This window comes from Rhinolophus hipposideros (assembly GCF_964194185.1).
Source record: "Rhinolophus hipposideros genome assembly, chromosome: 7".
In the NCBI taxonomy this organism is placed as follows: domain Eukaryota; kingdom Metazoa; phylum Chordata; class Mammalia; order Chiroptera; family Rhinolophidae; genus Rhinolophus; species Rhinolophus hipposideros.
The window spans coordinates 21,617,576-21,761,754 of NC_138053.1; the positions used below are offsets into that span (position 1 = coordinate 21,617,576).

At 39.4% G+C, this 144,179-nt stretch overlaps 3 protein-coding genes and 1 long non-coding RNA gene across 7 annotated transcripts in view; 1 reads left to right on the forward strand and 3 right to left on the reverse strand.

Moving 5' to 3' along the window:
- Positions 1 to 5,522: 5,522 nt before the first annotated feature.
- LVRN (laeverin) lies at positions 5,523 to 61,659 on the reverse strand. Of its 2 annotated transcripts, none has more exons than XM_081054211.1 (20): positions 60,198 to 61,659; positions 46,645 to 46,787; positions 44,964 to 45,103; positions 41,632 to 41,758; positions 38,396 to 38,550; positions 36,811 to 36,924; positions 33,216 to 33,359; positions 32,618 to 32,683; positions 32,455 to 32,520; positions 31,894 to 32,066; positions 30,209 to 30,285; positions 29,692 to 29,831; positions 27,007 to 27,062; positions 23,876 to 24,029; positions 22,021 to 22,115; positions 19,543 to 19,650; positions 18,670 to 18,837; positions 18,318 to 18,455; positions 11,642 to 11,717; positions 5,523 to 7,888 (listed from the first exon to the last, which is right to left on the reverse strand). In XM_081054211.1, exons 1-20 carry the CDS (start codon positions 60,884 to 60,886, stop codon positions 7,748 to 7,750), a joined length of 2,970 nt encoding a protein of 989 aa, XP_080910337.1. In that variant the 5' UTR covers positions 60,887 to 61,659; the 3' UTR covers positions 5,523 to 7,747. The 2 variants fall into 2 exon arrangements, with proteins under 2 accessions (XP_080910337.1, XP_080910336.1); XM_081054210.1 differs by having other exon boundaries at positions 6,631 to 7,888; positions 18,329 to 18,455; positions 60,198 to 61,653.
- A 14,177-nt stretch (positions 61,660 to 75,836) lies between these two features.
- LOC308499935 (serine/threonine-protein kinase MARK1-like) lies at positions 75,837 to 77,954 on the forward strand. Its single transcript, XM_081053854.1, has one exon. The coding sequence runs from the start codon at positions 76,664 to 76,666 to the stop codon at positions 77,378 to 77,380; it is 717 nt and encodes a 238-aa protein (XP_080909980.1). The 5' UTR covers positions 75,837 to 76,663; the 3' UTR covers positions 77,381 to 77,954.
- A 12,933-nt stretch (positions 77,955 to 90,887) lies between these two features.
- On the reverse strand, positions 90,888 to 97,585 carry LOC308499936. Its single transcript, XR_013993657.1, has 3 exons — positions 97,058 to 97,585; positions 91,407 to 91,498; positions 90,888 to 91,063 (listed from the first exon to the last, which is right to left on the reverse strand). It is a non-coding gene; the product is annotated as an uncharacterized lncRNA (long non-coding RNA).
- A 25,011-nt stretch (positions 97,586 to 122,596) lies between these two features.
- The window catches only part of AP3S1 (adaptor related protein complex 3 subunit sigma 1), a 64,610-nt gene continuing 43,027 nt past the window's right edge, over positions 122,597 to 144,179 (reverse strand). Inside the window, exons 5-8 of one of the 3 annotated variants that reach the window (XM_081053141.1) lie at positions 133,568 to 133,675; positions 130,227 to 130,267; positions 126,661 to 126,689; positions 124,452 to 124,527 (exon numbers count right to left, since the gene is read on the reverse strand). In XM_081053141.1, coding sequence (XP_080909267.1) covers positions 130,232 to 130,267; positions 133,568 to 133,675 — 144 coding nt within the window. In that variant the 3' untranslated portion in view covers positions 124,452 to 124,527; positions 126,661 to 126,689; positions 130,227 to 130,231. Of the gene's footprint in view, positions 124,528 to 126,660; positions 126,690 to 130,226; positions 130,268 to 133,567; positions 133,676 to 144,179 lie in introns of all 3 variants that reach the window. The other 2 variants (XM_081053140.1, XM_081053139.1) reach the window with 2 other exon arrangements.

Below are 144,179 nucleotides of genomic sequence, written 5' to 3' on the forward strand. Positions count from 1 at the left end.
ATGAATCTCAGATCTAAGAGTATACAACGTGTCCTCTCCTTTTGCTACTGCGACAACCTAAATCTCCATAGCACTGATCTCAAATCTGTGTTTAAAAAAAAAGTACAAACCAAAACCTAAAGATAATATATTCTTCTGTACATGGAAAGCAATAACATTAGATCTTAATAGTAGGTATCTCTGGATTATTGTCTTATCCTTTATTATTTCCTACATTTACACATTTCTTATAGTAAACATCTACTGTACAATTTTTAAAAAGTATTAGTAAATATTTTATTAGTATAGAATTTAAAAGATACTTGAGAATAAATGTTTAGTTCTCTCATAGTATGTACAAAATAAATATGTCCAGCAGATGGTGCAAAAACCCTAATCCAGAATTAAAACACATTTAAAAATAACACTTACTACTTCAAGAATGACACGTGGAGGGCACGTCTCTTAGTGACCAAGGATCAGTCAAAATGGTCACTGGCTCCAGAATTTTCATGTCTATTAAATATAATTTATTTGACCTCTTCTGCAGTCAAGGGTGAGTCATTTCAGAGGGAAGGGGCCTCTAAAGATGGGATGTGAAGGACCTACAGAGGCTGCAGAGCAAGATGATTTGTGTAGAAGATTCTGAAGGAATGGATACACTAGATGTCAAAGTGATATTGCAGCAGGAAAGGGCTTTGGAGATCATATTGTCCATCAGTTTTCAAATATTGTGTTTAGATTTTTCTCTAAATAAATCCCAATATATGAAAGCAACAAAACAGCAGCTATTCTAATTGAAGTGGAGGCTGGGGACAAGAGCCATGCTGGGCCTTCTTTTTGTCCAAATCTCCCACCCCTACTTCCTTGGTGGCTGACATAATCAAGAATTTGCTATACTTACCATCTATGGAATTCATAAAATACTTCCAAGAAGCCCTAGACAAAACCACTAATGCAGTATAATACTTTCACTTTACTACTGAGAAAAGGGATACTCAGAGAAGGAGAGTTTCCCATTTGAAATGGAAAACTATATAAAAAGCAAAAACAAAAATCATTAATTGCTTTTAAAGGACAATTCAATAAGGACATTCAAAAAAGCATCAATATATTTGATTCTAACATTTTTCACAAAATTGACATAGAGCATTTAGAATTTATATTGAATTAAATTTTTATATTTTAAACTTTGGATTCCCCTCAATCCTTTTTAATGGGGGTTAATGAAAACTGTAGGAACTCAGCATTTTAGTTAAGCTGGCTTTCATGAGTAATATAAACATATTCTTGGGGTTTATTTATATCAACAAAGTTTATTGATATCAATAAAATGTCCTCAGGCTGTACTTACTGTATAGCCTATAATTTTTAAGTGCAATTATAAAGCACACAAATGGTGATTTAACATGAAGCTATTTAAGAATTTTGCAATCTTGTAAAAAAATCGGCCTAAATACTGTTTGCAAAGTAGATGCAACAATCTATTTAAATACATTTACCTAAAGTTTCTTTTCAACACAAGTCCAACTTTAACTCTTTTAAAAATTATTCTTAGAAAAATTTTGTTTTGAATGGCCACATCTACCTACGTGAAACACTGCCTCTTATTTTCAATGGCTGCCTACTTGACACCGGATATTTCCGGTCCACAGTAGACCTGTGTGGATTAAAAAACTTGCAGATGAGGCTTCTCAGTATATAAAAGTATCTTAGTCACGTCCTAAGTTCACAGGTAAAAGAAAAACCCGAAGTAAATGGGGTTTAGCAGTAAACAGAGTGGGTCTGAAATTCTGGCTTCCGCCTAGGCCAGCACTGTGGCCCTACGCCTCTGTTTCGCCTTGTGTAAAAATCCGAACAATTATACTGACCTGGGCTGGTTATTGAGCCACGCTCTGGGTTCCAAGTCCACCTTTGTATTCTCCGGTGTGACGCTAAGCTGTGACGCTTAGCTGTGTGACGCCGTGTGACGCTAAGGCCGGGCCGCTAAGGCCGGGACTCTGCAAACGGCATTTCCGCTTTGCCCACTCAGCCAACGGGGGGCGCTGAGGGACGCGGGAAGGCCGGAGGGGGGACACGCTTGCTCCTTCCTGTTTGCTTCCGGTTTCCAGCAGCATCCTTCTTCCTCCTGACTGTGGTGTGGCTGTGGGATTCCAGTTCCCAGGATTCATCCCCGCCAGTCTCCCAGACGTTGCTTAGGACGTTCCCTCACAGACACCAGCACCTTGAGTCACCTCCTCAGAGATCCGGGCCCAGCTGTAAGGGGGCCGGAATCTGGGTTCCTGGGCATCCGCACCAGCCAAGCCTGTCCCCTCCTCAAGGTCTGGGTTCCAGCTCTGCCAGACTCTTTTTCTGGGCTCCTGAGCCACCACCATCAGCTTCTAGGTTCTAAATGACTGACCCCACCCCTTTCCTTTGTTGCCCCTGCCCTAGGAGTGCTAGCTATTTCTTGCAGTTCCTATCTTGGTGTTATCTCAATGTTACTCTTTTGACTTTTAACTTCCTTATATACCAATTCCTTATAATGAGTTCTTAGTCAAAAAACAAATGATCTGGTTTCTGTTTTCCTGGCTGGACCCTGACTGGTACCAGTGAACTCCCAGGAAATAGATTCTCAAGGTGGAATTCTGATCATGGCCTGTCCTTGAACACAGCGCGGACCCCTAGTGCCACCACGATGAGTCACGTGATCACCTGTGATTGATTCCCATGAAGTACCTCCTGAAGCAAGTGGCTTTGGGGACCCAGTGGCTACTGTGTTTAACCACTGAGACTGCAAAGATGTGGAGTAGGATGGCTATTTCTGAATGCGCTGGATGATTACAGGAAGAAAATGATCAGCTCAAGTCACAGAGAACCAGAGAACTTCAAAGGCAGTCAATTCTTGTAGTTGTTGTTCTGCAGGATGCCTCATTACAATACAAGTTGAATTCATGGCCTTGCCAAGTCTCTACTGTGAGATTTTTATTCTCCTGCCCTAAGAGAGAGAACTACTTCCTGTACTATATAACTTAGGGGTCTTCTTTTGCTTTTTCACTTCTCTAGTAGCTGTTAAACAATCCGTAACGTTAAAATCTCTTTGGTAGAACAAACAAACAAAAATGGTTTGGTTTCTGTTTTTCTGACTGGATCGTAATGAATACACAGCTTCGTAGTGTTATTTTGAGGATGAGATAAAGTGTATGTAACACACAGCTCAGTATATCATATGTGGAGAGCACTCAGTAGACAGTAATGTTTTCCTATTGACCACATCTCTCTAATCCATTACCAAGGTTGAAAGAAAAAATGGTTTGAAAGAAAAATGCATTGCTGTTCTCATAAAAAATAACTACTTTACTTATTTTTAAATTTATTTGATCACAAATTTATAGAATACTTGGAATTACAATAAAAATATTTTTTTTCTGAATCATTAACAGCAAGCTGTCACCTGATGCCCCATTCTCCCCTTGATGTATATTTCCTATAAGCAGGGATTTTTTTCTACATAAATACTACAACACAACCATCCAAGTTAGAAAATTAACCCTGATATATTTCTAGTATCTAATCCTCAGGCTCCATTCAAATGATTCCAATTGTCACAATAGTGTCCTTTACAGCAAAAGGATTCTGTTCAGACCACATATTATACTTTGTCATGTATCTTTAATCTCCTTCAGTGTAAAACAATCCTCCATCTTTCCTTGACTTTCATGACATTGACACTTTTGAAGAGTATTTTGTGGCATGAACCTCAGTTTGAGTTTGTCTGATGTTTCCTCATTAGATTCATCTGATGCAAATTTTTCAGGAACATAACAAAAGTGATTTTGTATTTTTGTCATTTCATCTTATTAAATGGAACAAAATTTTTTATTTATCCCGCTGTGATGAAGTTTACATTAATCTATTGGTTAAGGTGATGTCTGCCAGGCTTTTCCACTGTAAATGACTCACTTTCCTTTTGGGAATTATCAGTATTTTGAGGGAAGTTACTTTGCAGGTATGTGGATCTCCTTTTCTTCATCAGAATTTCAATTTCTTCATTATTTAGACATACAAGCAGATTCATGAATCCCTGTTTTATTCCATTACTGTCTTTATATGTTATGATGCTCAAATTTCCCCAGATTTGATTAATGGAGATCCCTTCAAACTAGCTTTTGTACTCTCTGATATGTCCCCCATCATTCTTTGAACAATTGCTTGTCTTTTGCTACAAAAAGATGTTCCACTTCAAACCGTCCCCTTCCTGGCCCAGGCCTGAAGTCAGCCATTTCTCTAAGGAGCCCTGGTTCTTTTAGCAGAGCATGGCATTGAGAAAGCAAGATCTGGACACCAGCGTGCTCATTATTAGAACATCGCTGCTCCCAGTCCCTCTCAGCTGAAACCTAGGGTCTCCATCTGCATGCATATCCATGTCTGTAATATATGTAGATATAGATGATATAGATACAGATACAGATAGATATAGAGAGAGCAAGAGAGACAAAGAGCAAGATATGTCTACAAACACATTTACATCTATATGTATAAACCTATCCGTGCATTGAGAACTGTGAGAACCGTTCGTATCAATACCTCCAATTTCCATTTTTACAACAAAAGGTTCATTCTAGTTTTTCCCTTTTGAATATCTGCAACTCCCTTCTCCAACAGTGAGAAATCTGGATTCTACTATTATCTGTATATTTTCGTATTGCTCCATACCCCTGTGGTAACCAAGCTCCTATTTCTGCCTCTCCCCCACCCCATGTGGATGCCCTCCTCAGAGTCTGATACTTCATGCTGGTCACCCCACCCCTGGTCTGGACCTCCTCTTCACCCAGTAGGACTTGGACTCCCCATTCTTATCCTGTTTAGGCTTTGACTACCCATGCTCGTGGACCCCTTGCATAGATGTCCTCCTTACCCTGTTTGGCTCCGACTCGCCGTGTCATAAGGCCCTTCCCTGTAAGTTTGGTCATTTGATTCACTCTTCTTGGGCTCTGACATCTTGTGCCAAGCTGCTCCCATTGTGTGGACTCCCTCTTCACCCGACTCGAGGTCTTACACTCCATTCCAAGATATGGGCGACCACAGTTCCCCTTTGGCTCCCATTGGTGTAGAAACCTGCCTTGCTTTGCCTTCCAATTGGGACTGACTTGTTTATGAAATGAAGGGAAGAGGAAGAGTCCAAATAACTCCTAAATATGTATATTGTAAAGAACATCTTTGCTGAATGTTGCTGAATTACAGAGAAGATCGAGCTGGAGGCAATGATGTGTGTTTTCAAACGCTATTGATTATGCTACTTAATTCTTTGTGTGTGGAGGAGGCAGTTATATTTATTGTAAGCTCTGCCTAAGACTTTGCTTTGGACATATTAAGCCTGCTTAGTTTGCATGGAAAAAAAAAGTCTGCGTTTATTGGAACAAACCGGAAAAGTAAATTAGTAGAGCTCCCTTTTAAATCTCATCTTATTTTGCTTCTTCATTTGTTTCTCAGAATAAACTCCTGTAGAGACAGATTGGCACCAGGGCTCTAAATTACAAAGGATTTTGAATGTTCAAAATCTTCAAGAATCTTCAAGGCATTTATTCTTTCAGTTAAAATCAGCAGTGGAACGTCACGGATGGGTTTAACCGGGAAAGAAGCATAACAATGCGAGGAAAATACTAATTTCTAATTACCAAATTGAAAGAAATCATGAATACACTGTACATCTTGTTAACTCTTCTTAGGACGAACAGTATAAAGTAAACTGGATGGGTCAGAGAAATTGTTTTATACTGGAGTGCTAATAGATAATAAGCTGGTTTATTAGTGAATAAAGTGTTTATACCATTTAGACAAATCTGCCTTTGTATCATTCCGACTTATTGCTATCACAATACTCAGTCAATATTCTTTTTATACTAAGTATAAGGTACAATATAATAAGATGTATGCTTATCTGGAGTAACTGGTTTCATCCAAGTCAGAAAAAATTTACATTATTCAACATTCTCCTTCATATTTAAAGGAAGGACTATTAACCAAGTATTTGAGCATTTTGGATACACTTTCAGTACTGTTTACTTACTACCGAAGCTAAGATATAAGGGGACTTTAATTTTCAATAGATGGTCTGGAGAACTCTGCCTGTGTGCTTCTTGGTAGGATCAGGCAGTGCTTGGCATCACGCGGGAATAGGCTCCGGAGCCCACTCGGGCCCCATCTCTCAGCCTCTCACTGCCCTTGGAGGAACAAGAACATTGTAGGGTAGGAAGACCAAGGACAGAGTATGTGGACCACTGGGCAGAGATCACTGGAAATGGGAACAAAAGACAGGGGAGCCCGAGGGAGAAAGGGAGGAGGTGGAAGTGAGAGGATAGAAGATGCAGAGAAAAGCCCTGAGAGTCCATGTGACGTGGTTATGCAAAGATGAGATTGATAATCAGAGGAAATATGGGAAATATAGAAAGAATGTTTAAGAAAACACAGGAAGAGATCTCATATGTAACAATTTGAAGACATGGAGATATTCATTGCTTACATTTAAAATGTCTCAATTTAAAGAAACACCTCTCTGACCTATGACCCATGGTCAAGTCTGAGTAGACTGTGCCTTGTTTTGTCCTCAGGCCCAAGTTTCAGCCTCCCACGCCCACGCACGGAGCATCTCTTATGAAGCAAACATGAAAGTGAACTTTTGTTTTGCATTTTAATTTGTGGCTATGTTAACTTTTGCAAGAAATAGAGAAAAAAACCTTAGATCACATTGCTTTGAGCTTATATAACATGTTTAAAGACTTTTAATTGACATATTCCGTAATCTTTACAATATCACTCTGAGGTAGATAGGAGATCTATAGTTTTACCCCCAGTCTACAAAATCAAAATCAAAATTAACAATGAAATCATATATATACAAACTCTAGAGTAGGATGATTCGTCTTAGCTGTCCTGATTTAATCAGGGGTAAGAAAACTAAGCCTATTCGATATTTCGTGACCGATGAAAGTGTTTCAAGTTGTCCAAACTCCAAGTAGGTTCAATTTGGCCAAATGAAAACATATTTCAAACTTAACCCCGAGTGCAAAGCTGTTAAGATTGTGCTCGGGTTAGCCTTGTAGTTCCATTTCTCTTTATTTGACGATCTCCCTTTGTGCTGAAGATTAGCTCATAATTGCTGTTGTCCGTTGACATCATTATTTCTGCTCATAAACTTTGGCTGAAAGAGTGTCCGTCCCACAGGTAAATTCACACAGTCTGGTTCAGGGCAGAGCCTCCCTCTCCAATCTGTCCTCCACAACGGCAAGCCTAAAGGCAGCTTAGGGACTCCTACGAATATTATTTTTCTGGTCTCTGTTTCTTTACACTGTTGTTTTATTTGCTCATTATGCTTTTAAATATTGAACTAATAAACCCTAGAGTATTGCAAATCTGTATTTCCCTCAGAAAAGAATGTGCTCATTTAGCCAATGATTTAACATCCAACTGGCCTTCACAACAGAATAAACAAGACTTTCTAAGGTAAATTTGTTTCTACAAGGCATTTAAAGTAAATTCTATGGTTTTATAGCCCAACTTGAAGTGAAATCTTCTGCAGAAATACAGTAGTGCTGGCAAAATCCTCAGCAATCACTGAACGTCAGTGCCAATGCGACAACATGGGAAGAGCAGGACTCTGAATAGTAAATGTGACTGAAATACAAATAACAAAACGTGTGGTTTTCTAGACTCACAACGTATTGGAAGACAAAACTGTGAGCAAACTACATTCTAATATGCAAGGGGAGTGCCGAAAGTGGATACAAAATTATATGTTTTTCCATAGCCATGCAGCTATCCTGGCATTTCGGTTTCTGTTTTTCAGATTTTCGTTCTTCATTGTCTGTAATTTGGCATGAATTGTAAGCCTCTGGTGTTCCTCCAACATGGCACTGAAAAACTGCTGCAGCTGAAAGGACAAAGAGATGATCAGGGCAATCTATCTTCTCATTTAGAGAAAATAAGACCAAGATCATGCTAAGTTGCAAATGATTTTACAAATGGCCAATGACAGCTGGAATGGGTAGAAATGTGTTCCCCTAGATTGTGTATCCCTGGGGAGAATATGACGGAGAAAAATATGAAGACCACCTACATCTGAAGAATCAGATGCAGACTAGAAGATCCATGATGTGGAAACTTCATCTGCTTTATTCACTGCTCTATTCCCCAAGCACATAGTAGGTGCTCAGTAAAGATTTACTGAATGCATACTGGATATTACACAAAATTTGTGGACAGAGATACAATGAGATCTTTTATCTCAAAACAAACTTTGCAACTTCCAAACTCAAAACTCACACATAACATCTATGTCTTTACAAATATTATCCTTTATTGAAGAATATTTAAGTAGTGGATTTGTCCACTGGCTAAATTCCTTCATTGAGTGAAGTCAAGTATTCAGTAGGGAGAACATATGCTGCAATATTACGTACAAACCAGACCCCCACCAACTATTTAGTTATATTCCAAAAGTCTGTTTCTCCATCAATGAATTAGAGCTCAACATGTGAGATGACAATATTTGTATACCAACTCACAAAATGTCACCTTAAACCCTAATGCATTTGAAATTGAGTAGTAATAGGGTTATCAAGGCTAATTACAATGTAAAAGAAAAGGCAGGTTCTAGGAAAAAGTAGGTTAAGGAAACAGAAACAAACCTTCCACCCGCTCCCACACCTGCTCCCACCTGCCAGGCGGTGGGAGCCAAATGCCCACAGCTCCATATGATTGTGCACCTGCATTGGGTGGGAGGGGAATCAGGGTCTACCGGATTGTAGGTGGGGCTTCGTGTGTGCCTGAGAGGGAGGTCAGGCTCCATCAGGGGGAGTATAAAGACAAGAGCAAGAGAAGCAAAGAGGGGGCTTCTTTGCAAAGAGAGAAGCAATGAGGGGGCTAAGGATCATATAAACCTATATGACCTATGCATTTATTTGTTTACTTGCTGGGGCAGAGAAATTGATTTTCCTTTCTATTTACACAAGCCCTTTTTCTTTGTGTATAGAAACTGTGCTTTCTTTTCATTTGCTTTTTAGTAATTGTGTTCTGTATTATCATGTGAACTAAATTATAGTAGGACGTTGGACATTAGTAGGTTTTTGACAAAGATATTCATAACAGCTAATTTAGTTTTTTTCAAAATTGCAAAAATGTAATCATTGCTAAATCCACTTTTGCATTTTTTTTTTAAATAAAGTATCAGTGACTACAGAGTTTTGGAACTTTGAGGACTGCTACATTTATACAACCTTCATTCGTTCATTAAACAACAACAACAACAAAATTTTACTGGGTTCTGTAGATCAAAGATGAACGGATGCGCTTTACAAGATACAACACAAACTCAGTCTTGATTCTAGGAGCTTTCGTTCCAGCATTGCTGGCTGTGCCCTTTACTTTCTTGTCCAGGGAATCCCTAATCAATCAGGTCCAGACAGCTCAGCCTCAGGCAGGCCAAACCCAAACAAAGATAACCCTTCAGGAATTATCAGTTCTTCCCCTGGCTCATAATAACAACTACAAACTGCTTATCTTCTTTTAGTGTAGGATAAAATTTCAGGCCTGTATGACCTACGCATTTATTTGTTTACTTGCTGGGACAGAGGAATTGATTTTCCTTTCTATTTACACAAGCCTTTTCTCTTTGTATTAATATGGTTCCAGGCTGTGGTTAATTTGTACTTGTGTATCTTTTTAAAAATTGACATCAATTTTATTGAGATGAAATTTATGTACAATAGACTATATCCACATAAAGTGTACAAGTTGAGTTTCGATCATTGTATACACCTGTAAAACCATAGCCACAATCAAGACACAGTTCATTTCCGTCACCCACACGAGTTTCCATGCCCATGCCCTTTTGTGGGCCTCCCTCCCTCTGTCCAAGGCAACTACTGATTTGCCTTTGTCACTAAAGATTAGTTTGCGTTTCCTAGAAAGTTTCTGGTTTCTTTTACTCAGCATAATCATCTTGAGAGTCATCTATGTTGCTACACAACATTGTGTGGATATCTTATACTTTCCTTGTCCATTCACTTATTGATGGACATTTAGATGGTTTCCAGTTTGGGGCTTATATGAATAAAGCTGCTATGAACATTCATGTACAAGTCTTTTTGTAGACATAGGTTTTCATTTCTCTTGACTAAAAACCTAAGAGTGGAAATGGTTGGGCATATGCGTCTAAGTAATATTTTAAAATTCTGCCTGTTTTCCAAAGTAGTTGTACCGTGTGACATTCCCATCGGTAGGATAAGAGGAGTTCCAGTTGCTTTACATTGTTGCCAATGTTTGGTATTGTAAATCTTTCTGATTTTACCCATGCTACTGGGTGTGTAGAGATTATATTTATATTATACTCTTGTGTGTTTGTGTGTGTGTGTGTGTGTGTGACTTTTTTGTAGATATTTGCTTTTGCTCCTCAACTTACCTCATGGTTATGATATCCACTTTTCTTTCCAGAACTACCCCAGTGCATGTGGTTTGGGTGGAGTTGGCTCCAAATGTGGGTACATGACTCAGGTTAGACCAATCAGAGTATTTTATTCCCCCTGGACACAGTGATTCATACATGTGACCCAAGTAGAACCAAAAAGAGTCCTTCCTCCAGGGCTGGAACTTGAAACTGGATGAGAAAGGATTCCTTCTTCTACAAATGAGGGGGCTAAGGATCACATAAGCCTGGAGCTATGATTGCCTCTGTGTAAGAAAAACCTGACTAAGAAGAAAGTCAGCCCAGAGGAAAGCAGAAACTAGTAATAACAAGCCCCCTGTTAGGTTCTAGAATACAGACATGATTAAAATATGGTCTCATTCCTTAGGGAGCTCATTTTAGCTTCATGGGGTAGACATATTTACACATTGATTATAGTATATTGTGGTAAGAGCTATGATAAAGATATTCATAGGATGATTTAGGAATATGGAGGAGAAGAGGGTATAAATCAATTCATAAAAACTCCTAGAATAGGTGGTTAGATCAGGGACTTACAGGATGATTAGGAATTATCTAGCCAAGGACGGGTAGAGAGGGAACCCTAGATACAAGGTAGAGTTTTTCTGAAATCTAGAAAATGTAAAACAGCATGATAACTTCAGAAAATCTGTTAGTGGGTAGAGTACAACTAGAGGAAAAATGTTTGGGGGTGTCTGTCTCTCTTGCTCTCTGATACTCGGTGATGAGGTAGGCAAAAATAAAGCTAGAAAGTAAGGCAGGGGCCAGATTATGCAGGGCTCCATGGGCTAATGAAAAGACTTTTAAATTTCCTAAAAACTATGATAAGTTACTGGGGCTTTGGGAGTAGGGCAGTGGCTGGCAGCAATGTGAAGAAAGGATGGAGGCAAATCCAGCCTGGGGCAAAGAGCCGGGGCCAGAGTCTACTGCAGTAATTCATACAAGAAAGGATGAAGCCCAACATTCCATAAACAAGGCCAGTCTCTATTTCAGAAGCAAGATAGAATTAAAAAACACTTCATGGTGCTCGCTTCGGCTGCACATATACTAAAACACTTCATGCAGTTATAGTAGCACCAGTGGAAGCACAGAATGTAGTAATTCAGATAAGCAGATTATTTTTTAATTTTAGCAACTCCAAATTACATAAAAAGTGGCTTCCAAATTATTATTATAATTCACAATGTCTAAAGTACTTACCTCCATGATCTGTAAATCTGTACTTATGGTTCTCCCTATTATATACATCAAAATCAGCAGTGATTGTGGGCCATACCTACAAAGCAACAAGATGCTAATCAGGGTTGGACAATGTTTTGTAAGAGAAAGTACCGTGTTTTGCCCTGTACTGGTATAATACGCATTGTTTTGCCCAAACTGGTGAGGGAAAAATAAGGATGCACATTGTACGTTGGTAGTATTAATGCTGTATCTATATAAATGTTTTTAATTCTTTTTTTGGTGCTTATGTGTTAAAAGTGTAACTCTAGAAATCAATAATAATATCCATATGCAAAATAATACCCTGGAATACTATAATCAGTTTTGTTGAACTGAGGACGAATTCTCAAAGACCTTCTATGATGTGCAAATATCGTAAATTTGTTACCAGTACATAAAATTTCTTGTACCTTGAATCTGTTCTTGTGGTTTGTAATTATTTGTTACATAAAATTTCTTGTACCATAATATGCTAAAAAATAAATGCTAAAATTCCTTTATAAATTCAAAATATAATTCTTTTATAAATACAAAAAACAAGTACCTAAATAAACATTTGAATTAAAAAATTAAAATGAAAGTTTTTTCCCCCCTGAAACTTTGGGCCAAAGTTTACACATACACATACAATACACAGCAAAATACGTTATATATTATATGCCAGATAAATGCTAAGTATACAGCCCCTTTAATTCCTATCTCCCAAATCTAAGAAAAACATGTATGAATTAGTTTACCTTCATTTTTTAATGGAAAATCTATTATATAGAAAATTCTATTAGCACTAAAAAATATTTAGAGTTAAATACTAATTTGTGTAACACATAGTTTTTAAAGTTTACTTAAGTGTAAAAAGCTCTTCTTAAAAACAAAGCAATGAAAACTCTTTTTATCTTTTTAAATGAGGTGGTTAGAACAGATGTCACATACCTCAAATTAAGAAAATTTATGAGTGTAAGTAAATATGCACACCTTAAAAAAATAGTAGTTAATATGGAATTAATTTCAGACACTCTGACTAAAATGTCCTAAAAGCTTATTTTAAATGCTGTATTTGTGTATACTTTTTGGAGGGAGGATCCATATCTTCTGAGATTCTCCAAATGTTGGTGATCACACAAGGTGAAGTACCTGGCTCTACTTACGCTCCCTCCAAAAAGTATGGTCGTTGAAACTTCCTCTTTAGTTTAATGTCCTTGAACATCCAATGAGAATCATCTTTAAAAAAGCCATGAAGTATTGCTATAGAAAAAGAGCAGATATATACCTACCCAAAGTGGTGTTGTGGTTAAAAATGTAAATAAAGACTGATGCATTAAAAAAGAAAGAAAATTAAAATAGTGTTAATATAATGAACTGAACAAGAAATGGTTGAACAGCCTTGATAGTTAATACACACAATGGATTACTTTAAAAATGCATACGTGAAATTAAAAATTGCAAGAGTTAACATTGGCATGATACACAAAGTTAAGGAAACAACAGCGCTTTTGTTCTTAAGTTCCCAGCTATAACACAAATTGTGTCCACGCGAGCAAAATGGAGGACAAGAGACAGTCTCCATATAACTCAGGCAAGCAAACGTGTTTCTATGGGGAAAGTGGAAATATTTCATAGTGCTCCAGTTCTGCTGACCAGGTATAGAAAGCCTGTGAAATGATTCAAGAAACTTGGCAAAATTTGCCAAGAAACTGAGTTCCAACCTTCATTTAAAAGAGTGGAAAAACTACCTCAGGTGCTAAATGGGTGATTTTCTAACAGATCAAGGAAAAAAGTTTACCCCAACAGGCAGGGCTCAGTTTGACATTACCTTGGGCAACTTATAATTTGTAAAAGTAGGGAATAACATATAGTTAGAAGCATTGTTCTGAGATTGAATGAGATGATGTATGTTGAGGCACCTATCAGAATACCTGGCATACTTCATTCCTTCCTGTTCTCATAAACTACAAGATGAGAGATTTTTTTTCAGTCACTCTTGTTGAGAAAACAATTTCTTCGAAATATTACTGAACAAAAATATTTACAATACAGATAGTTTATCTCATCAGTAATCAAATACATTCTAATTAACATAAAGACAAGAGCCAATAACAAGTCACAAAAATCCTATTGCTCCATCTCTATTCACACATTCTTCCATAGAATCTATCTATAGCCGATACCATGTTTCCCCAAAAATAAGCCTAGCTAGACAATCAGCTCTAATGCGTCTTTTGGAGCAAAAATTAATAAAAGACCCGGTCTTATTTTATTATAATATAACACCAGGTATAATATAATATAACATAACATAACATAATATAATACCGGATCTTATATAATACGATATAATATAAGACCGGGTCTTATATAAATTTTTGCTCCAAAAGATTCATTCAGAGCTGATTGTCCGGCTAGGTCTTACTGTCGGGGAAACACAGTATACACGTATATACGAGTATATTGATTTTCCTGTAACCTGAAACATGTCCTTATGGTCAGTGGAAGTTCCTTCATTTGGATCAGTACTCAAAAGATCATCTTTGGTCCTGCAGTTAACTAATTGCCCCACAGCAGCCACTGCAGGGCCTGCACATGGGAGTGAGGGGGCAGGACCAACCCGAAGGTGTTTTATTCAATCAAATATTCTAAAATACATTTTCAGATTAGGCTTCCTGAGAAGAATTCTGGGCCTGGTTGAGGGGAGCAGATGCTCCAGAAACGCTATTGGCAGTGTACTCAGCTCTAACACGTGACCAGCCCTATTTCCACCCTCCCAGTGCCCTAAGCTCCAGACAGCGATGGCGACTAGTACCAACTCGGTCTTCCAGTCCTTCCACATGGAAGGTGACTTTTTCCAACCCTTCCTGTTCAAATCTCACTCAATCCCTTTCTTCCCTTTGATTCCCCAAAGCCCTCTCCATCTTTCCTCTATAGCACCTACCAGGCACTACCCCCCAGTCACTCTATATCCCTAACAGCAGCTTGAACTAACCACGCCTTGGCATAGAAAAACCAAAACAGGTTATTATTAGAAAGAACCTTAGAATTGATCAAATACATGCCTTTCATTTTATAGATGAAAAAACCACGGCCTAAATATTGCTAGGCAAACAATAAATAGATGTTGTTCTAGCTACAATTCCAGAAGAGTGGATTGGAGAACTTACTTTCTTATCTGTCTTTCTCCTGGTACAACTGATCTACTGGCAAAATAACGCTTTGTTTATATTAGTATATACAGTACATAGCAGGATTACTTCTGTAAGACGCTAGGCAAAGTATGTGGAAATCTCTAGATTTCCTTCTACAGGCCTTCTTGGAGCCTTTATGATGCTATCATATGCTGTGAATTTGCAAAAGAGGAGATTAAAGCTGACAGTTTCCAAACTGACTGGGCTACCGCCTTCCTTGTTGACAGACAGTTTATCAACATTTTCCATGCATGTTGCTCACTGGAACATATTGGAGAAACACTAATTTCAGTACCAACTTGCAAGTGAAGAGTTACATGTCAGTAAATTCAGTAAATCCTTCCCATGTTATTAATATAAAATTTAATGTCATAAGTATTTGTTTACTTATACTTTTATACTCTATCATTATATGAAGATTGATAACATACATATATTCATGTCAAATATAACTGTTTAAATAAGTGATAATGAAACATTCTGATGTTTAAATATTCCTGTGCCATTTTTAGTGCATATCACCTTTTCATTATTAATTTTTTTAAGTATTTATTTCCTTCTAACAATCCATAAATATTATTACTATCTGTTTAAACAAAATCATTTGCAAAATTCAGCAAAAGTGGTAAATATAAACTGAACCCTAAAAATAAATGTCTTAGATGTAGAAAGCACAGTTATTTGAATCTGAAAGACTTTTTGTATCAGACATTAATGTGTAAGAGTGAAGTGAGATGAATTCCCCATAAATAGAACAGGTATCTATTTTATAAGCATAGCATTCTGTCTATCAAAGAAAAATATTCAAGCTATGGTTAAAAGTTCATGTATTTAGAATTCTGGGATCTTCTTAGGGATGATGATAAGACCCATTTAGAGTTTTGTTGTTTAAAAAACAATTCCATCTCTAATTTAATACAGCTATGTAGATCATTTAAATAAATTGCTAGACAATGGACTTTTCAGATAGTTTTGCCAACATGTTCCTGTTCTCTTCTGAGGAATAAAAATTAAGACACATTTAAAGTCTCTTAAATTGAGAGCACTCTTTCCCATGGGTTGCTCAAAGCTACTTGGGGGGCTTAACTGGCACACGTGCTGTGTATGGTATATGAAGAGAAGAAAAACTGAACCGAGAGCTGATTTATCGCAGACAGCCACACGGTCCAGCTGAACTTTCTGCAACGGTGGAGATGTTCAATATCTGAGCTGTCAAATATGGTAGCTACTGGCCCCAGTGACCACTTAAAACAGGGTTAGTGCAACAGAAGAACTGAATTTTAAATTTTATTTAACTTTGATTCATTTACATTTAATTAGCAACATGTTAGCTAGTGGCTATCATGTTGAGCAATGCAGCCTTAGATCATTTTTCAATCTGGTATCAATTTGTTCCACGTTAAACTATACAGGAGTCTCCTAGGGAGCTAGTGGAAGGTACATATTTCCTGCCCTATCCTAGCAGATTCTTAATTTAAAGGGATAGGTAAGCTTGGGAGTCTTTAGGTTTCTTAGCCACGCCAGGTGATTCTCAAACTCTGCCCCATGAGAAGAGTCTGGTTTGTGCTTAGGGTGCATATGGCCTGTGGCTGACATACACCATGTCACCTGGAGCTACAATAACAATACATATACAACCCTTAACACAAGTGCACAGCTAATGCCAGGCACAACTAAATCCTAAGCGTCAGGGCTCAGCAGTGCATCAGGAGTAATGGGGGACATGACAGGCTATGGTGATTACAACAAGTTTGGCCCTCAGGAAAATCAGGACTGTATTTCTTCAAGGAGCTGTTCTCTCAACATGTTCATTCCAAAATGACTACTAGGTGGTTCAGCAGGAAGTTCGGAAAAAAACAGTCAAGGACTGTAACAGAGGTGAATGACCTTGGGAAACATGACTGCCACAGCAAGAGGTCAGATGGTTTCACAGACCTGGCAAAGCCAGGCATGTCAGAACTAGAGTGAGCATGGCAACAGAGCTTTTCTTACAAACTCCAGAGAGAGAGAACAGAAATTAACAGATGACCCTGTAAGGCTGGAATCTCTGAAACATCATGGAACAAGGGGACCTATGTAAATAGTTCTGATTTCTGTCCCAACTCCCAAATTCCCAGTGAGACGTACGGCCTAGGAAGGAAGGGATTATCTTTAATGATTTAAGCAAAAATGGAAACGTTTACCCCCCAGGTGTTAGGGATCCCAGAAAATTTAAGGAATTCATAAGGCCCTATGAAGCAATGAACCTAGAATGATAAATAATTAAAAACAGGACATAAAGACAATTTTCTCAGTATGTGAATAGGTTATGTGATGAGCTAGAAAAAGGGTCTGTACAAATCATTTCTGATTTAAACCACATTTTTTGGTGTTGTAAAAGTGTTCAATAAACATTCACCCAACCACACACCCCCCAAAAAAATCCATTCATTGTTTTACTTTAAGAGAACCATATCACATTCTTAAACATTTTTATTCTAAATATACTTTCTGTTTCAAATAACCTTATTTACGAACAGTATCTTCCAACTTTACAGGTGTCTGGACCTGAACTACTGGCTATTTTGTGTCTGCTAACTCTACAGTATGTGACTATTAGGAATGTATGGTTAAGTAATGTTCTAGAAAGACCAGTCATCAAGAGCATGCTATCTGATATGTGCATGTCAATGTATATTTTACCCAATAGATGGGCTAGGAAGCAAGCAGATTTAATCCTAAAAGGTGAGAAATATGAAAAAGTTCAAGAATATGGAACCCAGATATAGAACGGGAATATTTTTTAAAATTTCCTAATTTTATAGTATGCCTCTTCCCCCTTCAACCAGACAGCAGGCTAGACAGGCAGCCTCGGAGGTGGAAGGAGAGCTGGCTTCAGAGACAACTGACTGGGCTGTACGTTGTCCACCCTCTGCCTCTGTGCCGGCTGTGTGGCCTCAGGCAAACCACTTCACCTCTCTGAGCCTCTCTTCCTCTGACCCGGTAGCTGTCAGCCCAGTGGGGAAAATGTTCTGGTGCAGCAGGTGCAGGAAGGCTATTTTGCTCATGTTCGCATCTCCCAGGAAAATAAGACAAGAGCAACATCCAGGCTGATGTAATAATGAGCATTGTTGTTTCCTAAAGATATGGCGATGTACTTCACAAAATAAATGACTGAATGATGTGCACTCATACCAAAAAGGTGACTTGCTCTAATCTGTGTATCTGAAGGCAAACTTCTTAAAGTTTGTGGTATAAAACTGTGGAAAATTGTGGTATAAAACTATCCCATGCAAATCCATGTTCATCCAGAAAGCCAAAACTGAGGATAAGTGACCATCTCTTCCAGAACACAGCCAGTTTGTGAGGCTAAATGTGGGACAAATCATCACCTTTCCAGTCAGTGCAAAGGACTTCTGTGACCTGGCCAGACTAAAGCGGAACTTCTAGCACCAAACCCATGACCCAAATGAAAAAGAAGTCTCATACTTCCTTCTTACTTTTCACTCACAGCTTGCCAGTTGTTGACTAAAAAGTCCTTAGCTATATACCGGCCAACTTCAGATTCTGCCACATCTTCAATTATGTTTCTTTCATTAAAAATGGATGGAGACATAGTGACAGCATACTCCATATACCTACAAAAATGCATTCACAGAAGATAAATATGTAAAAATTATCCAATATTAAAAGTTAATTTGAATAAATGGAATTAAAATCCCATATGATTCTAAGGTACTAATTCACAACTATTCATTAATTCTTATCTTAGCACATCTCTGTTTTTCTCCCTTTAGTTTATTAACTACATTCTTCCACCAGGAACTTTCAAGGTAAGTGGACCATAATCACCTGTGAAGTATCCATGGATCTTTACTGCAGCTCATTGCATAAGCAAGTTGAATCCTTTCTTCTTCATTTGTGTTATTCATGTAGATATTTAACAAAAGGTCCCATTCTTTATCACTTCCCAAGGCAATGCCATAACATAAAATCACAGTTCTAATTGGATAAGGTATTCTGTAAAGTACAACATTCAACGATATTTCTCATAGTAGTTAAGTTATATGCTTATGTAGGTTGTTGTATATTTAGAAGTATGTATCTAGAAACAAATGCTGAGGTTTCAGATATAAAGATCAAAAGTAGGGAGCTAGTAAGGCAACGCTGGGAACTGTCATTAGCAGTACTCCCATGAGACAAGATCATCCAATTAGTTTAGAAACTAAGGAGTTTTAACAGAGAAGTAAATTAGAATAACACAAACAGTAAGTATATGCTGATAATTAAGTTTGGTCTCATATCTTATTATCACATTTCCTAAGAGTTCATCTGAGGTGATATATTAAAGGTAATATAATAAAACCAAAGTGACAGAGTCTGAGTCTCAGCTCTCAGTGAAACTGCAAACTGAAAGAGAAAGAGAGATATATATATAAAGAACAACCTAAATAAGATGCAAAATAAACACAAATGCTTATAGGAAATGCATTGATAGGTCCTAGGTGACAATCACTGTATAAATTCTAATCTATTGTTATGCATAGACCTATATTAAATGACTCTTTTTAAAATTTAAAATAAAAGGATACTTGAGAAAAATAGTAGGAGAGATTAACCAAGTGAAAACAAAACTATCACTCCCAGAATGAGAGCATCAAAGGTAGAGAAATTGTTGGTGTTGAAACAGGACAGAAACAAAAGCAATTACAGTATTATTCTTACTCATTCTCGGGATGGTCGGTCCAGTTTTTGAAGAGTTCTCTTGACAGTTGAAGACAGTCTTCAAGGCCCAACAAACATGCAGCTTCGAAGAGTTTTTCCAGTGATATTCTTAAAGGAAAAGTCAAAGAAAAACGTTTTATTTTGCATTACTATATTATTGTTTCTGCCTCCAAGAGCATGTTTCACAAAAGGATGGATATTCTAAAATATCCTTCCAATAACATCAGGTTTGCTAAAAAAAAATAGCTTTTATGGATAGCAAATCTGTTTAAGATTCAGAGAAATACTCGCTGAGAGGCTGTCAGGCACCAAATAAGCTCCCCAAGACTGGTATTTTTTGAAAAGTTAGAAATAAATTACTGCCATTCTTCATTTCCCTCAATCACACACGGTGTACACACACACATCTGTTATCAATTTATTTTCCTCCCTTTTATAATAATTGCTTATGGATAAAAAAATGACTTTAGAGTATTTGATCTAATACACTTAAAAATAAAGTTCTTTATACATGAAAGGAAAGGGAACTGTTTACTTCTCTCCTTCGACATTTGCAACACTAATGTGCTTTTCCTTGCTTAAGCGCCTGTTCCTTCTTCAGCTCCTCCTGGCTATTCTATTTCCATCCAGAAAAAGAATAGAAGTTTTTGTTTGGTTTTGTTTTTATAGCCGAGAAGGGGTACACATTATGGTGCAACACAAACTATATTCAAAAGAACACAGTGAAGAATAGTAACAAATCCAGATAAGCGGTGCCTTGAGTTGTATGTCTCCCTACACTCTCTGAGTTTGACGTCAGAGGTAAAGGAATTCAAACTGGCATAAGCTTCCAGAAAATGCAAGAGCCAAATTTCTATTGCTGCACCGCCTAGTTTCGACCCTGCTTGACCTGGCCTTCTGATAAACAGAAGTGGAACATCCAAGGGTGGAGGGCCCTCTGAGAGACAGCTCTGAGCATTCATTTACACACACACTCCCTCTCCCCACCTATCCAAAGTTGGCTACAGCAAGATGGAGTTCTCTGCAAGTGCAGTCTCACTCCCCAAGGTTGCTCCAAAGAGAACTGAGCCAGGGAGGCGACAAAAAGTGGGTCACTTCAGTCCACTTTTGGGAGAACCAAGGCCATGCCTAGTTCACATGTGTGCTGCCTGCATTAGGCACATGTGTGCCTTCCTGTTTATTCCCTACTATCCCAGCTCATCCTCACCGTCTTCCATTTACTTGTCCATTCAACCCCATGTCCTTCCTTCCAGTCACACACCCTAGCACTAAAATTTCTCCCCTCTCAGAAGGGTACTCTTGAGAGAGAATAATCACATTTTGCATGTTTTTTAAAAATATTTTTTATTGGGGAAGGGGAACAGGACTTTATTGGGGAACAGTGTGTACTTCTAGGACTTTTTTTCCCAAGTCAAGTTGCTGTCCTTTCAATCTTAGTTGTGGAGGGCGCAGCTCAGCTCCAGGTCCAGTTGCCAGGGGCACAGCCCATCATCCCTTGCGGGAATCAAACCGGCAACCTTGTGGTTGAGAGGAAGCACTCCCACCAACTGAGCCATCTGGGAGCTCAGCGGCAGCTCAGCTTAAGGTGCCGTATTCAATCTTAGTTGCAGGGGGCGGAGCCCACCATTCTTTGCGGGACTCGAGGAATTGAACTGGCAACCTTGTGGTTAAGAGCCTACTGGCCCATGTGGGAACTGAACCGCCAGCTTTCGGAGTTAGGAGCACTGAGCTCCAACCACCTGAGCCACTGGGCCAGCCCCGCATTTTGTATGTTTTGTATTTCTTGTTTGGTCTAATTGATTTCAGCTGGATAGTGACTAGAGCTGTAGATAATAATGCCTGTACCAAGCTCCCTCCCTAAACCTAGAAGCCCAGCATACACACAACCCTTGAGTCACAGTTAGACCAACGGAACCACAGTCCTATTTTGCCTTTCACCCACTTCCCAGACCATCAAGGCAACAAGCCTACTCCCCTCACCAAACCAATTTTGTGGGAATCATTTGCAACACTATGCTCGCCATGACTGATATATTTCACTGTCAATCTCTCTCACTAAATTTGCACAATGGTAGAATTTCTGTCACCAATAATACACAGGAGGGACTCTTTATCCTTTGTGGCCTTCCCATGCCCTTCAATTCATTAGTAGAGTACTTTGCTTAGCACAACCCTTTACAGGTAGTATGACACACAATTTCAACCAGTAACGTCAGATTTAAGAACACAGAACTATAAATTCCTGTGTGTGCATCTATGTGCTTTAAAGGTAAATTAAGACCCAAAACTATTATTTGCTATTACGATACATGTAGCTCACCAATCTCAAAAGCCACTGTTCTCAAATAGCATACAAAATCTCTCACAATATAATGGCCTCAGTTCTCACAATACATAAATCCTTAGTACGTAAATCTGGAAGCCTGTCTATTAATATGAATCATTTTATTCAATGATCACTGTTGAAAAAATACTTACAGAACTAAATAGTCATCTTGTAATGCTGCCACATTTTCACGAATTATAGTTGAATAAATATTCCATATTGAGATAAGTCTCTTTAACAGATACTTCTATAAAGAGTAAAGAAAATATACTGTTAGTTCTGGCTCACATCACTGAATTTGTATTGTATTTCTCTACATCTGAAAAGACATTAGTAGAGAGTGACAGATATTTCTTCATAAATGATCTTTGTTAGTAATGTGTAATTGGTTTATTTTTTAACCTCCCTAGGTTCAGTTTTCTCATACAAAAATGGGGTTTATAATAGTGCTAATATTACAGTTTTGTGAGGACTAAACAATGTAATGTATGTAAGCACACTGCCTGGCATATAGTAAGAACTCAATGAATATTAGCTATTATTATCATTTAATATCACCCCAACATTTCAGATAAAATAAAACATGTCTTCAAAATAAAGAAAAAAATGTAAAAATTGAAAACTATTAAACTTTCTACCTTAAAACGTTCATGCTTAGTATATACGAGTATTTTCTTGTATACTTCCAAGAAAGTAAGAAGAATTGATTTATGCCTTGGACAAATTTAAGCTCTGAGTCTGAAATAAAGTTTCTTCAATTAAGGAATCAGCTGGTAAATAAGATTTTAAAAGTTATACATTTACAATACATTCCTGAGAAGAAACTAGATGTTATTCATTGACATTCTTTAAAACCAAATACCCTGTTTCCCCAAAAATAAGACCTAGCCAGACAATCAGCTCTAATGCATCTTTTGGAGCAAAAATCAATGGAAGACCCGGTATTATATTATAATCATATCATATCATATTATATTATATAAGACCGGGTCTTATAGTAAAATAAGACTGGGTCTTATATTAATTTTTGTTCCAAAAGACACATTAGAGCTGGCGAGGCCTTATTTTGGGGGAAATACGGTATTAGTTTTTACTTCTTTGCCCAGAACCAATAATCACACTTTTTCAATGAGCTGCCTCGATCCCACAAACATTGAAGCGTCTTTGTCTCTTGGTTGCCATTCCCACATTCAAGTAAGTTCCCATCAGAACTTTGCACCGTAGAGAAAAGAAAGTCTGGAACTCTGAGGTACTTGTGATCTTGCCCACAAACTGCCCCAGAAACTCACTTGGAAGCATCACCTAACATACTTTCTGGTTTGTTTGTGACCCTTAGCTCTCCGAAGGGTTGCTCCCTAACTCTAGTTTTGATTTTACCTGTGCTGTCTTTCTTATGATCAGCGTTTAAGTCCTAACAATGGAGCTTTTCTCTTTTAATATTGTTTCAGTTATGATGGCACATCATTTCTTCATTTATTAATTATAATTTCCCTCTCTCTCTTCAGAATATCAAAAGCAGCTTCAAAACCTTTACTTTTTCTGGAACATATCTCTCTGGTTTTAAGTGCTGGCCCTTTAAATCAGAGTATTTCAATTATGAATTATAGGGTTGTTAAAAGTCATTCTGTTTGACTAACAATCTTTTAGGAAAATAGTTGCTAATAGATACTATTCTTTTCTGTAAGAAAAAAAGGCATATCATTTCCATCCACTTCTGATTTCTTAGAACGCATTGTCACTTCAGTAAGAATTAAGTCCCTTTCCAAACATCTCTCATACTCATCTCCTAGACCAGTTCTATGACCAAGGTTATTTTCTTTTAAGAATAATCAGCCATTCCTAAGAAAATGAACACACATACACACACACACACACACACACACACAGAATTAATATAATACACTATTACTTTTGGAAAGACCTGCTTCACAGAAGCTGTCTAGAATATAGGATATAGAAAGAAGAAGAATGGATGTTTTTTAATCACATAACAAAGAATGGAATTACCTTTAATAATGGGTATATATCATAGTTGTTCACATCGTAAACAAGATCCCTGGTTACCAGGTTCACCAAGACTGCATGCCATACTATGATTTCATCTTCTTCAGCAAGGTACTTGGTTAAATCAAGTGCTGTTTCAATCTCAATATAATTGTTTCTGTTTGGTTTAAAAACACACACACTAAAAAAATACCTTCACTTGCTAAATGATTTGCACCCTTTCCCTGTTTGTTCTATGCTTCAATGCCTGACTTCAATAAGGTATGTGAAATCAAGAAGGTAGAGGGTAAAGGCCCATCTCATTGATGAGATGGGAATGAAGCAACATTGACAGACCCTCCATTTCAATTTGGTACGTTCAAGTACCCAAATTCCTGGAGGCTATAGAAAACCCAGGCCAAATATTGGCCTGATTATGGAGGCAAAAGAATATTTGTGTATTCAGGATGCATTCTTATAAGAGTATAAATTTCATTCTACAAGTATTAATTAAAATATCATTCTCTATCTCATGTTATACCAGCTATTTAGTGGGAACACAGACTAGAATATAGGACAATATTCTTGCCTACTATTGAGGAGTTTATTACTTCCATGAAGAGCTGAGATTTATGCATAAGAAGCTGTTAACAAGAGGGCTAGAACAGGCAATGGGTACAACCAAGTAGCAAAGAAGGAAAACATGCATATGATAGAAAAGTCAGGGAAGGCCTCCTGGAGGAGGAATTGGAGAAGAACAATGAAGGATAGGTAGGATTTAACTGGGTAGAGAGAGAGAGAGAGAGGAAGACAGCTTAGGACAAAAAAGGTAAAGAAGGAAGTAATGTGATGGGCAGACCAAGCTAACCCAAGGCAGATGACTTCTTACATATAGTTGAGAGGAAAGGGCTAATAGGCAAGATGGTTCAAAACTGTGGAGAGCCTTGAATGTAGGGATGAAGAGCTTACATGTGGTAGGAAGGTGTTTACACAACTGGGTACCATCTTGAAATTGATGCCTTAATTTTATTGCAATTGTGTTGAAGAAGATAGAATGGAATTCAAAGGAACTAAAGGCTAGAAGCTAATGCAATAGGGCCAAGCAAAAGAAGATAAAAACCTGACTTAGTATGGAAGCAGTAAAGGCAGTAAGTGAGGTGAGAATCCAAAAGACGTTCCCAAGAACAAATAGATAAGACATGGTAACTAGGTGGGAAATGTAGAGGAGTCCAGGATATCTCTAGTGTTTTAAGTTTGGGTGATGGGAAGCATAATGGTGCCTTTGACAGAGAGAGAAAAATGATAGCAAGAGCAATTTATAGACAAAAATAAAGTTTGGTGTCTGAATTTAAATGACCACAGAACAAACAGAAGATAGGAAGAGATAAATAGAGATGTAGATTTAGAAGTCTTCAACATGTCTTCCACAAACATTTACTGGGTACCTTACATCTGTTAGGCACTGCAAATGTACATGATAAAATAATCACTGAAGCCAAAAGAATGCATGAGTTATCCAAAGGAAAGATAGAAGAAAATAACATACCCGTGATTGGCCTAAAAGATGCTCACAGCAGCAGGAAGAAGAGAAATCAGATAAATGAGGAAAGCCAGGTTTACATATTGGAGTCTCAGGAAGACAAAAAAGAAGTTTCCAGGAGGATGTGGTCATCAGTTTCGAAGTCATGGTAGTCTTAGAGAGGAGTTTCAGCAAAGCAGTGAGCAGGGAAGTATGCTGCAGGTCACAGAGGGAAAAAGTAGTAAAGAAATGAAGGATAAAATAAGCAGACATTGATTCAAGAAATATGAGAGGCCAAAGAAAGAGAGAACACACTTGATAATTCATTATATATACTCCTTAATTTTATTGTCTGAAATTCAAATTCTGAACATACATGCATTTACCTGATTAAATACTTAACAGCACAGCGTATATTGAGCAAATTTAATATAAATAAAATCAATAATTTTGTAATATGTTAAAATACAGGCCATATCCCATTAAAATTATACCTATAGCCATCTCCCTTGGGTAACATATTATCACTTCAAAATCTCAATTCATAGTCTATTTATCTCCAGCAACTTTTTTTTTGGGGGGGGGGGGAATATGTCAGCTACTTTATTTCCTTAACTTCCAATATCGCAGAAAAATATGAACATATCTACAATCTTCTTAATTTATCCATTTTAATCTTTAACAGCCTTTACAAATGCAAGCCTGACTCACTTGTATTTTACCTAAGTTTTCACTCCTGATGATTTTAAAAATAATGATTCTTATACTTCTTGTAATAATCCTATAAATACTTAAACATTATTATATATTTTTTCTATTTATATCTTCTCTATTGCATTGTTTTAAAACTTTTCCTTTGAGGGGTTCCTTTTAAATGGAATCATCTTTTTTATTCTTCTAAGAGCCCTTAAAAAATTCTCCATAATCAGTTTAAATCTTATTGTAACAAAGTTAATCTAATTGAAAATCTATAGGATTTTGATACAATTGACTGCCAAGTTTTGACTTGAGAAAGAACATACTCCTTCCTCTCAAGTTGTGAAAACCATTGTTTTCTATGGCTTTCTAATTGTAGTAGACATTATTGCTTTTTCCTGATATGACTTTTTAAATTGGCTTTTTTTTTATTGCGGAAAATAGACAACATAAAACTTACCATTGTATCTACTTTTAAGTGTACAGTTCAGTGGTATTAAATACATTCAAAATGTTGTGACAATCACCACCATCCAGCTTCTTAACTCTTTTCATCTTGTAAAACTGAAACTCTGTACCCATGAAAGCATATCTCCCCATTCCTCCTTTCTTCCCCACTCCTAGCCCTTGGCAATCACCATTCTAGTTCCTGTCTTTATGATTTTGACTACTCTACCTCATATAAGTGGAATCGTACAGTATTTGTCTTTTTGTGACTGGCTCATTTCATTAACATTATGCCCTCAAGGTTCATCCATGTTGCGTATATTCCAGTAAACTTTATATTATGAAATCCTACTATAACCACAGAAATTTGATCCCAATCTTAATAAGTTAGGGCGTGGATATACTAAAGAACCAACTTCACAGTGACGAGGTTATTATTTTTATAAGTTCTCAAGGTACACTCTAAAACCATGAAAGAAGAAAATATACTCACTTTGACAAGGAAAAGGCATCATCAATCAACTGCAGTCTGTGAATAACAGGAATAGCCTGCAAAGCAGATCCCAATATGTACAGGAAAAGATGAAAACATTTTTTACTAAAAAATTAATTTTCAAAATAATAATATTTAAAGATCACTGCTGCTTACAAAGCACTTTCACATGAATTGTCTCATGCAGAGAAATGATAATTACTAAGGGTAGTCCCCATAATTTATTTATTATACATCTGTTTTTGATAAATGATCCTCTGGACATGAATCATAATCCTTAAATATGGCAGAGAATTTTGCCAAAACACTCCCTGAAAACAGCATGTTAAAAAATAAAACAGGAACCCAAGTTTAAAAGGCCTCCCTAAAACAGAAAGTACACAATTAAATTGTATTACAATGTCCAGATTTTTTTCAGGGGAGTTTTTTTGGTATAGGAGGCCTTTAATAAGTATTATTTAGCACAATTTTGGTGATATTGAGGTACTCTTTTAAAAGGTATCTCTCTTCTCAAGATTTCTACTTTGACACAGTACCACCAACAGAGCCCTCTGAATCACAGAAAGTCACAGGTCAGTCAGTGCCAACCTAACTCCTTAGGCTTCGGTTTGAGCTCCTTGGTATTGCCAGGCCACAGGACCCCGTCTCAGCGTTAGAGACCTGAAGATGCCCAAAGCTTTCTACAGCATGCTTTCAATACCTCCCCGCATTTTCATACATTGGTCCTAGAAAATTTATCTTTACAACATCCCTTTAAACATCTGAGCAAGCCAAGCTTAATTTTTTTTTGATAGTCGTCTCATTTCTTTTCTGGCAGTAATAACACACTTTCTAGATGAATATTAATAAAAATGTTGTTCTAGTTTTTCACCAATTATGTTGTAGAAATAACTAACCCAGTTTTTCAATAAGAAAATCTACAGTAGTTTCAAGAAATTGTCACTATAAGGACATGAATTAGCGCTTCCATAGCCAAGAGTGACCTTAGGAATTAACAAGAATGTAGCTACTCTGAAACAGATAAAATATTGTCGGGCTGGCCCGGTGGCTCAGGCAGTTAGAGCTCCTAACTCCGAAGGCTGCCGGTTCGATTCCCACATGGACCAGTGGGCTCTCAACCACAATTTTGCCAGTTCAATCCCTCCAGTCCCGCAAGGGATGGTGGGCCCCACCCCCTGCAACTAAGATTGAACATCGCACGTTGAGCTGAGCTGCCGCTGAGCTCCCGGAAGTCTCAGTTGGTTGGAGTGTGTCCTCTCAACCACAATGTTGCTGGTTCGACTCCTGCAAGGGATGGTGGGCTGTGCCCCCTGCAACTAGCAACTAGCAACTGGCAACTGGACCTGGAGCTGAGCTGCGCCCTCCACAACTAAGACTGAAAGGACAACAACTTGAAGCTGAATGGCACCCTCCACAACTAAGATTGAAAGGACAACTTGACTTGGAAAAAAGGCCTGAAAGCACACACTGTTCCCCAATAAAGTCCTGTTACCCTTCCCCAATAAATAATAATAATAATAATAATAATAATAATAATAATAAATCTAAAAAACAAAATATTATCATAAGTGTTTTTTGTAGCTTTATTCAAAAGCCCAGTAATAATTTTTAAAAATTAGTGAACATGTTCTGAATGCCAGAATTGTGTCAGGCCTCTGTTACATAACACACGCATCACTTTATTTAACCTTCACAACAACCCTTCTGGGTTGGTATGTTACACAGATAAGAAATTATTATACAGATAAAGAAAATGAGGCATGACTAGACAAAAGGCCAAAGGTCACACATCTGGTAAATGATGAACAAAATTACCAACCCAAACCTACCTGACCCAAAACCCAAGCTCTGGACAAATATACTCTACTGCCTCTTCTGGAAAAGTTACTGCATGCGTGTCTCAGTGGGCATTCAAAGAGACATCTAAAGTATCTTTTAGTTCAACACTCTAGTTTTGTGAATGGAGTCTCAATGAACTGCCTAAGCTTTCACAGTTGAGCCAACTCTAAAGACTTCTAAGCCAGTATCCACCTCCATCAATGGAGATTTGGTTTAATTCAACCAATTAAAATCTGACAGATTAGAACTAGCCAACATTTTAATACTTATATATTAGATAACGATGTACAGTTGTTTTATAATTTAAAATGATATTGGATTATTGTTGACATTTTGTGAATTAAATTCTCCCCTCTAAAGGAGAGTAAAAATGTAATTTTTAGAAAATTAACATTTTCTAGCATATACTGCACACCCATTATGAACTTAGAAATTTGGAGTACATGTTTATCTACATTGTCTCTAATCCTCATGATAAATAAGAAAGATATAATATTATTTCCATTTTAAAATGAAGAAATGGAAGCAGAATATTTAAGTATTATAACTTGACTGAGATCACAAAAATGATGGTTAATAAGAAAATGTATTCTGATTTTTACCTAGAAAGGTAAAATTGTTGTGGAAAAGTGAGATTAATGTTCAAAAACACAATACATTCAACAAAAATCTCCCCTTTCTAAGAATAAGAAGAAAAAAAAAAAGCACTCCAGTATGCCTTCTGGTGAAGGGTGGCAATGAGTGGGGGTTCTCTTCCCACCAGATAGGTTTATGAAAGCTCAAATCTAAGGGGCTGGAAAGTGCAATATTAATGGTATTTAATAAAAGGCATAAAAATAACCTTACCTTGGGATCTTTTTCAAGTTGTTGATTTAATTTCTTCCAACCTAATTTATCATAGTTAACTCTATAATATCCAGTCATATTCAAATTTAAAATCACCCAGTCATGATCAGAATCTGAAACTTGCATTTCAGGGAATACTTCTACAAAGAAATATGTGAAAACTTTAAAATAGTACATTTAAACAATATTCCAATACATGTTTATACTATATCTTCTTAATTCTAAACAGTAAACCCAAGAAAACAAAAAGCAATTAAAACATATATTATATATACACATATATAATATATGTGTACATGTATATATATCTTACCATATAATTATATTTTTTCATATTAATAGCTTTTGATTTGAAACTTTTCTTTAAATATTTATGTTCAATAAGAATGATATAATATTTTAGTTTTAAACAAGATAGTTTTTCAAAAGCCAGATACTTCAACATTTTATTCTCTGCTTTTATATATAATATATATTCATGTGTATATGTGAAGATATTTAAAAATTTGTTACTTACTGCTGCTTTTATCTAGCCAGACTAAAGATTGCGTAGTTCCATTTTTTATCCAAAGAATAGGTACAATCCATGTGTCACTTATTGGAAAAAAATTTAAATTCAGTTAATTTTTACACATAAGAATATAAACACTGAGCCAATAATAAATTTGATGATAAAATAACAGAATTCAAAATCTTTGGTCATTCCCTCTGGATATACATGACTTTGCTTTTAGGATAATTCACTGTTGTTTTTACATTCCAGTTTTGCTTTGGCTATTTGTTTATTCTCTCTTGTTTTGTCTTATAGATTTACTTCTTATAACTTACAGTAGCTACTAAGACTATCTTACATGTGAAACTCTCAAGGCCTGTTTATAGTAAATTATAGTCCCCTGGCCTTACTCAGAGGTTGTTCAAATGCTGCAGACAGACCCAGATCCATCCTTGCCAAGAGGGCTAAAGGGTAATTTAAGAAGAAAAGGCTTGACAAATATTTCAAAATGTTTTTCTGCCTCAGGCTTTCTCCCTGTCTGAAAAGTGTTCAGCATGACTCAGCCAGATCGTTCATATTTACTGAATGCTGACATTCTTCCCGCATTGGTGGACGTGACCTGGACGAAGTAGCTGACCACAGGCAGGACACATTGCTTGGGACACACTGCTTGGAGTTTGCGCAGTATGTCCAATCTTGCTCAAATGCTTACAAGTCTGCTTTCTCAAAGACTTGGAACCGAGGATCTGTGTTTTATCGAATAGCTACGGCATACCTCTTCTCAAAAGTCACAGACTATCACAGTGAGAAGGGACTTCAGGTCTCCTGTTTCTCTCTCCTGGGGGGTTAAAGGAAGAGTAGAACGACCTGAACATTTTGGTGGTAGTATTTGAAAATGAGTTACTCATCTGTGCTTACTACTTACTACCATGAGATGTGAGGATCAAAACTTTATCAAAAACAGCAGAAAACTAACAAGCTAAGAAAGAGAAGGGAAGGGAAGGAAACAGTTACTGAATGCTAGGCCTCTTTATACTCATTAATTCATTTCATTTTTACAACAATCTCCTGGTATACATGTTATTACATTTACTTTATAGATAAGGCAACTGAAACTCAGAGATTTTAAAATAAGACTTACCTAAAGTTTGAATTTTGGTGAAGTAAATATTTGAACCCAGGTCTAACAGTATCTGAAGGCCATAATTCTAATATCACAGGTATGGCTACAAATATAAACATGTGTGCATTGCAGACATGCAAAGAATTATTCCTCAAAGACATAGTTATCATTCAGGGAAGACAACCTTCCAACAGGATCCCTTTCCTCTTAACTGACATGAAGTCATCCATGGCTCTATCTGACTGCCTTTCATCCTGAATCCCGAGTAATTCACTACCTCTCTCCAAAGGACAAAAAGGAATATGTGACACCCAAAGATTTGGACAGTAATGTGGCCCTAAATCCCAGGGAGGGGCACTGCCTTGAATCTAAATGCAAGTCTCTGGCCTTGCTCTGGACATCAGGTGCTCTACCTCATCCTAGCACCCCAGTAACAACCTGTGTGAACCCCTAAGTCACCGTCCCAGAGTCACTACAGAAGGGTGTGTAGCCAGCAGACGTTATGCTTCCTCACCCACAGGCTGCTTTCCATTTGATCACAGCTCAACGCCAAGAAGGGTGAAAACAGAGGAGCAAATCTACCTACTTGTGAGCTAGAAGACTCTGATTTTTAACCTTTCCAAGATAAAATGGTTCCTGTTTCATGACGCCCGTGGATACATTTAAGGTGATAACTGGAAAACCACTCTGAAGTGTCCAACTGTCCATTATGCTTTTTATTGTTGCTGGCAAAACAATTTCACTCTGGTCATCTATGGCCTGTTTTAAAAAATCATCAGAAAAGCAGATATTTGTCATCAAAATCTTTTTAGGTAGCAATCTCCTAAAAGAAACTACATAGCTATTCGATACAGTTATTCCCAGTGGGAGAGATTCTGGGCCAAATTCAGAACTTTGTTCAACTCTGTATCTGAATGGTCCCTGAGTCCATTCATTTATTCATTCACTGAACACATATTTATGGATATAATATGTGCAGGCTCTCTACTGGACATGGGAGTACAGTGGTGAAGCCTAAAGAAACAGCCCCGACCTAAGGGAGTTTCACAAACAAGGCAAAATTACTTTCCAGTGGCATGGCCGCTGATCTTGTTGAACTCTGTCATACAAAACTCAGTAGAAACATGTCAGGAAGTGGGACAATTACCATTTGAAAATGCCTCCATAAATCATCTTGCTCAGCATTTGAGTAAGCAAATGTCTCCAAATATGACTGTAAAAATAGAAAAGTTAAGGTGAAAATAAATCACATGCCAAAGCAATTATTTATGTTGACTGCCTTCCAGGAAACAACAATTTTGTAAACTTACCTTAAGTGCGCTGATAAATAAATTCTCATTCAGGAAACTAGCAAGCATCCGGGCCATAGATGCTCCCTACGACACAAAAAGCTGTCCATGATTTGAACAAAATTCATATCTAAACACTGACACATTCCATTTTGATAAGCAATATTCTGGACTGTGCCCCTGCCTGCATCGTGAACTTTAGTAGAAAGTTTCTGTTATTCCAAAATATGCTAATAAAATAGTAGACTGACACTAATTAATAGGTAAAAGGGGAGCAAATGTCCTACCCATAAAGAGTTCAGGGTACATATATTTTTTTAAATTGAGATAGTTACATGGCAATAATAAATCTGCACAAACAGAAGGGTTCACCTTAAAAGTCTAACTCTATTTATAATGGTAGATGATACAGAGCACCTAATGTGCTCATGGGCTTGATTAATATTTACAAGAGAAGAATTGATTTAACCACATATTCTGAAATCTATCTCCTGAATATAATTAAGGTTATTTGTATCAAAAGTTGTACAGTGGCATATTAGTCTATTAACCATTGAATCCACTTTATGCAACTTTCTGCAAGAATGCAAAACAAAAGGAAATATATAACTGATTTTACCTTGTTGTAAGTAAATAAGTCGAAGAGCTCATTTATTTCATTTGTTTCTGTGAAATTTTCCAGCTTCGTGGATACAGCCCTAGACATCAGAGCATGATCTTTTTTGAGAACATCATGTAAAATGTTAGAAAAAAAGACCTCATTCTAAAAGAAAAAGATTGAGCCACATTAACTTCTGAGGTGTCACAGAAACACAAAATTCAATGTTCCCAACACTTTCAAAAACTGACATTGAAGAGGGAATAAAAGAATAATTGAGAAGTGCTCTGTGAGCTGCAATATGCTAAATAAGTCAGGACTCTTTGAATAATAAAGCTCTAGGATACTTTCCTTCCCATTTGGTAACCTTTATATTTCAATTTTTAAAAAATAAATTGTATATGAAAGTTGGTGTTATTTCCAAGATAGCTATCTATACTTCCCCTAAAGAGGTCCCCGGGTATCCAAACAGGGCCCTCCAGGGAATAGCGTCTCTAGATGGCTTTAATCCTCTAGAATTTCATTGATGATTTTATTAGTAACCCCTAAAATCAATCAGTCTCTCTTACATGGACATTTATAAACCAAATGCCATTGATTGGGCTATTATCAAACTCTGAGAAAGGCTGTCATTTAAAGCAATACATATAAAACTTTAATGTGACTAAAGATCAGGGATTTTATCAAACTCATATTCTAATTCAGTTGGCCTGGGTTGAGGCTTGTATTTCTAATAAACTATCAGATGATGCCAGTGGTGCTAGTTCAAGAATCACACTTTGAATAGCAAGAATTTAGAGGTGGTATCTGCAGAAGTCTGATCTTATTCATTAAGCATAGGTTTTATTAATTTAACACTCAAGAGTTCTGTTTTCCTGCATATGGCTCTGTGATTTTTCATACTCAATTTCAATCTAATGACTAGATTCAAAGGAAACCAAAGTTCATGATCTCTCAAAGATCATTGAAACAAGGCCTTAAGCTTTTAAAAAATAAAACTTGTGGCAATTTTATCAGGTGACAGGATCTTACGCTTTTCTGGCAGAGGTTATATTCACTCAGCTCTACAAGCAACTGAGAAATATAGACTCAGGAAAGAGTGATTAAGAAACCAATGATGAAAAGAAATAACTAAATGGTACAAAAAGAGGCTGATCTTACCACCTTAGCTTCAAAAACACCAGTAATATGTTTTCCTCAAATGTTCCCAGATATGACAGTATCTTACCCATTTTAGTTGCAGTAAGAAGTAACTAATTAATGTTAATAATGTATTCTATTCCATTAAAAACATACAGGATGAATCTAATTGTTTTATGGGAATGGAACCACTTCCCTTAGTGATTGAGCATGAGATAACTTGGGATACAACCTAACATTTTCAATAACAGTTACAAACATCACTAACTATGTGTAGATTCAATTTTATAAAAGAGAGATATAAATAATTTTGTAGGTATAGAATATATGGAAATGACTTTTGAAAACAACTAAGATTTACTATATGTATATAAAGTTTATATATACCATGTTTCCCTGAAAATAAGACCTAGCTGGACCATCAGCTCTAATGCATCTTTTGGAGCAAAAATTAATATAAGACCTGGTATTATACTATATTACATTATACCCGGTATTATATTGTATTGTATTATATTATATTACATCCGGTATTATATTATATTATATTATACCTGGTATTATATTATATTACATTATATTATATAAGACCCGGTCTTATATAATTGTTATATATATATATATGTTACATAAGACCGGGTCTTATATTATATTAAAATAAGACCAGGTCTTATGTTAATTTTTGCTCCAAAAGACACATTAGAGCTGATGGTCCAGCTAGTTCTTATTTTCGGAGAAACACGGTATGAAAAGAGTCATATCGCGCACACACCAGTAGCTCCTGGAGAACAAGAAGCTCCCAGGTGCTTTCTCTGCAGAGCACGTGGTTAAAGGCATGAGCTTTGCAATCAGAGAAACCTGGAACTGAATCTCGTCTCTGACATTTAATAACTGTGAGACCTTGAACAACTTACTTAATGCCTTAGTTTCCTCAACTGTAAAAGAGAAAAAATATCAAGTACAATCAGATGATTGTTTTGAGAACTGAGTAAGATGATGCATGTATAGAACTCAGACTACCTGACACTTAGTCCTAAATGCTCCATGAATGGTAAATACACTATTATCATCATTATCCCCATCATCAGACTAGATCCAGACAATGGGTTATAATCACAGATCTGTCCCAATCGGGCAAATGACCTTAGCAAGTCACTTAACCTTTCAATACTTCATTCTCTTGAACTATATAAGGATGTCTGCAAAGGGTAGGGTGGGCGACATGAAACTGGGGCAGTAAGAGGCTGCTGTATCAGTGCTTTCCACTAACTGAGATTTCACAAACAGATGAAAAAAACCTTTTTTTGAAGTTTCTGTGGGGCCAAGATAGGTTTGTCAACTTTTTATTCAACCGACTTTTTAATCAACACAAACCAAATATCATCTATCTACCATCACCATTCTTTCATAAAAGAAGGGAAATTTAATACCAATATTATAGAAAGAACATAATCTTCATAATCTTAGAATCTCCTTCAAAGTGAAAAAAATTTAGCCTATAAGGAAGATCTGGCCAAGGGAGATGAGCATTTCAAATAACAATGCACTCTTTGAATGAGTAAAGGTATGGAGAGGAGAAAAGAGGCCAAGAATTGAGGCTGGGAAACACTAGGGAGAAGAGATCAGGGAGAGGCAGCAAAGAGCAGCAGGAAGAGCAGCCTGGAGCATCAAAGAGATGACAGGAGGCAGAAACAGAGGCGAAGAAAGGACCTCTGACTTGCAAGAAAGATGTGAGGTCTGTATCAAAGGATGATATTAAATCTAAACATTTAAACACCTAAGTCAAATAAAATCAATTTGGCTTTATCATGCCATTCTAAAAGCACTACCTAATTACTCTAAATAAATGATCAGAAATATAATTTCACTTGAAATCATCAGAATTGCATACCTATAAATTTATTTTTCGTATTACTATTTACTCAAAACAGTAAAACAATATCAGCTATAATATATATATAATATCAGCTATTAATATTACATATACTATCAGCTATATTATGTGTTATATATAATATTTATAATATATAATATAGCATATTACTTATCATTAAAGTCATAGACTACTGATTACAACTGCTATAAAATTTAGTTCTGGTAGGCATAAGTGAAAATAACCTAAAATCTAACAATAGGAAAAGATTATATACATATACCTTGTAAGGTGATACAATAAAATATTTAAGCCACCCTTAAAAATCTTGTTTTCAAAAATAATTAATGATTTGTGGAAATGCTCTTGATATAATATGAAGTAGAAAAAGCATTACACATTTCTGTGTAATTTCCACTATTATGAATATTTACAATAAGCCTAGAAAAAGAAAACACATTAAAAAGATAACACTGATCATCTCTGGCATTACAGATAATTTAATATTCCTTGTATTTTCTGATTTTACACATTTTCAACAATGAATATACATTACTTTTATCAGTAAGAAAAATTATAAATAAATTTAATAGACATACTTACTTTTGGGAGTTTAGGATATAAGTAATTAATTACTCCGAACTCAAAATAAGATGCAAAACCTTCATTGAGCCAGATATTGTTCCACCAACTCATGGTAACCAAGTTTCCAAACCACTTTTGAAAATGGGAGAAAAAAAGAGCTTTTTTAAAATTTAACTAATATTTTTTGTAACTGCATGTTAAATAAATATAAGGTCAAAAACATAATTAAATTTTATTTGCTATCAATAAAACAGGACTCCCAAAAGCATGCTGTTGTTTTAACATGAACAGATATCAGTCATGCAATTATCTGAAATAATTATTTCACATTCAATGATAGAAAGCAATTTTTGTTTTAAAACTGTGCTATTCAAAAATAACGTAAGCTAGAGTAGCATTTCGTACATTGTCCTCTTTGCCCATAAGTTAAATAGAGAGAAGTTCTGAATGTTCACTTAATACCTACTAATTACAGCATCTTATACTCTAAATAGACTATGTCAGGATTTTGTGGTAAGCAGTTATTGTGTTTTAAGAACATGATTTGATCTGGGCCATGTACAAATCAGTCAAGTAATCATATGTTCTGTAAAATAATCCAGCTATAATTATTTTGTATTTGAGCTTAAAAGAAAGAAAGTGCCAAGCACATGATGAATTGAATGGGAAAAAAAGAACACATACAGAATAATTCCCAAAACCAACAAATCCACACCCTGGTATTTAACCAAATTCTCGTAACAGCTATGATGTACTAATGGTTAGCAGCCTGTATTCCAAAATAATGTGTCACTTAGGCTATAATAAAAAATAACACTTTGGGTGACTGATCAAAACGTGTGAAAGTGTGTGTTGACTGTGTAACAAACAGGGTATTATACAATCCCAGTAAACCACTCTTTTGCAAAATTTCTTATGGATCCATATAACAAAAAGATAACAATTTCATAGTTTAGGTGACTTCTTTCTTGACAAACTTGTATTAACGGAGTCAGGGTCGAAATGCAGATGTGAGAATGTTCATCAAATCAAATAACTAAACTTCTACAATCACAACATGAAAGCATATAGATCTAATGAAATGAATCTTAGTTTATACGACCTTTATGGATGCAGCTTGAGGATTAATTAAACTCATCTCACTAACACTAATATATTGCCTTACATCCCTTAAACCTCTCCAAAAAAAAAAAAAAAAGTTTATAACAATCTACTGACGAAATGTTGATATCTTTCAGTGACCGTTTCCAATGTACCTTATTTTGAGATTGTATGAAAACAAATAATCATACATCTGCTTGGTTTATTTTTCCTGAAGTGGGCTTTGTGGAGCAAAGCTCTTCTTTGGATGTGAATACCTGACCTTCAAACGGACTGTAAGGTCTCATCACTATGATTCAACCTCACCAATTATTCAAACCCACCCAAGATCTGATTACACAGATCCTTCTTTGTTTTTACTCACTATCCCATTGTTCGAATTTTTTTTTTTAATTTGGTATACAGCAGTGTTTTTGTTTTTGTTTTTGTTTTTTTGCTACTTTTGGTAGAACAGCTGGAGAACATCTCCATGTGAAATAAGAAAGAACGTTTTACCACATGCCTGATGCCCGATCTCATGGGAGACAAGGTAGGAGATCACCATCTTTTTTTCTGTTAGTTGATCATCAGGTTGCAGCAATAACAATGACTCATCGAATATCATTAGTCCCCAATTTTCCATTGCACGGTTGTCAAAAACAGGCAAGGCAATTATATCTAAGTGGATTTAAATGGAGGGAAAAATGGAATCATTGCTTCCAAAAAAATTGAGATTTCCAGATATAAATATCTCAAAGTTAAATCATACAATTACTGAAAGAAAATACAAGTGAATATTTATAACCTGAGAGAAAAGACAGCTTAAAGACAAATACCAAAGACAGAAGCCAGAAAAAAAAAATTGTTTTAACTATACAAAAATAAAATATTTTTGTTAAAGGACTTGTATCCAAAATATACACAGAACACTTAAAAATCAACAATAAACAAATAAACAACTTTATAAATTTGGCAACTATCAAAACAGACACTTTATTAAAAAGGACATACAAATGGCAAATAAGCATATAAAAAGATACTCTACATCATAAGTCACTAGGAAACAATAAGGAGATACCACTGACACACCTACTAGGAAGGCTAAAATCCAAAACACAACACCAAATGCTGGAGAAGAAATGGAACAAGAGGATTTCTCATTTGTTGCTGGTGGGAATGCAAAATGGTACAGCCACTTTGGGAGACATTTGGAGATTTCTGATAAAGCTAAACATAGGCTGACCATTCAATCTAGCAAGTGATTCTTAGGTATTTACCCAAATGAGTTGAAAACTTATGTCCATACAAAAACTTACACAAAAATGTTTATTGCATCTTTATTTGTAAGTGCCAAAAATGAGAAGCAACCAATATGTCCTTCAGTAGGTGAATGGATAAACGGTGGGACATCTATACAACAGAGTATTATTCAATGATAAAAAGAAATGATCTATCAATCTATGAAAGGTCATGGAGAAACCTTAGATGTATATTGCTAATCGAAAGAAGCCAGTCTTAAAAATCTACATGTGGTATAATTCCAAGATTACATCATTACAGAAAAGGCAAAACTATAGAGAAAGTAAAAAGATCAGTGGTTTTCAGGGACATTGGGGGAGGAGGCAGGATGAATAGGTGGAACCCAAGGGATTTGTATGGTAGTGACACAATATATTCTATATGATACTACAATGGTTTATACATGTATTACACATTTTTCAAAACTCATAGAATTGTACAACCCAGAGTGAACCCTAATGTAAACTATGCACATTAGTTAATAATAATGTTTCGCTATTGGTTCATCAACTACAATAAATGTACCACACTAATGCAAGATATTAATAGCAGAAACTTGGGATGGAGTTGGGGGGAGAAAGAACAGGTATATGAGAACTCTCCAAAAAAGTCTACTTAAAACTAAATATTTCAGTTCACCAAAAGACACCATAAACAAAATTGAAAGGCAAACCATAAACTGGGAAAAATATTTGCAGCATATATCACAACTAGACAATATTTTTTTAGTATTTAAAGAACTCTGACAAATTAAAATTCACTAAAGAAATAATTCCAACAGCCAAAAATCTTCAACTTCATTGGTTATCAAAAACAAACATTAAAACAATGATATAAGTTAATCTTTCAAATGTATGAGAAAATTAATAATTAGTAGTGGTTAGCATTAGTATTAATAATTGGTATTAATAATTAGGTGTAGGAAAACTGACACAGCCTTCTGGTGCTGGTATGAACTTGTCCAACCTTTCTGGAGCTATCCAGAAAAATGCTTCATAATCTTTAGACATGCTCCTACCCTTTGACTAAATCATTCAACTTTTGGAATTTATACTAAGGCAAATAGCACAGATATTTGTAAACATTTCTCTATAAGGGTTTTCTTTAGTGTTTTGAAAGTAGTGCCCCCAAAGGTGGTAGAATCAGTCCAAATGTTCAACTACCAAGGATTAAATCAATTATTTTATCAAATTGATATATAGGTATTCTGTCTTAAAAAAACCAAAACAATAAAAAAAGAATATTTAGTTATCTGGATCATGTTGCTAACGTACAAAAAAAAAAAAACCAGCCATTCAAAGAATAGTGTCACCTCTATGTTGTCATCATTGTTAAAAACAAAGAAATAAACATAGAAAAAAGACAACAATCCAGACTTAGACAGGCATTGGGATATACGCCAAACATCAGCCATGGTTATGGCTGCTGTGGTTATGTCTGCATGGTAGCATTCCAGAGGATTTTTCTTCTCTTTTTTGTGTTTGTCTTTGTTTTCCCAAAGTTTCTACTGTGTGATAATTTACTACTTTTATAAGTAGAACAATAAAAGTTTTTTTATTTTTTATTTTACCAATGGAAGAAATATCATTCTTATAATCCATGCTGTGTCACCTAATGATATTCTGTACTGTGTTGTGTTCAATAATTTAAGTTGAATTTATACATGGTTGAAGTTGACAGTGTGTAATAAAGTGTGTACTCAGGTCATTACATAGCGTCTACCAGTTAATGCTCTATTATCTTGGGACCAACTTAGTTGCCTTAGCATAGGTTTTCCCATTCTTCTAACCTTCCTTTTCCTCCACCCACTCCCATCCCACCCAGCAATCCACATCAAAGGAAAAAATACGTTTATATAATCCCTTCAATTTAGAGAGAAGAAACATTGAACAACTTTCTGAGCTGAGTGGCTCACACAATTTTAAGGACATACTGTATAGATCTATGAGAGATAAAATGTTTACATATTTTTTCAAGGGTCATATTATGTACACACATGATTCCAATTTCATACAACGAAAATTCACAGATGGGACCCTTAAGTCCTAATCCAATGACTCATAACTAAAAAATATTTTTTAAAAACCAACAAAACCTTAGTAAAGGGATAAGTACCTCATGCAAGCCCACTAAAAGGATCCAGAACATTGCATCACACACTTGCATTATGAGAAACAAGGACACAATGCAAGAGAGAAAGGGTGTAAGGGTGCAAGGCTGCCAGCAAGGACCCAGGAGGGATCTGAAGCCTGAGAGCTCAATGAACACCTGCTGGGCATTTGGCACCACACAAAGAAAGAGCAGACAGGCCTCTCTGTGTTAGAAAAGAGATAGTGCTAACTCCCAAATAGCAGCTAACTGGGGCCTCCCAAATAGCAGCTAGTCTGGATACCCTTTGACCTCAACCCAGAGTCCCCATATGATAGGAAATCGATTGCATTGGAACGGAAGATGCCTCACCTGTTTTTGGAAGAGGGTAACTAATATTAAGCAAATCCTCCAGAAAAGAGAAGATGGGACCTGTGATATTCAAAGCAAAGTCTGCATTTCCATTTGCAATGGCATCTTTCCGGGCCCAGATGCGTATCTAAATCAAAACAATTAAGCAGTGATCAGGAAAAGCAGTAGTGATTTTGGAAAGCAGCAGCCTGCTTGCTCCAATCCTCCAATACTCTAGAGCCAGTCACACTTTTTCAGAAGAAGCTATAAAACAATATGTTTAAATGCATACACGGGCTGAGAAAAATCCAGAAGGGTATTCCCTAAGTTGCGAACAGTGGCTCGCCCAGAAAAGTGTTATTTCAATCTTTTGGAATAATATGTATAACTATTATAATCCAAAAACACTCCATGACATGGTGTCTACCTCCACAGAAAATGTAGAGTCTGTGTCAGAATAAAAGGGCACCTTGGGCACTTGCTTCCCCATTCTGGACATATTTCCAATGTTCCAAAACAAAATTGTGCAGTTAGTTTAGTGAGGGTTATGCAGCATAGTACCTATTAAATCAATTTGAATCATGCCAATTTAAAATGGTTTCTTAATGAAAACATTAATAGTTCCCTCTTAGTTTCAAAATGTGAAATACAAATAATTTCTCCAATTTTAAAAAGTTCATCAAAAGTCATGATTTTACAGTTGCTGAGGTAAGTGAATTATATTTTCTCTTTATGATACTTCCAGGTAAGAAGAATGTAACCACGTTTAATGTAACCATGTTGTGATTCGGGCACTTGGGAACTTATTTGGGTGATTTTGGTGACTACTGGAATTTGCTGTTGTTTCAACATTCATTGTTATTTTAATGTGAAATCATTTCATACCCAATAACAATACCATCTAAGTACTTTTTAATGGGGTTGCTACTATTAATGCTACAGAACATGTATGCAACTCAATAACCCCGGAATGAAAGTTAGAGGGAGATGAGGGAATTAAAATAATTGTTCTGATGTGAGTACAGTTAATTTGAGAAAGAGCTCTCTGCAAAACATTAGAGAAAATGCTAAGAAAATGAAAAGCAGCCCATTAATATTTGCAGATTTTTGTACTCCAGGAACATGTTCACCTTACTTTGCTTTAATTTCTGCTGGAAAGTTTGTCTTGAATTATGTGAATTTGGACTTATGTGAGGTCTTCAGGAATGCTCCCCTTTCACAAAACGCAACCACCTGTTCTTGCAACCTCCTGCCTTGATCTCCTCATTCCTTTCATCCTCCTCCATGCTGCTGAGGTCTCATTATGCTGGGAAAGAGGGGCCCAGGACTCAGTCCTGCCCCTACAATAAACGTACCCTTCCCAACTCTAGTTCTAATTTCTGAGGCAACAGGAAGACTGCTAAACCGAAGCCCACACTACTTGAGTGGAAAGAATAGCTACTGCTCCACACATTTTAAGGCATTTTAATTGTAGCCGTTTTGGAACATCATGGCAATAACAATTAACTTCCGTATATTCATTTTCAGTTCATAAAGCTGCTCCCATAAACTGCCATTCTATAAGCCAAAAGTCAGGCCAATGGTGGAGATTTCAAGCTGGGTGGGAGGGGTGGGTGGGCCCTGGTAGGGCAGCAAGAAGCATTTTGGAGATGCAGCCATAAAGTTCCTTTAAAATCACACCCAGTCCACCAGTGTCTTCCTATGGCCCTCCTGAGAGATCGCAGACCTCAATATCTAAGACAGGAATATCTTTACACATGCCCATGTGTGCTAAATTCTACTCAAACTATGTTATTTCCAACCTTAGATTAGCATTTCCTATGTTTGTCCTCACGCCATGCGTTGCCCATATTGTCAATTTTACTAAATTTTTACCTCTTACTTAACGAGCAATTTTTAACAGTCTGGATGTTATTCCAAGAGTACATTCTGGTTCCCTTGTAGGATATATAGTGGATTCCTTTACTTAGCAGAGCTGAGCCTTAGCCAAATGCAACATTCCACTGATAAACTCATCCCAAATTTCAATTTTCTGGCTAACAACATGACTTTTTTAAGGAGGTTCTGTTTCCTCTTTGCTTGTATGGCAGCTGGCTTTCTTTTCAGGGTGACCTTTCATGAAGAAACAGATTTGATCCCTTTAAAAGAATTGTTCACTGTGCAGCGGCATTGACAGCAACAAGCCACTTGAGATGTGGAGGCTAACAGACTACGTTGGGTCCCTCCCGAGCTCTGGGGCTCACTCCTTCATGCCAGGTACAAAGCATGTGCTTCCAAACCATGCCTGAGTAGATTTATCCATGTATGTCATGAGTGTTTGCTTGACTGGTGTTATATCTGTGAATATCCAGGATCTATCAGTGATTATTAGTCAATAAGAGAAATCAGGCTGGGTCCAACAGCTGAGAAAGACAACGAGTTGTTGTGTACATCCAGCACAGTATTTTTTAATTCATCATTCGGTTAGGCGTGCATGAGGAATAACTGTGAGCGACTCTCCCCCTGGTAACAGACTTGGCTCATCCACTGCTTCCGTGTCTCCACAAGTCAACAGTAGGAGCCTGGCAGATCTTGGGCCCAGGAGACAGCCTCAGCCAGCTGGAGGGCCTGATTTTCCTCAGCCCGCGGAGTTGATCTGACCAGAAAGAACTGGGCCTACAGCACTGGCCTACTTACCTCCACACTCTAGTCTTGGGAGTGAACCATTAGCTAAAGTACGGCCACAATAACCTGGGGAGTTTCCTCAAGCACTATTATGGGATGAGGGTATAGTTGGGTGAAATCTAGGGTGAATTCCGGACAGAGTATCTACTTCATACAACTCTGAGGAAGTGTCGCATGTCCCCGCGCTGAGGAACCCAGCAGCCCTACTTCTCAATAGGGATGGTATTTTACCTGCAGGCATTATTTCAGCCACAGCAGTTGTTCCCAGCAGGTGCCGGTTTTGGTTGTTTGGTGCCCGTGCCATGCTGGTTGCTAGATATTCTGAGTATCACCCCAGCTTCAAGGCTGCATTAACATTGTAGGTTAAGTAAATAACAGCTTCAAAGCGCTAGTATGGCAGCTTTTCCTTTCCTTTCCTGTCCTCTGAAAGGCAGCAATGGCCTCTCGGGAGAGGGGGTGTACAACAACCTACCTAGAGGGGGCTTAATGTGTGGCCTTCCATGGAAACCCTCCACAGAACTACAAACAAGACTCACTGTGTCTAGTTCTGCAAAGCCACTCTAAGAGCTTGGAAAATGTTGGAGTGAGAACCAGGAGGTGTAAGCATAACTCTTGGATGCAAAAAGAGTGGGTGACCAATCTGCAGCTGGTACAAATGTACCCTTACCTAGAGAATCTTCCTTACTCACCTCTTTGCCCCTTTCAGTTGTGCTGACGTGGTCATAGTCACATATAGCAAATGAGGCTAAATAAGTTGACATGCGGGGTGTGGTATAAAAGGTGGTAACAGTCCATTTGCTTCCATTCACATCTTCTTTTTCAGACTGACCTAGAGAAATGTATTTTAGTCCAAATCACTGAAAACCTAAGCAATAATATCCACCTTTGAAATAATTTAAGTTGATTGTCACCTGGCTACTTCTTCCCAACTACTCCCCATGGTCTAGCAGTTCAAATGTCTCTACTCCTAAGCTATCAGAATCATAGTAGGAAGATCTAAGGAGAGCACCTTGGTTCTGAATTAGTATCTTGAATAATATAGTCTTGCCTGAGGGCCAAATCCATGGGCACTGTAAGTTAGGTCTATGATCTGCCTCCTCTCTTTTCCATCCACTTCTGCCATTTCCTAGTCCAGCCTATTTCTTACAAGACTTAATCTAGAGCTTCCCAGGTAGGTCAACAAGGTACAATTCTGCCAATCTCAGGTTTCAGCTAGGCCTTCAGTGGAGGCAGGCTGGGGCCTTTAAACCTGAAATCACAAAGTCAGATGCCTGCGAGGGCCCAGTACTTGACGTGAAATAGGCTGGTGAACACTAACGGTGACTGATGGGGCTCATAGCAGGCTGGGGGCCTGGTCTGCAGAGGCAGCATCTTCTCAGCTGTAACTATTGCTGTCATGTAGGAACTGCAGGCCCAAAGTTGTCAGTTAGATCTTTTAAGTTTTCAAGGAAGTAAGAATTTTGACTTTCATGAAAAATCTCTGAATTTTCAAAAGTTAGATGTTGCTTCAATCAAAAGAAAAGAGACCTGGGAGCCAAATAAAACACATCTGTGCACCAGATTCAGACTGAGTCCACCAGTGTGTTATCAGTTATGATCAATACTTGAAGCCCAAACTCATGGGCAGACAGGCTGCCAATGTATCAAACAGTATAATGTCCCCAGCCTCTAACACAAAATGAAACAGGATTCAAGAAACGGAAACAACCTAAGTGTCCTTCAATGGGCAAATGTATAAAAATGATGTGGTGGATATATGATAGAATACTGCTCAGCCATAAAAAATGAGGAAATATTTCCATTTGCGACAACATGGATGGCTCTTGAGAGTATCATGCTAAGTGAAATACTCTCATGCTAAGAGAGTATTATGAAAAGGACAAGAAATCACATGACTTCATATGTGGGCTAACAAACAGAAAGTAACAAACGAACAAACTCATAGACACAGACAACAGTATGGTGGTTACCAGAGGGAAGGAAGTGGGGCGAGGATGAAAAGAGAAAAGGGGGTCAAATATATGGTGATGGAAGGAGATTAGACTTTGGGTGGTGAGTGCACAATGTGATATACAGATGATGTATTATAAAACTGTATGCTTGAAACTTATATAATGTTACAAACCAATGTTACCCCAGCAAACTTAACTTAAAAAAAAGAAACAGAATTTGTTACCTCCAAGATGTGGGTACTGCCACACACCCCATGTGACTGTTCTTTCTCCCTAATTATAATACACTACAATTATAATACACTGCCAACACATGGCCTAGGAAAGCTATTGATTTAAAAGCTATTACAGAGTTAGATATATACATATAATATATAAAAATACCTATATTATAAAAATACCAGGAAACATTACTTACCTAGCTTTGGCATGTTGGAAAGAGCCACATAACTTGGATGATGAATAACTGTAATATTAAAAGTTGCCTTCAGAGCTGGTTCATCAAAACAAGGGAAAACATTCCTGGCAAATGTCGGTTCCATCTGAGATGCTAACAGCACCCTAAAATACATTTTTGGGAAAAATCTATTTATTTTTATCTCAAACCAGTGGAAGAAAAAAATACTGAGGGATTATGGTTTATAATTATAAGGAAGGAGCTAGAAAGTTTTCCCATCCTCCTTGCTGCCCTCCCCATAACACACACACTCCATTTCTTACAAGACCTAAAATACAAAAGAACTATTTAATTTTCAACCACAAAATAATATTTACTTCATTACATCATATGCCTTTAAAACCTTTTACAAACAAAATAGGAACAAATATAACCAATGTACAATGCCAGGCTTTTGAGAACCAAGTATTTTTTGAAATAGGATTACTACTTTGGGAATGGCCAGTGGCTTTCATCCTCCACCAAAGCGCAAATCAGCTGAAGAATGTCTACATTTTTATCTTTTGTTCATATGTTACCTTGTCTTCCTGGTTGAAAACTTACAAAAAGTTTTATTTTGCACATTCCTGGGGGTAAACAATGCAGGTACATGCCAACTGGACAAAACAACGTTTATTTTACATATGGGTAGATTTATCAAATTCCTACTGCTCCTTCCCCGAATCTCCATTGAAAAATACAAAAAGTGACCTTATCCCATTGTACACTGGTGATTTATAGGGAATAGCTTAGGGACAAGAGTACCCTGAGCAAACAGGGAGATTGTCAGGTTTACCCTCTGTAAAAACTGCCTGAGTCTGACACAAGATGGGTCCCAGCAAACGATTTTCTCTTCAAAATAAATCTGCAGTCTCATTATCCCATTTTCCAAGACTCCTTGAACTGGGAACCTGTTTTTAGATGACAATTGTGGAGGATAAATTCCTTTTTTCTCCTTGGGTTCAGCGACTTAATGTCTCTGATGTATTTACTCTTCCTTTAGACACAGTTCTTAGACAAATAAAAGGCGGATTCAACAAAGATATCTTCAAAGAGCATGGCCCATCCATGACCTAGCTCTGTGAATGCCTCCTCTGCCATGAGAAGGCCTCTGCTCACAGAAAAATAATCATACAGCTTTAGGAAAGATACACAGAACAGTGGGCATGTTCAACAGCCTCTCACAGTCAGCTAATTTGATGTGTTGATAACCTCCCGGTGACAAAACTGCAATTTTCAACAAGCTTATTTTGCCCTATTTGCTTTTTCCCACTTTATCTCCTGCTTGCATGGACTAGAAGGAGGTTTGAAGGCTCTGACATGAGCCACTTCGGCTGCCAGACTCCGAGACTCCACGTACTACCAAAGGAGCAGTCCTGAACAAGACACATATTCTTGCTGAGCCTCAGTTTCCCCTTCTAAAAAATGACATTACCTCCTATTGCTGTTTAAGCTTTCATATTATTAGCAGCTAAATTTACCAATAAATGGCATTTGAATTCTCCCGTCTTCCTTCCAATGTCACAAATTGTTCTTGAACTAGATGAACTAAAGAAGAATTCAAGGAGGAATAACTTTTAGGATGGGGCAGAGGGCTGGAAATCACTAATTACGAATACATTAAAAAGGTCCCAAGAGGTCACAGTAGATCATAAGCTGAATATGAACCACGTGGATCTCCCCGAAAAACTTTAAACTCCCAGAAATTAGGGGTTAAGTATTTTTTCTCCTGTATCATTTGTAATACTTGGCAAAAATATGGGTTCATAGCAATTGAATAAATATTTTCTCAGCTTTGTAGGTACTATAAAATAAAGGCAGTTTATATAAAGAACACAAAGTGTTTTTACAGAGTTTGTTGTACTAGCATTTGTTTTATAATGTTGGTTGCTACCTTTAAAAAGAATGGAATAAAGCAGAGAAGATTCAAGCAATTGACAATATAGTGGAAAGAATATTGAGCAGGGAATTCACCTACCTGGGTCTTGCTCAGGCTCTGCCGTGTAAACACAGTGGTGTAACCTTGGGAAAGTTGATTAAACTCTTTGTGCATCCACTTCTATAACATGCAGCGACAGGACTAGATGAGCTCTAAGTCTACTTAGAGCTCTAAACGTGATTCTACCAGGGTTAAAAACATCCAACAGGATGCAAAAAGAGCCCGTGTGGTGGCAAGGATTAAGTCATCTAGGATTGAGAGAAACAGTCCCTTGAGAGTTCATACGTGGCCCTCTGGAGACCTATAAGCCCTCTGAAATTGTAGGATTTTTTTGCACAAATGGAGATATGTTAGCATGAAAAAGTATAATGTAGAATAAAAAAAGCACACTCAATTATATAATACATGCTTAGATATTTAGAAAGCTGACAAATGCCTATTGTTACGTAACAGAAACTACCAAAAGTAAAGCTTGGGATAATCTCCGTTGCCATATACCACAAAGCATATAAATCCCAAGAAGGTCTCAAAGTGGGGAAAAGAAAACCAGACTCTTCAAGGAAGTGGGAAACTTTTATGCTCATCAAAATGGGCTACAGGTTCAAAAAGGCTGAGACACAGGCTGAGGCAGTCACCACTTTAACAAATCAAACACCAAGCAAGTACCTTTCAACTCCATCATTCAGGTCTCCAGGGAAGTGCAATTTTAAAACATCTCTTGGATTTTACTCAACTATTTTCCTCCCTGGTTTTACACAAACAACCATGGGAGAGAAAAAAATCCCTACAATACACAAGCTTTCTGGCCCTCAATCTTAACTTCAAAGGTCAGGGCCAACCAGCAACACAGAGAATCTGGTTCTGCCACATCTGGGGACCAAAGATTGGTATTTATTTCCCTTCTCTCTGCTTTGGACTCAAGCAACCCTGGTAAGGATATCCTGACCTCAGAAAATAGAACCATCCACCACCCTCTCCTCCCTTCAAACCTCACTGAAACATGCTATTATGGTACCCATGAAGTCTGGGTTTAGAGTACTCAGCTGGCGAGGGAGTTAATTCGAGAGAATTTGTCTCCTAGTGGCTCACTATTGCAAAGCCAGTTTCTTTCCTGCCCTCTTGTACAGCCAGAGAACCATGGACTCACAACTTTCTTATGCTGGAAGAGGTCTTAGCGGTCAAGGCCAGATGATGCCCTTGGGGATCAATCTGCTACCATATAAAAATATCCACTGAGTAAGGTATTTCATTCCAAATTATTTTATGAACTCTGTATGCCTATAGCTCTAGTTAACATGTGCTAACTAACATAGATGGTCAAAGATTAAATAAGACTCTTTGGAGATTTGTCCCCCATTTTTTTTTTTTTTTACACAGCACACTCAGAAATCAAAATGTTTAGTAAAGACAGATGTTATACCACTGAACTGTGGTTCAAGGATTGGCCCATAAATCATGTTTGTTTATTACTTGTGTAATCGGATCCTAAAACTGAAGTTTCCACCAGGCAACAAAAAATAACAGATGTAGAATTCCAAAGAAAGATGCCAAACCACGTTACGAAGATTTTCAAAGTACATGATCTCAAGAACCTGTGGGCTCCTCTTGGATTTTTCAGCTACATCAAGGACAGAGAAGAAGGGTCAGGAAATGAAGACAAAAGAGATCAGAGAAGAGATTTCTTAGAGTGGGAAAAGGGAGGGTCAAGCCCTGGAACCCTGAGCTAAGGGGAGAAAATCCCTGAGAGCAGAAGACATGTTTCCTGAGGCTGAGACGTAGAGGCTGGTGCCCAACTCACTCTTGAGAAAGTTGAAATTGACACTGGCTGGAGTCTAACTCCTACCAGGTGGAAATCCGCAAGGTAAGAGAAATGACTGCTTTAGAGGCAGAACCAAAAGAGTGCTGCTGCCTTGGGAACCATGTCAGTCCTGGGTGAGGGATGTATGAGTGTTCCTGGGAAGACCTGTGGTCCCTGAGACACAGAAGGAGCCATAATGGGGACAGTCCAATAGAGCTCCCTGAAGGAGTGTGGAGAGGCACTATGTGATGTCCAGAGGCCGAGGAAGGAGTCACAAGTGACCGTCAGAACAGAGAAATAAGAAAAGCATCCTGTAAGATCAAGGGAATTGTAGGAGAAAGAGAAACAGTGAGAAAACTCTGAACAGTCCAGGAAAATGACATCTCAAGGGGAAAAGGCATCTGCTCGACCCGAGTGAGATTAAATGACAAAAGTACTGGTTCAAGTTAGAACTGCCCTGTGTGTCACCTTTCCCCGTCTCCCCACGTCCCACTGGACCCTGTGGAGTTGAAACAACAGATCAAGATGGAAGGGGAGGACTAGAAATATGCAGTGGAGAAATGGAAGGACCACTACCCGCTTCCTTACTGTAGTTGTCCATCCAGAAGCCAGCCCACGCTTGGGGAAGTGAGGGTGGAAGGGAAGAGAGGGAGCTTTCACAGTAAATTGAGTTCAAAGTTTTGAGTATCACACAAGACTGGATCTTCTAATTTCTGCATCTGGATATTTGTGACTTAGTGACCATAGATCATTTGTCACCTAAGAATGAGCAGGAAATTATGGACTACTAGAGTATTCATGCAGGAGCAGGAAAGATTGCCCCAGAGACTAAATTGTAAAAGGACAGTGGGAGGAACACAGCCACATTTTTACTGCACCATAAGGTGTACTTTTTCAATTTGCTGGTTACAGTGGTTTTCAAAAGTACAGAATCTAAATCTTTGATGAGTAAAAGCACCTCCTAGAAAAACAACCTGAACTGTGTGGGTTCAACACCTCTATAGGATAATGAAATGACCTCTGTTCTCTGTGACACCAATGACATCATGTGCCTGGCACTTGAGTTCACTGGCCTTGTTTTGAGACTTCTCCATTCTTTCCTAATATTACTCAAATTTCTCTCTTGTGTGTCATATGCTAGGACTGTGCCAGATTTCCTAGCATAAACAGTCACTGGAAGGAAGTCTTTCAATTCTCTGTATGCTCTTTCCACACCTGCACAAATGATTGATTTTGATCATGCTGTTCTTGCCGTAATTTGTCCCAAATAAAGGTCTCATTTTTCTCCAGCCACTTCCCACTAGCAAGCCGCTCCCATTTTTTGATCCCTGTATTTTCATTTCTCTAAATACCTCCATATTCTTTCTTACCTTTTATGAAGGAAATGGAATGATCAGAAATGCGAGTGTTCCTAAAGAACCCTTTGAACTGGAATGGAACTATACATTCTCTCTTTCACTGAATTTCAAAAGTAGAAGAGATCTTAGAGAGCCCCACCCTCTTAATTTACAGATGTGAAAGCAGATACCCTGGGAGTATATGCAACCGATTAGATAACTAGCAAGTGGCTGCATCCTCCATCCAACACTGTGTTCTGCACTGTAGCAGGTAATGCCAGTGCTCTTTCTGTATCTTCTTCGATCTATTTATCACTTTTTCTCCCTCACCCAGCAGTCAGCACCTGTGTCTCCCTGTGGTATTGCACTGGCTGTACCCTTAAAGGGCAGACGACCTTGGCCCAATGGCCAGTCTACCATCACTGACTTACAGATGTGGGAGGCTGTACAAATGCTCCTGCTCCCTTGTTCCTAATGATGACAGTTTGGAAGTGTGGCTCATACTTTCTCCAGAATGCTCCTCTATAGGACTTTGATGGGTCTCCTAACCTGGTATGGCCTCCTTCTCTTCCCAGTCATACTTCCCCCATTCTCCAATCGTTTTTTCCTGGGGACACTTCCTAAGAAATGATTTTCACAGAAAAAATTGTCTCAGGGTCACACCCTGTCAAAAGAAGGAGGGTGCAAAGTAAGTGAGTTCTGCTCACTTGTACTTCTCTCTTTCGTCCCACCCTTCCTTCCCATATTGGAAAGGCTTTCTACTACTCCCCCTTTTAACTGCTGTTATCAAAAACTAAGGGGACACAAAGGCTTATTCAGTATTCAAAAATCAATCAATATAATACATCACATTAACAGACAAAAGAAGAAAAAAATCACATGATCATCTCAACTGATGCAGAAAAAGTGTTTGACAAATCCAACACCCATTCATCATGAACAACAACAAAAGAACTTCTCAGAAATAATATAAATAGAGGGGAACTTCCTCAACTTGATAAAGAACATACACAAAAAACCTACACCTAACATAATGCTTATTGGAGAAAGGTTAAAAACTTTCCCCCTAAGATCACGAAAAAAGCCAGAATTTTCACTTTTATTCAACATAATGCTGGGAGTTTTAGCCAGCACATGAAGGAAGAAAATAAAACAAATAGTATATGGATTGGAATGGAAGAAATAAAACTGTCTCTATTGCAGATCACATGATGATCTACACAGAAAATCCAAAGGAATCTACAAAAAAAAAAACACAAACAAACCCCAAACTACTAGATGTAGTAAGTGAGATCAGGAAGTCATAGGATACAAGATACACATATAAAACTCAGTATTTCTATATAGCAACAATGAACATGAAAACTAAAATTAAAAAATATAATATCATTTACAATTGCTTAAATAAATTAAATATTGAGATATAAATCTAACAAAACAGATATAGACTTTGTATGCTTAAAATGATAAAAATGTTGATGATTTTAATAAATGGACATGCCGTGTTCATGGATTGAAAAATTCAACATCATAAAGAAAGACAGAACAAGAGAGAAAGACAAAAATAGTGTAAGGGCAACAAAGAGAAAGCAGTAATGAATATGGTAGATATTAATTCAGCTATATCAATAAGAATATCAGCTACATCAATAAGAAATAAAAGTGGGGACATCAGTACAGATTTCACGGACGTTAAAAGGACAATAAGGAATACTATGAAATACTCTATGCCCACAAATTTGATGATATAGACAAAATGGACCAATTCCCTGAAAAAATGTAATCTTCCAAAACTCATACAAGAAGAAATATGCAATCTTCAAAGGCCTATATTTATTAAAGAAATTAAATTAATAATAATTATTAGTAAAGAATTATTAATAGTCTTCCAAAACAGAAAGTACTAGGCCCAGATGGGTTCACTGGTGAATTCTACCAAGCATCAAAGAAAAAAACAATACCAATTCTGCACAATCTCTTTCAGAGGACAGAAGCAGAGGGAATACTTTTTCTCTTATTCTGAGGCCAGCATTATCCTAATACCAAAAGCAGACAAAGACATTTCCAGAAAAGAAAACTATAGACCAATATCTCTTATGACTATAGTTATAAAAATCCTCAACAAAATATTAGCAAATTTAATTCAGTAATGTATGAAAAGAGTTATACGACACAGCCAAATGGGATTTATCCCAGGTATGCAAGAGTGGTTCAACATTTGAAAATCAATTAAGGTAATCCATCACATCCACAGACTAAGTAAGAAAAATCACATGATTATATTAATAGATGCAGAAAAGGCTTTTGCCAAAATCCAACACCGCTTCACAATAAAAACTCCCAGTAAAATAGGAATAAATAAAAGAATAGACAAATAGCTCAATGGAACAGAATAAACCACCCAGAAATAGATGCACATAAACACAATCAACAAATCTTTGACAAAGGAATAAATATAGTCTCTTCAATAAATGTTGCTGGAACTATGGGATATCCACATGCAAAAAAATGAATCTAGACAGAGACCTTACACATTTTACAAAAATTAACTGGTAATGGGTCATGAACATAAATGTAAAACTCAAAACTATTAAACTCCTACAAGATAACATAGAGAAGAAAACCTAAATGACTTTGGATATTGTGCTTCTTGTATAATACACCAAAGACATGACCTATGAAAGAAATGATAAACTGAACTTCATTAAAATTAAAAACTTCTGCCCTGCAAAGTTTTTATGGTGTCTTTACAATATAAAAAGAATGAGAAGACAAGCCACAAACTGGGAGAAAATATTTGCAAAATGTACATCTTATAAAGGATTGCTATGTAAGATACAAGTATACAAAGAACTCTTAAAACTCAACAATAAGAAAACAAATAACTCAATTACAAAATGGACCAAAGATCTCAACAGACATCTCACCAAAGAAACTATACAAATGGCAAATAAGCATATGAAAAGATGTTCCACATCACATGTCATCAAGGAAATGCAAATTACAACAATGGGATAACACTACACACCTATTAGAGTGGCCAAATCCCAGAACACAGACAACACCAAATGCTGATGAGGATGTGGAGCAACAGGAACTCTCACTCATTGCCGGTGGGAATGCAACATGGTCCAGCCACTTTGGAAGACAGTCTGATGATTTATTGCAAAGTAAACATACTCTTACCATACAGTCTAATAATTATGCTCCTTGGTACTTACCTAAACTGAAAATGTACGAGGACTCGCAAACTTGTTGCAACGACGTTGCTAACCTTTTTTGATATCAGAGGGATTATTCATTATGAATTTGTACCAACTGGAAAGACAGTTAAACAAGTTTACTATTGGAAGTGCTAACAAGGCTGCATGAAAAAGTTAGACGACCTGAAATTTTCACCAACAATTCATGGCTCTTGCATCACGACAATGCACCAGCTCACACAGAACTGTCTGTGAGGGAGTTTTTAGCCAGAAAACAAATAACTGTATTGGAACACCCTCCCTACTCACCTGATCTGGCCCCCAATGACTTCTTTCTTTACCCAAAGATAAAGGAAATATTGAAAGGAAGACACTTTGATGACACTCAGGACATCAAGGGTAATATGACGACAGCTCTGATGGCCATCCCAGAAAAAGAGTTCCACAATTGCTTTGAAGGGTGGACTAGGTGCTGGCGTCAGTACATAGCTTCCCAAGGGGAGCACCTCGAAGGTGACCATAGTGATATTCAGTAATGAGGTATATAGCACTTTTTCTAGAATGAGTTCGCAAACTTAATTGTCTGATCCCATATGTCCACACAAAAACCTGCACATGCATGTTTATAGCAATTTTATTCATAACTGCGAAACTTGGAAGCAACCAAATGTCCTTTGGTAGGTAAATGAATAAACTGTGATCAAACCAGACAATGGAATATTATTCAGTGCTAAAAAGAAATGAGCTATCAAGCCATGAAAAGGCATGGAAGAACCTCAATTGCATATTACTGAGTAAAAGAAGCCAATCTGAAAAGGGTACATACATATATAATGATTCCAACTATATGACATTCTGGAAAAGGCAAAACTACAGAGACAATAAAAAGATCAATGGCTGGAGTGATAAACAGACTGATAATAGAGGATGTAAGGGAAGCTAATATACTCTGTATGATTTTATAATGATGGATATATGTCATTATATGTTTGTCCAAACTTGTAGAATGTACAACACCAACAGTGAATCCTAAGTAAACTACGGACTTTGGATGATTATGATGTGTCAATACAGGTTCATCTTTGATGAAAAAAAAAATGCCATTGATAGTGGGGGAGGTCATGCATGTGTGTGTGTGTGGGGGGGTAAATGAGAAATCTCTGTAATTCTCTCTCAATTTGATTGTAAAACTGCTCTAAAAATATATAGTCTTTAAAAAAAGAATTCTTAGACATGACCTATAAAAATTGATAAAATGAATTTCACTAAAATTAAAAACTTTTTGCTCTCTGAAATAACTATTAAAAGGATGAAAGGACAAGTTACAGACTGGGAGAACATATTTGCAAACCATATATCTCAACAGACCTAGACACAGAATATATAAAGAATTACTAGAAATCAACAGTAAAAAAACAATTCAATTAGAAAATGGGCAAAAGACATTTCACTGAAGGTGATATACAAATGGCAAATAAGCACGAAAAAGATGTTCAACATTGTTAGCCATTAGAGAAATGCAAATTAAAATCACAACAAGATATCACTATACACGTTAAAATAAAAAACAGTGACAATATGCAATGGTGGCCAAGATGCAGAGAAACTGTCATTCATATATTACTGGTGGGAATGTGAAATGGTACAGACCCTTTGGGACACATTTGACAGTTTGGTAGTTTCTGAAAAACTAAACATGCAACTACCATACAACAATTGCACTCCTCGGCATTTATTCCAGAAAAATGAAAACTCACATTCATGCAAAAATTTATACACAATTGCTCATAGAAGTTTTATGTATAACAGCCTTAAACTGGAAACCTAAGTATTCTTCATTAAACAACTCTCCACGCCCCCAGCCCTTAGCAACTACCATTCTACTTTCTGCCTCTATGAATTTGACTACTCTAGGTACCTTATACCGGGGTGCCAAAAAAATGTATACACATGACTTATAGTCATCTTCTGTTTTTGGTATATATTGAGTATTACAGTTTTAATAAGTTTTCCTTTCTTAAAATGTGTAAATTTAAAAATTTTTTGGCACCCTCTGTATAATGAATGTGCTCAAGGTTTATCCATGTGGTAGCAGTATCAGAATTTCCCTTCTTTTTAAGGCTGAATAATACTCCATTGCATGTATATACCAATTCTGTTTATCCATCATCCATCAATAGACACTGGGTAGCTTCTACCTTGTGGCTGTTGTGAATTATGTTGCTGTGAACACGAGTGTACTGACATGGAATATTTGAGGCTGTGCCCCAGGAATCTGCATGTTTAATGAGTTCATCTGATGGTTCTGATGCACATTAGAAGTTTGTGAGTCACTACTCTCATGCAGGATTCCCCAAAGTATAAACGGAGAAAGATTTTGGTAGCCCTCAGATACTCTGCTCAATAGATCTGACTCACGCATGAGAAAGTCAGTCCTTTTCCAATTTTATGAATAATTCTGATTAGGTCAAGAGAAAGTCTTAGTTTGGTGTTATTTATCTTGAACACCTAATTCCTATTTTCCTTTTTAACAAAGCGAGAACAGCCCTCAGATTCAGAGCCTTCAGACCCTTCAGCAGGCAATAACAATAGGTAGAACTTATTAGCATTGTTTTGTTTACACTCTATTAGACTGTGCCATTATATTCTATAAATTGCAAATGGTTATCCATTTGTGACAACGGTATGGCGTTGCTTTTCAATAAATCTACTTAATATTTTTGTTTAAATCCAGTAACTTTTTTTTAGCAAATACGATGGCCAGATATGTGAATAATTTGACACAACTTGAAATAGTGACACGCCAGTGGATGCAATTTGGGAAATACTGCTTTGAGGAACGTTAACATTTGGATCTTGCTTTCAACTTTCTACACATGGAAGGAAGGAACCAGGCACTGACACACAGAAATACATGTCCAAGGTGTCCAGTAGATGGCTCCCATATGGTAGGAATGTGATGACACCTGCCACGTAGAGAAGGGCCAAGGACAAGCGGGAAGCATTCTCAGAAACCTCTGAAGTAGAAAATCATAACCTAAACCTTAAAAGTGGGAGAGAGTGATGCTTTTTGTATTTTCTGCAATGATTTCCTTTCTCTTTTCCCTTAGTGTTGAGCGAAATTCTTTAAAAACATTAGTCTGTCCAGAATATGATAAAGGGTCACCAAAGAAGAGAGGTAAACAAGTTCAAACTGCTGCAGCTGAAGTTAGAGACAGCCCGAGAAAAATGTGATATCAGTAGGCAGTTTCTTCCCAAATGGGAATCTTCTTCTTAAACTCATGTCTACCAGGAATGTGGCAAGTTCCATGTGTAGGTAACAAAAGGATGTTCCTAACAATTATACCCAGAACGAATAATAGCAGCCACTACTGCACAGGTTGTGAGCCAGTCACTGTCCCCCCTTTCTTACTTAATTCTTACAACACTCTAAAGGTTGACACTATGTCTATTCCACGAATGAGGCAACAAACTCAGAGGTAAAGAGACTGGCTCAGGTCACACTGCTCAGGTTCAAACCTAGGCCTCATGGGGCTTCCAAAATCTGCCTCACCACCAGTCATCATTTTGTCCAGTGTCTTTGTGATCTTGGCTTCAAGCTCAACTGCGGGTTTCTTTTCCTTGTGGCTTCAGAAGCACAGACCCTGAAGAACTTTGAGGCAACAGCTCCTCTAAGATGTCACAATTCTGGAGTTCTACCTTGGTCGATGAACATCTGTAAAACTTTATGAAGATTTCTGCTTGTTTGAATTTTAATTTTCTCAAAATATGGTTTCTAGTTACCACTAGAGTTGGCAGCACGATCGAAAAAGGGACTTTCCATTCCCATGTTTGCTAGAGCGGGTTGTCTGGGCCCCCTCAAGACTTCCCATTAAGGAAGAAGAAAGAGATGGGTGAACAGATGAAGATTTACTTCCTGACAGCAGGAAACATTACCAGATATGTGTGCAGAGAGTGGCCATTTTTTCTCTCTGAAAAATCTTGCACCCTGAACTACACACAGTAATTTCAAAAGGTTTCCAGTGCTTATCCAGTGCTAGGATAAGTCTACGTCATCCTACCATGAAAATTTTCAAAACGATTTTTCAAGCATTGATGCATTTTTGAGGCATACTGTCCTTAAAACAAAACTTACAGATTACACATCCACTAAGGCAGCTTATTACACTCATTTTTTTTTAAATCCCCGAAGTTTTGAAAATAGCTCAGGAGACGATTTATGGGGTAATTTAGTGGGTTTCTTTCCCTCGGAGAACATCTGAGAACATTTTCTCTAATAATAAAGGGTAAAGTACATGCAGTTGTGTAAACCGCAAATGCTCCGCCAGTGCGTGAGTGAAGGAGACCGCCAGTTTGAAAAATAGACCTTTTTGGTATCGTCCACCTAAACCGTTCCCTCCACTCCACACCCCCATCCTGGCTGGAGGTCGAGTAACATGGTCGCAGAGCTGGCAAGGGGCAATTCTGAACTGAAAACATTCCTAGTGAGAGATATTATCTCAGATGAGTGTTAGAAGATCATATATGTACACTGAGTGAGCTTGCAAACTCAGAGGGGAGCTCTGTCATCGCTTTTATTTTACTTTTTTCAGCTGAGGAATCCGGAAAGCGCCTCCAACACTCAGCAGAGATGTTCAAAGAGCTGCGGAAAAGAGGCAGAACAGGGAGCTGAGCGGGAGGGACGCCCGGGAGGGATCCTCAGGAGAGCAAGGATGCCATAGCCCCGCTTTTCTCCAATTTTAACGCCCGGAAATCACCCGAGTATCTTGTTAAAATGTAAATTCTAATCCCCTCCATCGAGGGTGGGGCCCACGTGTCTGCCTTTTGAACAAGCTCCCAGGTTACTACAGGTATAGCAGGTCCGCGACCAATTTGAGTAGCAAGGACTTTGTTCACTGCGATGAAAAAAATTGTGGGTGATAGGCATACTGGGACATTCTGAAGAGGACGATTAACTTCTGGGGTGGCGGCGACCTTACAGGGGGCAACGAGAGAAAAAAAAAAAAAAAACCTGGCCGGGCAGGGATGGGAATGAAAACTGGCCTGAGGAAGGACCACGGTCTCAAAGCCTTTATTCCCAGCAGGATCTCTGGAGGGAAGGGGAGACAGAGGGCACTCTGCCTCTGGCTCTGAAAGAAAATGTCGCGAGGGGTCGAATGGAGGGTTTGGGGGGAAGGGAAGGAGACCCGCACCTGAAGGCAGGTAGACAGCTGGGCTGATGGCGGGGGTCGAGGAGGCCCGGCCCGGCCCGCCCTTACCTGCGCTCACCCTGGTCGGTGTAGACGTTGAGGAACAGCCCCTCCCTGGTGTCCTGGTACAACGGGCCCGAGAAGTTGAGCTGCAGCTCATAGCGGCTCCCGGGCTGCAGGGCCTCGCGGAGCTCCAGCACCAGGTACTGCATGTCCAACGCGAACCACATGTCGTCCACCGGCACGCGGCCCACGGTGGCGTCTCCGCTGCCCGGGGACAGAGGACCTCGCACTTCCGCGCTGTCACAGTCCAGGAGGAAGCTGTGCAGCAGCAGCCGCGCGGTGGCCACAGCGCAGCGCACGGTGATGCTCACGCGGCCAGTGAAGCGCAACGCGGGAGCCGAGAGCTCCTCTGGCCGCAGCCGGGGCCACAGCTCCAGCTCGTAGTGCAGCGGCACGAGCCAAGGCGGCAGGCGCATCTGGTCCCAGGGCCCCGGGGGTCGCCAGCTGTCCGGGGTGGCCGCCACCGTCGGCGCGAGAGCCGGATCGGGCTCCCGGGTCGGCGGCGACGGGTCCTGCACCCCCGGCGGGGAAGGCGCGGCGTCCGGGGCGCCGCAGTCCCGCAGCTCCGACGGCGCGCAGTGGCCGTACAGGGCAGCGAGCACCGTCAGCGCCAGCAGGAGCGCGGCGGCCAGCCCGGCCAGCAGCAGGGCCACTGCGCGGCTCACGTAGAACCCAGAGCTGGAAGGCGGCCCCATGGCCGGGACCCGGGACAAGCACGAGGGGAGGGCCCGGACACGGCGGCAGTGGCTCCGATGCCCGGGCGGGGCGCTCCGAGACGGGACCCACCTCTCTTGTGCCTACCCTCTTCCTCCCGGAGGCGCTGGGAGACGGGAGAGGAGGTTTGGGACCACGGCTTCCCCCTCCCACCTAATCAGATCCAGGTCCCTGCCTACCCACCCCGCCCGCCCGAGCCGGGGGAGAGGCGGACTCCGCGCACCCACGCGCGCGCCCCTTCGGGTCGGAGGGGAAAGGCCTCACAGAAGCGGTTTCTAGAATCGGCTCCGGGGAGGGGACGGTCGGAACCAGCTCGAGTGTGGAAACCTCCGACAGGGATCTGTGGCTTCGTGGGATTTGTTGGGTGGGTCCCGGCGCAGTTCAGGTGTGGGGACAGACAGGTACGAGCGCCCTCAGCCCGTGCAGGGCAGCGGGGAGCTGGCGGCAGCGCACCTGCGGGACACCGCCGGGTATTCATGCGCTGGGGGCGCGGCGGGGGCTGAAGAACCTGGAGTTTCGGGGCGCGCTCTCACAGGACCCTGCGAGGGACAGCCGTGCGCCCCGAACTAACTTCCGGAGCCAAATCTTTGGCGTGACACTCATCTCCTGGATGAGCTGGGGACGCCACGCGGCACAGGTAGCGAGTGCGCTGATGAATCAAGGTCCCGCGGGCCGCAGCCTTTCCGGAGCTGGAGAGGGAGGGCGGGAGGAGAGGGCGACTAAAAGCCAGGGGGCGTGACGTCTGCGTCTCCGCAGTGAGGGAGTGGGGACGGCCGCTTTACCCAGGGACGGGGCGGGGCGGGATGGCGCTGCGCAACTGCCCAGGACTCGGGGTCCTGCCCCGGAGCCGGCTCTGGTTCTGCGCTCCCCTGGCCGGGGAAAGGGGCATCCCGCTCTCAAAACACGGCCTACAATTTATAAGCAGAGAAAAAGACAGTCGGCGGCCAGCCTTTCCACTAGGAAACCGCGGGGCTGGAACCCGTCTCCCAGGTGGGGCCTCGTCAGTGAGGCCCTTGGCGTGGGGGCAGCGGTTCGCTGTTGAGCGATGCTCCTGGGAGAGTTTGGCCTGTGAGCCGAGTGCCGAGTTTGCACGCGCTCCCGGGTGAATTGGGACAGGCTTGCAAGTACCCAGGAGGCGCTGCGGAAGGGGGAGGGGAGGGTGGTTACAGGTCCTGTTGCAGCCTCCAGATTTGTTTGAGCATATCCCGTCGTTAAGACCCCCAGTTTTTTCAGAACGAAGAGAATCTTTCCGTCACAGCCATAAAACGATCTTCACTCTCCCACTTTGAACTGTATCTCCCAATGAGGAAACCCTTTCACCTGAGTTCACAGACAAGGTAAACAAACCCTAGTGATTCTCCTGGCGAAGGTGATCTTCCCCGCGCCTCGAAATAAAACTAATCACATTAACAACAACAAATACCTCTGGCACGTGCCGGGGAAGAGAATGGAGACGTGACACCAAGCTCAAACAGATGGTTGTGCTGTGATCTGTGGACCACTCTCCTGATTCCAAGTTTGGTTTGCTTTCTTCAGAAACGAAACAATCGTATTTAAAAATAATTATGACCACATGGATAACTCCCAGAAGATCCTGGGTAGGGCCATGGGAGGAGACGCTCCCTCTATTCCTCTCTGCAAAACCTGCCCCAAGTCAGGCTGCCAGAATTGTGAGCTACTGAGCTAGCAGGATCCTCTGAGTTTAGGTCCTTGTCAGCTGGGGATTGTCACAGATGTAGTGTTACTTAATTATTGTCCTTACCGCCCTCTGGACAATTTCTTGAAGGATTCCAGACTCCCAAGGAAAGATAAAAAGAAAAAAAGAAGAGGAGCCAGTAACAGAATGATTTCAAATTCATGTTAGAGGTGTCCCTCCCCTCAATTTTCAAGAAGAAGCTCTACTGAAAAGTATGTGGACACGAATACTTAATTCCATTTTTCTAATATCATGAAAGAAATAGAGATTGGCTACCACATAAAAAAGTTTCAAAGTAATAAAATCTCACCAAATGATTCAGCAATTTATATACCTTATCAAAAGGGAAAATATTTTGGATACACCATTAATGTCACGCAAAAAAAGCTGCAAAATAATATACTGACTGAGTCATGCTTACGTAATTAAAATACTGAAAAATACTGTTACGTGAAATATTTGAAAATACTATTATATGAAATCCATCTGAATGAAAGAGTAGTTCTGGGACATAGATTAGTTGCTAGAAAAACACTAACTAAAAAGTTTTTTTAAATCTTTTTTTAATGAGCTGCTCTAAAACTCTATTTACTATGCAGTGATTTTCAACTGAGAGGAGCTTTTGGTGTCCCCCTCCCTGGGACATTTGGCAATGTTTGGAGACATTTTGGGTTGTTAGAACTTGGAGGGGGGGGTGGTGCTAATGGCATCCAGTGGGTAGAGGCCAGGGGATACCCCCAAACATCCTGCAGTGCACAGGACAGCTCCCTACCACAAGGAAATATCCCGCCCCAAATGTCAGCAGATTTCTGCTGTTCAGAAATCCTCACCTACAGCAATCCAAGCTTTTCATATGCTACCCAAATGAAACTTCACCTTGTATCTTGCATTGCAATTTATTTTTGTTGTTTATGCTTCAGCATATGTTTTATTTTTCCATCCTTATTTCTTGTGACTTATTATGAACCTCTGTAATACTTTAGCATTCCCCTTGCATCACATGACATTTTTTTTCTGTTTTTCTTCATTTACTTTAAAATTTTAAGTTTTTAATGAGTAATAGATTCATAAGGTTTTAAAAAATCAAAACGACATGAACATTTATATGTTGAGATATCTTGCTTCCACCACTTCCATAGTTAGTAACGTTTAATATTTTTGTGTGGATCCTTTCAGTGTTTACTTATGCAAATCAAGAAAATACAACTATATACTCTTATATTTCTCTCCTTTCTTACATAAAAAAAATAGTACGCTAAAATGCAGTTCTGCAACTTGCATTTTTATTTAACAATATGTCTTAAGTATCTTTCCATAAGAGTCCATGGATATCTCTCACATTGTTTCCTACAACTGCATACGATTATATTGCATGGATGTACCATTGCAAAGATTTTCCTACTTTGGTTATTTGAAAGGATTCACCAGACTATGCCATAGAGCGTCTTCACATAGGCTTTTATTTAAAGGCAAAGGATATGGTGCCAACAAGAGAAAGAGAATACAGGCAAGTATTTGAGATCAGAGAGACATGCCATGTGCAAGCTTCCCAAGGACCATTATTTGCATAAATAGACCATGTTGTGTCACCAGCTTGAACCATTAAGGTCTGTGACAGGAATCTTGTTTAGGCCTTTTAAATAATCAAGCCAAGTTTATTAGACCCATAAATCCAGTTGCAAATCATCAAGTAAAGACACTAACCCTAGGGGGTCTCCAGGGGCATAGTTACACTAATGAGCACATCATAAATCAATCAAGACTCAAAAACCAGATATCCAGAGGTAAGACAGAATAAGGACCACTGGAAATCTTGTCTTCCATGAAAGCAATGTTAACACTGGGAAAATTGTCAAATTAACTATTTCAAAACTTTGGAAAGTAACCAAAAGCTTGCAGTGATCCAGGGAATGTTTATTCAAGAAAATCGGCCAAATCTCAGTAAAAAAAAACACAGCTTTAGGTATTTTAACTTGCTTTATTCTTATTGCCCTCTCCTCAGCTCTGCAGTAGCCTTAAAAATTAACAGCAGGCTATTATGGTGAACACCAGCAGCCTGCCAGCCACTGAAAGGAGTGTAAAAGTGTTAAAGGCCCTGATGAGACAAGTAATGAATTAATAGGAGTGGACTTGTTAGCTGGCAGGATGGGACAGGCAAAGAGTTAACAGGAGCAAGCTTGTAAGCTGGCAGGGGCGAGCTTAAACATTAACCGCTTGGCTCTGAATCCCCTGGCTAGCACTGTACCTGAAGGCTGACAAACACCTTACATCCATCATAGGTAGGAACAGAACAGTCCCCACTCACAACAGCAATCCCTGCACACTAACAAATACCCATCATAGATGGGAACAGGACAGCTCCAGGACAAGACTATTGTAACAGCAGCCCCCCACCCCTGCAAGCTGACAAGCACCCTACATCCTGCATGGAAAAATATAAAAGCCCAGCACTCCTTCTCATTGGCGCAGCTGTCCCCCATTGGACTCTACCCTGGCTAAACTCCATTTGCCAGTATCTCTCTCTTACCCCTGTCTCCGCAGCTCCCTCTTAGACTGCCCTGGCAAAACTTCTACCAGTTCCCAACAGAACTCGCTCTCTTTTTGACTTTCAATAAATCTTTTCTTACTCTTGTAGAGTCTCATAAATTCTTTTTATGTTCTGCAAAGGACCAGGGGTTAATTCTACACCAAGACAGTCCCTTTAAAGCCTCATTCTCAGAGAACTGTCATTATTTGAATTATCTGGAAGACTCTACTCTCAAGGCTCTCTTTATTTGACCTATTTCAGATTTCACCCATTGTGAACAGCCTTTCCCCAGGGGCATTGGTTGAAAACAATCATAGGCAATTGTTCAACATTGCAACTGCCTGATGTGAGCAAACACTTGAGGCAAATACTAAACTCATCATAAAGCATAAAAGGAAAAGCTCAGGGATTAGATCTCTATAGGGGACTTTGAAAAGATCCAACATATTCCTGGAAATCTAGAAGGCCATATGCATGCATAAGGCTATATGGACATGACTAAGGCTGCACACATGCTCAGAAAAGACCTGAGAAGGCCCTGAGCTCTCACATCTAGTAAATCTTACATTGCTCAAGCCAAAAGATCTCAGATCAATAACCTAACTTTACACCTTAAGGAATTAGAAAAAGAAGAGCAACATAAATCAAACATAGAAAATAAGAAAGATTAAAGTAGAGATTAATAGAGAATAGGACAATAGAGAAAATCAATTAAACCAAAAGTTGGTTCTTAGAAAAGAGCAACAAAATTGACAACACTTTAGCTATACCAACAAAGAAAAAAATGAGAAAAGATGCAAAAAACTAAAATAAGAAATGAAAGTGGGGACATTTCTATTAACTTCATAAAGAGAAAAGGAATTATAGTAGAATAATATAAACAATTACCGCATACACCAAGAATAAGTTAACACAAAAGAAGTAGACAAATTCTCTGAAACATGCAAATTATCTAAACTAATTCAAGAAGAAATATAAAATCTCAACAGACCTGTAACAAGTAAAGAGATTGAATAAGTAATGAAAACCTCCCCCAAAACAGAAGTCCTGCGCCAGATGGCTTCATCAGTGAATTCTACTAAACATTTAAAGAAAATTAAAACCAATCCTTCTTAATTGTTCCACAAAATTGAAAAGGAGGAAACACTTTATAACAGCATTACTCTAATAATAAAGCCAGATAAAGACATCACAAGAAAATTACAAACTGATATCTTTATGAATATAGATGCAAAATCTTAAAAAAAAAAATCATTAGCAAATAAAATCCAACAGTATTTAAAGGATTATTTATCATGACCAAGTGGGATTTATCCCAGGCATGAAAAGGTGGTTCAACAGAAGAAAATCCATTGATGTAACACAACTCATTAATAGGACCAAAGGGATAAAATCCAATATGATAATCTCATTGAGGCAGCAAAGGCATTTGACAGAATACAACACTCTTTTATTGATAAAACCTCTCAGAAAACTAGGACTAAAGGGAAAATTCCTCAAATGATTAACGGTATTTAATAAAAACCCACAGCTAATGTTTTTAAGTAGTTTACCATATTCCATGGTAAAGAATGAAAGTTTTCTCCCCTGAGATCAGGAACAAGACAAGGATGATTGCTTTCATTCCTGCTATTCAACATTGTACTCAAAGTTCTCGACAGAGCTATAAAAAAAGAAATAAAATTAACCCAAACAAGTGGAAAGGAAGTGATAAAACTATTTCTATTTGCAGAAGACATGAGCCTATACATAGAAAATCCCAAAGAATTCACAAGATATTAGAGCTAAAAAAGTAAATTCAACAAAGTTGCAGCATACAATACCAACACACAAAAATCAGTTGTGTTTCTATATATCAGCAATGAATAATCTGAAAAGGAAATTAGGAAAACAATGTCATTTACTAAAAAAATTAAATACTTAGGAACAAATCTAACCAAAAAGGTGAAAGACGTGTATGCTGAAAACTATAAAATATTGCTAAAAGAAATTAAAGAAGACCTAAATAAATGGAAAGACATCCCATGTTTATGAACAGGAAGACTTAATGTTGTTAAGATGCCACCCTAAGTGATATTTAGATTCAGTGCAATCTCTATCAAAATTCCAACAGCTTTTTTCACAGAAATGGAAAAGCCAGTTCTTAAATTCATATGAAATTGCAAATGGCCACAAAGAGCCAAAATAATCTTGAAAATGAAAAAACAAATGGTGGACACACACTTCTCTACTTTGAAAATTACTACTAAGCAAAGTAATTAAAACAGTGTGGTAATGGCATAAGGATAGACTATATATAGATCAATAGAATAAAATAGACAGCCCAGAAATAAACCTTCCTATATGATCAATAGATTTTCAACACTAGTGCCAAAATTATTCAATGGGGAGAAGACAGTCTTTTCAACAAATGGTGCTTGGAAAACTGGATATCCATGTACAAAAGAATAAAATTGGAACCCTACCTTCCACTACATACAAAAAACAAACTCAAAATGGATTAAAGATCTAAACCTAAGCACTAAAAATATGAAACTTGTAAATGAAAACATTAGAAAAGTTATGACATTGGATTTTTCCATAACTTCATGGATATGATGTCAAAAGCACAGGCAACAAAAGCAAAATAAATTAGACTTTATCAAAATTAAGTGGGTTTGTAGATCAAAGGATGCTATTAAGAAAGCACAAGGACAACCTACAGAATGAGAATATTTGTAAATTATATACCCTATAAGGAATTAATATCCAGAATATATAAAGAATCCCTACAATTCAACAACAAAAAACAACCCAATTCAAAAATGGGCAAACGACCTGAATAGACATTTCTCCAAAGAAAATAGAAAAGTGGTCAATAAGCACATAAAAAATGCCTAACACCATTAGTCATTAGGGAAATGCAAATCAAATCTACAATTAGATATTACTTCACTCTTACTAGGATGGCTACAAAAAAAATGGAAAGTAAGTTTCAACGAGGATGTGGAGAAATTGGGACCTTTATGCACTGCTAGTGGGAATGTGAAACAGTGCAGGCTCTATGGAAAACAATTTTAACAGTTTCTCAGAAGATTAAACATCGAACTACCATATGACCAAACAAATTCCACTCCAGCATACGTGCATAAGAATTGAAAACAAAGACTCAAACAAGACATTTGTATACCAATGTTCATGGCAACATTGTACACAATAGCCAAAAGGTGGAAACAACCCAAATGTCCATGAACAGATGAATGTGTAAACAAAATATGGTATATACAGTCAATGGCATACTACTCAGCCATTAAAAGGATTAAAATGTTGGTATATGATACAACATGGATGAACCTTGAAAAACACTATGGTTAGTGAAAGAAACCAGACACAGAAGGACACATACTGTATGATGGTATGAGGTTATATGAAGTACCTAGAAGAGGCAAATACAGAGACAGAAAGTGGATTCAAGGTTACCAGGGGCTGGGCTGAGGGGAAATGGAGAGTTATTGTTTAATGGGTACAACATTTTTTGGAGGGGGTGATGAAAAAGTTTTAGGTATAGATAGTGGTGATGGTTACACAATACTGTGAATGTATGCCACTGAGTTATACACTTACAAATGGTTAAAATGATAACTTATATATATATACCTCACCACAATAAAAAAACATACTGTAAACCTAAGCATGAAACTAAGATTTTATTATTAATATTGATCAAGACCTATTAGTAAAATTCAGGAATATGCAGATATTAGCCTAAAAGTTGTTGTCACTCTCTGGGTGTTTTAGTCCTTAAATATTTGTTTGTAATTGTATCTGTTGCTTTGGAAACGTAACAGTTGAACTGCTAAGGAAAAAGCATGAATCCTTTTGAAAAAGGCATATTACATTAGAATAAAAAACTAGAAGAGACAAAAGAAAGAAAACATTACTAGAATCCTCAGAAACCCCCTACAATCCCTTCTCAATGATAAACTCCCTTCCCCCAAAAAACTACTGTCCTCTAGTTTTATGACATTCACTTCCTTTGGTTTCTTTAAGTGCATCCCCAATCCTTATATAATTTTTTTCTGTTTGAACTTTATATAAAAGAACTTTAAGATGTATTCTATGATGTCTGGCTTTTTTTTTCTGTTCTCAACATATTTGTAAGATTCACTTTATTTTTACCAATATATAGTATTGCATTGCATGCATATTCCATGATTTGTCGATCCTATTACTGATGGATATTTGAGTTATTTTTAACATGTGACTTATGAAAAGTGTTGAGATATATATGTGTGTGTATATATATGTATATGTATATCCACATATACACATATGTATATCATATGTTGTGTGTGTGTATGTGTGTGCATGTCTGCTGGTATACATTTTTGTTAACTATATATCTAGGAATGGAATTATTACCCTAGGATTTGTGTGTACCTTCAACTTTAGTAGACAATGTGAAGCTATTGGCAGTACCAATTTGCACTCCTTCCAGCTATGTGTATATGAGTTCCCATTGCTCCTTAACTTTGCCAATACTCAATATTATCAATCTTTTAAATTTTAGCCATTTTGATGTGTTTGTAGTTTTAATTTTCACTTCCTTGATTTACAGTGAGGCTCAGGGCTTTTTCATATAATCAGGTCTTTGGATTTCCTCATTTGTAATGTGCTTACTCAAGGATTTTGTGCATGTTTCTACTGATTGTCTTTTTCTGATGGACTTGTGTATTTTCCAGATATGAGTCCTCTGTTGGATATATACATTGCAAAATTTTTTTCTGATATTAAAGTAGGATAGAGACAGCTGAAGAGAGAATAGTAGCCTTCTAGGAAGAGAGGAATTTCCTTTCAAATATTTTCTTTTGAAATTCTAAATTGTAGCCTTCTTTTCTAGAGTGTGGTTGGGGTAGCAGTCTCTAAACCACTTTTTTAAAATTTTTCATTTCTTTTTTTTTTTTTTTTTTGCTGTGCTTTACTAAGTTCCACTGCATGTATCTAATAAACTTTTAAAACGCTTTGATACTTACCATTTATGGTCCTCAGGTTTGGGGTTTCTGGTGATGGCAGATGGTGACCATGAAAATATTTCTTCAGACGTCCTGCTGGAGTGAGTGCAATGGACTGACAGCCCCAGCTGCTGCTCTGAGTCTCCTGTAGTCATACTGAGTCCGTGCACCCTATGCCCTGCTCCCAGCCAATGAATGCCTGAGTGTGGCAGGGATGTCAGTGAAGCTCCTGGGAAGGGACTCAGCTGATGGGCAACTTTGGCTGGTAGACTTCCCATTGGACTGCCAGAAACTTGCTTAACACTGCACTGTGTCCTGACTCTTCTAATCCAGCAGTCCTATCTCCCCTCCCTCCAACACAGCAGTCAGACCAGCAGCACAGTGTGAAGGCTCTGCCCACCTTCCCCACCTCCTCTGGCTCCCTGCCCTTCATTCAGGGTCATTTCCCCCCAGGACATTCTTTCCACATCTAATCCCACCTTGGAGTTTGCTTCTTGGAACACCAAAACTAACATACTATAGAAAAAGTCCTGTTTAAAGTTCTGTTACACTTCTGTCAGAATGCATAAAGAATTTTTTTCTGTATCCTCATATTTCAAAAATTATTGCTCGGATGTGCTTAAAAGCAAGCCTCTTTAATTGATTATTTTTTTATTAGAACATCATGTTCTTTTGAGATTTGTAATCAATTTTTTTCTGAGTTTAAGAAAGTTCTTTAGACTTATGTTTTTAATTATCACTTCTTCTGTTTCACTTGTTCTTGTTCCTTCATCAGAAACACCCATAATTCTTAGGTCGAATCTCTGTCATTTGTCTTCTTTATTATGCTCTTTCTCTTTATTTTTATCCTAAGTCATTTTTCCTCTGGAGTTCTTGGAGAATTTATCAAGTGTTTCCTACCCACAATATAGCTGCACAAAAGGAAAAATCTATTCTGGGACTTGGGCAAGGACAGTATCCAGGCTGAGTACTGACAAAGATAATTTGACCAAGAGTGTAGAGAATAAAATTAAGAGTTCTATATACCTGTGCATGGTGAGAGTGGGTCTAATGCAGAGCTGTATTCCACAAGGCTAATATGTGGTGTCCCCACTCCCTTCCTCCACTACCACCAGCACTTCACACCTAGTAGATTGAATATAAGGAAACTCTAATGTCCCCAAAGCTTTGCTGCCTCTTGTCTCCATCCCCACTTCAAATAATTTATTCGTGGGAATAATATCACCTTGAATGCAACATGTCACTCCCTGGATACTTTCAACTACCTAGGGGTTGTAATTATTTATTGGGTGTCATAAAAGACGGGAAGGGCAAAAGAGAGTTGGGAAACAACAGCGTTATGACAGCACCCCAAAAACCACACTTGTAAAGCAGGTGACGGTTGTCAGTCTCTAGTCAGAACAATGTTCCTATTTCTGATCTAGGGAGTGGATAGTTGAAGTTCTAAGCTGATTGGGTATTTTAGACAAGCTGAGGAAGGGTGCGTCAGGAGATGCTGTTTTCCAGAAACTTCTACCTCATCCCCTACAGTCTTGTACAAGATATGTGCAAATCCCTGTCTTCCTTTCTATACATTAACGACATTTTTCACAGAAACCATGGCTTCGATGTGATTGAAGCACTGAGCACAACACCCTCACATCATATTATGTTCCATAAATGTTTGTAGAATGAATAATGGGATTCAAAAGATTAGTTCCCAATGATTTTATTTCTCCACTCTGTCATATTGCATATAATATTTCGCTGGGTTCATGTGTTTAAAATGAAGATCAACTGCATGTAAATCAACCCTCTTTCCTAAATTAGAAAATACACTGCCTAACTTTGGCAGTTCACATATGATAATTGAGAACAAACTAAAGAGGAGGATAAAATCGTGTTTTCTTCTCTGTAGTATCTTGCACACAATCTGGTGTGGGAACCATCCGTATGGCAAACAGTCATTAAATAAGGAGAGGAAGAAAAACACACGAAAGAGAAAACCATCCTAGAAATAATACCCAAAAACGTATTTTAAAATATGTGCTCATTTCTTTTTTCAACTATCCATTTAATGACATACAATCAAATTAAAAACTTGATTTTCAACAAAATATTTTGGTTGGTCACCTGTTTAGATGGGAAGTTAGGAATCACAGGAGAACTTCTCAGACAAATGTGCACAACCCTGTCCGTCGGTTGTCAGGGTACTTCCAAATGAGCTCTGACGTGTAGTTAAGGTGCAGGCTAAGCTGCGGTAACAAAGGGCAGTGGCTCCGGCAGACAGAGCTGATTATTTTGCCGTGACAGTCCAGAGGCCAGCGGAGCATGGGAGCTGGGCAGGCGGCTCTCTCCCATGACATCATCGGCCCCCGAGGGCGTGGTCCTTATCCACACGCTCAGCACAGGCTCCCACCACATGTGGCACCTGGCCCCACGCGGGGAAAAGAGCGAAAGTGGAGGGCATATGTTTTCTTTTAGGAAAGTGATGCAGATGTCTGGCACATGTCGTTTTTGTTCACATTCTAAAGGGAAGGAAATCACATGGCCATATGTAGCTCTAAGGGAAACTATATTTGTCTCTAAATTTCTACGGGGAGATTTTATTCCTAAAAGGAGAAAAGAATAAATAGATGTTGGAAGAAAATTAGCAGTCGTTGCCATCCTTGACGAAAACAGTTTAGTGCATTTTTGCCTCAGGATTGAAATAAAAGACAAAAAAGAAGCCTACCACAAAGCTAAACCTCAGGGAAAATATTGTCTAGTGCCAAACATTATTTTTATTTAAGGATGCATGGCAAGCACTGTCAGTACGGTTATCATTTGTCACTCAGTTTATGAGCCATAGGAAAGCAATGAAATTTACCCCAAAATGGAGCTCAGACCTGCCAACTACACCGTCAATTGTCTAGTGTTCTGTCTAAAATTCCCACTCCACCCCATTTCCTATGCCTTCAGGAGGTGGGGGTGTGACTGAGCACTTCCCTATAACTGGCATCTCACTCAGCCTGCCCAGAAAGAGAAAACCCTTAGTCAGCATCCAGTGAAGCGTCAGCATTTGTGTAAATCAGGATCACAATACAAAAGCAAAACGGAAAGTTCTGGAGTTCAGGCAGAGAACTGAATAGCAAGCTAAAAGTTGGGTAATTTCATTTCCCTCCCTGGTTCTATTACTTCCTCACTAAGAAGTTTTCCCATGGACTGACAGTATCAAAATGAGATCAAGAAAAATAAAACATTTCTTTAAATTCCCATATCCTGGGACCATCCCATCACTGGCCAAAGAAATTCACAGGTAGCAAAGGCTGAGATCAATGGAAATTTCACAGAGGTCGGTTTTGTTCCTGTAGCACCTTTCTGAAAAGAGATTGGTATCTTGGGCTCCTTGTTATCACTTCCTCACCATCGAATACACTCTTTGCTCTGCGAATCTGATTTCTTCTAACTACATCAAGCCTCTCTTGACCTCTGAATCCAGTTGGGTTTGACCAATGGGAGGCACCATCAAGAGCTCAAAAGGCAGAGAGAGAGAGAGAGAGAGAGGGAGAGGGAGAGGGAGAGGGAGAGGGAGAGGGGGAGGGAGAGGGAGAGGGAGAGGGAGAAGGAGAGGGAGAGGGAGAGAGAGAGAGATTGGGGTATTTCTTCTCCCTGGCTGCTTCTAGACTTCCACACTGTGATTCTGGCAAGGGCTGAGCTTGTCTCTGCCACAGCTCCTGTTGAGTGGCTCTCTTCCACAGTCCAGCTTTCTCCAGGCTCTGCTAAAACCATTTCCTCTTATCCCTTCAGGTCTCAATGTGGTAATGATTTCTCATTGTTGCCAGTGTCTGGGTGTATAACAATTCCTTATTGCTTCTCTTCATCCTGTCTGTTCCACCAGAAACAGCCCCTTTGTTAAATTCTCTCCAGTTAAACCCATGGTTTGTGAGATCTGTTTTCTGTTGGAACCTGATACAATAATTTTTATCAGGAATTGTCCCAGGAAATAAACTCTCAAAATGTGGCAATTAGATTGGGCAGCTCACATATGTGAAGACTGTCCGCCTAGCTGGGACAGTGCTTACTCAGAATCTCTCCAGTGGTGGTGTAGGATGGATTACTGATAGAAAGCAAGGCATTGGGAGATGGAATGGCTGTAAGATTTAGTTATTATGATGACAACAGTGGTTATGAGGATTATTGGTGGATTATTACTGCATCTTCTGACTGCATTGGAGAGAGCCACAAAGAAAAAGAAAAACATAAACTTAAGGCTTTAGACTCCCATCTCAAGGTATAAGTGGACAGTCAGAAAATCTCTGTTGTCACCTTAAAGAAGTCATTTACCTAGCTCCAAGTTTGGATTCAGCCCAGAGTTGCAATGTCAGTTACATGTACAACCCCACCAAGTCTCTAATGCTAAAGTAAGGGCACCATGTGGAAAGCAGTGAGATGCTGAGACTGAGAACGGGGATATTTGGACAGACATGGTCAAAACTGTGGATGTCAAACCATCAGTTCCCTCTGACCCTCCGTTAAGTGGCAGCACCTGTCAGTTCTGCTTGGGGAATAGCGTTCCCTCACAGAGAAACCTTTCTGTCTCATCTGGGACAGTTACCTTGGAAAGGGATACTTATTCTCAGGTCTCACCCTAACACCTCTCACTGCCTCCAGGCTCAAAATGAGATCCCAAACTCTGCCCTCTCCATGAAGAGAGCCTACACACCTATGACCTTTCAACTGTGTTTCAGCAGAAGTCTGGGAGCATAAATGGGAATAGATTCCAAGGGTGTTAGACCAAATACAAGATTGAATCAGGTCCAATTTATTGATTTTGATGCTCTCATCTAAGACTCCATCCTTAATATATTAGCTTGAAGATCTGAACTGAAATTAACTGGAACCTAAATGCAGCAGTAGCCTACAGTTAATTAGACCCATATGCCAGAATTGGAGCAGTGGTTTCAACCATGGCTGCACAGTAGAATCACTTCAGTTTTCAAAATAATGACGCAGCATTTCATTCTCTCTCTGCAGCATTCATCGCAGTTCACCACTCTGGGACCCAGCTCTCCTTGGTTTCTTCCTCTCCGGCTCGTCTTTTCGGACACCTTTGCTCAAGCTTCTCTATCAAATAATAAATATAAGGATTCCTCAAGTGTGAGCTTGGGCTCTATTCTCTTCCGACTCTGTGCTCTTTCCCACCTGTGATGTCACCCTGTCGTCACCATAGGTCCGAACAGCACACACACAATGACAACCCTACATGTGTGTCTGCAGTCTGGGGCCATGGGCCCACCTTCTCCTTGACATGGCCGCTGACTGGCTCACAGGCTCCTCAGCCTTAACTGGACTCATTCTTTTGCCCGATTTCTTGCCTCCGCATCTGCTCCTTTTCGAGTGTTTCCTGTCTAAGGAAATGGCATCACCACTCCCACCTCCAGTTGCTTAAGCAAGAAAGTTGGGAGTTAGCCATGTTTCCTCCCTCTTCTTTATTTCTCACATCCAATCAATCACCAAATTTGGGGAGTTACTCATGTTTCCCCTTCTTCTGCACTCCTCCCATCCAGTCAATTGCCAAGTTTTATCAGTTTTACCTCTAAAATATCTCTCTAATTTCTCTCTCTTCTGTGCCTCTACACACCCCCCAGGTCAGGTTAAGGTTATCCCTGACCTGGAGCCTTGTAAAAGCCTTTTTTTTTTTTTTTAGGAATTTGTTTATTTATTTATTTAAATATTTATTTTTTACTTTTAACAAGGTTCCATTTATTTAAAAACAAAACCAACCAACAAACAAAAAACTGAAGGTATGGAAAATGAATACACACATGAAAGTATTTTCTCAGGGAACTACTCAGCTAAGCTAAGTATTAATAAGCACAAGGTGGTTATAAAGAACAATTGCTTGTAGATACCTTTTAAATGAGCATTTTACATAATAAGTTACTTTATTATACACCCAAGTAATGCTTCTCAAGGGGCAGCGCCATTTCTTGGCTGAGGGAGTGAAAACAAATCATTTTAGGGGCTTTCAAAATGCAGAACTAGACATCCCTGGAAAAACATTCTGATACACGTCCCTTTTTTTTTTTAAGCATCCTACAGACTTTAAATTCTAATAAAGTAAATATCAGTCTTTAATATGCCACATAAACAAAAATTTCTTTGGGACCCCCCTTTTTTTCAGAGTAAAGGGGTCTTGAAACCCCACACTGAGAAAACCAGTGTAGTTTCTCCTTAGCCATATATGGTCAGTTTCTGGCTCTGACCTCATAAAGCACCAGTGTGAGGGAATGACCCAAAGCTGCTATATAGGGCCCTGGCTGGGCTGAGCTTTCTGTCCGTTATAGCCCAGGAAGCTGATTTGTGGTGACCTGTTGGACTTGGACCTTTTACCGTGGTATTGTTTATTAGCACAGTTCGTAATATTGACAGTTAATACATAACATCAGAGTAGTTACTATTGTTTAATAGCACAGTAATATTGTTGATAGTATATTTAGTCATCGCAGTCAGTATACTTATTATTACTTACTAGCTCAGTTGGAGGGCACAGTATCATCAGTGAGCTAGTTACCGAGTCACCATGTCACGTGACTTTAGAGACATCCCTGTCGACCAGGAGCCCGTCAGTGCCCATTACGAACTCCAGGAAATCATCGGAGAGGGCTCCTATGGCCAGGTCGTGCTCGGCAAGCACATCCTCACGAACACGATGGTGGCTGTGAAAGTCATGGAGCAACGGGTCGCCGACAGAACGCACCTCTCTCTCCGGGAAGAAGTCCTCTGCATGGCAGACTTGCACCATCCTAACATCGTCGAGCTATTCCACGTGGTCACCTCGCCGGAATACCTCTTCATAGTCATGGAGCTGGTGCCCGGAGGGAACATGCTGGACTACATCGAGGACCATGGCCGCATGTCGGAGGACACGGCCCGTGGAGTGTTCCGGCAGCTCGTGTCAGCGGTGAACTACTGCCATGGCAAGGGGGTTGCTCACAGGGACCTGAAGCCGGAAAACGTGCTGATAGACGCCCACCTGAACGTCAAACTTATAGACTTTGGGCTAGGCGCGTCTTTCAACGTGGGTGAACTCAGCACGTTTTGCGGCACCCTCCCTTATATGGCCCCAGAAGTGTTCCTGGGAAAACCGTACGATGGCTGTGCTGCGGACATCTGGAGCCTGGGAGTGCTACTTTATGAGATGCTTACAGACACCCTGCCTTTCAAGGGAAAGAAGTGGGAAAAGATGAAGAAGAAGGTACTCAGGGCGGTATGTTGTACCACGTTATCTATCCATTGAGGTGCAACGCTTAATCAGAAAACTGCTAACCGTCATCCCTAAGCAGAGAGAAAACCTGACGACCATCATGCCAGATCCGTGGCTCAATATGGGTCAATAACAACTGAAACCCTATGTCCAGCCACCCAGTGAGGCCCTAGACCCCTGGGTCATACAACAGATGGAGAACCTGGGCATTCACATGGAACACATCTATGCCACATGGTCAAGTAAAACCTACAATAATAATATCATCGCCACATACCGCATACTACACACCCACAAACCAAAACCCCATCCTCCTGAGTCCCAGAGCCGCAGTCCCTCCCCAGCCCAGAAGGTTCAATCAGAGTGGTCCATTTTCCAGCAGGCAGAACAGCAGCCTATGTGTGAGCCAGGGGAGAAGGTCCAAGAGTGTGCCGCTCTTAGAGCCATTCTGGAGTACAGTACCACCGTTTCTAAGTCCAGGACAACCACCTCCGGATCCGACACGGGATCGAAGACCGCCACCTCAGAGGCCAACTGGGGCTCCGGGAACACCTCTCTTGACCCCTCCATTTGCAAGCACTGCTGGGGCTCCAGGACTTCCACTCTGAAGCACAGCTGGGGTTCCAGGGACATCACTGCTGAACCCTCCACTCTCAAGCACAGACCGGGCCCCAGGACCACCCCTCCAGAGCATGGGTCGGGCCCGAGGAACACCGCTCCAGAGCACAGTCCGGGCCCCAGGAACACCGCTCCAGAGCACGGCCCGGGCCCCAGGACCACCGCTCCAGAGCACGGCCCGGGCCCCAGGACCACCGCTCCAGAGCACGGCCCGGGCCCCAGGACCACCGCTCCAGAGCACGGCCCGGGCCCCAGGAACACCGCTCCAGAGCACGGCCCGGGTCCCAGGAACACCTCTCCAGAGCACGGCCCGGGCCCGAGGAACACCGCTCCAGAGCACAGCCCGGGCCCCAGGACCACTGCTCCAGAGCACGGCCCGGGCCCCAGGAACACCGCTCCAGAGGACGGCCCGGGCCCCAGGAACACCACTCCCGAGCACAGCCTGGGCCCCAGGAACACCACTCCCGAGCACAGCCCCAGGAACACCGCCCCCGAGCACAGCCCCAGGAACACCGCTCCAGAGCACAGCCCCAGGACCACCGCTCCAGAGCACAGCCCCAGAAACACCGCTCCAGAGCACAACCCCAGGAACACCGCTCAAGAGCACAGCCCGGGCCACAGGACCACCGCTCCAGAGCACGGCCCGGGCCCCAGGAACACCACTCCAGAACACGGCCCAGGCCCAGGAACACTGCTCCAGAGCACAGCCCCAGGAACACCGCTCCAGAGCACAGCCCCAGGAACACCGCTCCAGAGCACAGCCCGTGCCCCAGGAACACCGCTCACGAGCACAGCCCCAGGAACACCGCCCCCGTGCACAGCCCCAGGACCACCGCTCCAGAGCACGGCCCGGGCCCCAGGACCACCGCTCCAGAGCACGGCCCGGGCCCCAGGACCACCGCTCCGGAGCACGGGTCGGGCCCGAAGAACACCGCTCCAGAGCACAGCCCGGGCCCCAGGACCACCGCTCCAGAGCACGGCCCGGGCCCCAGGAACACCGCTCCAGAGCACGGCCCGGGCCCCAGGAACACCACTCCCGAGCACAGCCCCAGGAACATCGCCCCCGAGCACAGCCCCAGGACCACCGCTCCAGAGCACAGCCAGGGCCCCAGGAACACCGCTCCAGAGCACAGCCCTAGGAACACCGCTCAAGAGCACAGCCAGGGCCCCAGGAACACCGCTCCAGAGCACAACCCCAGGAACACCGCTCAAGAGCACAGCCCGGGCCCCAGGACCACCGCTCCAGAGCACGGCCCGGGCCCCAGGACCACCGCTCCAGAGCACGGCCCAGGCCCCAGGAACACCACTCCAGAACACAGTCCAGGCCCCAGGAACACCGCTCCTGAGCACAGCCCCAGGAACACCGCTCCAGAGCACAGCCTGGGCCCCAGGAACACCGCTCCAGAGCACAGCCCCAGGAACACCGCTGCAGAGCACAGTCCGGGCCCCAGGAACACCGCTCCAGAGCACAGCCCAGGCCCCAGGAACACCGCTCCAGAGCATAGCCCCAGGAACACAACTCCAGGGCACGGCCCGGGCCCCAGGAACATCGCTCCAGAGCACGGGTCGGGCCCGAGGAACACCGCTCCAGAGCACAGCCCGGGCCCCAGGACCACCGCTCCAGAGCACGGCCCGGGCCCCAGGAACACTGCTCCAGAGCACGGCCTGGGCCCCAGGAACACCACTCCAGAACACGGCCCAGGCCCCAGGACCACCGCTCCAGAGCACAGCCCGTGCCCCAGGAACACCGCTCCCGAGCACAGCCCCAGGAACACCGCCCCCGTGCACAGCCCCAGGACCACCGCTCCAGAGCACAGCCCCAGGACCACCGCTCCAGAGCACGGCCCGGGCCCCAGGACCACCGCTCCAGAGCACGGCCCAGGCCCCAGGAACACCACTCCAGAACACAGTCCAGGCCCCAGGAACACCGCTCCCGAGCACAGCCACAGGAACACCGCTCCAGAGCACAGCCTGGGTCCCAGGAACACCACCCCCGAGCACAGCCCCAGGACCACCGCTCCAGAGCACAGCCCGGGCCCCAGGACCACCGCTCCAGAGCACGGCCCAGGCCCCAGGAACACCACTCCAGAACACAGTCCAGGCCCCAGGAACACCGCTCCCGAGCACAGCCACAGGAACACCTCTCCAGAGCACAGCCTGGGTCCCAGGAACACCGCCCCCGAGCACAGCCCCAGGACCACCGCTCCAGAGCACAGCCCAGGCCCCAGGACCACTGCTCCAGAGCACGGCCCAGGCCCCAGGACCACCGCTCCAGAGCACGGCCCAGGCCCCAGGAACACCGCTCCAGAGCACGGGTCGGGCCCGAGGAACACCGCTCCAGAGCACAGCCCGGGCCCCAGGACCACTGCTCCAGAGCACGGCCCAGGCCCCAGGACCACCGCTCCAGAGCACGGCCCGGGCCCCAGGACCACCACTCCAGAACACGGCCCAGGCCCCAGGAACACGGCTCCAGAGCACAGCCCGTGCCCCAGGAACACCGCTCCCAAGCACAGCCCCAGGAACACCGCCCCCGTGCACAGCCCCAGGACCACCGCTCCAGAGCACAGCCCTGGCCCCAGGAACACCACTCCAGAACACGGCCCAGGCCCCAGGAACACTGCTCCAGAGCACAGCCCGTGCCCCAGGAACACCGCCCCCGTGCACAGCCCCAGGACCACCGCTCCAGAGCACGGCCCAGGCCCCAGGAACACCACTCCAGAACACAGTCCAGGCCCCAGGAACACCGCTCCCGAGCACAGCCACAGGAACACCGCTCCAGAGCACAGCCTGGGTCCCAGGAACACCGCCCCCGAGCACAGCCCCAGGACCACCGCTCCAGAGCACAGCCCAGGCCCCAGGACCACTGCTCCAGAGCACGGCCCAGGCCCCAGGACCACCGCTCCAGAGCACGGCCCAGGCCCCAGGAACACCGCTCCAGAGCACGGGTCGGGCCCGAGGAACACCGCTCCAGAGCACAGCCCGGGCCCCAGGACCACTGCTCCAGAGCACGGCCCAGGCCCCAGGACCACCGCTCCAGAGCACGGCCCGGGCCCCAGGACCACCACTCCAGAACACGGCCCAGGCCCCAGGAACACGGCTCCAGAGCACAGCCCGTGCCCCAGGAACACCGCTCCCGAGCACAGCCCCAGGAACACCGCCCCCGTGCACAGCCCCAGGACCACCGCTCCAGAGCACAGCCCTGGCCCCAGGAACACCACTCCAGAACACGGCCCAGGCCCCAGGAACACTGCTCCAGAGCACAGCCCGTGCCCCAGGAACACCGCCCCCGTGCACAGCCCCAGGACCACCGCTCCAGAGCACGGCCCGGGTCCCAGGTACACCGCTCCAGAACACGGTCCAGGCCCCAGGAACACCGCTCCAGAGCACAGCCCCAGGAACACCGCTCCAGAGCACAGCCCGGGCCCCAAGAACACCGCTCCCGAGCACAGCCCCAGGAACACCGCCCCCGAGCACAGCCCCAGGAACACCGCTCCAGAGCAGAGCCCGGGCCCCAGGTACACCGCCCCTGAGCACGGCCCAGGGTCCAGGACTGCCACTGCCGAACTCATTCCTGGTTCCAGCACCACCATCGTTAACCCGGTCTCCCAATGTCACCCTCGGGACTGTCTCCAGCCACAGCATCACCAGCAACCGTGGAAAACCTGATGACATCAAGCGGGGCCCGGGGCGGTTTGCTACGAGGTGCTTGAACTTTTTTCGCAAACTTGTTTGTCTTCCACCAAAGAAGGGGAACAGCAAACGCAGTCACCAGTAGCCCCTATAGAATTTGGACAGATAAGGTCCTTTCATGGAGGCCAGCCTCCCCTAGAACATGGACCACTCGGGGAAGGGATGCATATAGGAATAAAATCAGGTATCTGTTTAAAGGAGGACACGAATGGTAAGATGGCAACTCCATTCCTATAATTCATCCTGACTCATCTATGGAAACTGCCAGAGCCCTCTAACCTTCCTTACTTGCTTCTTCCTGTAGATTCCTAACTGGAGTGCTCTCATGGTTAAGAAACAATATTCACACATTACTTCTCAAGTAGCATCCAGAGTTTTGCTTTCAACCAATGAGCTTTGGTTTCACCCAAATATAGCAAAGTGGTTGAAATGTTGGACTGCACAGTCACTTCTGGGTTTAAATCTTAGCCTCACCTTTACAAACTCTGTGACCTAAGGAAAGTTATTTCCCTTCCCTTTGCCACAGTTTCCTCACATGTAAAATGAGCCAATAATAGTACTGACTTTACAGATTGTTCAGTGAATGTATCAGTTAGTAAATATTAGTGAGGTTTTTTTTGTTTGTTTTGTTTTTCCCTATTGAAAGAATTGGAAAGATTTTTCCATGGAAGACCATTCAGTAGTCATTCAGAGTTTGGAGTGTATTAAAATTGTGTAGTCAGTTGTTGTTAATGAAATACTATTTAGAAATCAAGAAAGCATGTGTCCTCTCAAGAAAGCAAAATAGAGCGCTCCATAGTGAGTCAACAGGGACAGGACACATAAGCTGTGAGCTTATCAGGTGTTCTGGTGCAGGTGATAGTTCTGTATTTGGTTAGGTCCCTTTCGTGGTTGCTAATGAAAATCTCCTTTAGCTAGGTTAGGCCAAAGGGGAACTTCTACCACATGGGACATAGACTGTTTCATGAAACTCCAGGGCAGGAATGCAGGGACTCACCCACTGCCTAGATAGTCATCGGAATGCTTCTTTTTATCTCTTGAATCTCTCAGAGAGCATCTGCTTCATTCTACTTCTTCTCTGTAGGCCATCTTTATCTACTCTTTATCTTCAGGTCATAATTTGGTGTCACCCTTTTGTTCAGGTCATACTTCTGTTCACATTTCATTTAGTTCTGCTCTGATTTTTATTATTTCGTTTCTTCTGCTGACCTTAGGTTTTATTTGTTCTTCTTTTTCTAGTTCTTTAAGGTGTAATGTGAGGATTTTTCTTGTTTCTTGAGATAGGCCTGTAATGATATAAATTTCCCTTTTAAAACTACTTTCGCTGCATCCCCAAAATTTTGGTAGGATGTATTTTCATTCTCATTTGTTTGTATGTATCTTTTAATCTCTCTTATTTCTTCTTTGACCCGGTTGTTCTTTAAAAGTATGTTGTTTAATCTCCATGTATTTGTGGTTTTTCCTGCTTTCTTTTTGCAGTTGATATCAAGTTTCAAAGCCTTGTGATCAGAGAATATGCTTGATATGATTTCAGTCTTCTTAAATTTGCTGAGCCTAGTTTTATATCCCAATATATGGTCTATCCTTGAGAATGTTCCAGGTACACGCGAAAAGAATGTATAGTCTGATGTTCTAGGATGAAGTGCTCTATCAATATCAATTATGTCCATTTCATCTAATGTGTCAATTAGGGCTGCTATTTCTATATTTATTTTCTGTTTGGATGATCTATCCATATCTGTCAATGATGTATTTAAGTCCCCTACTATAATTGTGTTTTAGTCAATTTCTCCCTTTTGTTCTGTTAGTAGTTGCTTGGTATATTTTGGTGCTCCCATATGGGGGCTTAAATATTGATGACTGTTATGTCTTCTTGTTGTATAATCCTCTTTATCATTATGAAATGTCCATCTTTGTCTCCTGTTATCTTTTCCACCCTGCAGTCTGTTTCATCTAATATCATTATGGCCACACCTGATTTTCTCTGGATATCATTTGCTTGGAGTGTCAATTTCCACCCTTTCACTTTGAGTCTATGTTTGTCCTTGTAGCTGAGATGTGTCTTTTGGAGGCAGCACATGGTAGGGTTCAGTTTTTTGATCCAATCTTCTACTCTTTGCCTTTTTATTGGTGAGTTCATTCCATTAACATTTAGGGTGGTTATTGATATGTGAGGATTTCCTATCATTCTATCTTTGGTTTTCTGGTAAGACTGTGTATCCATTCTTTCTTTGCCTGTTTGTTGTTGTCTGTTATTTTAGTGTAGTGGTATTCTATGATTTCTTCCCTCTGTTTCTTCTTTTATTACGTTATATATTTCAGCTCTGGATTTTTTTTTTTTAGTGGTTACCATTAAGTTTATGTAAAAGAAAGTTTGATATTTAGAGTATTCCATTTTCTTCAGCATGCTTACTTTCTCCATTCCCATATTTCCGTTCAGGCCTTTACTCTCCTCCCTTGTTTGGTTGTCACAAATTATCCCTGTTTATGCTGGTCGAATAGCGTCCTTCAGTATTTCTCATAGTGTAGGTCACGTATTAGAATTTTTTTCTTTTAAGGGTGGCATCTTTATTCTTGTCTGTTACACAAAGAATTATCTTTGTTTTGTATCATAGAGACCCAGCATAGACAATAAAATAGCTCTATAATTTACTTTATGATCCTCTGTGAAGAACTTAGAGAATTTATAGCCACCTTCGTGTAACTCTGGGCTAAGGATCAGAAGGCAGAAAGCAGAGGTAGGTGCAGCCAGAATACTTTTCCTTATTCCTTCCTCTAAGTAGAGAAGAAGCCGAACACATTGGCTCTAAACCCTAGCTGTGTCATATTTTGTAGCTTGGACTGGTCACTGTATCCCACTGAGCCTCTGTTTCTTCATCTGTAACAAGCAACAAGCAGTAGTAATCCCCACGGCTGTCATTCATTGAGCCCTGTGTGTCATACCCTAGGTTGAGTGGGGACCTTGTGCACCGTGTATGCTGGTGAATCCCCACCAGAGCATTTCAGTGTGAATAGTGGTGTCTCCATTTGAGGAAATACGAGTGTCTATAAAATATTGCTTAAAAATACTTACTTTGCAGGGATGCTGAGAACGTTCAGTAACAGGGCAGGTGAAAGCCACTAGCATAGCCTGCCTGCTGCCTAGCAGCAGGTCCACAAAAGTTTGATTCCTCTCCCTGCAGAGATGGGCACGAACTATGTGTCCCTGTGACCATGCCTTTCAGAGTTCTTGTTCACTGATGGGATGGGAATTGACTTTATTTTTTTTTATTCCTCACATGTCTATTTGAGACTGTGAAGTGCTGGGAGCTGGGAAGACAGCAAGGAGCTGAAGAGATGTGTTCTCTGCTGGATGAGCTGATGGTCACAGGCTCTGTTGTGCATTTCAGGTCAAGCAGTAAGATGTCAGGCAGCTTGGACAGTATGGAGGATGGGTGCCAGGAGGTCTGGTCATATCTGGTGTTCTGGATAGTAGATGACAGGTGGTCTGTGTGCAAGAGTCCTGTATGGTCACTCTGGTTCCAGAGGATTTTAAAGTAATTTTCAAGTTCAGAGTACCCCTCCATCCCCCAAAAAAGTGGTTATAGCTCTTTCTCTTGTAAAAGCCTTTTAACTGGTCTCCTGGTCTGTGGTTGCTTGTTTGAGTCTTATCGCTGGACTGGTAACTCCATAAAGGTAAAGATAAGGGCTATCTTATTCACCACTTTATTTACAGTTTCTATTACTCTGTTTGGCATAGTATATGCCCAATAAATCTTTTATAAAATTAATGAATACAAGGTTCCTGAATTCCAGTCAACTACTATGCATCATTTCAAACAAACATATCTTTCACTCAGCCCAAAAGGCAAAAGCATGAAAAATACCTTCCCAGTAGTGATAGAAATAGGTCTCACAAATGCATGTACTCTGCTTTTCAGCAGCAATATGAGGTATCTTCAGGACCTGGGGATGGAGGAGGGGATGAGAAACCACATGATTTACCCCCATCCCACAACTGGTTGGTGGGAGAATAATTACTAGAACTGCAAGCGGCTGGCTCCCATTCAAGTCCCTTTGTTTTTCACATTGCCACAGACAGAACCTATTAATGCAGCACTAGACATAAAATTAATCTCACTGTCCTAACAGGTTTATTTATCTGGCTTCCCCTGGAAACCCTGGAATTCTTTGTAGGTTATAACCATAGTTCATGAGGAGCAGCAGATCATAAAAAGGTGGGAGTAGAAGTAGAAGCTAGCACACTGAGGAGTAAGGTTACGGAGCTATCAAACATTATGCTCACAAACATTCTGGGACAAATTAAGTTCGATGCAAACAGTCCAATACCTTCATCATTCATTTGACAAATAGTTACTGAGTTCCTACGGAGTGCCAGGCTCTGTTATGATTGCTGGGAAATGTAGGAGTGAACAAAACAACTGAAGTCCCTGCCCTCCAGATGACATTCTAGCCAGGGGAGACAGACAATAAACAAGCAAACAAGTCAATAACATTGGGTAGAAATAAATGTTTTAAAGAAGTAGGAAGTCAGTAAAAGAAGAGAATGGTGGAAGTAGGGCAGCTGCAATTTTAGACGTGGTTAAAGAAGATTCTCTGAAAAAGTGGTAGTTGAACAAGTGAGGGGGCAAACCATGCAAAGACCTGAGGGGAAAGTATTCCAGGCAGAAGGAAGAGCCAGGACCCTGAGGCAAGCGTGTGCTTACTGAATTTAAGAAATAGCAAGGAAGCCAGTGTTTGGAGTGGAATGAGAGGCAAAAAAAAATGGAGCAGAGGGCTACCAGGGCCGGATCACCCAGGGTAAGGTAAGGACTTTGGATTCTCTTCTCTTTGTTACAGAAAGCCATTGGAAGGTTATGAGCAGGGGAGGACATAATGAAGTTTTATTTTGAAAGCCTCACTCTGATGGAGAGTAGTTAAGAGACGGTTTCAAGGCAACCGATGATTGTATGTTAGACTAGGGTGGTATCAGTTGAAAATGTGAGTAGTGCTTGGATTGTGGATATATTTTGGAAGTGAAGTCACAGTATCTGCTAATGGAGGACATGTGGAATGCAATTGAAAGAGAGGAGCCAAGACTGACTCCAAAGCCTTCGACCTGGGAAACAGGATAAATGGAAGTGCTGTTTATTGACATCGAGAATTCTTGCCAAGAATTAGGTGTGTGAAGGAAAACCCAGAGTTCTGTTTAGATCACTGATTTTTATATGCCTATTAGATATTCCAACGGAGTAGCTGAGTAATTTGTCTGGAATTATGGAGAGACGTTAGGACTATACATATATATCTGGGAGTTATCAACAGTTGGGATATTTTTATGGCTTTAGTCATAGAACTGGGTGAAATAATCTAGGAAAGATGTGCGGACTCCAATAATTAGACTTTGGGAAGGTTGAGGAAGATTCAACAAAAGACACACAAAAAAGGAGAGGCCAGTGAAGTGAGAGGAAAACCTTCACCTGGAACAAAAGTGAAAGAAACATTTCTAAGGGGAGAGAGAGATCAATTATGTTGAATGCCACTGAAGGGTTAAGGAAGATGAAGATTATGGATTTAGCTATAGCTTATAGCTTCAGAGCATAATCTCATAATTGATCTCAGAAGTAAAGGATTTCTTTTCTTTTTTTTTTTTTTTTTTTTTGAGCTAACCGTCTGCCTACATGGGATTTTATACAGGCTTGCTTGCTTTATTTATTTATTTATTTATTTATTTATTTATTTATTTATTTATTTATTCATTGGGGAAAGGGGGGAACAGGACTTTACTGGGGAACAGTGGGTACTTCCAGGCCTTTTTTCCAAGTCAGGTTGTTGTCCTTCCAATCTTAGTTGTGAAGCGTGCCATTCAGCTTCAAGTTGTTGTCCTTTCAGTCTTAGTTGTGGAGGGCGCAGCTCAGCTCCAGGTCCAGTTGCCAATGCTAGTTGCAGGGGGCACAGCCCACCATCCCTTGCGGGACTCGAGGAGTTGAACCGGCAACCTTGTGGTTGAGAGCCCACTGGCCCATGTGGGAATCGAGCTAGCAGCCTTCGGAGTTAGGAGCATGGAGCTCCAACTGCCTGAGCCACCGGGCCGGCCCCCAAAGTAAAGGATTCCAGTTCTTGAAAAAAATTAGAAACCAACCCCTAATTTTAAATGTGAGAAAATCAAGACCCTGATGAATGATTTGTCCAACTTTACAGAGTCCGTTATAACTACACCTCCTGATCCTGTGCTTTTTCTAATGTCTCACTGTTTTACCTTCCAAATATCCAAAATACTTACCCTGAATCCTCCAGGTCAAAGTCAACAAAGATTAGGTGATATTTGTTCTATTCTGCTTAAGGAGGCTAAAAATATAACAGATTTCCTCACATAAATAGCTTTTTAAAAAAAAACTGTCTTGGTTTTTGCTTGCAAAATTTATTTAGGTGGAGCAGCTCATTCTCTGGAAATACCTGATAAATTATCATTTAAAGAAAAAAGTTGCAAATTCAATGAACAATTTTAAGTTGTTCAGTTTCCCCCTCTATGTTGTTCCAACTCTATTTATTTCCATGGAAGTTATATCTAGTAGCATAGAATAAGCTTCAAGAATGTTATTACTGGGTGGACGGATGGCTCAGTTGGCTAGAGGGCGAGCTCTGAACAACAGGGTTGCCGGTTGGATTCCTCCATGGGCCACCCTCCGCAACTAGAATGAAGAGCTGCCACTAAACTGCCACCGAGCTCCCGGTAAGCCGATGCCTCGGTTGGTTGAAGCGCGTGCTCTCAACCACAAGGTTGCTGGTTCGACTCCCGCAAGGGATGGTGGGCTGCGCCCCCTGCAACTAAGATTGAACAATGGCAACTGGACTAGGAGCTGAGCTGCGCCCTCCACAACTAAGATCGAAAGGACAACAACTTGACTTAGAGCTGAAAAACACAGTTCCCCAATAAAGTCCTGGAAATACACATTGTACCCCAATAAGGTTCTGTTCCCCTTCCCCAATAAAATCTTAAAAAGAAAACAAAACTAAAAGAATCTTATTACTGAGACCAAGAATCATTGCCAAAAACCAGAGAGGGCTGGGTAAGATGAAATTATGGCATCTAATTTAAATGTTGAAATTCAAATCAAGTCTGTTCTTTCAAGATAAAAATCAAAGGTCTATGATTTCCTGTGATTTTTGGCTATGACCATGTAACCATTTTCCCACTATTACCCAGTGGCTTTATAACTCATGTTGTAAGGTTGATTGTTGGTTTATATTGCAGGTGATTAAAATTCTTTGGTTTAGATAACAAGGTTCATTTTACCCTGCCCGTTTTATTTTCATCATAATTTAAACTCTCCATTGCTTCAAACATTCTTTTTCTTTCTGGGACTCAAGTTGGCTCTCTTGAGTGTTCACATAGGCTTGCGTTAGCAAGAATTAAAATTGTTAAAACTATACTGAGGTCATCATTTACCTACCAACTGGGCAGCCTCCACTTTATTTGATGTACTTAGTCTATAATTCTGTTGGAAAGGTGTAGTTGCATCAAATCCCACAAAAGAGATGTTCAAATACTTTAGCAGTGTCATGAACACTTTATATGAGAGAAATATATCGTTTTTTTAAAAGAAACATTCTTTGTCATAGAAGCCTTTCTACATAATCTTTTAACTTCCTTTACCATCTCTCTTTGCATCAGACATAGTGACTCGATCGTGTTCACTTCATTGATCATGAAGAGGCTGGTGATCAGGTCAGCACATTAGAAGAGCTCATATATTGCTGTTATATGTTGAGCACCTACTGTGTGTCACTCATTGAAGCAAGTACTTTATATACACCTCATTTACACCTTGTAATAATAGTCCTGCAGGCATTTTTTTTGTTTTGTTTTGTTTTTTAATCTCCACTGTGTAAACATGGAAACTAAGGCTCAGTGAGCCTCAGCAGTTCGCTCAAGAACACAGAGCTGAGAAGTGGCAGAGCCAGGATTCAGTTCAGGTCTTTGTGCCCTGAAGTCCATGATATTTCCATTATTTAGCATGCCCCTCTTAAGAACTATTCTGCTTATTTATTAATGTTGGGAAAGAACATTTTTAGAGATTAATTTGTTACTTTATATATCCATTTCTGAGGAGCCCCCTGCCCATTATATACTCTCTTGTTCTATAGTCACTATAGTAAAACTTCTTTTATCTGGAATCATAAGTATTAGGAATCTTGAGAGACCTTCATTTACATTTTAGCCCTAGTACTCTGAACATTTAAGCTGTTCTCTGAGGTGTACTATATGCATTTTCCTGTCTAATTTAGCAGAGTACTTTAGACATCGTTTAACTTCTACTTGGTGATTTAGGATTATTGCCTCAAATCTACCAGCATATAGTAAATTCTTTTTTTTTCCTTCATTAGTTTCAGGTATACAAAACAATGTAATAGCTAGATATTTATCATTTATATCCCTCACAAAGTAATAATTCCCCTCCCCCAATCTACTACCCTTCTGATATCACATATGGCAATTACATTTCTACTGTCTCTATTGCTAATGCTGTACTCCACTTCTTGTAACCATATATATATGGTTATATATAATTATATATTTTTTATATATATTATATAATTATATAATATATACTTCTTGTAACCATATATATATAAATTATTGTTGACATTCATTATTGTTCAGCTTCAGCTTCAGGTGTACAGCGCAGTGATCAGGCACCTACACCATCCATGAAGTGGTCTCCCTAATAAGATAAGTGTCCATCAGATACCCTACAAAATCTTTACAACATTATTGACTATATCCCCCAAACTGTCTTTCATATCCCCGTGGCAATCTTGTGGTTACCGATTGTGCTTTCTAATCTCCTTACCTTCTCCCTCATTCCCCCACCCCTTCCTCTAGCAACCCTCAGTTTTCCCTTTATATCTCTGATGCTATTTCTGATTAGTTCGTTCATTTATTCTTTGTTTTTAGATTCCCCATATAAGTGAGATCATATGGTATTTGTCTTTCTCTGTCAGACTTATTTCACTTAGCATAATGTTCTCTAGGTCCGTCCATATTGTTGCAAATGGTAAGATTTCATTCTTCTTTATCACTGCGTAATACTCCCTTGTATAAATGTACCAGTTTCTTAATCCAGTCGTTTACTGGGAAAGAACATTTAAATGAAACAAAAAGAAACTTTTCAAGTGCATAGAATATGTTCACTTTTTTGAAAGGAAGGAAAATTCCTGCTACCTTCAATGCTTTCATTCTCCTTATTGATCTTCCGTAATGGATCTCATCTTTCTTTGAAGTCACCTAATTCCACGGTCCACCGTAGCCTTTCTCCTCTGTCTCCAGTTACAGTTATCAGTTTCACTTTCCCATATCTGCAGAGTTCTAGTTGGTTTTCCATCGCATAGTTCATCTGATGGGGCATCTTAAAGTGTTCTATATTACTATAGGGGACATGGAACAAACAAATGTTGCATTCCTTGACAATAATAAAAGGGACTGAAATCCTAGACCTCCGAAGCCTGGAGAGTAAATGGTAGCAGCTGGGAATATTTAAAAGGAAAACTTAGATTCTGCATCTTTTCCGTGAAAGTTTTAAAAAAATTGACTCAATTAGACAACTTATACAGTTTGTGGGAACATTACAAGGTTATTACTGATGTCATTTGTGCTGGTCTGTACCACCCTGCTTAATTCTACCTGGAGTCAGCCAGCCAGTCTGGCATCAGCCTTTCCCAACTGGGCTGCTCCCCTCCCTCCATTCTTATCCTTACCAATAGTCATTACCTGGGAAGTTGTTTCTCCTTCAATTCTTTCCAGAATGTAACATTACAGTGACAAGGAGAGAGACATCTGGTTCAGCTGGGCCATACTAAAATCTAGGAAGAGCAAGATGAGAAAAAAAGTAAATAAAATGTTGGGGGGAAAAAGGCAAGAGAAAACATTCCCAGTGTAGAGACTCTAGTAAAAAGCTGTTTGCTCTACTGGGCAATGATATAACTTGGGAGAAATTCTGTCACAGTATTTGCTAACTACTGAATTTAATTAAAATAACCTTGGTGACTTCAACCACCATACCCTATTAAAGGGTTGTGTATAAAGTGCAGGAAAGGAGATCAGAATTTTGTAATAATAAGACAAGCTTTTTAAAGACAAAATTATAAATATGTTCATGGGAAAAAGGTAGCTGCCACCATTTTTGCCGGCAGAGTAAGGTCCCTCTACTTGCTCTGCTAAAGCAATTTACTTCTTTAATTGGAACTGGAAATTTCATTTGGTCTTCTATAGATTCAACTATGTGTTTATTTATCCATTCAGAAATATTTATTGTTTACCTCTTATGCATACTAGATTCTGGGCTAAGGAAGTTAAGAAATGTATACAAATCACTGTAATAAAAGATAGAGTGTGATTAAGTGTCATCAGAGAAAGGTGAACTATCCTCGATACCAAAAACTGTGTAAGGCACTTCAATAGAGAGGATCCCTCACTGGCTGGCAGCCAGAAGCCATGGGAAGCCTAACAGCACGAGAGCTAAGGGCACGTACTTGGGAAACGAGCGTCAACCTGGCTCCTCCATTAATCCGCTGTGTCTCCTGGGACAGGTCGCTTGCCTTCTCAAAGATATAATTTCCTCATGCATAAGAGGGAGACAAAATGCTACTCATTTCAGACGTGATTGTGAAGATTAACTAAAAAAATCTAGGTGACGTGTTTTGCAGAGTGCCTGGTCCACAGCAAGTGCTGGAGAAACCTTTCATACGAGTATTATTGTGCTTGATGTATCTTTTAGGATTATCAAGTTTAAACAGAAAATAAATTTAAAAGGTGCATATTGGTAATTTAAGGGGATAGCTTATAGACTCAAGAAAAGAATCAGGTCATGGAAGGGACAGGCTTCTATTTCAAAGCAGAATCGGGGATCTGCATAAGAGAAATGAATGAAGAGTATTTTAGGAGACACTGTCACCGTTTTTCAATAGTAATGTCACTTGGCTCAGTGATATTATGCCATACAAAAATGAAAATATATGTCCATCAGGCATTTGCGCATGAATGTTTATAATAGCATTATTCATGACACAGCCAAAAAGGGGAAACAACCCAAATGTCCACCAACTTATGAATGGATAAACAAAATATATTCTGCTTATTACTTGGCCATATTATTTGTATATTATTTGGCCATAAAAAGGAACGAAATACTGATATATGCTACCACATAAATGAACCTTGAACACATTAGGTTCAGTGAAAGAAGGCAGTCACCCACAGAAAAATCACATATTTTATGTACATTGTCTTATTTAATAATACTCATGCTGATGAGGACACAGGCCCAGAAAAGAAAAAGGATTTGCTCAAGGTCACTTAGCTAGGATTTGAAAACAGAACTTTCTGTTTATAAAGACTAGGTTGATAACTGAAATATTATAACGGCTTCAAATATTTAATATCCCATCAGTGTTATGTCCTCTATTTATGAACCACTTATTTATGGGTGTTAAATGTATTTGAGTGATAAGTCATCACTCAATAACGCCTTTGGACAGTAGTGGTCTCCTAACCCATGCCAGTGGTTGTGTCATATGACAGGTCTCACAGCTGGACAGTGGCCTCAATAGGACCAGGTATAGCAGCAGCTCCCTGTTACTCAGGGATGGAGAATCCTGAAGGTAGGCCTGGTTCTCTGCCTTACCTTTCAAATAGTTTAATATTGACCACCTCTCCTCATCTTGAAGATCATGCTCACTTAAAATGAAATGTAATCCATATGTTTCTGGTTCCTTTACACTTAAATCGCCAACGATACATTATTTTGCAAAAGCTACTAGATGTCCAAATGTCTTTGGAGGTTTTTTTTTCCTTTTTTTCTTATGAGAGCAGAAATCTGCATTTGGACAAGAATAATCGCCAAAAGGTTTAAGTTCACAACTTGAAAATTCAATCCCACAAGGCTTAAATTGTAAACTTGCCCACTTCTTATTCTGAAAGGGCCCCAAAGAACAATAATAACAGGATCTGGCAAGCATTATCACAGGAACAGCTGGAAAAGGGGGCCGGGGATGGAATGAGAGGAGAAGACAACGACCTATGTGAATGCCAGTAGGAAGGCAGGCCAGAACAGTGTCCCTTGACAAATCGAGGAGACACAGTGTCCTTGGAATCCTGATGTTCTTGTTGTGAAGTTAGCAATGGCAGGAGCAGCCAGAAGAACACACCAGGAGCCATGAGCGACTTCCTGGTTGGAAAAAGAGATAGGACTTAGATCCGTATTTTATATAAAACTGAAAAAGAAATCTGTGGCCGGACCTGGAGGCTCCGATCGGTTCAAATATCATGTGAAAAGGTCTCTCCTTCTGCTGAGCTATGGCAGAATCTCAGTCCGGGTACAGGTAAACGAGTGTAGAAAGCTAATATTTCATAATCAGTGGGTTAAACAAGAACTCTCTTGAAGAGACCTATATTATGTAGTACCTTACGTGTTTATTTTGATATCGATTTAGAAAGGACTAAGGATTTTCTCATTTGTAATAAACATCAAAAAGTTAAAATAATATTTGATTAGCTTGAAGAAGAGTAAATATATTGTTCTTAAAATTATTGAAATGTAAACATTTTCTATCATTAATTGTAGATAAAGGAGAACAAAGACTTAGTACTATATGAAATCCAACTATATGAGAAAAATTGAAACTACATGATACTTAGCTAAAGGACTGTCAGGTGTGGAAGTAACAATAAAAAAGGCACAGTGGGGTCCCTTACTGACATCATGGGCCTCACAGAGGCAGAGACGACATAGCAGAACAGAAGATTACTGTCTCGTAGAGACATTGGTTAGGATGTCTCTGAATCTCACATTACTCACATATATACCTCTGTCAAGTGATACTGCTAGCCTCTTTACCAAGGAAAGATGTAATGTGAGGAATCGGGGAGGTGAGGAGGGAGACGAGAAAGCCCAAGGACACTCTAGGAACCAAGGAATACAGGAAGAGAAAAGATGTCTATTGTGACTTGAGTGATCTTTATCTATTTTGTTGCTTCACCACTTAGAAGCTGTGGTCTTCAAATTCACTGGAGTAGAGGAAAGAGATTATGGTGGAGGCCCACCATCTCTTAACTAGCTCAATCCAGAAGTGCCATACCTACCTTCTACTGAGTCTAGTGGGCAGAACTAGTCATATGATCTAACTTGCCTGCAAGGGAGACTAGGAAATGTAGAGCAGTACATGGACGGTTGGTGAGCCCCACCTGTTTCTGCATAAACACCTAACTTACCTGGGCGCATACTTTGACTTCCTTTGGGTCTCTTTGGCATCGTTTCTTATTAATTCACTGAGTTAAGCTGGAAATCTCCAAACAATTCTCAGCTCCACAAAATGAATCAACAGTTAGGGCAGAACATGGAAGGAATTTCTGATACTGGAAGTACACATACCACGTCAAGCCTGAGCTTTAATGTGGAGCTAACCGGAAGCTTCCTGTCAGTGTCTCTGCTTCAGTTACACTAATGTCTGGGTTGAGTGACATGGAAATTGAGAGGAGATTGTAATGCAGGGACTTAGCTCCCGCGACCTGCACAAGAAAGCAGGATATGGTGAGGCCAAAAAGGAACACCCACGGAGCCATGGATAGGGGAGTCACACCACAATAGTCTCACTGGCGGCTGGATTGGAGACACGGGAAGCAGGAGCCACACTGTTCACAATCCACCTTCCACTTCTCTGCCAACCAACCAACTCCCTTGCCAGCATAGCCACGGCAGTTATATTATTGGCTGATGGCTAACCGGTAACAACTGATGGCCATCTAATAACCAACCGAGCCAGCACCTTTCCAAGAGAGGCCGAGAGCCTGGAAACTGCTCCCTGGGACTCTGTCCCACAGAGATGGTTCCAATGGATACTTAATTCTCAATTACCTTTTCCATTTCTCTTTAAATAAGTATATATTATTTTTTATTGGGAGAGAAGACTGACAAAGAGGCTTCAGGTACAACTTGATGGAAGAAAGGATGAACCTACTAAGGAGGGTGTGTGGGAGTATATGGATGTAAGAGCACATAAGCCTGTCCTACACATTCTGCTTCAGTTTCATTCATGGAAAAAGGTAGGCTGTGATGCTGCACAGGATTTGCCCCCTATGATGCCACCCCAGTGTCCAACGTGAGCAAACACAATTAAAAATCATTAGGGAAAATGTTCTATTACTATCTGTCATCAAGTGCTACTACAAAACTTCCCAGTACTCCCTAAACCACTGTAATGTATCGGCCACCCTGAAAAAGCAGAGAGGGGGCAGAAAAGAAGGATATGGGGCTTCCTGCCTCTCGGTCTAATAAATAGACCAGGGCAGCGGGAAGCAACCTAGAGAGGAAATATGAGGGCTCTATAATCACCAAATACTGAACATAAATGTACCTATATGTCCTGGCCTTTGGATTTATCTAACCTTTGGATGAAAATGAGGTCACATGTACGGTAATGCCCCAAAGACACTGCTTTGTGCACTTAGTAGCAGAAATTTCTATCCAGGGGTTCTCTGGCCCCAGATATCTTCATGTGGTGCTACCAACACGAATCAGAAATTTACTGCTGTCATTGACACTACTGCTCCTGGACCAGATTCAGGACTAGTTGTCTTGAGGCTAGTGGGGACCAGGGTTGTACATTCCTGAATGGCCTAAATTTCCAATTCATTGTACATATTTGACACATGCTGGGCATACCGTACTGTAAGTTAATTGTGGCAGGGTGGGTTCTCCAGAAGAAGATGCTAAGATGGAATGTGGGGTGCAAGATGTTTATTAGGAACCTGTGACAGGAAGGGGATTGTCGTGCGGGGGACCCTGCTCACTGCGCCATTTGTCGTGCAGGGTGTCCGGCGGGGTCTCTGCTCCCACTCCCCGCCCAAGAATGCAGGACACGGTAAGGCCAAAAAGGAACACCCATGGAGCCAGAAGTAGGGGAGTCAAACCAATATATTCTCGCTGGCAGCTGGGCTGGAGACACAGGAAGCAGGATCTACATAATCTGCCTAACAGCAGTCCGCACTTGCCAGCCACCATCTTCTTGCTAGCCCCCATTCCTTTCTGCTAGCGTAGCCACAACCGTTATATTAGTGGCCAATGGCTTACGGGTTACAGCTGACAGCCAACTAGCCACAGCTGCTGGCCATCTGATCACAGTTGATGGCCATTTACTACCTGAGCCAGCACCTTTCTATGTGAGGCCGAGAGCCTGGAAACTGTTTTTTTTTGGGACTTTGTCCCCACAGGGATGAAGCACAACTGGCAGAGGGAGAAGTCACACTGCAACACGGGCCAACCCAGGCGGGAGCTCTGGAATGAATACTGCCCTTCAGAGTCATCCCAAAACCACAGTCTGGGACTTTAAACCCCTGACATAAATGGCCCGCCCATGTTCACTCACCAGATAAAGACTGTCCCAGGGCAGGCATTGCCTTGGTCAGAGACTCTCTGCAGCTGAGGCAGATCCTGAAAGAGCTGACAGCTGGAGGCTGTCTTCTGGTTCCACTTCCCACTGCTAGTCACCAAATCTTTCCTTGAAGAGGGATCTCCATGATGCACGTCAGTGTCAGGAGGGAAAAGAGATGAGAAGATAAAAAGACATGAATGGGCAAAGAGTGAAGGTGCTGAAGCCACCTGGAGAGCGAGGTCAAATCCCGCTCTCAGTCTTGGACCCTGGAGTCAGAGGTCCCTTCCCGCCTCCATTACGATGACCAGCTCCATGGAGTCTCCAGCAACCTGACAGGCCTCGCCTCTTTCAACTTGATTCATGTGGAGTAAAGGGGGTGGGCAGTTTATGTCCTATTTGATGGCGTACAGGCCAATAGGAGGCAGAGTATACATTCTTCTGCCATCGTCTCAAAAGAAAGTGCTGTGAGATGCAGCAATCAGCTGTTTGGCCCCGGCTGTGGAGTGGGTAATACACTGTCATGCTGGCTCTCCTACTTCCCCATCTCAGTCCCCGCCCCCCCCCGCCCCCCCCACCCCCACACACACTCCTTCCCTGGGATTGTACTCCCTGATAACGCTGTAGCACATAAGCTTCTGCCTTGGGCTCTGCTCTTTGAAGAACCCCAGGACAAGATGGTTTGTTTCTTAGGTTAGGGCAAAATGTCTCAGGATCAAAATTTCCCGTACAGCAAAACAGCCAGTCGTGTGCAAATGGGTGGGTGGTCTAGGACCTCAAAACTGCTGCTGAGTAAAAAGAAACTCCCAACCAACCCCCCCACACACACACCCAGCGAGGTGGGGGGAATCTAGATTCTGATCTTGTTTCTTCCCCACTTCCCTTTGTAATCAGAGCTTTAATGCATGCAAATTTGCCTTAGTCCCTTGCCTTTCACTATGACCAATTTAAAAATTCAGGGAAGTACTTACATCATTTTTTCCCCAACTCAGAATGTTGGAACTATTAAGTGTGCTTGTGATTCTTCTTTTAAGGTGGGGAACTTAGGAACGGAGAGAGCAGGAAATGCTTTTCCATCCTGAACCTTCATCTGGTATCTGGGGTTCGATATAGAAACATTGCTCCCATTGTTCTGTCAAACGTCTGGCCTCTGACACACCCACCAGAGCACTTTCAGATGTGCCTCTACAGGGAATTCCTTGGGGCCATGGTGGAACTGGGCCAAATGAAAACTGAAGTCTATCATATCAAGCAGTGCGGTTTACAATTCCAAACAGATGATTCCCAAAGCAACGTGATGCACCAAATGCAGCCTCTTGGCAATGGGGTTTATTTTCAAGTGTCACTCACCGTTCAGACGTTGATTTGCACAGAAATGTACAATCATGTAGCCGAGTCACCCGCTAGAGATTAAATGTGTATTTTTCTCCCTCCTTAAGACACTGAAAGCCAGTGCATCGGAAGAGGGCAGTTTTGGGGTGGCTATCTTTGGACTAGAGCTCGAGTTAAGGCTGTGACACCCCCAGAACACCTCCAGCTACCATGAGGCCATCAGGCCCCTGGACGCCTTAGAACCTGATCCTACCCTCAGGCAGGATCTCATACTCTAGGGATGAACTGGGCCCCAGGGAACCTAGGGCAGGACTCATCAAGACAGCCTAAAGCTATGGAAACCTTAAGTTCTGTTATCTCCTCGTTCTCTTCTCCTTTTCCCCCAATCTCCAACATTAGAGAAACATATGCTTCACGAAATAATTCAGCATGCCGCTCAGAGGAAATAATGTGAGATCAAGAGAGTTTGTCAAAGCTTCAGGCTGTCATTGCACTGAGGCAGAGGCCCGAGACAGCTGTCCAGATGTTTGCACTTAAATGTTTCTTTACTTTGGGCTCCATGTGCTCTCTCCTTCTGTGGCCACAGCTCTTTTCAGTATTCGGTGAATAGGGACCTTATTTTGAAAGGACTTTTCCAAATGGACGGGAGAAATAAAATAAGGGAAGGACCAGCTCCAGCCGAATTAAACATCAGGGGCTGGAGGCAGAAACAGAGTGGTGTGGAAGCAAGAGCACTGCGCTGAGAAAAAGGCCACTGTAACCCAGTCCATCACTTCCCAAGGGGAGACATCTGTGAGCTCCCCAGTAAGGCCCAAACCTCTCGGAACTGTTAGCTTGTATCAGACTTTCAAACTTGTTTGTTGTAAAGCATAGCACTATTCAAAACAGATTTTTAAACAAGAACTGCTCTTGTTAAATTTGGAAAGGAAACAATTGAAAACTACTGGTCTAAAGGATTGCCAAAGTCCCTGACTGAAAATGCCCAAGAATACTTCTCTCCTATGCCCTGCACCTTCCCCTCAACCAGATGTATCTTGTCCCCCAGATGCCTGAAGAACAGTTCCAACCCTACCGAATTTTAAAATTGCAAAGTGCTATTCAAATATTAGAACTATTATTCTGTTCTGGCAGAAAAGAAGCAAGATGTAAAAACGATGTGTGCCGCACTTTGTGACAATTATTTGTGAACATAGCCACAGTGGGAATAAGACTTGATAAACAGGAAGAGAAAACTGTGTTGAGGAATTTTGTCCTAGTACATCCTGGATTTGCACAGGAGGAGACTGGAACCCTGTATATGGCTCTATAGTTGAGATCCTTAGTTTGCTGAAGGTATAGAGGGTTACCAAGTTCTCCTCTGCTCTGCAAGGTAATTCTTCAGTTCCTCGCAGGTCTTTCTACCATTAAAGACGTCTTCACTCCAGCGTGGATCATTCCAACAGATCAAGAATTCAGAGACCCCCATAGATGGATGTCAAAGGTCTCTGGCCTCTAAGAACCAAGGTTTTCTTAGACAGTGCGAGGGGGTTAGGTAGATCCATTTGGTGCCTCCTGATTCACTAGCTGGTAAAAAAGTATGAAGGTAGAATTGTAAGCATGCATCTGGCTCAGAACCTCCAATATACTCATCTGTAGCATTCCTGGTATTATCCAAGTGTGGAACAAAAAGGTTTTATATATATATATATACCTCTTGGGAAATCAATCAATCTATCAGCACCGAATGGACTTCTTAGGAGTAAGGTAATATTCAAAATATTTACCAAGCGAAATATCATGTGAATGGATGAACCACAATGGATGAGAACTGGAGTGAATTCTAGAGACCTACTGTCATACCAAGAGTTGAATTTTAGTTAGTAGATGATATTAGGGGTTGTATTGTGCCCCTTCCCCAAGTCATATGTTAAAGTCCTAACTCCTAGTACCTCAGAATGTCACTTTATTTGAAAAGAAAGTCCCTGTGGATGTGATTAATGAAGATGAGATCATACTAATCCAGTATGACCGGGATGCTTATAAAAGGGGAAAAATTGGGCACAGACACGCACACAGGGAGAGCCCCATGTGAACATGAAGGCAGAATCAGCGTGACGTTGTCTACAAGCCAAGGAACACCAAAGATAGTCAGCAAAGTACTGGGAGCCAGGGGACCGGCCTGAAGCTGGTCCTTCCCTAAGCACCCTCAGCGGGACCATGAACCTGTTAACACCTTCGTCTCAGACTTCCAGCCTCCAGAACTATAGGACAAGACATTTCTGTTGTACAGGCCACCCAGTTTGTGGTACTTAGTTACAACAGTCTCAGCAAACTGAGGCGCCTAGTGAGGAGGTCTGTGAGTGCCAGGGGTGGAGCCTGGGGAGCAGAGGAAGAACATTTGGAGGCTTGGGCAGGGCCTATTTTCAGACCAGTATTTCAGTGTTTTACCAATCTGTTTGGCAGTCCCATCGCATACAAGCTGATGATCAAGTCTGAATGGAAAATCCTGGGGGTGCTCACAGGCTCTAGTTTCTAGGGATGTGTAAGAAGGGGAGGGAGAGATATCTTTTCTGAGAGTTAAAGAATACACCTGCTTCAATAGGGGTTTGGAGAAGAATATTTCCATTTAGAGCTATTTTAGCTTCATGACTAACTCAAGCTCCATTTCGTACTGTGCACCTACTACCAGCCGCTGAAGTGGCCTCAGTGCTAACAGAATAAACAGGAGTCTTAGACTCAGTCTCTGATCTTCTGCAAATTACAGTCTAGTTGGAAAGACAAGATTATGTTACTTGAAAGAGGAGCTTCTATAAAGCAATTGAAACTTAATTAAGTTTCAATTAAGGGCAATATGATTCATAAGTTATTGTTATTATTATTGTTATTTTTGTTTTTATTGTAAGAGCCAGCTCAGATTATTAAACTTGAATTAAAGGTTCCTATCAGTCCAGGAGCGCTTCTGTGAGATAAATGGCCATGAAATACTCAGGCTGACATTTCCCATCTGCTCCTTCTGCTCCTCCCCATCCCGCTCCAGTCTGCAAAATTGCTGTGAGCATGTCTCTCAGATTGTGGCTTTTTCTAAAATAATTAGAACAGATCCCTATACTTTCCACATACGATGTCAATGTTCTCGCAAGTTTTTTTTTAAGTCTAAATCTTGACATTTAATTCATTTTCATTTGGTTTCTGTATTCCCTTCCTGGTTGTGAAATGTTAGGGTGGTTAGTTTGTGTTTCATTAACTTCCTCTCAAGCCTGTCAAGATTCCTAGTTTCCTTAGGGCATGTGGATGTGCGCCAGACCCATAAATGTTAGCTATGCGCTGACCTTTTCGAGCAGAAGCCAACCGGGGGTGTTCTCTGCACAGTGAGGAAAGCAGGTCTCACTGACAGGAAGAAGGAGGGAATGGGAGAGGCCGAAACATGAGCAGCAACAGGTATTCCCAGAAGTGGCAGAATTTGCCAAGGGACATACTGGGACACAGGATCTGCCAGGATCTGCCAGGATCACGATATGTTAGCCCCGTTTACACCCCGAGAACGCAGAGCCTCAGCATTGTCACCTCTGAATGAGATCGTGCATACAATTGAGAGGACCTGGACAAGTTCCCATCTCTCAGAGAATTATGGTTGGGGACGCTAAGGGATATAGGTGTGGCCACACGATCCAAGAAGCTCCACCATCTGTTCCATCTGTCTCTGGGCCCAGTCTGGGATCTCATGAAGCCAACTGGCAAATGTGTTATTTCCTCTAGTCAAAAACATAGCATCTTTAGAAATTTAAATTCACCTTGACTTTTCTCCTCCTTTCATAAGTTGTTTTTGTTATTGGGCTTTGGGTTTTTTTCTAGTCAGATTTTCTTCATAATTACTCAAAAAGAAAAATGCTGCCACTGCAGATTCTGTGAGCCCAGAAGACAAGAGCTTCAAAAAGAGAACTGGGAACAAATTTTGAACATCTATTATTTAAAAATGGATCTGGGTGTTTTACATACATTTGAATTTAATCTCCATGAACTTCCAGTCTGTCTGGATCCTTCCGTTACCATAATTGCCTCAGGTAACACTGCTGTGGTATAAGTAACAAGTTACTTTTATCGTCTACGTCAATTATCAACCCTTTACAAATAATCACCTTGACTTGTACACAGCTGAATTGCTGCTGTCAATAAAGGGTTATGTTATGTTTCCTTTTCATTTTATTCCTATTCCTAGAGTTGGTCTATGGGTTTTACAAATTCTCCAAGAACTTTGAGGTGACTGTTTACAGCCACATACATTCCCTAGGGTGGAACCTTCAGAACAGTGTGTTGATACTTAGGCTTTCACATTCCTCTTGCTAGTAAAATCTTAACATACTCTTTCTAAGAAGACAAAGAGCAGTCATGTTTAAACCCGGAATATATGATTTCCTGAAAACTATAAGCCAGTTATCTGGATGAATTAAAGCATTAAGATACACAATCATCATATAATGGAAATCCAAAGTGAAGTTCAATTGAAGAGTAAAGGATTTAGAAGAATTTTAATGTTTTCTCCTGTCTGGTTCATTTCTGTTTTGGTTGGCTTGTGTTCTTGGAAATCTACATATGTGAACACTTGATTTGTTTTAGTCAGATGTTTGTGGGCTCTTGGCCTAGGACACAGAAAAGCGGTGATGAGAAGAGAAACAGGGAGGGAGATGAAGCCACCAAAAAATGGGTGTGACACTCAGACCATGGTTGTTTTTGCTTTTCACTGGACTTTGATGATTTCTGAAAACTTACAAACTTGTTTTTTTACAGAAGAGTGTCAGTTTCCAGGATAAATGAAGTTGTTTTCAAGGTCACATATTACTTCACGGCAGAGCTGGGATCCATTTCTACAATGCTGGTGATGCCTAGCACAGAGCCTTGAACACAAGACATGCTAGGAATGTGTATTTGCTAAATTTAGATGAATTCCTAAAGGTTGTGTGTGACTTCCATTCTTACAAGTTAAATCATACTTTAAAAACATATGGGGAGCACATTTAAGAGAATACAGCATTTTGTAAATTAATATCCATCTCCTGATTTGTCTGTTTTGTAAGCAGAAGTGGGTTTACCAGGTTTTCTAAAACTCAGCACGTAGATCCTCTGTTCTTCATCTGCAGCATGAGGGAGGTGGACTCGGATTTTCGATATTTCTTCCAGTTTTAAAATGATAAGGTTTTAGAACCAACCTCTCATTAACGTTACATTTTAGAAATTGAGAGATTTGGCCACTTTTTCTGCTTTGAGGGATGGGGGCAAAAGTACAGTGATTCTTCTCAAGTTTTGTCTTCTTTTCATTTGTTCATAACCAACCCCTTACGGTAATTATATTTACCTGAAATAACAATTGTTTGTATTAAGCCAGGTCCTCCTCTCACATAAGGCAAAGTTCTACTATGGATTAAATGCATTGTTTGCTTTCAGGTATGCTTTACTTCTTGATTACAAATGAACTGGGCTCTGCTGCATCGAGGTGGGAACACGAGCATTCCCCCTTCCTGCAGTGGCTACCTGTAAAAGATGTTATGTATCTTAATAGCAAAATCACACAAGCAGGTCCTTTTCTCTTTTTTTGTGGGAGTTCCCCCAGGGGGAAAAAAAATTCACATCTTTTTGTTTGTTTTTGGTTATATAACTAACTGTATTTATGCAAACCCTTACAAAATGAAACAGTATGTTGGTTCTGATCATAATTAGAACATTATCAAGATAAAAAGTTCTTGATGGTTAGTCCTTTTCTTTCCAACTTCATTTTAAAAAACATAGTGACTTTAATATTTTGATAGAAATAACACAATTATTAAAAATAATTGAAGCAATTTAGAAAATCACCGCAAATCCCACTAGTCAGATATGGCAGTCCTTGAAATGGGGTGGATCGCATTACAGGCATCTCTCTATGTCTTCAAACAGAGAAATGATGGAAGAACAAACAGATGGATGTTTGGATGGATGGGAGGGAAGGAGGGAGGAAAACCATACTCTACATGCTTTGGGATTTTAAAAATGTACCTTTAAATATTTTAAAATTTTAGTATAGTTTTAGATTTACAGAAAAGTTGCAAGGGTAGTTGGGTTCCCTTATACCAACATCCAGTTGTCCCCACAATATCTTAATATTAGTATAAATTTTTCAAAACTAATGAACCAGTACATTATTATTAACTGAAGTCCATACTTGACTCCATTTTCCTTACTTTTTACCTGATGTCCTTTTTCTGTCCCAGGATCTCATCCAGGGTACCACATTACATTAAGTCCTCATTTCTCTTTAGGCCCATCTGGACTGTGAGTTTCTCAGACTTTCTTGTTTTGGTGACTGGCAGGTTTGAGGAGTATGGGTCGGGAAACTTTGTAGACTGGCCCTCAATCTGGGTTTGTCTGATGTCTTTCTCGTGATTAGGGCTAGGGTTCTTAGGAGGAAGACTGCAAAGGTAAAGTGCCATTCTCACTGCGATACACCCAGAGTACATGCTACCAACATGATGATAAGCTTGGTTGCAAGGCGGAAGCAGCGTTTGCCACATTTCTCATTCTTGTCCCCCTCTTTGGGTGGAAGTCAGTGCGTGCGGCGCATACCTACCTGAGAATATGGTTCCTACATACATGATTTGAAATTCTTTAGTACAGGTTTGTTTTATTTATTTATCGACCCACTTGTGTATTTGTGTCAGTATGGACGCAAAGGTATTTATTTTGCATTTACTATGGGTTATAAGCCAATACTATGTGATTTACTTTGTTGCTCAAATCATTTCAGCTCCAGCGACTGGGAGCTCCTTCCGTTGGCTTTTGAGTCCCTTTGACATGCACCCATTGTCTTGCTTTTTGAACACTTCCTTCCTTTCTGGAACCACAAGATGCTCCAGGCTCATCTTGTACTTTCCCTGCCTCAGCCCGAGAAGCAGCTATTTCTCCAAGGAACCTTGTTTCCCTTTATGGAGGAATGGCATTTAGAATCCAAACTCCGAATGCTGAGTGGGGCACATCTTTCCTTTTTGCTTCTTAGAGATGCTCTCAGCTGACAGAATACAGAACTGTGTGTGTGTGTGTACTAACCAGTGTACACACACGTCCATAAATATTGCTCTGTGCATCCATCTGTACCTACATTAAGCTACACATGAGTTCCTACCAATGTCTCCAAATCGAATCCATTCCTACACATTTTGTAGATAATGTAACTGTGGAGAAGTATAAGCCAACCTGATTTTCCCTTCTTCTACAGAACTCACTTTTCCTTAACAATTTTGCTTCGAAATTTAGTAACTTTATCATTGAAATGTAGTAACTTCACCAGGCCACGTATTGGAGTTGAGCGTTTTGATTGGACCCTGATTCCATGAGTGGAACAGAAGTGTTCAGAAGCCAAGTTCTTCATAATTCCCAGGCTAAGCCCTATGGTGGTGGCCCCAATCCTGGGACGAGAAGTTCTTTTCAGCCTCTCCTGTTGTCCCACTGGGGGAAAAACCTTCCCCCAAGGCAAAGAACTCCAAGTAAGGAATTTATAATTTTTAAAAAATCACTTAACTTTTAAGTTTATGTTTAAATTTGTACAGAGTAAATGTCACTGTCTGTGATATACAGTTTCATGTCTTTTGTCAAACACATGAAGATGTGTACCTACCACCACAGTCATGATGCAGTTCACTTACCACCCCACCCCACATTCTCTCCTGTTGCCCTTTGTAGTCAACCTCTCCCCCATCTCTAATCTTTGTTAACCACTGACTTATTCGTCCTCCCTATAGTTTTGTCCTCTCTAAAGTTTCATATAAGTAGAATCATATAGTAGGAAGCCTCTTGGATCTGGCTTATTTGAGTTGGCAAAAATGCATTTGAGATTCTTCCACGTTATTACATAAAATCACTTAGTTTTAATATTAATAACTGTGTACTAAGTCAGCATAATTTAGATTTTTACACTAGTCATTCCCTTCAATGCCTGCATTAGTTTTATATTGCTGCATAACAAATTAGCACACTCTTAGGGACTTAACCCCCACTTATTACCTCCCAGTTTCCATGGGTCTGGAGTCTGGGCATAGCTTGGCTGAGTCCTCTGTTCAGGTTGTCACAAGGCTGCAATCAACATGTCAGCCTGGGCTGCCATCTCATCTGAGGCTCACTGGTTGTTGGCAGAATTCAGTTCCTTGCATCTATAGGACTGAGGTCCTTCTCCTATCAACACGAACTCTTTGCCTTCTGTACAGTGAAACCAATTTGGGATTTCTCACCTCCAGCACTGCAAGAGAGTAAACTTTGGTATTTTAAGCCACTAATTTTGTGATAATTTGTTACAGCAGCAATGAGAAACTAATACATTGCATATTAGGAAAGAAGTATATGTGTAGGAGATATGCTAAAATAGAACAGGGATTCTCAAACTCCTTTGACTGCAAACTCTTGGTAAATAATACGGTTTTACATCACTATCTAATATGAACAAGCATACACCATTGTACACACACAAACTCATAATCAAAAGTTTTGCAAGTCTATATTTATTCCACAAAGTATACTCTGATATTTTCTGTGCTGTTTTATTTCATTCCATTATTTCATTTTTTAAGAAATTGCTGGTTAGGGCACATTAAATTGATTTCATAATCTCTTGAGAATCTTGAAAGACACTGGAGTTCAAGGAAGTAACTAAACCCAAAGAAGGGCAGATTGGGATCAACTGAGATAAACTTTAAATGTCAACCTCTTGACATCATATGACAAATGCTTCTTAGTAGCTCATAGGTGGTACCACTGCCGTCAGGAGCCTAAACAAAATATAGCCGGTGCAAAGATTCTCCCTGGAACTCTGAATTCTGTATTTCAGTGGTTCTCAACTGAGGGTGATTTTGCAGCCCAGGGGACGCTGGACAATGTCTGGAGACATTTTTGCTGCTACAACTAGGAAGAAAGCCGCTACTGGCATTAGGTGGGGAGAGGCCAGGATGCTGCTGCTAATCACTCTACAACGCACAGGACAGCCGCCACGACAATGAATTATCCAGCCCCAAAGGTCGGTGGTGCCGTGGGTGAGAAATCAAGCTCTAGCTGCCTCTTCCCTTAGTCAGCTATGTCCAGACTGATTCAGCCTCTTTTGAAGCCAGGTGTATCCTCCTTTGTGATGTCCTATGGTCCAAAATTAGCCTTTCCGACCCAGCGTAAAACATTCACAAGCTCTTGTGATTAGGTTTGTGTTTTAGTCCACTCAGGCTGCTGTAACAAATACCACAGATTGAGTAGCTCACAAGCAACAGAAACTTATTTCGCACAGTTCTGCAGGCTGGAAGTCCAAATCAGAGTGCCAGTGTGGGCCGTTTTCCAGGCTGCAGACTTCTTCTTGTGTCCTCACATGGCGGAAGAGGTAAGCAAGCTCTCAGGAGCCTCTTTTATAAAGGCACTGATCCCTTTCATGAGGGCACCACTCTCAGGACCTAATCACCTTTCAAAGGCCACATCTCCTAATAACACTACCTTGCAGGTTAGATTTCAACATAAAAATTTGGAGGAGGGACACAAAATTCATACCATAGCAGCTTGTAACAGCCGCATTTTTAAAAGTTTATTAACAAATCTGAAAGCAGTAACTGGTGAAATGTGCAAGAGATCTTCTTGGCACACAGAGGCTTATTCCAGGCTGCGGCTCTCAGTGAACTAAAGCACCACACGTGCAGATTGTTTCAAACTTCCAAGTAGCTCATCTAGTCATCTAAAATCTGCTGCTTTAGGTTGGTACCTTTTACTACAGTCAGATTTAAAGTACATTTGAAAATCATTTGAGTGAGACACAGGTAGCATTGGCCCATTTAAAACTGCAAAGATAATGACTTCCCCATTAGAGAGCTGTTTAGGAGTTTTTTCACTCTAAAACTACTTTTACCAGTTTCTAGTTCTATATGTTCCATTGTAGGGCACTAGAAAGCAGTAGAAGGAATAGTCAGTAACCAACTTTTGTTGTTTCTACAAATAACTGGTATAAAATATACCATATGTTTAGGAAATGACATCTAATTAAAGCCAACATGGGACAACTTCCGAAGGGACGCACAGGCCCCATTCACAGGGCTGGTCACTGGGGTAGGGTTGGTGGTGGTACATAGAGGGAGTGGTGGTACTCAGGGTCAGAGGGTAGATTGTGAACATAATCTGTTTATCTTTCATATTTGGGGGGCCTCTGGAAAAAAATGTCATATAAGTATTGTTGATTCCAGAATGAATGGCTTTGTGGTTTGAGTATTATTGTCTCTTCTAGTTTCACAGGAACATGAAAGCACCTATAAAAATAAACTCCAGGAAGTGGAATATACATTACAAAGAGGGTTTTTAAACATAATAATTAGAATTCCTGCCTACTGAAACTAAGATAGCCTTACGGTGGAAAATACTCTGATCTTAATTTCTGTGTTGCAATATGCAGCCCCTCTCTAACCCCAGGGGAGGTTGGAATAGTGGTGAGGAGAGGTCTTAGCAAACCAAAATTCAGGAGCTTGAATAGTTAAGGAAGGTGTCTGAAAGAGAAGGTTCCAAAGGGCAATGTTCCAAGCAGAACAAACCCTTACAAGTGAAAAATATTCTTAACTAACCAGTCAGGCTCCTGTATTTGTATGTATTTCCCTCTGGAACAAAGGCACATAAATTAAAAAGAAAAGAAAAGAAAAGAAAAGAGAAGAAAAGAAAAATGACCAGTTCATTAAATGCTGACCTTGTGCTAGGCACATTATATGGATTAGTTCATGTACATCACAGTAATTCTATGAAGTACCAGTAGTATTCCCACTTATACATGAGAAAACAGGCTTAGAGGAATTTAGTATTTGGCTTAACAAGGGACCAAGCTAGGATTAGAAATTGGGCAATTTGACTGTAGAGGCCATGCAAATAATCATCCTGAAACATGCAGTGCATGGATTCTTTCAAGAACTGCCATAGGTTTATTTGGTTTATTATGGGCTCAAAGTGAAGGGAATTGTTATAGATGATTGAAATGGGAGAGGTCTGTGAGTTTCTTCTTCCTTTTCCCAGTCCTGCCAATTCTCTCTCTCTCTTTTTTTAACTGAAATATATTTGACATGTAACATTGCGTAAGTTTAAGGTATACAGCATGTTGGTCATGGTGTATAATCCTTTTGACGTGTTCTTAAATTCAGTTTGCTAATATTTCACTGAGAATTTTTACATCGATATTTATCAGGGATATTGATCTATAGTTTCCCTTTTTTTTTTGTAGTGTCCTGATCTGCCTTTGGTATCAGGGTAATGCTGGCCTCATAGAATGCCTTTGGAAGTGTTCCCTCCTCTTCAATTTTTTGGAAGGTTTTGAGAAGTATTGGCATTAATCTTTAAATTTTCAGTACATTTCACCAGTGAAGCCATCTGATTGTAGGTCTTCTGTGTTGAAAAGTTTTAGATAACTGATTCAATCTCTTTACTTGTTATTGGTCTCTTTTGATTTTCTATTTATTTCTGATTCAGTCTTGGTAAGTTGTGTGTTTCTAGGAATTATCTAGGTTATCTAATTTGTTGGCATATAATTGTTCATAGTATAATAGTTTCTTATGATCCTACGTATTTCTGTAGTATCAGTTGTAATGTCTCCTGTTTCATTTCTGGTTTTATTTATTTGAATCTTCTCTTCTTTTTTAAATTGGTTCTAGCTAAAGGTCTGTCATTTTTGTTTATCTTTTCGAAAAGTCAGATGAGTTTTGTTGATCTTTTCTACTGTTTTACTGGTCTCTGTTTCATTTACTTCCACTCTGATCTATATTATTTCCTTCCTTCTGCTAACTTGGATTAATTTATTCCTTTTTTCCCCCAGTTCCTTGAGATGTAAAGTTAGGTTGTTCATTTTAGATCTTTCTAATTTCTTAATGTATGCTTTTATTGTTATAAACTTCCTTATCACAACTGCTTTTGCAGCATTCCATAGGTTTTGCCATGTTGTGTTTCCATTTTCACTTGGTTCAAGATATTTTTAATTTCCCTTATGATTTCTTCTTTGACCCATTGGTTCAGAGTGTGTTGTTCAGTTTCCACATATTTGTAAATTTTCAAGCTTTCCTCTTGTTATTGATTTCTAGTTTCATACTATTGTGGTAGAAGTTAGTTGGTATGATTTCAATCTTCTGAAATTTGCTAAGACTTGTTTTTGTTCTATCATATAATATATTCTGGAGAATGTTTTGTGTGCACTTTAGAAGAATGTGTGTTCTGCTGCTATTGGAAGGAATGTTCTATGTACGTTTGTTATGTCCATTTGACCTAAAGTATGATTCAATTCCAATATTTCTTGTTGATTTTCTGTCTAGATGATCTATTCATTGCTGAAAGTGGAGTACTGAAGTCTCCTACTATTATTGTATTGTCTATTTCTCTCTTCAGATCTGTTAGGATTTGCTTATTTAGATGTTGGGTACATATATATTTATGATTATTATGTCTTCTTAGTGTATTGACCCATTTATCATTATATAATCACCTTCTTTGTCTCTTGTTACCATTTTTTTTGGCTTAAAGTCTATTTTGTTTGATATAAGTATATCTACCCCAGCTTTCTTTTAGTTTCTACTTGCATGGAATATATCTCCCATCCCTTCACTTTGAGAATATGTAAGTCCTTAAAACTGAAGTGGGTCTCCTGTAGGCAGCATATAGTTGGGTCTTGTTTTATTCATCCAGCAACTCTGTGCTTTTTGATTAGTAAATTCAATCTATTTAGAGTAATTATTGATATGAAAGGATTTATTACTGTCACTTTATTGATTGCTTTCTGGTTGTTTTGTATTTTCACTTTTTCTTTTATCCCTCTGTTTATGCTTACCTTTTGAAATTGGTGATCTATTATCTTCATGAACTTGGATGTCAAAGTCTTTTCCCAGGTTTGGGATGTTTTCAGCTATTATTTCTTTAAATAAAGTCTGTCTCCTTCGCCTTTTCTTCTCATTCAGAAATCCCAATTATTCTAATATTTGCCCTTTTGATCGAGTCCCTAGGTCACTCAGGTTTTCTTTGCTCTTTTTTCTTTTTTTGTTGCTGTTCACTTCTGTTATTTCTAAATTCCTATTCTCTAAGTCACTTATTCTATCTTCTATCTGGTCTATTCTACTTCAGATACTCTCTATTGTAGTCTTCATCTCATTCACTGAATTCTTCAGCTCCAGAATTTCTCTTTGGTTTATTTTAATGATTTTTATCTCTTTGGTAAAGAGTTCATTTCGTTTGTTCATGTTTTTCCCCTCTAATATCACTGAATTATCTTTCTGAGTTTTTTTGTAGTTCATTGAATTTCTTCAGTTTTGAAGAAACTATTCTAAATTCTTTATCAGCTAGATCACAGTATTCTAGCTAGGCTTTTGGATATTTATATCTTTTTAACCTGACATATTTTCTTGATTTAACATGCTCCTTGTATTTTTGCATTGGTTTTTCCCATTTGAAGTGGCAGACACCTTCTTAATTCTTTATCGGTTGCCTTCATATCATTGCTGTTGCACTTGGGGTTTCTTCAGCTTTTTAATGGATAGACCTGCTCCACCCTCTTGCTCCCTCTTGTGGCAGAATTCTTAAGCTTTTACATCTCTCTTGTTGTAACTCACTAGGCTGACTACTGGAAACCTTTCTTTTATTACCAGAAGGTGCCGCCACAGCTCCAGTTTGTGGTTTCTCCATTGCCCACACCCCCTGATCTGTCTTTCTGAGAGCACTGCGATTGCTAGACCTGCTTTCACTGCTGCACTCAGGAGCACTTGCAAGGAACTGCCACAGAGTCAAGGAAGGTGTGGCTTTCACATTTGGGGGTACTGGGGACCCAGTGGGGAGTTTCTCAAATGTGAAACTCCCAACGGCTCGTCAGTAGTATTCCTGCTGAAGTTCTGAAGCAGTCAGCAGGAACCATGTTTCTTTAATGCCCTTTGATATTCTTATCTGCTTCTTTCCTTTTCTTCTCCTTTCCCCCAGTCATGGAGGTTCTGCCTCAGTACTCTGGGTGCTGCTGTTGAAACAGGTTTCTCCAGCCAGAACCCGCAAAATTGGGGTAGTTGGGCACACACTCACAGCTTTTCACAACACTTGACAGCTTAGCCCCAAGCAGTCCCAGGGAGGGGGGCGGGGAGAAGGTGTAGGGCTCTGGCAGTCTTCCTCTCCTATGTACAAACTCTTACCCTTTCCACTCCAATGATGCACTGAAATCTCCCCTCAGGCAGACTGGACTTCTACAAATTCTGTCTCACCTGTATCTGAACAGGCCAGCACTCTCCAGGTTTTTCCCCTACTGGGGTGAGCAGGGATGGGGCGGGTTCACTGATTCCCTTGGATCTTCAGCCCTTACCAGGTATGTTTGTCCATTTTTGAAAGCACAGGTAGGCAAGAATCCTCTCAGGTCCCTTAGCATAAGTTGTTGGATCCCACATCTCCCATTGAGGCACTTTTATTTGGATGGATGTCTAATCTGTTTTTTTAAAAATGGGAAAGGAAGTGCTGGGACCCACTACTAACTCTTTGGAGTATACTCTCTGCCCTAATAAACTTCTTTCACCACTTTTTTAAAAAGGGCGGGGATGGGGGTGGGTGGAAGGAGAAATGTCTTACATCACCATGATGCTGCCATCACTCCCTGTCAATTCATAGGGTGCAACCTATTACAGAGGTAATTCTAACATAGAAATTATGTTCTCCAAATTCTGTGATCTTATATGGGTAATAAGCCTAATAGGTATCCTCACCTCTTCTTCACCTGCAATACTCAAGTTACCCTTCAGTTTGACCCCATACACACACACACACACACACACACACACACACACACACACTGACACACATTTTAACATCTGGTTTTGGAGTTGGAGTGAGCTGTATTAAGTCAGCACCTGGAAACCCAGCAGCAGGATCCTAATAAAATCTATCTCCAAAATAGCATGATAGCTATTATTTTGGGTACTCTGCAATACACTTTTTGGGTCAAACTTCAATGAGCTGTGGAGGAATGGAAGATAGAGACTCTTCTTTGTGAACTGGTCTTTTGATAAAAGAAACTTGAAATAACTGGAGGGCAGCTAGAGATTAAAGGTTAATATGACTCATGTTGTGCCCCTGGAGGAAGTATTTCCTTTCTGGGAACCAAGACCTCTGTACCCATAGATCCTGGAGTTGTGAGGACAGGAGTACAGACTCCCCTGTGAGGAACTGGGAGTGGGATAAGTGGAGTCACTTCCACTCCTTGGTGCCTGGACCCAGGTAGTCGACCCATTGAGAACACAGGGCCATATTGTGATTGTCAATTTAGGGTACGTTACATCGTGCAGAATGTTGCCCCGTCTTCACGGTATCATCTTCAAGCTGATGCCTTAGGTGTTTCTTTTTAAAAGGCCATTCCATTGCTGTCTCAAGAAGCTTCTGAGTTTGGCAGCAAATGACAAGATCAATCTATCTCATGGTTCTGAATTCACTGCTGCACCTCTTTTGCTGTAAAGTGGATTCCTTAGTCCTTTGTGGTGCAACATAGGATCGTAGGTAGGTCGATCAAACCCTTTGTAAGTCCTTGGGGAGTGATGTTGGCTGTGGCTAGGGAGCCAGGAAAGAAGAGCTCATACCTAAATTATGTGTAAATTATAGTCAGGATTATTTTACTCTTCTTTCTAAATTGGAAGGGGTCCAAAGTTACTTACCAGTAGGTGGCTACTTGGTTTTCTCAAGAGAAGGTGCTGTATCGGGGCACAGTGTTGGTCTGTTACTGGTAGATAGGACATTTGACACAGCAGTGGCGACATCAGCCTTGCTGAGTAGGAGCCTGTGCTGTCGGACCCATGGTAGCCTCCATCCCTGGCTACTTCATTCTAGCTCCCATTATACCACACACTGCAGTGGCCAATAAACAGAGGCACACTGATACTTTGCTAAATCATTCTATTTCACAGTGTCTTTTCTGTGACAGATGATCTCTGGTGGGTATCACACTATTGATTCAAAAATCTTCCTAGTTCCATGCTCCTTCCTATAGTTCTATCCACATACCTCTTACCCAAACTTTCTTGTCTTTGATCTTCCAATATTTCTCCTTCCAGGTCTTTGGCTAACCAGCCAAGCCATTAGCTATTGCCTATGAGTCCTTGGGCCACTTTCATTTTCACATAAAGTGGATGTCCATATAAAGAACCCAAAGCTCACCCACTGGAAGGATTTTTCCTCACCATTCTTTCCCTGGAGCTGAAGGAGAGGCACTGGTCAACAGTGGGGAATGAAATTAGGGTCAGGACTTGTGCAGCTTATTTGTGCCCTCTGGCTCCATTCTCTCCCAAGCACCACTGGCATCTTACTATAGATAGTTGCTGGGTCTGCCTAACCTTATGATTTTGTGACATATCCCAGCTCAGTTCTGGATGTAGGATCACTTCTATGATTAGATGCTTGTCTCAATGATGGGCCAGAAGCACCCAAGGAACTATTTTTCAAATGGTGTGTAATTTTCCAATACAGGTGGCATGGTCTAGTTGCAGACTCTATGCTGTAATCCTCCAACTGGGGCATGCCATAAACACCAGAAGGCACCTTCTTCTGTAACGGTTAGCTCTATCATGGCGCCAGTCAGCTAGTATGGCCCAACAGGAAGGATGACTGGCACTGCAGCCTGGGCCTGTGGCAGATCGTTCTGTTCTGAGCCTCACTCAAAGCTGGAAGCTATTTGCATAAAAGGGCTGAAGTAGTGTTCCCAGTCTGAAACATGCTGACTTGAGAATCCAAGGCACTTTGAGAATACCATCCACTGTGGCTTGCTTCTGAGTGGGGGAGGTGTGAAATTACAATACTTTGTTTTTTACTTTGAAAGGGATATCCTGGCATAGCCTACATTATTGGATCCCTCAATGGCAGGTCCTTGACCCATCCGTGGAGGTCATGTATCTTACTAAGGCCTTTCATGTACTTGCAACTCGTTGTTCATCCAGTTCAGGTGACGCAGTGTTACCAACATGTGGTCCGATGTGGTGCTAGGTGCAGATGACCTAGATCCCTTCTGACTATATTATGACTGAGGGCAGGAGAGTTGACATTAACACTGCAGTGTACCCAGAACATGAACTTTCTGGTCCTCCCTCCTAACAGGGATGGAAAAGAAGGCATTTGCTAGGTCAATGGCCACATACCATCCACCTTGTTGATCTGCCCTAACAAAGATATCACATCTGGAACAGCAGCTACAATTGAACCTATCCCTTGGTCAAGTTTGCGGTCGTCCACTGTCTTCCTCCAGGTCCCATCTGTAGAGTACAGACTGGTTAATTAAATGGGTATGTGATGGAGACCACCATTTTTCCATCTTTTAGGTCTTTAAGTGTGGCACTAATCTCTCTTTTCTCCCCAAGATGATACTGCTATTACTTATTATCTTAGCTGAGAGTATGAGGGCAATTTCAAAGCTTCCCCTTAGCATTTCTTTCTAAAATAGCTCTTATCCCAGACTAAGGAACCACTATGGAATTTTTCCCAACACTAAGTGTGTCCATCATGGTTAGATATATTCATGGAGTGGGAAACGACCACTAGTTGGATCTGTGGGTACAGTGGACTCACTATGAGCTAGACGCAGGTCAAGACTAAATTTATTACCTAGCACCCTCAAATGCTCCCAGTGTAATAGGGACAAAGGGGCATGATGATGTTTGGTCCATAGTTATCAGTGTCAACTTGGAAACTGTGCCCAATAATCCTCAAAATATTGAGTATTTTCCATTTCCCAATGTTTGGTTGCCCAAGTAAGACTCTTCGGGGAAGCAGTAGGAAAATCATTCATGGATGCACTTGCCATGGTGTGCAGGGTCCTTCCTCTTTCTGTCAATGAGTTCTGGGTCAGAACTGGCTCAGGACCAGAAACTGAACAAGACTTCATGATTTTTTTATTGCGGTGGCTGCTCTCAGCCTCCTGATAATCCATTTCTTTTTATTTCTTTTGATTATATAGATTGGGCAATGCCCTTACTGGCGGACCATCTATCTTGTACCTACTGGGTTCCACTAATCATCTCAATAGCTCTCTGCAAATTAGGAACTTTGGCTGCCACCCTGACCTTGCAGTTAGTTCATTAAGATAATTGACCCTCTGCTCCTGACAGTTAAGTGCCACAATCTGGCATTTATTATTTCAGGATCTCACCCAGCTCAGTAACAGAATTTCCTACCATCAGTCCTGGCCTTCAGAAGAAAACCACTCCTGAGCTTGTAATCGATGCTGGTGTCCCTTTAAACAGCACATTCCGTATTGCTTCGATAAATGGAAGAACCTCTGGGCTTTCTTGCCTTACAGTGTATTCACTCTAGCACGCACACTTCTCTGAAGGTTTTGATTCCTTCTTCCCCTTGTCTCCCTTGGAAGTTCTGTTACACTTCTTTTAACTGGGCCAAGCTAAGTGGCTCAGGCATTTTCCAGCTGTGTATCAGCACTGTCTCTCCAAATCCCTGCCAGAGTGTTAAATCTTTTATCATTGGAGAGTGCTTACATATAAACAAACTTTCCCTCACTCAACTTTACGTTCCTTCTCCCTTGACCCAGAACCTTCACGATCCAGGCTGATACATCTTCTCTCAGCAACTCCAGGTTTATTTTGGCAAGGTTCTGTAGCAATTCTGGCAGGCCCAGCACTTCCCTGGCCCAATTAGGTTGTGTCTTGACCCTAGTTATTGGCTTGGTGGTCAGAGCAGGTGAAGAGGGGCCGTGATATCCTGCAAGGTAGAAGCTTCTGCTTCCTCTTCAAGCAAGGGGAGGAAGGGGGTGAGTGGGAGCCTAACAGGAAGAAGTAGGCTACTTCTCCAGGCCCATATCCAAGGCTTTGTGTGCATAACCTAGATGTCTTCATCCCATCTCATCGTCCTATTCTTTTTGCAATCGTGTCCCGGACCATGGCTTAGCAGACAGGATAGGGCTGGAATCCAACCTTCTCTAGAGCTCTGCCAATCTTACAGTTAAGTCCTGGGCCTAAGCCTCCGCTTTTTCTCTCCTCCAGCTGCAGGAGATGAGTCTTTATATACTGTCAAGGATGCCTTCTGGATTTCACACATAGCCTTTAACTGGTGATTAATCATCCTCAGCATTTCTCTAATGCATTGATTGCCCCCAACAACAGCCATCCAATTCCACACTCTTTATAGTTATCACCTCTCTAGAACTTCTCAAATGCCTGAGATGTCCCTATCAGTGTATTCCTAGTATCCCATCCTAGTTCACTACCAGTGAAAGTTTCTACAATTACAATGCTATGGCATGCTACTGGTGACCCAGGCTCCACCTGCCAACTCCATTGCCAGCCTGCCAAGGGATGATCAGCTCCAAAATCTCATTTTAGAATCTGCTTCTTCAGACCATTCTTGACTATAATTGTCTTAGATGGGCTTCCTGGAAAAACAGACTGAGAGAAAGACTTGCATGCAAGATGCTCACTGTGGTATGCCATTGGGATCAAAGCCTGGTCTGAAGGAACCATTGGGATCAAAGTGTGGTCTGAAGGAAGTAGAATGAAATGTAGGGACAAGTTAAATTGTAATGCAGTCACGACAAAGGCCTTGGCTGATCACATGGGTAGCTGCTCTGGAGCAGGGATGGCCTTTCAGACTTGTCCTGCCTTAGCCAAGGAGGTTGGATGTAGGATGTCTTTGGAGAAGAACCATGATTTTGGATGAAGTAGCTCTCTTCAGTTGATGGCAGTTCTTGGAGAGCAACTGAGCTGAGTGTTCTCAGCCACCAACACTGCTAGGAGCTGAGGGAGCGAGTGCCCCAGAGTATCCACTACAAGCACCAGGACACTTTCTCTTTTATCCCACAAACCACACACACAGTCTCAGAATTTTAACATGTCACCAATACCAGGATTACAGAAAATAATTTAAATTTGGGGAGGACAAGTCTTTTTGTCTTTAGTAAAGTGTTTTAAAGTCACGTGAAATAGTTCCTTTCTGGGTGATTATGCCACGAGCTATTATTCAATTCATTTGCTTTGCTTTCAATTTTTAGTTTTTTTTTTTTAAATTTCAATGACTAATTGTGTAAAATCTTTACATGGTTCAAAAACAAGGTACATTCTGAGAATTTTAGCTTCTATCCTTCTCACGATAGGTGTATTTTTAAAAATATACATGGTTTATACTTCTATTTAAAAATATAAACACAAATACTCTCTCCTTCTCCTTCTCTCTCTCTCTGTCTCTCTGTCTCTCTCTCTCTCTCTGTCTCTCTCTCTCTCTCTCCTTTTTCTTAACTGGTAGCATACTGTGATAATTTTGTGTCAACTTGACTGGGCCATGACCAGACATCTGGTCAAACACTCTGGGTGTGGCTATGAGGGTGTTTTTGGATAAGATTCACACTTAAATCAGTGGACTTAATAAAGGAGAATGCCCTCAATGTGGGTGGGCTTGCTCCAATGAGTTGAAGTTCTGAATAAACTAAACAGGCTGACCCTCATCCAAGTAAGATAATTCCTCCTGCCTGACTGCCTTTGAACTAGAACATCAGGTTTTTCCGTCCTTCAAACTCAAATCGACTTTTGTAATAAATATCATTTTTTTAAAAAATATCACCAATACCATGATTTTATTTTATTTAAAGAAACTTATTACTAAGAATTGGCCCATGTGATTATGGAGGCTGACAAGTCCTAAGATCTCCAGGGTGAGCTGGCAAGCTGGAGACCCAGGGCAACCTAAGATGGAGAACCAGTCTGAGTCCAAAAGCCTGAGAACCAGAACCGATGATATAGTTACAGTCTGAAAACAGGCAGGGCTGAGACCGAGGATGAGTCAATGTTTTAGCTCAAGTACAAAGTCAGGAAAAAGCCAATGTCCCAGTTCAAAGGCAGTCAGGCAAGAGAGAGATCCAAGATGGAGTTGTATTTAAACACTGTGCTCGCCTCCTCTGTGAACACATCGAAATTACAACTAAATCACAGATCAACCTGGAGAACCATCTCAAATTTAGTTGAACAGAAGTCCTAAACTAAGTGTATAAACAAATATCCACATCAAGACTGGTAGGAGGGGTGGAAACGCAGAATAGGCTGGCCCCAAACCTCCACGTGGTAGTTGAGAATCTGTAGGGATATTTGGACTATGGAGGTTCCCCCCAGAGGAGCAAGGACCCCAGCCCCACAACAAGCTCCACAGCCTGGAATACTGGTAACAGGAAGAGGAGCCCCCACATTTGGCTATGTAAAACAGTGGGGATTCCGACCATCCAGGTGGGACAGAAGGCTGCAGAAAACTGAGATGTCCTTTTAAAGGGTCCGCACACTTACTCATTGGCTTGCAGGCACTCACCCTGGGCTCTGGTGGAGGGTCAGTGACTCGGAGAGCATTGGAGATATATGGGGAGAGACTGAGTTGTGCAGCTTCGAGGCGAGGACTGGAGGGGCACTTGCCATTTCCCTGTGGGGAGTCCTCCTCCTACGCAGCTGGCAGGAGAGTGCCATCTTTCCTGTGTGGAGCCCTCTCCCCATGCCCATGGCCAATCTGAATCTAAATTGGTCTGAGGCACTTCCTCACTTGTAGCCAGCCCTGCCTGCATTACACTCTTTCATGGACAACTATCAGGGGTCCATGGGCCCCAGGAGGGCAGTGGCTGACCTCAGTGCACTCTAAAACTTTTGCTGAGTAGCTCCAGGCTCAGCACTGGCACCAAACCAGAACCCACAGTAAGCTGGTGACCACTCTAGTGACTCCGAGATCCCGCATCACCCAATTTGTGTACCACATGAAGCTTTGTAAGTGGCTGAACCTTACAGGAGTGGGCAGATGGCAGCAGGCCTCGGAGTGTCCTGGCTTTTTGCGGAGCTACTTCAGGCCCAGTCCTGGTGGTAGCCATCCCTCGTTCACAGCGTGGCCTCTCTGATAGGCCTCCAGGTTTAGTACAGCCAGTGACCAACCACTGATTGTTTTGTAGCTCCTACCAGGTAGGTTGTCCCTGGCCAGTCACAAGCAATGGATGACCTGGGCCTGCACCAGAGCCCCTCCCACAAAGCCCCAGAACTAACATACTTGGGGAATGGCTTCAGAACACAGCAGAGCACCACCCAATTAGACCCACAAGCAGCACACCCAAAGTATGGTCTCAACAGGCACCAGAGCCCACTGGGGAGAATCCCACTCCATGGGGTAAGCCATGGGGTAAGCACAGCAGCCCATAAGCTGTGGACATGGACAAACCCCATAGCCAGTCAGCCTGAGGGTCAGGTCATTCCCACTCACTGATGTGCCAATCGTAATCAAGGCTTGACTATAACAGGAGGGAGGGCACACAACCCACAAAGGGGACACTCCTGGCATACCCATCACAGGTGACCAGGAAGACTGTACCACTGGGCCCCACAGGGCACCTATGTAAGACCATCCAGCCAAGACTGGGAGATGTAGCAGATCTACTGTATACATAGAAACAAACAGAGAAGCAGCCAAAATGAGGAAACAAAGAAATACATCCCAAATGAAAAAACAGGAGAAAATTCCAAAAAAGTACTAAATGAAATGGAGACGAGCAACCTACCACGTACAGAGTTCAAAACAATGGTTATAAGGATGCTCAAGGAACTTAGTGAGAACTTCAACAAGGAGATAGCAAGCATAAAAAAGGACACATAAACTATAAAAAAGAACCAGTCAGAAATGAATAATATAATAACTGAAATGAAGAATGCATTAGGAATCACCAGCAGACTAAATAAAGCAGAGGATCAAATCAGCAATTTGGAAGACAGGGTAGGAAAAAACACCCAACTGAAACAGCAAAAAGATAAAAAAAATTTTAAATGAGGAACATTTTAGAGACCTCTGGGACAACATCCAGCGTAACAACATTTGCATCATAGGGATACCAGAAGAGAGAAAGCAAGGCATTGAGAACCTATTTGAAGAAATAATGACTGACAACTTCCCTAACCTGGTGAAGGAAATAGACAGACCATGTTTCCCCGAAAATAAGACCTAGCCAGACAATCAGCTCTAATGAATCTTTTGGAGCGTTAATATTAATGCTCCAAAAATTAAGATAAGACCCGGTATTATATTATATTATTACATCACATTATATTATATCCAGTCTTATACTAAAAGAAGACTGGGTCTTATATTAATTTTTGCTCCAAAAGACGCATTAGAGCTGATTATCCGGCTAGGTCTTATTTTCGGGGAAACACTATACAAACCCAGGAAGTGCAGAGAGTTCCAAATCAGATGGAATCAAACAGGCTCACACCAAGATACATCAAAATTAAAACAGCAAAGGTTAAAGACGAAGTGAGAATCTTAAAAGCAGTAAGAGAAAAAGGAACTAATTACTTACAAGTGAGTTCTGATAAGATTGTCAGCTAATTTCTCAACAGAAACTTTGCAGGCCAAAAGGGACTGGTAAGAGATATTCATTGTGATGAAAAGAAAGGACCTACAACCAAGATACTCTATCCAGCAAAACTATCACTTAGAATTGAAGGAGAGATAAAGAGCTTCCTAGACAAGAAAAAGCTAAAGGAGTTCCTTACCATCAAGGTAATACCATCAGTATTACAAGGAATCTTAGAGGGACTGCTTTAAGACCAAAAAAAAGAAACAAAATGACAATAATTACATATCTATCAACAGTTACTTTCAATGTAAATGGATTGAGTATTCCAATCAAAAAGCATGGAAAGGCTGAAGGGATAAGAAAACAAAACCCTTACATAAGCCGCCCACAAGGGACTCACTTCAGATTGAAAGACACACAGACAGAGAAAGTAAACGTCTGGAAAAGATATTTTATGAAAACGGAAATAAACAAAAATGCTTGGGTGGCAATACTTATACCAGACAAGAGAGACTCCAAAACAAAGGCTACAACAAGAGACAAACAAGGACCCAGTAATTCCACTTCCGGGTATTTATCTGAAGAAACCCAAAACGCTACTTCGAGGGGATCCATGCATCCATATGTTCATTGCAGTATTGTTTACAATGGCCAAAATATAGAGGCAACCTGGGTGTCTGTCAATGTTTGAATGAGTAAAGAGGAGGTGGCACATATATACAGTGGAATATTGCTCAGCAATGAAAGGGAATGGGTTCTTGCCATCTGTGGCACGATAGATGGACCTGGAGGGTATTGTGCTGAGTGGAGTGCCAGAAAAAGAAAGCCAGATGCTACGTCACTTCACTTTTATGTGGAATCTAAAGAACAAAAGAAACAAACAAACAAAACAGAAACAAATTCAAAGACACAGAGAATATTTTAATGGTTGTCAGATGGGAGGGGCTTGGAGGGATAGGTGAAAAAGGGAAAGGGATTAAGAAGTACAAATTGGTTGTTAAAAAAGTAGTTATGGGAATATAGGGTACAGCATAAGGAATACAGTCAATAATATTATAATAACTATGTATGGTGTCAGGTGTGTACTAGATTTATTGGAGTGATAGATGGGAGGAGTGTTGGGGGCAGGGTGAAAAAGGTAAAGGGGTTAATAATTACAAATTGGTAGTTACAAAATACTCATGGGGATGTAAAGCATACCGAATATAGTCAAGAATATGGTAATAACTATGTATAGTGTCAGGTGGGTACTTGACTAGACAGGGGGATCACTTGTTTTCTGTGAACTGACAGAAATCCCAATAATCACAGACTGAATTTCCTGTTGCCTTAACAGGATGAGGCTTAGAATCAGATTAATTTTATTTAGAAAAAAATAAAGTGACTTTTCTTACATTTCAGAGCTTGGAGTAAAATTCATACATGCCACAAATCTAAGGAAATGTTTCCAAGAGAACATTTGAGGAGGGAGGACTAGAACTGTAAGGAAAACCTTGGTCTAGCTAGAATAGGAACCCCACTCATGCTTCAGAAGATACACAAGACCAAATAAGAAAATGTGGGCCAATTAAGAGCAATCACAACATGAGTGTTAGAACTTAAGAAAATAATTTAGCTTTTCATTTTCTGAGCAAGAAGGGCTCAGATGCAAGGTTTAAACTTAAATGTATAAAACAGATTTTGCAATTTCTAGAAAAAGATTTGTCATCTCTCACTCCAGATCTCATCCTACACAATGTGCTATGAGATACAGTGGTACCTCAGTTTTCAAAAGTCTCCGTTGACGAATATTTCGGTTTACTAACACTGTACATTTTATGGCTCTATGGTATCATTAGATAGTAAAATTCATGCTAAATTTGCAGTTTTAGGGGTTGATTTTCAAGGTTTGGAACGGATTAATCAATTTTGCATTACTTTCTATGGGGAAACTGCACCTCGGTTTTCGAACATTTCAGAACTCGAATGGTCTTCTGGAACAGATTATGTTAGAAAACCGAGGTACCACAGTACACTACTTGATTGTGAAATAACTGAGCTTTACAATAATTCAGTGAGTTCCTGAATATTAAAAACGTAAATATAAATTTAAAAAAATCAACAGCTTCTTAACAGTGATAAAATATAGTTTTATTTACTTTGTTGAGTCAGAAGGTCGTAAAAAAAATTATTGCTAAAGTAGATATCAGGCAAACAGAAAGGTGCTTTAGAAGTCCAGTTACCTTGGAGTTTATTTAAACTAAGAGATAAAGGTCATGTTTTCATGCAATACATACTTGGTTCTTTAAATAACAATCGTGACAAATAACAGAAAGAATTAAGGAATGCTGCACCTGTGATCCATACAAAACAGCAACATTATGGATTGTACATAATTTAAAGAAATGTCTCAAACACTTTTTGAAACACTGTTGTAGCCAATACATAGAGAGGCATGCCTTAGTGGGCATAGGAATGCAATTTAGAAAAAAAAAAAAAAAGGAACAAAATCACACCGGAACTACTCAATTTCTTCAAAATCACTGAGCAAGAAAAGCAACATTGAACCGCCATACTGATTTTACACAACTTCTATACAGTACCTTGACTTAAATCCAAGAGCAAAAGTTAAGACTCTCTTCCTCTATTTTTGGTAAACAACTGCATGGTAAACTTAGATGACTTTTCCCCCTGGATTTTACCTGGGAGTGGCCTTTAAAATTTTTTATTTAAAAGAGGGCAGGTTTGGCACTTTTATACTGATGTCACCAATGTTAATATTTCTTGGGATCTCAGGAAGATTCATATTCTTTACAGCTGATACAGCACGGGCTGGAGCTCCCGCTAAGCCAGCCTGTATACAGAAGCAAATAAAAGAAAAAGAAAATGTACAACTCAGATGTAGCTCATCAAAGCACTAAAAATGGAGGACAATGATAAAAGGTTTTCATATAACAAGCTTAGAGACAAGATGGTAGTTTGAACTGGTATGGGATGGTTACTTTGAAATGCTAATCTATAAAGAGAAAACAGTTGACACATTAAAAAATACAGTGAACACATGCAATGATAACAATGTAAAGATTTAAATACAAATTAAACTGTACTACTTAGATATTACACACAATATTCAAATGACAAAAGCTAGATCTTCGACTATATTTAGACACATAAGTATGAAGCGTATTTTACATTAGTTTCCTTATTAAACATCTCTTGCAACAATTGTGATATATATTTTGGGTTTTTCTGATTTTAAAATGGCATTTTTATCAATATATGCTGTGAAATAAAAACTAAAAGTAATAGGTCATGCTTATTTATAAGTTTCTTTACTTAGGGCTAACCCCTTAAAACATTTCAAAACAATAAAAATATTTTAAAATTATTTTTTAAATTGTGAAGGGAATTTAAATTTTCTAGGGAAGTCCAGAATATTAAAAATCAGACTTTTAAAATAAGTCTCAATCCAAAGAAAACAGTTCTGCCTAAAAACGAAACACCAACATAGGGATCAGTCCAACCTTTGATGCATTAGTAAAAATATAATGATTACAAATATTTTGTCGTATCAAGTAGATTCAACATGTTTAGTTTACAAAATATAAATGTAAAGAATAGCATAAATATAAAAGATAGTATATATGTATGTAAATTTTAAAATTCCTAGTGCTATTAATGTACAGTATTTGGCTTTCATCTTAGTAGGAAAATTTATAATTTTATGAAGTAATTTTGAACGAAAATATGCTTAAAAAAAGAAAAATGAATATACATCATTTTTCTCCAATAGCTGCATCAAAATTCTTCATATTTTTAAGGTTTGGTTTAATTTATATACCATTAGAGTTCATCAATTTTTATTCAGGCTATATAATAACACATCTCAGTTCAGTGGCAAACATCGTCTTGCACAAAAGCAGACAATTAACAAAAACAAATCTTCCACTTTGCTTAGATTACGTATATAACAGACAATGCTTGTGTAATTAGAGACACTAATTTTAAAGTCTCTTTTTGTAATTTAAATTTTCTCTTATGTAATCCTACCTGTTTTGTTAATTAAAAAATAATAATAATAAAGCTGTTACCTGAGAAAAATCTTGACTGATACAAAATAGGCCAGTGTAAACTATTTGCTGAATAAAGGATACAAACACTGTTAAGCAATGAAATAAAAGCCATGGATTATCAAGTCAGAATTGGAAATAATAGAAAAAAAATCAGTAAAATAATATTAATAATAGATATGGTCCACGCAGGCAATGATAAGGTCGATATGGATAAAACATTCCATACCCAATTAAAGATTGAGTAGGACTGGGAATTCAATTTTTCTCATTTAATAGGGGTTGTTTTTGATGTATAACTAAAAGTTTGACCTCTACATTTATACCTACCTGAAGTAATACAGTTTTTGTTACACCCACACTTCCCTCCCACTACCTCCCAAAATGGAGATACAAATGAATATTACTTGAGGCACCATGAATCATATTCAAAGGGATCATTTCAGGTGCAATCTCTAACTGCAAAAATTTAGAACGGTTTAGGATCAAAGAAGTATTCAGTTCAAATAACTTTACTACGTTGTAGGCTCTCTTCCTTTTACCAGGAAGTATGTTGTCTGCCAAGGGAACAAAAATTATTTTACAAACTTTTAAACATCCTGGAGTTAGTATCATTTTTCCAGGTAGAAGGGTTCTGTAATTTTTCTAAATAACAAACCGACTTGCCACTATTTTTACTTTGAAATTTCTATACAGGATATCAATGAAATATAGACTATATTAAAGCTACTGATAAGATATTTGAATATAAATATTTTTTAAAAGCATGAATTATTATTAGAGGATTTTATAACAGAGAGAAAAGGTAGGGGTGTGTGTGTGTGTGTATTTTACTGGATGCTATGCTTTACATTTTATAGTTAAAATAATATTTTTCAGTATCAAATCAAATAGAATTGTCAAGAAGCCTTCTTTACCAGAATATCCTGTACCATGAACAGCTAAACTAAAACAAAGAAAATGAGAATAAAAAGTCATCCTGTTAAATTTCATTAAGTTGTTTCTTTGACCAAAGATGGTGTCGATTTTTGGCTGCTAATAAGAATACATCAAGTCAATATAGCAATTGATTTAAATAGCATATATGTGCCAAGTTCTTATTATGTAAAACCAAAAGAAGTTTCTAAGTACAACAAACTACAATCCTTCTAAACATAAGCAGCAAGCCATAGACATGCAAAGGATGGTAACTGTTCAGAACACGCAAATGAATTAAGAGAATCAAATTATTTCTCAAGCATGTTCAATACTTTCCTGTAGAATGTCAAGAATTTAAATGGTATGAAATTTAAAAATTGTAATGTGTATGTAAATTGGGTTTTAATTAAACTAGCATTTTAAGAAATCAGATTCTATAGACTAGAAGTCCTGTTGATCAGTACATAGATGCTTACATGAGCTATAAACATATATCAATGTTTATATAAAAAGAACTTCGGGCTTAAAAAAAATACTTCATGTCACCAGGTAGTCAACACCCAAACTGCTATAAAATCAACTTCATTTTCAGACTTCCAGAAAGTGAAGTCTGAAACACGTTTATTAAAGAATAAAATGTAAAAGAGGTAAATTACCATTACTAAATCAGTTTGCCAACACAGAGGTGTAATTTTCACCTTAGTTAAGATTTTTTTTCAGTAAGATACACTCAAAGCAACAAAATAACTTTTACTAACACTCAAATTTTTGAACACTAAAATTTACAGAAATGAAGTTTACCTGACTTGTTAGTAGTATATACAATTTAAAATATAAAAAGATATTTCTGACAGTACACGTAGTTCTTAAAGATTTAATATTTTACAGTTGACACAAGCAGAAATAAAAAGAATGAAACCCTACTGGAGAAATAACTTGTTTCCATCTATATTATTTTACTCGAGCACCACCATGGCAGGTAAACTGCAGCAACTCCACTAACAAAAACAAATATGTGAATCCAAAGCAGTTAAGAGTATGAATTGGATGAAAGAATGAAGTACAGTATATAAAAGAATGGTCATGTTTTTTCTCCCATGAGATTAAATAAATTAACAGAATTAAGAGAAAGAAAACAAAATGAAGTCTGCAAGTATACCAAAATGAGGCCAAACAGATAGAAGACTTATACAGACATAACTCTCGGAAATTTCAAGCACTGAATCACAAAGATAGTAATGGATGGATATGGTTTGTTTTTTATTTTGTTTTTAATTGCCAGACCCAAAAATAAACAAAATATGTGCAAGCAAAACTGAAAAAAAGCAGCTACTACTAAAATATATTTCAAAAAATCTGAAAGCTTCCTTTTCCTCATGCAATAAGCAATTTACTTTCTCAAAGGAAAAAGGAAAGAATCTAAATATTTATTTCATCTAAGACATAAAACACCATCCTACCATCTTAAAATATTTTTTCAAGCTTGAAATATAGCATAAGAAGATGGTAGTTGGAACAATTTGTACATACTAAAATCTTTACACACCCTCCCTGCTGGAAGTTGCTATATGCACATTCACAATTTTGACCTAATAGTGAAGTGAAAAAACATCAACATAATAAACAGTATTAAATGGTTTCAGACTCAAAATCATTAACAAAATAATGGCAGATCTTGAAAGCATGTTTTGAACAAAATAGAAAATGTCAATATTTTAATTTCTGAATATAAGGTAGAATAAATTTTAATCTGGGGAGTTGTAATAGACTTGCTCTTTGCTTTAAAGGCAGTGTTTTAATACTGCAATTTTAAACAAAAGAGACTAGAAATGCTGATGACAATACTCTAATGAGCAAGAACATGGTATTTAAATTTTTTTTCATCAAAATTAGAATATTTAAAAATTGTAAAGCCTTCCAAATTACTAGTCATTTTATATAATCTTCATTTTATCATTTTAATTTCTAGCACAGGATTTGCCTGAGTAAAATAAATATAGCAGACTAACACCATTCCTGGATTTAATGTAACTAGTTTTGCCCATTACAAGTGACCTCTGTTCTACCTACTGTAGAAGAACAGAATAACTGTGCAGGTCAACATAGCGGGGTGGAACTAATAAGCTGACTCCAACATGTTTCTCAGGCCCACTTTTCTTATTTTATACACTTTGAAAACAGATACTTGATTTAAAAAGAAAGAAAGGTGGGGGAGGGAGAAGTGAATGAGACCATTATGTATTTTGTATTCCAGGGATAAAGTCATACGGATTGAGGGACCAAAAGTGGTACCCCCAGCTTCATGATATAGCCCATGATCACGGGATAAGAAATTACAAAGCTACCTGTCTGTCGCTGCTTCTCAAACACATCCAGAAAGTAATCACTTAGTGGCTAAAAAGCTATGCCAAATTCTCAGTGACATTTTCCTAATTATTAAGGTAGGTAATCTAGCTTGTTAAGTTTATAGATTTTTTTCCTCCATGGTACTTAATAAAGTATTTTCATTTTGAAATTTTTAAATGGGGGCCTAAAAACATTTTCATTTTTCCTGAAATGGCTTTGTATAAAAAAGTTGTTGATCACCACCTACATGGAAATTTTAAAAAAGTAATTCACTCAGTTACCTTATGGTGTGAAAAGAATGCACAGGAAATATCAGAATATCAGAGAAATATCAGAGAAAATTCAATTTTGTAAAGCTAGGAATCTATTAAAAACGTTTGTAATATTTGCCAATATGCTTCGCAAAAATATTCAAGGTTTACGATAGTTTATTGAATCTTATGACATGTATGTATGGATATCAGAAGGTTGCTACAGTGGAAATCCATTTTATTTTGGTCAATATGTTCCATTTTTATAGAGCATTTAATTCAATTTTGGAAGATTCTGATCTTGCTTTTTGTTGGTCACTTTTAATATGTACCTGTTAGTCAAAACTAGTCAATTCTGTTAGCAATTCTGTTAAGACTTTGGAACTGAAAACCATTTTGGGGTGGAGGGACAGGGAAGTGGTATTTAACAGTCATTATTGTAAGCCTTCACTGCTTCCCACTTTGTATGCAAAACTCTGAAGATTTAGCTTTTGGTTTTTAAATTCACAGCTTCCAAAGCCTAGCAGGCAATTTTATGTCAGAATCCTAATTTAGGAAGATGGAAAAAAAAAAAAATCTGTGAGAGTTAAATTAAGATTGGTTCTGCCATATGATGCTCAAAATAAACTCAAATTTTATAAACAAAATAAATTGTCATTTCTACAAAATGTAATTTGTCAGTTAAATGACAATGTTTAAAAAAAAACAAAAAATTTAAACTTTCCTTTTACAACGCAGGCAGACAAAACAGAACAAACATGACATCAATGATATACTAGTAAAATACACTAAGTCCAATAAAAGATGAAGAAACTACAAGGAGAAACTAGAATGGAAAATAGGCTACAGGGACTATATGGGTTCATTAACACAAAGAATTTTTGAGTCTGGCCTAAATAATTAATTGCCTTTGACATCATTTTGCTTTCCCCTTTGTTAAAGCATATTTTTCTCAAAGTCAGCAATACCTTGTCTACCTGTCCTGTCTGGGAGATTGAAAGATAAAGGTCTGTAAGAGAGAAGAATGGAAAGAGCTAGAAAGATCAGGATGTTCGGAAAAAAGAGGACTGACTTTCAAAAAGTAGTGACTAAATTCAGACCCATTTATTCATCTTAAAAATAACATGAAATACATAAAAACTAACAAGTCTCCCCAAACCCCCCTCTACCTCCACCCATCCCTAGGGAATCCCTTGATTCCTAGGCAGATTCCTGGGTGCCTCACACTTTTCCCAAACTCCACCCACCTCCCAGCTTAAACCCCCCTTTTCCAAGATCCCACTATTACAGTAAACATTTCTCTATCAAAGCAGGATGGACGTAAATACATTCAGAGCATACTTTTGCTTCTTCCCACTTTAAAGATCTGGGTGATCTTTGCTTCTACCTGTCTAGGTATTGGGAATTAAACTGGTTCACTTTTGACTGTCACTGAAAATATACTACCTTTAAACCAAAATAATATCTTCTATTTCTAACAAAGTAAAGGGACCTAGATAGATCCATTTTGCATTTTAAAAGCTGTATCTTAACTATACCCAAGCTGATTTTTAAAAGATAAATGCTATTCTAAATATTATTAAATTAATTTCAAAAATCTGATAACCAGGTCTTATCATCAATAATGATACTCTGGATTTTAATTAAGTCTTTTGGTAAATTTTTGCTTACATAATAAATTTTAACTAAAATCTAGTACGATTCAGATTAATAAAAGCATATAGATTGCTCTCAAGTAATTCTGGATTATTCTGCAGTCATGTTTGGTAGATAGAACCAATTTAAGTAACATGGAAATTGAACCTATAAATTTTTTGACCTTTAAGTTCGTCTGGAATAAAGCCAGTAGCCTTCCAAACATACTTACACTACATGAAAATTATTGAAAAATTACCCAAAGTCAAAATTATTTTTCAACACAATTTCTTAAAATACGATCAGGACTAAATGGCGTCACTTTGACTCCAAATCCTATTTTATAATTAAAATATTAGCAGACATCACATATAGAGACACTTGATAAATATATAATGATGTGGTTTATCCTTAATCAGATTTAAAACATACTTTCTTGTAAAGGAGAAAAAGAAAAACTAATCTGGTAGCAGATAACAACTGACTATATGTTAAAAGATGATCAATGGATGAAATATATAAGTATTCACTAATATTCAAAACCATTTTAAACAGCACTGCTTCTATAAAAGGATTTCTATGTTATAGTATTCTTGTAACTATACATTCCATAAAAATGTAAATTCTGTATTTAAAATGCTCTTAAGAGATGAAAAAATGCTCATTAACAAAGTTTTATTGGACAATTAAAAAGCAAATATCCATTATCCAATTATTATAGGTCCTTCGTAAGTTTTGTCAATATCATATATAGCAAACTAAGGAGAAAAAGAAAAAAAACAGGACACCACCAGTGGAAAGCAGTTAACTACCTGGAAATGTGAAAATTCCGGACAAGAAATCAATACATTTTTACAGATGATTACAAAGAATTTACAAAGTACCATGTATCCATTCACTTTAGACTGATTATTAATGGATTGTGTCCCTGTCTATCTCTTGGCATTTAAAATCTATATCCATACAGTTTTGTAATACAAAGTTTAACAGATTACATAATTTTCAAATTAGCATTTTAAGACTTTAAAAACTATAGCTTAGAGTTTATAGTAAATCTTTTAGTATATAAGATTGCAAACCAACCACACTAAATAATATTGAGTCCTTGTCCTAAAACAAAATTTTCTCTGTTAATCTGGTTTATGTTTTCCGTTTCCAAAAACCAGTATTTTAAAAATTGGCTATAGAACACACACAAAAGATGTACAATTACTTAAAAGAGTCATAATTTTAAGCTTTCACTATTATAAGTCTCTCATTTGGGAAACCAATAGGGATGGTAAATTCAGATGAGGAGAAATGCAGGAGTATTTTACTTTTAAATAAAAGATTGGGCAATGTTTTTATACATAGCTTCACCTGCTTCTAACCCTCCGATTTCAGATTTATCCATCATCCCATGTGTTTTATTCAATTCCAGTGAGCACAGCATTGTGTTAAAGTGACCCTCGACAGTGCAAACAAGATAAGAATTCTTCAGAACTCACCTGTTGTAAACTTTTGCTAGCATATTTTAATACCTTGCTGCTTTCATAGTAATATTTACTTTATATCAACCAAACACATGAACTTGCACTAATAATTATAAATAAAATGTATTTTCCTAATCTGAATTATGACTATAAATAACAAAGATAAGAGTATCCTCAAACAAGTACAGTGTTGAATGAGATATTGAGACTATTCATCTTTCAAAACGTCTGATACAGTAAACAACCAAAATAATGTGAACTTGAGTGGGTCAGCTACAGCACCTGTTACTGATATTCAGCCTAGTACATGAGAGAAAAGAGTCACTAAAATTCTAAAGTAGGGTTTTATACAATGCTAATAGTGCTGGATGGTCCTCATTCACCCAATCTAACAGCACAAAGTCAACCATGTATATATAACTAACCAAATCTTTCTCTTATAGAATGCAATAAAAGCCATGAATACATGTATCATTGAATATAAACGTGACTTAACAAACTTGTCAGTGACCTTTGAGAAGGATCCAGACTTAAAAGAGTAAGGCACTGAATTTCTTTTTTCAGTACGTACTCAGGCTTGCTAAGCCATTGTCTTTCCTTTCCTTTTGTAAATTTATGTATCTTTAAAATGCCAATTTTAAGATTTCCTTGATAATTACTGACTAATGTGTTACAAAGCAAATACAGAGGGTGCCAAAAAAATGTACACACATTTTAAGAAAGGAAAACTGTATTAAAATTGTAATAACATATACGGATAACAAAGGATGAATACAAGTCACATTTGACTTCTGCAATTACAAGAGGTGCTCAAAGTGGTTACCATCAGCGTCCAGACACTTCTGACTATGGCGAACTACTGCTTGACCAAAGTGTCCACTTGCATACATTTTTTTGGCACCCCCAGTATTGACTTCATTTTTCAAATAAATACTTTCTTTTTTAAGCAATGGAATTGTGCTAATTTACCCAAGGCAGTTACGACTGTGGCTAAAAGAAGAATGCACAAAACTATCTGGTGGATAGTAGTCACTGAACACTTAGCATACTAAAATTTGTATATTCCATTTTTAAAAACTGACGAAGTATACCTGCAGTACCTAAAGGGTGATACTGAAGGACAAACAGTGAAAGCTACAAATCATGCACAATTTATGATCATGCGTACTACCCTTATTAACTAGAGCACTGTCCATTCTTACCTCAGATTTCTCCAGTTTATTTTGTGCGTCAATTTGTGTAACAATCTCATTCATGTTGGTCTCCAATACCATTCCCCCCATCACCATTTCTGCAAGAATATTGTGAACCTAAAAGAAAAAATAATACACACCCATAAAGAAAACTCACTACAAAAACATTTCATAATTTCAGTAGTTTTTGTTCCAAATACCACTGTATTTATAAAATACAATAATTTGGAATGACGGTTCATAATTCACTTTTGTCACTACTGTGAAGCCTTCGGCAGTTACATAACCTCTTTAAGTCTTAGTTTAATGGGCTGTAAAACAGATAATAATAGTACCTTCTTCACGATTGCTGAAAGGGTTAAATGAAGTCATTCATGGAAGTGCCCAAAACAAAGTAAATGATCAATAAACATCAGCTACCATTATTATCAAGTTTAATGTTAAAAATAAAAAGATCTACAAGGGCCTTTTATACCAGATTTTTAGCTAATAACTATGAAATTGTTTTATGCTCAGGTACTTAATGAAGCTATATGGCATCACTATAAGCTCTAAATTGAAAAAAAGTAAAATACTCTTTTTTATTTTAGGAACTTTAATAATGCTTTTACCCCAAAGCCCTCTCTGTATGAAATACTGATATTTTTTAATCATCAAATACATCTTCTGACTAAAAATAGTGTCATTGGGGGGGGGAAGTGTTTTTCCATAAGGTGTTTATTGGGTCAAAAATCACCAATTCAAATCTGAATTAAGTTTCACAGAATAGTATACTCTGCTATAATTTTTTAAAAATAATGTGGTGGCATTAAAAATGGAGACTTTGAAATTCAATAGATGTAAATACTGACTCTACCATTTATTAATTATATGCCCTTCAGCAGTTACATGACCTCTCTGAGTCTGTCACCTTATCTGTAAAATAGAAATAGTATAGGCATAGGATTATCATAAGAATAATTCATGTAACATGCTTAGCACAGTAGGTGTAAGTATTACAAGAGAACTTTTTTAACAAAAATTCTTTTTGGTTAAGTATATAATTACATTATTTGATTTTCATTTCTTTATAAGATTTCGTGCAAATGTACTCATGGTTTTAAAAATATCCTATCATTATTTACTAATTTTTCATTATGCCAAGATGGACACCTCACCTACAAATTTTGAATAAAGAATTATAGAAATTACTTTTCCTAGCAAACAACACAAAACCAGAAGCCACAATTGTTTTTAAAAACTAGTGCTAAATAACATCACTTCTACTTCTATCTTTTCTGTTACTAGATATCATTATTAAAGCTGTATTTTGATGCTGTGCTTATGGTATCTGATTTAATTCTCATATTAATCTTTGTTAAAGCTGAGAATAAACCAGCTTACTAATATGTGGCAAACTAACAATTCAAACCTAAATCCAAATCCAATTCCTTGCTTTCTTCTGTTAACAATAAATGAAACGGACACAGCTAATTAATTTTTAGTCACAATCTATGAAAATACAATTAAAGGTCAAGAAGGTGATTAGGTAATAAAATTGTAATAGCTAATAGGTACTGCATTCATTAAAACTTCTTTTTTAGCAGTGGAACTTCATTTCTTCTTTTTAAAACAAATTCTCATGAGAAAAGCACAATTTGTAATATTGATAAAAATGTAGCAACTCCACCACCCCACTTTGCTCAGGCTCTCTTGTGGGTTCATCCTTTTATACACTGTACTACTTACTGTCTTTCCAGAAACATCTCAAAACACAAGCACTAAAGCAGTGGAAACCATACATTTCAGTATTAAGGAAACATCTACCAAGTTTAGAGGTATCAAAATATAAGCCTGCAAATGTGGGTCATACCCAAGAAATTCTAGCAAATGTCAATTTAAGGTAAGAACTAGTATGTACATTTGTCCTCAGATTAAAAATAACTGCTATGAAAGCAAATTTGGAAATCTAGAAGAGACAGAAAACACAAATGAAGAGCCTGTGAGCTAAATCCTTAAAGGTACATAATCTCGGCTGCCAGATGGCTCAGTTGGTTAGAGAGCGAGCTCTGAACAACAAGGTTGCTGGTTCGATTCCCACATGGGCCAGTGGGCTGTGCCCTCTACAACTAGATTAAAAACAACCAGCTGCCACCGAGCTAATGGAGGGGCAGCCAGATGGCTCATTTGATTAGAGCATGAGCTCTTAACAAAGTTGCTGGTTCAATTCCCACATGGGATGGTGGGGTGTGACCCCTGCAACTAAGATTGAAAAAACAAACAAACCCGCGACTGGACTTGGAGCTGAGCTGCACCCTCCACAACTAGATTGAAGGACAACGACTGGGAGCTGATGGGCCCTGGAGAAGCACACTGTTCCTCAATATTCCCCAATTAAAAAAGAAAGAAACATAATCTCATTTATTATAAATAAATGCCTAAAGACCATTCTTGGTGAGGAGACACTATACATTATGCAGAAATTCAAGGAGATAGTATGGGAATGAGAATTACTCATTGAAAGGCTACTCCAATATTATCAAGATTATGGTATCCAAAGTAAGGTATGTCACATAGGAGGGGAAATTTAGAGGCTGAACATAGTATGTCCAGTGACGGGAAAATTTATGTTTCAAGAATTGGGAAGAATTTTTGGCAGAATTAGTATGAGAAAAAGGATGATAATGGCAGCTGGTGTGAGTGGCCAGCAGCTGGCGAGAGCTGGCGAGAGCTGCCGTGAGCTGCCAACCAGACCAACAACTGGCAACCGACTGCAAGGCTCATAATACCAGCATGGGCCAGGGAGCTGCGTCCTACACTACTAGACTGAGAAACAATCGGAGTAGGGGGGGGAAGTGGAAGGGGAAAAATAAAAAAATAAAAGAAAGAGGATGATAAAAGCTCTGCTTTTAGTGTAGCCCTAACTCATATGATTAACATATCCCATTATTGTTTTATAAATTTTACTTAAAACAGATTTTTATGGAAATAAAAGGGTGACAATATGCCTGTACTATAACTAATCTACTAAATTCTTTGATTCACTTAAAATAAGAGTTCAGTGAGTTTTTACCTTCTTATTTGAATTTTTATAGGTATTTAAGTATTTTTAAAAATTAGCCAATACAATGTATTTTTGTGTTTTTTTAAAAACACGCATGCTCTATCTGTTGCCGCACAGCAGCCTACCCGTCTGTCTCCCCGTACTTGCCCTTAGAGAAAGGAGAGTCTGTGAGACGATCCTTGCAGGGACTTTGCTTCGCCTTTGTACTTGCACCTTATGTCTCCGTGTTTGGCCCCAGAAAGATGGCTCTTAGCCAATGATGAGTAAGATTCCCCACGGAGGGGACAACTCAAGCCAGACACAGCCGAGTGGGGACCAACAGGAGAACCCAAGGGGTTGACAGAGGTGGGCACAGCCTCCCACCTTCCCCTGGCTAAGCAGAACCTCTGCCTTGTGGCTGCATTCCTTCCCAAAACCTGCAAGGGAAGTAATTCAATGATGTGCTCTCCATCTATTCATATGCATATAGGTTTTGTCCCTTGGGGAGGTACCTACATGCTGAGACTTATGTAAGGTTCAGCTGCCTGCAGGCAAGGGTGACTGGCTTGAATCAGTTTCCTATTATAATGTGTGGGATTCACAGATCTTGAGATTGACAAGGTTTATCTCCTTTACTACCCCACCTGACTAATAAAAGCTATGCGTGGGCCCCATTCTGCGCTCAGTCCCTGAGGCTGCATTCCCTTGGCCCCTCTTGGCTACTGTCTTTCTTAACTCTGCACCACCTTGCTCCCCATAACCCTCGAGAGCGGGAAGCAACATTTATCCAACTCCAAAGCTGCTTCTGGCATAGACCATAACTTCTAAATTTCACTTTTATTTTTTTAAATCACAATACAGGCAAATGATTAAAAGTTTAAGCCACACAGAAACTTATGTACGAATAATACTGTCCATCACCTTTGTATCTGTTATTAGTTTCCTCTATCCAAAGATAATCACAGCTGTATCTTATATATCTTATATGTATCTTATATATCCTTCCAGAAAACTTGTTATGCACAAAATTATTAGATGTGTCTATATGTATATCTAATTTACATACATGAAATCACATTATATACATTATATTTTATAATTCTGCAAGAAAATGAAAAACGTGTTAAAAGTTAGAGGCAGGAAAGAATCAAGATATGAACTAAGAAAATGATAAAAGATACTGGTGCCAGATACACGTGCAAAAATAATCAATGATAATTTGCTGGTTAAAAACAGACACAAAAATACAAAACTGTAAAGTAGTGACTCCACACTATTACTACACAGCTAAAAAAGAGAAAAATCTACAGATAGCTCAGAAATATAGATAGGTTATTAGATGAAAAATTGAATGGGATAGAACAATATCTGTAACATGGTCCCATTGAAATTTACAAAAAAAAAATATTATACACATACAATACGTGGATATACCCAGAAACTTTCTGCAAAAACATTCAAATGCTTCAAAAATACTATTTTTTTAGAGCGGTTTTAGGTCCACAGTAAAATTGACAGACAGGTACTGAGACTTCCCATACATTCAGCCCCTTGTCCCACACACATATCTTCCCCCATTACCAACATCCCCCACCAGAGTGGTATTTTGTTACAACTGATGAATCCACATTGACACATTATAATCTCTCAAAGTTCATAGTTTACCTCAAGGTTCCTTTTTGGTGCTGTACATTCCATGAGTTTGGACAAGTATGTATGGACATGTATCCATCAATATGGTATTATACAGGGTATTTTCACTGCTCTAAAAATTCTGTGCTCTACCTATTCATGTATCTCCCCTGACTTCCCAATCCCTGGCAACCACTAAACTTTTTACTGACTCCACAGTTTTGCCTTTTCCAAAATAGCTGGAATCATATAGTATGTAGCCTTATCAGATTTGCTTCATTCACTTGGTAATATGCATTTTAAGCTTCCTCAATGTCTTTTCATGTCTTGATACTTCATTTTTTTTAGTGCTGAATAATTTTCCATTGTCTGGATGCAACGCAGTTTGTTTATCCAGTCGCCTACTGAAGGACATCTTGGTTGCTTTCAAGTTTCGACAATTATGAAAAAAGATGCTATAAACATCTATGTGCAGGTTTTTGTGTGGACATGAATTTTTAACTCCTTTGGGTAAATGACAAGGAGTGTGACTGCAGGATAAGTGTGATAAGAGTATGTTTAGTTTTGTAATAAACCACCAAACTGTCTTCCAAAGTAGCTGTATCATTTTGCATTCCCACAAAATAAGTGTAGAGTTCCTGTTGCTTCACATCCTAACCACCAAACTGTCTTCCAAAGTAGCAGTATCATTTTGCATTCCCACAAAATGAGTGTAGAGTTCCTGTTGCTTCACATCCTCACCAGCATTTGGTGTTGTCAGTGTTCCGGATTTGGGCCATTGTAATAGTTATGTAGTAGTATCTTATTATTGTTCTAATTTGCTGCAAATGTTTTTTAATAGATAGTAGTTATCTAAAGAAATAGAACTGGCAGACTGAGGAAGAATGGAGACTTATCTTTCATTTTATAGTTTTTTTCTTGTTTTGAAACTTTTAACACATGTTTATGTTACTTTGCCTACTAAAAATAAGAAACCGTCCATGCTATAATTCGGAGGAACAATAATAAGGGCAGTGGCCACGCACATGTTTAAGTTATTTAACAGGTAGCACAAAGTTGCTGAATATTTGTCAGTGATAAGGAAACACAAGCATGCCACTTTTTACATACGTTTAAAAATAGTAAGAATTCTATCATATATGTGTCAATGCAGAACATGGAAACTTTTGCTTAAAATTACTCTAACATATTTCACATTAAATGGTCTCTATTTTATTGTTTATAAAATATTATAATGTACATTGTGGATCTCTAATGAATATTAAATACTTCTTTTCAAATAGTTTATCTCAGTTATCTTAAAATTCAAAAGTTAAAGAACAAAGCATTTATTTGTATGTAACAGTTTTCATTGCCCCATCAGTAAACCATATTTATTAAATATTTATATATATAGCGCTCACAGATGGCAGCGTCCTGATTTGAGTAAAGCCTGTAACATCACTGCAGAGTAGAATGAAGATTAAGTCAAACATATTTCACTTTTTAACAGTTATAAGTCCCTCTTACTAGGCTGAACCAAGCATCTGAAAAAGGATAAAGGAAAGGAGGTCAGATTAGGTAGATTTCCTTCTATGGACTGGCGTGTGTTTTCAGGGCATAAAAGCTACTTTGCTACAGTTTATGCTAGAAATGAGTCCTTTGCACCAAACATTTTAAAATTTGACTATATTAATATCTGACTATAGGGGTAGTCAAAATGTAAAGTAAAAATAGTAAAATATGGCATATCTATTCTACTCAATACTTCACTTAAGAATAAAACTGACATATATTGGTATGGAAGAATCTAAAGATAGATGAAGTCAATAAAGCAAGACACAGAACATTATGTGAAATACAAACAAACCTAATCACCTACTGAACCAACAGGTCCATGCCTACCTTCGAAAATATGTAGAAAAAAAAGTCTGGAAGCCTACCTAGCCAAACAATTAAGAGAAATTACTTCAGGGAAGCAGTGTGGGGTGGGGATGAGTGGCTAGGAGGAGGAGAACAAGTAAGAAGAAACTTCCTGTTTCTAAAGTGTTCTATAACTCAAAACTTTCACTTGATAATGTTATTAATTTTAAAAGGTGTTTGCTAAGGAAGTAATCAGTTCTACAGTAATTTGGTTAACATTATCTTAAGATTGATTCAGTTGAACTGTCTCTGCTGCTAAACAGTACAATCTACCCACAAAGTCCTGTTTTTTTTAGTATTATATTATGAAAGAAAATTTTGAAGTATGACAATTTTGAAAATAATTTTGAAAGGAATTGGGAGTATATTTTGTTAGCCTATCAAAATTTTGGTAAAATTTTCAAGATAAAAATAGGAAGGGAAAATATATAATTAATATATTAATAATTAAAACATTTGTTAATTGCTGACTAATGGAAAGCAACAGGGGTACAGTAATTCCAAGTAACAGATAAGAGAAATTGTCTTCGTACACAATGCATTTAATATTTACACAGAATATGAATGTCTCAAAATCTGAAAATTCAAAACATTCAAGTCTAACCGAAAAGTTAGAAAGCTGTTCTACTTTCTAGTATTCTGTATTCCGGGGCTGACTATACAGGAATAACTGTCTTTTCCTTATAAACAATAAAAAATTTATTTCTCACAATTTGGAAGCTGGGAAGTCAAACATCAAGGTGCCAGAAGATTCAATGTTTGGTGAAGGTCCACTTTCTGGTGCCTAGATGGTACCTTCTGCTGGGTCTTCACATGGTGGAGGAAGTAAGGGACCTCTTTTATAAAAATTTTTTTTTCTTTCAATTCCACACATACTTTAATAGTTAATGTTCTCTTATCCTCACCCACAAATTTACTACTTTCTTTGCTCTTCTTCCTTCTTTACCTCATTCCTTCTTACATTTCAGACTTCCTTCTGTTTAAGTGCACTCTTTAGAATTTCCTTTAGTGAAGGCTTGCTGGTGGCAAATTCTCTCAACATTCGTTTCTCTGACAATGCCTTTGTTTCACCCATATTCTTGAAAGATATTTTTGCTGATTTTAGAATTACAGTTTGGCAGTTATAGTCTTTCAACACATTGTCTTCTAACTTCCGTGGGTGCTGTTGAGAAATCAGTTTCCAATTTAACCACTGTTCCTGGTAATGTGTCTTTTATTTCTGGATGATTTTAAGAGCTCCTATTCAATTTTACTATCATTAGTCTAGATATAGATTTCTTTTTATTTATTCTACCTGTGATTCTTTTATCTGGAGATTTGTATCTTACATTCATTCTGGAAAATTCTCAGCCATTAGATATTGAACATGCCTCATTCTTTCTCTCTTCTTCTTCTGAAACTAAGAATAAATGTTTATTAGACCTTTCTCACTCTATCCTCCCTGATCTGTAAACTATTGTATTTTCAATCTTTCTTGTATTTTTATGTTGCATTATGGGCATTGTGTTCTATCTTTTCATTTACTCAGATATGTCTAATCTACTTTTAAACCCATCCACTGAAAATTTTAATTTTCACATTTTTTCCTTCTAGAAATTCCATTAAGTGCTTTTTCAAATTATATGGTTTTTGTTTTAGTTTTTTTTAAATAGTGCAATTTTTATCCAGATTGACTTCAGAACTTGCTGAGTAGATGGGGTAGGGGGTCCAAGCTTTTGACTAGTGCTGACAGGAGAGGGTGGCAACTAGCATGTCTGGGTATTAGCTTTTGAATTACCCAGCCAGGAGTTTGGTTATACAAAGGAAGGGTTTGAGCAAACAAGTAAATGCATCAGGAACAATGGGAATAATAGGAACGAGAATAAAAACAATCTCTCACGGTCAGAGAAGCAAATTGCAAATATGAAAAAGGAGAAGGCTAGAATAATTTCTATAATGTTACACTAGACTCTATGGTGTTAAGAAAAACTCAATGATTTTTAATATATATAACGATATAGAAATAGGGTGTGTGTGTATGGGTGCGTACATACACCTATTTCCTAGAGTGGCTCACAGAGAACCAGGAGTAATATCACCCCTTAAGCAATGAGTATACATACTGGTGCTAAGATCGTCATTTCTAAACATCACTGTCCACTAAAAGGAACCAGGGTTGCTTGGAGAAATAGCTGACTCGAGGGCTGGGCAGAAAATATACTCATCCAAGATGTTCTGTCCACAGAAAAGGCCTGGAAACAATGATCAGCCTCATAATTATAAGCACCTCCAGACTGTGGTTTCTATATACCATTTCCCACTAAAAGGCATCAGCTCTGACAAGGAATGGCTGAAAACATGTCTTGAGCAGGAAATGAACAAAATGAGTCTGAAACATCTTGTACCAGAATACAAAGCAGATATCAAAGTCCATGGGGGAAAAGATCATGTCAAAAGGACTCAAAAGACAACCTGAAAAGATTCCCATTGGCCAACAATGGTACAATTTGAGCATCAAAAAGAATAGTATCTGTAGTTAGTTAAAATAAATCGATTATTTTAAAATTCAAATGTCACAAAGATACTAAAAAAATTCAACGATCATTTTTGGTGGGTATTAGTGAATCAAACTGTTGTGAAAACTGGTAAATAAAGGAAAATACCCTAGGATTTATCGTGCCTTTCCTATGTAACTATGCCTTTTAAACCCATCATCTCTTTCTTTGAATGGATTATTTTATTCAGTTCACACTTTGTGTACTGAATAACATTATCTATTTTAAATTACTACCTTTCCCCCTCCCAGTGTTGGTTGATCAAACTTTATTTATATTATTCCCCCTCTTTTAAACCAGAGATTCTACTGTTTGTAATTTCCATTAATGATGATTATCTTTCTCCTTGCTCTTTTAATCACTTAGTATTTGTAAAACAAATATCAAGTCTTTCTATCATTGAGATGCCTTCTTTTCCTACTTAAATGTTCTAATCATACCCTATTCTTTCTCCTTTCCCCCAGTTGAATAAGATAATCAAAATACTTTTATAATACATGTTAAATGTACCCTTCAAAGTCTCTTATCTTTTCCTTCATGTTTTCTCTCTCTTAATCTTTCAGTCCTGGGCTTTAAGGTTATTTCCTGAACTTATTTTTTACCTATAATTCAAGCCTCAATCTATCACCATCCTCTTCTTTTAAACTCCATAGGATGTATGACTTTGACAGCTGTGAATGGCTCTGACCACCCCTCCCTTCATTCCCTCCCTGCCTTCCCCAATGTTCAAGATGAGGGAGACTGTTTTTAAGCCGCAGGGAATACTTTTCCAAATTATACCTCCTTAAGTACTTTTTATCATTTTTAAATTTTAAGTGTTTACCCACCGTGTTTCCCCAAAAATAAGATCTAGCCAGACAATCAGCTATAATGCGTCTTTTGGAGCAAAAATTAATGTAAGACCCCATCTTATATAAGACCTATAATATATACTATATTTACTATAAGACCGGGTCTTATATTAATTTTTGCTCCAAAAGGCGCATTAGAGCTCATTGTCTGGCTAGGTCTTATTTTCGGGGAAAATGGGTATCTCCTCTAGAAGTTCTTTTTCATAGAGCATATGTTCTGATTGTTCCTAGTGTTCCTGTCTCCTATTGAAGTGGCATTCTTTTTCTCTGTTGACTTACTGGTACTTAGGTCTCGTTGCTAAGATATTCTTAATGGCTAGACATTTTTAGTTAGTGAAAAGAAAAGGAGCCTCTCATTCTGTGAACTGAAGTTTAAGGATAGGTGGTCAAACTCCTGAAGAGGTACTGGTCTGCAGGAAATCTCTCTGCTCTTAATTTTCCACTCTTCTAGCCTGAAGGGTAGGAAAGACATTTAGGCCTCCAATGCGATCCATCTCATCTTGATCACTGGGGAAGGCAGGGAAGGAATGCAGGGAGGGGTGGTCAGAGCCATTCACAGCTGTCAAAGTCATACATCCTCGAAAGCAAGCTCTTCGTAGACTCTTCAGCACTCTCTCTCATCTTTGCCCTGGGATTTGATGTTGTGTTGCAGTACTGGCAACAAGCTGGGGCCGCCCAAT

Coding starts and splice junctions, on each gene's coding strand:
- LVRN (XM_081054210.1), bottom strand. CDS start 60,886: ATGGGGCCGCCTTCCAGCTCTGGGTTCTACGTGAGCCGCGCAGTGGCC. Junction 22,116..23,875: donor ATATATACCCATTATTAAAG/GTAATTCCATTC, acceptor TACTCTTTATAG/AAGTATCTGTTAAAGAGACT. Junction 11,718..18,328: donor TAGTCAACAACTGGCAAGCT/GTGAGTGAAAAG, acceptor GTTGCTTTGTAG/GTATGGCCCACAATCACTGC.
- LOC308499935 (XM_081053854.1), top strand. CDS start 76,664: ATGTCACGTGACTTTAGAGACATCCCTGTCGACCAGGAGCCCGTCAGT.